Source organism: Leuciscus leuciscus (assembly GCF_965113295.1).
Source record: "Leuciscus leuciscus genome assembly, chromosome: 20".
Classification (NCBI taxonomy): domain Eukaryota; kingdom Metazoa; phylum Chordata; class Actinopteri; order Cypriniformes; family Leuciscidae; genus Leuciscus; species Leuciscus leuciscus.
Window position 1 is genome coordinate 22,915,604 of NC_138744.1, and position 121,896 is coordinate 23,037,499.

General features: G+C 37.4%; 5 protein-coding genes across 7 annotated transcripts in view; 2 read left to right on the plus strand and 3 right to left on the minus strand.

Moving 5' to 3' along the window:
* psmd4b (proteasome 26S subunit ubiquitin receptor, non-ATPase 4b) overlaps positions 1–5,454 on the plus strand; it is a 5,493-nt gene extending 39 nt beyond the window's left edge. Inside the window, exons 1-10 of the mRNA XM_082150432.1 lie at positions 1–92; positions 630–770; positions 876–990; positions 1,701–1,787; positions 1,923–1,991; positions 2,089–2,304; positions 2,377–2,485; positions 3,733–3,846; positions 3,946–4,010; positions 4,814–5,454. The exon at positions 1–92 is cut by the window's left edge and continues 39 nt beyond it. Coding sequence (XP_082006558.1) covers positions 1–92; positions 630–770; positions 876–990; positions 1,701–1,787; positions 1,923–1,991; positions 2,089–2,304; positions 2,377–2,485; positions 3,733–3,846; positions 3,946–4,010; positions 4,814–4,987 — 1,182 coding nt within the window. The 3' untranslated portion in view covers positions 4,988–5,454. The remainder of the gene's footprint in view (positions 93–629; positions 771–875; positions 991–1,700; positions 1,788–1,922; positions 1,992–2,088; positions 2,305–2,376; positions 2,486–3,732; positions 3,847–3,945; positions 4,011–4,813) is intronic.
* Positions 5,455–5,576: 122 nt separating this feature from the next.
* vamp1b (vesicle associated membrane protein 1b) lies at positions 5,577–16,652 on the plus strand. 2 transcript variants are annotated; one of them, XM_082150505.1, is made up of 5 exons: positions 5,577–6,725; positions 9,095–9,227; positions 9,407–9,565; positions 13,414–13,465; positions 14,293–16,652. In XM_082150505.1, coding segments are annotated over exons 1-5 (363 nt in total). In that variant the 5' UTR covers positions 5,577–6,723; the 3' UTR covers positions 14,310–16,652. The 2 variants fall into 2 exon arrangements, with proteins under 2 accessions (XP_082006631.1, XP_082006630.1); XM_082150504.1 differs by lacking the exon at positions 5,577–6,725 and having other exon boundaries at positions 8,721–9,227.
* Positions 16,653–17,860: 1,208 nt separating this feature from the next.
* Positions 17,861–25,351, minus strand: tapbpl (TAP binding protein like). The gene is made up of 9 exons (XM_082150415.1): positions 25,139–25,351; positions 23,849–24,061; positions 23,479–23,757; positions 20,810–21,010; positions 20,563–20,730; positions 19,401–19,504; positions 19,072–19,300; positions 18,768–18,842; positions 17,861–18,123 (listed from the first exon to the last, which is right to left on the minus strand). Exons 1-9 carry the CDS (start codon positions 25,173–25,175, stop codon positions 18,116–18,118), a joined length of 1,314 nt encoding a protein of 437 aa, XP_082006541.1. The 5' UTR covers positions 25,176–25,351; the 3' UTR covers positions 17,861–18,115.
* Positions 25,352–26,388: 1,037 nt separating this feature from the next.
* Positions 26,389–43,706, minus strand: grhl2a (grainyhead-like transcription factor 2a). The gene is made up of 16 exons (XM_082150324.1): positions 43,436–43,706; positions 41,978–42,164; positions 41,799–41,857; positions 41,117–41,462; positions 40,918–40,976; positions 39,768–39,924; positions 39,559–39,670; positions 35,928–36,022; positions 33,984–34,142; positions 32,507–32,591; positions 31,696–31,832; positions 31,455–31,492; positions 30,776–30,858; positions 30,573–30,658; positions 27,896–27,960; positions 26,389–27,786 (listed from the first exon to the last, which is right to left on the minus strand). Exons 1-16 carry the CDS (start codon positions 43,450–43,452, stop codon positions 27,672–27,674), a joined length of 1,800 nt encoding a protein of 599 aa, XP_082006450.1. The 5' UTR covers positions 43,453–43,706; the 3' UTR covers positions 26,389–27,671.
* Positions 43,707–48,930: 5,224 nt separating this feature from the next.
* ncalda (neurocalcin delta a) lies at positions 48,931–115,730 on the minus strand. 2 transcript variants are annotated; one of them, XM_082150495.1, is made up of 5 exons: positions 115,574–115,730; positions 111,575–111,652; positions 59,965–60,364; positions 55,086–55,191; positions 48,931–53,091 (listed from the first exon to the last, which is right to left on the minus strand). In XM_082150495.1, the coding sequence occupies exons 3-5, from the start codon at positions 60,340–60,342 to the stop codon at positions 52,994–52,996; spliced, it is 582 nt and encodes a 193-aa protein (XP_082006621.1). In that variant the 5' UTR covers positions 60,343–60,364; positions 111,575–111,652; positions 115,574–115,730; the 3' UTR covers positions 48,931–52,993. The 2 variants fall into 2 exon arrangements, with proteins under 2 accessions (XP_082006621.1, XP_082006622.1); XM_082150496.1 differs by lacking the exons at positions 111,575–111,652; positions 115,574–115,730 and adding an exon at positions 78,176–79,217.
* Positions 115,731–121,896: the final 6,166 nt, after the last annotated feature.

Genomic DNA, 121,896 nt, shown 5'->3' on the forward strand with positions numbered 1-121,896 from the left:
GCTACTTTAACCAATAAGGGTCCACTTACGCGCTTACGTCACGTAGAGCGACATAACATTTTCAAGATGGTGCTTGAAAGTACTATGGTCTGGTAAGAAAAATTACTTTATATTCTTCAAACATCAGATTTAGTTTGATAAACGTGATGTGTTTGAAATGTTAGGCTATTGTGTAGTGAAGTGTTGTGAATTGGAGTTGAGAGAGCGGCTGTTTTGAACAGAATGACAGATGTGCGGTTTTCCTTAGTCATGATGGAACCTCAGCTTGTTAAACAGCTTCTTTGTGTTGACATGTTATGAGGGGAAAACGTTAGAAAGCTCATAGCTGCGAGTTGTCCTATTATGAAATGAATTAGTTTTGAATGTAAATGGGTTTGTTAGTTTTATTTTCTTGTAACAATTTAGGTTTTTGTATAAATAACTCTCCAGATAGGTTTTAAAATCCTTCTTTTTACTTTCAATTTCCTAGCATAATAAACTCTTTAGTCTGGATGGCGTCCTCAGCCTTGTATTAACAAGATTTTATATTTAAATATTAAATAGAACCATTCCTATGTTGAGTGGACAATGGACATTATTTATATATATATGTATATGTATATGTGTTTGTGTGTGTTTATTATTTCTAGTGTGGACAACAGTGAATATATGCGCAATGGAGACTTCTTACCTACCAGACTTCAGGCCCAGCAAGACGCTGTCAACATCATCTGTCATTCAAAAACTCGGAGTAACCCAGAAAACAACGTGGGGCTCATCACTATGGCCAAGTAGGATGGTGTTTTTTATACTTTATTTATGTTACTAACAGGTATAATTTGGGATTATTGTGTATGAGAGAATCTATAGAAGAATCTCCACTGTGTGTGTTTCAGTAACTGTGAGGTCCTTACCACACTGACCCCTGACACGGGCCGGATCCTGTCGAAGCTTCATGCCGTTCAGCCCATAGGAGTCATCTGCTTCTGTACTGGCATCAGAGTAGCACATGTGAGTGGGCCGGATCACAGCACAATTCCATTATATCTATTGTAATATCTATTTTGTATAAGTGTTTGCTTTTATTTTGCCACTAAGATCCACAATTGTAACCATGATTTCTTGCACCAAAAACGGTCATAATTTACTTTAGATGACCATTTTTACACCTTATGTCTGAGCCTTAGAATGAAATTGTTTGATTTTTGCTACCTTAACTTTCAAATTTGTATGATCATCCTTTTAGGAACATAATTTCTTATGAATTATTTGCATGTGAAATGAGTAACAACATCAAACCTCAGAAGTTAGTTATTGTTTTGGCAGCTTGGTTGCTATAAACGGCCTTTTTATAGTTAAGTTTTAAGTTCAGAATGTTACAGGATATTTACATAAAACATTTTACTATTTTATTTCAAAAGATCAAGATATATATGTATATGTGTGTGTGTAATATCTGTTGAAATTAAATAGTAAATAATAGCAAAATGTGTGTATATGTACACAGACACACACATTTTCCTATTATATACTTCAAATATTCAAAAGATTATATGTATGTATGTACGTGTGTCTGTATATACATATATACTTATTGATCTTTTGAAATAAGATGTTAAATGTATAGATATTTCTTTCTTTTTATTTTATTATATAACTTTTTCTTAATGTCCTCTATACACTTATATTTCTGATTCTCTCCGCTCTTCACTGTTTCACAGCTGGCATTGAAACACAGACAGGGAAAGAACCATAAGATGAGGATCATTGCTTTTGTGGGAAGCCCTGTGGAGGACCTGGAGAAAGATGTGAGAAAGATGTGTTTTTTCTTCTTCATGCATCTTGGGTGTAAACATTGCGCCGTATGAGTTTGAATTAAAAAAAGGCTAATATAATCTGTTAGTGACCTTCTCATTTGTGCCTCCGACCTGTCTCTCTCTCAGTTGGTGAAAATGGCAAAACGTTTGAAGAAGGAAAAAGTCAGCGTTGACATTGTTAACTTTGGAGAAGAGGTGAACATTTATTCTGAGGGAATGAACTCTACCACTCTCCTCCAGAAATTACTTATTTTTCCATGTAATTTACTCCCATTTTCTTTTTGTCTTTTAGGAGTTCAACACGGATAAGCTGACCGTGTTTGTGAACACCCTAAATGGAAAGGAGGGTGTAGGCTCTCACCTGGTAACGGTGCCTCCGGGCCCGAGCCTAGCAGATGCTCTTCTGTCCTCTCCTATCATGGCTGGAGAGGGTGGCACCATCATCGGCCTGGGTCCCAGTGACTTCGAGTTTGGAGTGGACCCCAGCGCAGACCCTGAGCTCGCTCTGGTTAGTAGCACACAGGACAAACTCCTCTGCTAGAAATGCTCCAGATTATAACTGTCTGTGTCTCTGTTCCAGGCTCTGCGTGTGTCGATGGAGGAGCAGAGACAGAGGCAGGAGGAGGAAGCTCGCAGGGTAACAGTGGCTTCAGCTGCAGAGGTTGGAGTCGCATCACCCACTGCAGATGGTGAGAGAAGGAGGGGCATGGTTAAATGAGGATTGAACCAGATGGGGTTTGTGGACACATCGGGGTCACTGACAAGTGTAGCTGTGGGTTTTTGGTTTAAGTGGAGCCCCTAAAAGGACATGGTGATAGAAAAATTCTAGAGATGGGAATAAAAATTTTCAATGCTTTTGCATTCACTCGCAAAACTTTCGAATTCTTTGCTAGCGAACGCATAGTTTCTCAGAAGAACACACAAAAGTTTAGTACTTTATATATATATATAAAAAAATAAATAATACTTTTATTCAGCAAGGATTAAATTGATCAGAAATGACAGTGAAAATGTTGGCATTGTTACGAATCATTTTTATTTTAAATGAATAGAATGTTCAAAAGAACAGCATTTATCAAAGAATCCTGAAAAAATTGTAGTGCCGTTTCCACAAAATATTAAGCACCACAATAGTTTTCAATATTGATAAGAAATATTTCTTGATCATCAAATCAGCATATTAGAATGATTTCTGAAGGATCACGTGACTAGTGTTGGTGAGATGAAGCCTCATGAAGCGTTGAAGCTTTTCAGCCAAGTGGGGTTAATTTCTCCAGGCTTCATTTGCTCACAATACCACCTGGTGATCAAAGAGTGTAAAACAAGCAGATCCATTACATATGACCTGATGTGATCTGTGATACACTGTATTTTGCGCCAGTTAAGGCTTAGAAATAACGGTGAAGAAAAAATCGATTTCCACATAGACTAATCTATGTATATGAATATAATGTGTACTTTCTGGTGGTATATAATGATTGTATAACATAACTGTGTTGTAAACGTATTGGCTTGAAATGAATGGGGCTATCAAATGTGTGTAAATCAATTATTTGGTCATAATAGGCAGGAGGGGCAATATAATTATTCTAAAACTGGAAAGTGGCTGGGTTTAAACCATGGGTTTATATATCTATCAAAATGTCGCGGCAAGATTCAAACCGCTTCCTGAACCAGTCCGGCCGAAGCGAGGCTTCGGACGTCATCAGTGGAGTCATTGGTCTAAAGCGATACAAGCCTCGATACGCGCTTTACTGAAAGCTTCAGAGATTTCTCGACACGCTCCGAAAAACATAACATATTTGTTGAGTTGTGTATAAGGAAAGTTTCTCTATGCTCCAAATTGAAGAGTGAACCATATGTATTTTAACCGTATAAGATTGTTTTATTAGAAGTCTGTTTAATGTGACCTGATGTCTTCTGTATTTGTGTTTAGAGTCTGAAAATGCCCTGTTGAAGATGTCGACGGCTCCTGCTCTGCCCGATTTCAGCCGCATGACGGAGGATGAACAGATCGCATATGCCCTACAGATGTCCATGCAAGGAGGAGGTCAGGCTTATTACTCTTCATAATTTCTTGTTTTTGTTTTTCTTAGTCATTTTTATATGTTTTTTTTTTATACAACCACATGTTTGTCTTTGTGCACAGAGTTTGGCTGTTCAGAGGCCATGGATGTGGAAACAAGTGCAGCAGCCGACAGTGAAGCTCCTAAGGTGCGTTTCACAGCTCTTTTCCTCCAACCAGATGTGCTTTCTTATAGAGAGGAGATGAGAATTTTAGATCGAAACACAGTCATGTTGTGGGAATAATCAAAAGCAGCTGCAAATTCTTCATTCCCATCATTCAAAAGCCATTGCTACATATGCGAGTCAAAACCACACAAAACAGAATAACGGAAACATTACATGTTATTAGTTTTGTGAGTAGAACGCAGAATGCAACGCCATATATTAGGGCTGCAGCTATCGATTCATTTAGTAATGTAGTATTCTACCGATTATTCCATCGATTAATTGAGTAATGGGATAAAAATGTGTGGTAATAAAAATAGATCCAAGTGAACAACAGCCTTTAAAATGACTCAAAATATAATAACAAGTGATAATAATTGGTTCAAATAAAGCATCAAAGTAATCATATGGGTATTATTAAACACTGTTAAAATACAGCCTGTAAAATAAATGATTTAAACTAATATAAACATAACTTATGTACGGCCTGGTAATAGTTACGGCATGATCAAATCCTTGTGTATTGACCAAACATTTAATTCAAATTTCTTCTTAATCTTTAATATTTGGTCACTTATGTACGATAGAAATGCAACAGCCGCTGTAATTTCTTGAACAAGAACATATGCACATCAAAACATGCAAACTCAGCCTAATTACATATTAATTAGGTACTGCTTATTTGTCTATTTGCCAATTTGTCACATGGTAAATGCATAATCGCATATAACCTGGCACAATGTCATGAAAGTGCCCAACTGAAACTCTTTGTGTGTGTTCTGTAGGAGGATGAGGAGGATTACGATGTGATGCAGGATCCAGACTTTCTGCAGAGTGTGCTGGAGAACCTTCCCGGAGTCGACCCCAACAATGAAGCCATCCGTAATGCCATGGGCTCTCTAGCGTCCCAGAACAGAACAAAACCACCTGAGGGCAAGAAAGAGGATGAGAAGAAATAGAGAAACAGTCCAAACAGAGGACAAGGGCATTAAGGGTTTCCAACTGGATGATGGATAGAGATGAACACAATGCATATATAACTGATTAAAAAAGCAAGAATAATGATTCAATAAGAGTTTTCTTAACAATTGTTAGAGGGAGGAACAACAGAACAGACTAACAACAAAGTTTATTGACAGAAAAGAATATCCATAAAACACTTCTTACATGTAATGGTGAATGATCATCTTCATTTGTTCCTATTTAGTAACATCTGATCTTGAACCTATTTAGTGGAGCAGAAAAATGGTCACGCACTACTTCAAATAGTAGCGCTCACTTCAGTTTGCTAGATAGGTTACTTTATGCCACCCAACTATAATTTCTCTTGTGGTTTTTGGATGACTTATTGTTATGGTTTCTTTGTCAATTTTGTATCACTATTTTCAGTTCCTTTTTTAATAAAGGGCTTTGTTATGAATCTAAAGATAGTAGTTGTGATGTTTTTTGAAGGTGCTCTGTTTTTCTGTGCAAAAAGGCAAAAAATATCACAATCCTTTGATTTTAGGTTCAGTTGCCAGTAGTGATTCAATGACTAAAACATGGCCAAATTGAGACTGACAAATTCCTTTTGAACATTTTGAGTCTGCATTTCATCCACCAAAGTGATCATAATGCTCTATAATATGTTATGCAGCATTTTTATTAAATAATTAGTTAACCGCCTCATAAAACCCAGTTTGGATTAAGTGCATGGATGCAGGGATGAGTCAGAATATTACCCTGATGTTTATTAGACTATCCCCCGGTTTCACAGATGAGGTTTAAGTTTGTCCCAGACTAAAATGCATGTTTGAGCTGTTTTAACTGAAAGCAACTTGCACCGAGATATCTTAAAATATGTCAGTAGTACCATTGTATGTCTCAAGATGCACATCAGGAAAGGTTTTTTTTCTTTTTTCTAATGCATGTTTATAAAAGCTACTTAAATGTCCTAATTGAATTAAGGCCTAATCCTGGCTCAATCTTAGCCCTGTCTGTGAAACCAGGCCCATGAGACCCATACTCGCCTATATGCAGGACTTGAGAAGTATAGCATGAGGGGGATGTGGAGAAACGAATTATCAGTGAGAGAGAAAAAAATCCCCTTAGAAAGAACAAGCCGACTAAGCACTCTGAACTCATTGAAGTACCGCAGTATAGGCAGAGAGAGAGAGAGAGAGAGAGAGAGAGAGAGGATGGGGGTAGTAAAAACACGCAGCGCATCATCATCATCATCATCATCCTCATGAGTTCAGATACAGTAGCGACGCAGTGCAGGAGCGCAGCGCGCGCACATTTACTGCACTAACCTACAAACCAGTGAGAGCACTCAAAATTAGCCCGCACTGCATTCTGTATGTTATAATTAACCATTGTGTTTCTCTAATTCACGTTGAAATTTTTAACTTTTTGGAGAGAAAACTGAAAAGAGAGAAATCCGTTACTGGAGTTCCCTCAAGGCGCAACTGAACGTTTATGTATGCGCTCGTGCGTCCGAGCACGCGACCGCTTTAACTGTCCAGCGCGTGCCTCGATAATGCGCCAAGCTCACTGATGACTCGCGCGGGGATCCTGCATCAGCAGCAAGCCGCTTCAATACCGCATATCAGTCTCTCCTTCCTAATTTAACCATTTCTACCGCTTCTTCGCTGTTTTAATTTGAATTTTATCCCCTTTTGACTTTATTCCCTTCGGCGAGGTACTCTGAAAGAGAATGTAAGTATTTTTGCAAACTCTGTACTCTACCATTTTTTTTTTTTTTGCTACAAGTAGCCTATTGACCTAACGTTACGTATGCAACTTTGTAAACAGTTTTCAGGCTTAATTTCCCATGAGTGTGAGTGACTTACATTTTTTTAATTGATTTGTTGGAGATGCTGGAGTCATGGATCTCGGTTGCCTATAAACTGTCACGATTAAATGTTTATATTTTTACCCCCGGTTTCACAGATGAGGCTTAATCCTAGTCCCAGACTAAAATGCACGTTTAAACTGTTTTAACTGAACTCAACTTCCATTGATCTATCTTAAAATGTATCAGTGCCATTGTTTTGTCTGAAGATGCACACCAGTAATGTTTTTTCGTTTATAAAAGCTACTTAAATGTCCTAGGCTAATTAGCCTTTCGCCGAGCCCCGCCCCCTAGTTACTGTTGCTACGTCCGACAAACAAATAATGGTCAAACACAACCACTTGAACCAGCGCGACAGATTGCCGTGACCTTTTCTGGAGCAATACCTCCGCGATATCCTCCAGATCGAGGCAAAAGGGGTTACAGTATGCAGTGGAGGGATATATTCAAAATATAAAAATACGCAATGAACGAGACACGACTACTATCGAGGCACAACACCTGTCTCAAGCGAAATCTGAGAAACCCCATGACAATCGCAAAAAAATCTCTAATACCCACGCAATCGACATAAACACACTTGAGACGGCATCTTGGAAGTTTGTGATCAACCAGCATCCGCATCGTAGACCTCTTCTTCTGTCTTGATTTTCTCCGATTTGTTGCAGACAATCGCAGTTATCTGAGCTGTTAGCTATATTTTGCTCATTTTTATTAGCAAATTTGATTTTTATTTTTTTGTTCCAGTTCAGCCCTGCTAACGTTATGTGCTTTGTTCTTGGGGAAGGGAAAAAACTAACGTTATGTCCCGTATTTTGGGCATAATTTATTTGTCATAATTAATGCATAATTTATATCTCCCTTGTCCTGTTTTTTTTGTACTGCAAAGCTGATCTAACCACTGACTGATACAGCAGCAGTGCTGTTATCATCCTATCAATAATAATAATATATCATATATTATGATATAATATATCATTATTTAGGGACAAATCATTGTTTGATTTACCGCTCCGAGCGGGACTTTCAATGTCAGCATTTTGATTTCTGCAAATCAGTTTAGGCGAATGCAAACAACGTGATTATTGATTCCAACATCCACCCACGCAAGAAAACATGCAACCTACCTGAGGCAATAATACGCTGATTTACTGCTCAATAAATATTTCTGATTGTTATCAATGTAGAAAACTTTTTTCATTTTTTTTCCAGGATTTTTTGATGAATAGAAAGTTTCAGAGTTTTCTGAAATAGAAAGCTTTTCTAACGTTATAAATGTCTATACTGTCACTTTTGATCAATTGAATGCATCCTTGCCTATTACTTGTCTTAATTTCTTTAAAAATCTTACTGACCAAATTACTTTTACCGGTTCTTTGTGGCAAGCTTTATGCGTGCGGTCGTGCACTTGAGTGCGGCTATATTACGTAAACGCTCATTATCCTGTATTTAAGTAATTCAATTAATATAAAGGGGCGATTTGTCCACTAATGGCTTAAGTGAGTAACTATAGTAGACTATAAAATGTTTTTTTTTGTCGGAGGCAGCCCTTATTCCACATATTTACAAACGCCGTGGACGCACCGCTTCACCATCTTGCTTGGAGAATGTTTGTCGGACCCACTCACATAGTAACGGTTGCTATGATGTGTGATTGTGACAATGGCCGTTTTGGGGGAGGGGCCGGCGAGAGGTCAATTGAACTAAGACCTAATCCTGGCTTAATCTAAGCCCTGTCTGTGAAACCAGGCCTTACATTTTTTGGTAGGCCAGTATATAAACTAGACCTTCCTGTTATACAGACTGATAACCAGGATTCAGTGGATAATAAAGATTGAACCTTTATTGTTATCTTATAGCCTACACGTGTACAGTAGCCTACATAATCAGCCTTGGTATAGACACTGAAAAACCCATATCGGTCGACCAAAAATTTAGACCTTAAAATAAAAGAAGAAATGAACGGACTAATTAACATTATTAGTGTTTGACATAACTGGAACATCAAATCAGAAATATTATGAAAATGAACCATGGTCTTACAACAAATAAAACCCCAAAACCATGGTTATTGTAGTTAAACCATGGTAACCATAAATGAACTATTGTTTTGCTTAACTAGTTTAACCATGGTATTTGCATTAAAACTGTTATACAAATGGTTAATTTTTGCAAGGGTTAAGCAAATTCAGTCAGCAGTTTTTATGTGTCATGATTGTCTTCGGATGTTCAGGTCTTCTGCAGATGATGCCAACCCAGCAGGTGCTCCTGGAGCCCCAGGTGGCCCTGGAGGAGCCGGTCCTCCTCCTCCTCCAAACACCACCAGCAACCGCAGACTACAGCAGACACAAGCACAAGTGGAGGAGGTGAGTGAGTGTTTATGGAAAAGAGATATAAGGATTAGCTATGGATGGGCAAGATGTGCAGATTTGCAGACTTTCTGTATACTTTTCTTTTTTTCCTTATGAACCAATGCTTTTGGAACACAAGTGTTCAGTGGCGATGTTTCTTGCCTCATGTCTTCTGTGTGTTTGTGGTCTTGCAGGTGGTGGATATCATGCGTGTGAATGTGGATAAGGTTCTGGAGAGAGACCAGAAGCTGTCTGAGCTAGACGACAGGGCAGATGCTCTGCAGGCCGGGGCTTCACAGTTCGAAAGCTGTGCTGCCAAACTCAAGAACAAATACTGGTGGAAGAACTGCAAGGTGGGACATTCTGATTATATTAATAAAGCTGAAATTAAATATAAATATTAGATGAAAAACTTATAGTTGAAGTACTAATGTTGAAGTACTAAAACTAAATAAAAATAAAAATATATATTTTTTAATAAAGCTGTATAGGAAATAATCATAACAACAAAATAATAAAAGTAAACAAAACTACAACTTGAAAATGAAAACATTTGTAAAAAATTTGAAACTATTTCAAAATATGAATAATAGTAGCCTACATAGATAATTCTACTGTACTCAGAGCTCTATGAAATAACATGCGGAAGTAAATAGGTCAGTGCTCATGCTGTGCTCAGCGATTTTGCTCAGAACAGCTGCTAGTGTTAATTAGTTAATATGTGTAAACTGGAGCTTCTGGGTTTTGCTAATTACCGATTGATGCAGAGAAACTTTGGAAATCGTCCATCTCTTTGTGTACTGTCTACTACTTATGAGTAGGATTTTTGTTACTCTAGATTATTAATATGTAAAGTAAACTGCCTTGCTGAGGATGTTTTTAAATTTCTGTTTAAGGATTTATTAAGAATGTATTTTTGAAATCTGCTGTGAGATGGAAAAAATTAGATGACTGAACATGTATATGTTTTTGTAATTGATGCATTACTATTTTTGCTCATATACTCCCACTTAGGGATTTGAACTAATTAAAACTTATTCAAAATGGTCTGCAGATCCTGCACCCCTTACATGCAGGGCCGTCGCTAGCGGGGCAAATGCTGGTGATGATTCTAGGGGGTCTCGCGATTTCAACCGAGTGGGAACTATTTTATTGAGGTGACGTTAATCTCAGAGACGTCACAACTAAATTGTCAACCATTTAAAAAAATAAAAATAAAATAAAGTAACGTTTTAATAATTTCAACAACGAAGATCTTCAACATATTTTGTTGATTTGGCTGTTTCTCCGCATGAAGGCAAGTTGTGTCTCCTGAAATCCCTATGATTTGAATAACAATTTATTCGATACCATTACACCTGCCAGAATGCACAACTCAAAAGAAAGGATTGCTTTGGTATGTGAGATTCTCACTCATCTCTGGACAAGCAGGCCCGGTTCTACTGAAAGCAAGAGTTGAAGAGTTTTTTAAGTTGAAACTGTAATAATATATCATATTGGCGAAACAGATTTGGCAAACGCTCCAGTGTGAATTTGTGCTCAGGAAAGCGTCAATGGTTTCTATTTACAACATGTTTTTGTAGCGTTGAGCAATGTAGCCAATCACAGACATGTCAGTTTATCTTTTGAACGCAGTGGCCAATCAGAGGTGTAAAAGTTAATCAGAATCAACTCATCGCTCAAATCGCCAGATTTTTTGTTCAGTGGCGAGTTCTGCACGTTTTCGCGTATCCACTCATTATAAAAAAGTGCTGACACGATGTAAATAAGAGATTCATTGTGCAGTTTAGATAGCTTCATTGATTATAATATGATTACTTCAATCATATTTACTTTATATGATTACTTATGAGATTGCGATGAACTGAGATGAATGACTGCTCTTTAGTGATTACAAAGGGCGTGCATTTTGCGCACATTCTAGGCTATAGCAAGTTTGTGCAATTACTTGTAAAAGTAATAACTTGTAAACCTTGTAAATATCTCACTGTACATTGTTACTGTTGTTATGGTTGCTTACACATTACTGCACTTTACTAGAGCACCCTCACTAATTTCAGAAGCACCACCAGTGATTTGATAATAAAAGACAAGACAAGTGCGTTCTTCTTTCGACACTCCGGTTATACTGCAGAGGCGCAGCCTGTGCTCCAGTCTGTGGATTCATGCTGATCTTTTAAACTGCATAGTAGTGCAGGGACAAAAATGCGTATTTATCTGAATAAATTAACATCAGACATAAAACAAACAATTGCAAATTATATTTCGTATTACATATGTGCTTTTAAGTGACCCAATCGAGGTAAGATAAACTTTTATTATGAGCCGATGGGGATGTTGACTAAATTACGCACCTCCATAAACCAAATCCTTAAATTGTTTGTGCATTGCATAAATATGCGAGCTGAGACACTGGGCAACTTTGGGGTGGCATCTGGTGTGGCAAAACTCATTTTTGTGGCCACGCCCCTGCGGCGTACTACCACACAGAAAGAACCACATCCAACAGGAGTAACTGTCGATGCAAGAGGAAGCTGTCTGAAAGGGATGTCCATGTACTAACCCAGATTGTATCCAAAAAACATAAAACCACAGCTGCCCAACTCTGCAGAATTAAATGTGCGATTAAATGACTCTCCTGTTTCCACCAAAACTGTTAGTCAGGAGCTCCACTGAATCAAAATGCATGGTCGGGCTGCTATAGCCAAACTTTTGGTCACTCATGTCAATATCAGTTTCATTGGTGCCAACAATGCAAATCTTGGGCTGTAGACAATGTAAAACATGTATTGTCCTCTGAGTCCACCTTCATTTTCTTTCTGTGACAATGTGTCTTTCTCATCCGTGAGAGTTATGATGTGGAGAAGCCCAAAAGAAGCTTAACATCTGGACTGTTGTGTGCCCATAATGAAGCACGGGGTGGATCAGAGATGGTTTGGGCTGCAATATCATTGCATTCCCAACTGTGCTTGATGGGCGTCAGTGCCAAGGACTACAGAACCATTCTGGAGGACCATGTGCATCTGGTTCAAACATTGTACCCTGAAGGGGATGCCGTGTATCAGCATGATAATGCCCTCAGCAAGACTTGTGACAGAATGGTTTGATGAACCTGAAAGTGAAGTTGAATCTCCCATGGTCTGCACAGTCACCAGATCTAAATATTTTAGCCATTTTGGGTTATTTAGGAAGAGCAAGTCAGAAAAGGTTATCCTCCTCCAGCTTCACATAGTGACCTGGCCACTGTTATGGAAGAAGAATGGCTCGAAATCCCTCAAAATCCCTCTGACTTCTATCTGTCCGACAAGACAAATTGATGCTGTATTGGCTGCAAAGTGAGGCCCTACACCAGGGATGTCGATTTCCTGCTCCTGGAGGGCCACTGTCCTGCAAAGTTCAGCACCAACCCAATTAAACTACCTGAACCAGCCAATCAAGGTCTCACTAGGCATACTAGAAACTTCCAGACAGGAGTGTTTAGGCGAGTAGGCTAAACTCTGCAGGACAGTGGCCCTCCAGGAGCAGGTTTGGACACCCTTGTCCCACACCATAAATTATTGTGTTCTAAAACACCTCTGATTGGCCATTGTCTTCACGCGTTCTATATGTGTCTCTGATTGGCCATTGTGTTCACACTCTCAACATATATGTCTGTGATTGGCTACAATGATCAACACTTCAAAAACATGTTGTCTTCACCGAGCGCTTACACAGATACACACGGGAGTGTTTGAAAGCAGGCTTATATCAGCGGATCTCTAATATATCCACTGATAGACGGATCTGCTGATAGACGCCTGCTTTCAAACACTCTCGTGTGTATCTGTGTAAGCGCTCGCCACTCGGTGAAGACAACATGTTTTTGAAGCGTTGATCATTGTAGCCAATCACATACATATATGTTGAGTGCTTGAACACAATGGCCAATCAGAGGTGTTTAATTTTGACAACACTAGGCAGATGATAAAATTAACAAATCCCATAATCCTTGAGTTGCTCGAGCAGGCACCTAAAAATATATTTAACATACTCTTAAACTTAAGGATTTGTAAGCGTTTGTTGTCAGATTCTTGATCTGATGAGTCTTGATAACCAGGATATTTGTGATTGTGTTTGCGTTGCTGTCTTCCTTATTGTAATGTAGAGTCAGTGATGAATTGTGTAATTGTAACCATTTTTAGCCTGTTTTTTTCTCCCTCAGATGATGATTATTATGGGTGTCATTGGAGTCCTCTTCGTTGGAATCATTTTCTGTGAGTTTCGAATCATTTAATGGGTTAATTGAAGCATCTGCTTTTACACATTATGATCAGACAACTTTGCCATTTTCTCCTATTATCTTATTACAGAACGTCTGTTAGTTTTAATTGTTACAAAGGCAATTATACATTATATTGTATTACAATAGCACAATTACCTGTTATTACCATTTATTATTGGATTTCTGTTATATTTCTGTATTTATATGAAAGCTTTGAGCTCTGAAGATTTATTGTTTTTACATTTTTATTTCATTGCTTTTATCGTATTCAAGAATTTATTTACTATTTATTCATGATCTAATACCTTTATTTACACATCATTTTCTCTTTAGCAAAGGAAGGTAGTTTTGAATGTGCAAACACTTACATGCTTACCTGTCGTGGGCACGCAGAGCATTCTGGGATGCTCAGGCTTCTTTAAGTGATGCTTAGCTTTAGAGGCATACTGGTTCTCAGACCAACCGCCTGCGCGAGTTTACTGTATTTGTACTCTTTACTGTGTTTAGAGCTCAGACTGGACCAACTCAGCATAAGCTCAATAATTCACCATTACGGTGAATTATTCATTGAGAGCAGTTGTGCATCATGGTACACTCCAAAAAAGTTTAACCCAATTTTGGGACAAACCCAAACGTTGGGTTACAAATGTAATAAAAAAAATTAACCCAACGGCTGGGTTTGTCCATATTTGACCCAACAACCCAGCATTTTTTAGAGTGTACCGTATGTATGGCTACTGAACCCGACAAGAGACACATTTTGCAATGGAATATCGAGCACCTTTTTTTCACACTCCCTTTTTATCTTTCCTTATCTAGTGTATTTCTTCTCTTGAGCCGATCCACCTGCAACAAACAAGAAAATGAACGAAGAAAACACAATCATGAGCTCCACCTATTTCCCAAATACTTCTTTCTTCAATCCTAAGGTCTCTCCATTTAGACATTTGCACTGGTGTGACTGTAGTATGTAGATGTCTCTCCTTTCTCCTGTATCAGAACACGTCACATGCTCTCTATATCCTTCAGTTTCTGTCTACCTCTCTCCTTTTCCCTCCCTCTTGGAATCTCCTGCATTATTCAAACCTTCTGCAGACATTCATACATGAATGCACAGAAAGAGCAAAGAGAGAGAAAGCAGAAGAAAAACAGATTAAGAATAAGTGGGAGAAGCCAGGAAGGAAAAAAATGTGGTGACACTTGTGAAGACAAGGTAGGAGGATGAAAAAGGAGATGCAGTGCTCATGGGAGGAGCACACTACCGTTCAAAAGTTTGGGGTCTGTGAGATTTTTGAAAGAAATGAATTCTTTTATTTAGCAAGGAAGCATAAAATTGATCAAAAGTGACAGCAAAGACAAATAAATGCTGTTCTTTTGAACTTTTCTATTCGCCCAAAAATCGTGAAAAAATCAACATCCTGATTTCTGAAGGAAATGTAGACGGTAATGATGCTGAAAATTCGGCTTTGCATCACAGGAATGCATTACATTTTATGATATATTAAAATAATCTTTCAAATACATTTTCAACAGACCTTTGCACAGTAGAGTATGAGAGAGAGAGATAGAGCGAGAGACAAAGTGTATGCATGTGTGTGTGTGTGTTGGTGGGGGAATAGATGATAGTAAAGTCAGGTAAACATTCTTTCTGTCCCTGTAATGCCAAAGCTTTCTCATCTGACCTTTCGGAGAAATTTTATAAATTGATACTGACATAATCTGTCCCTGCAGATACGCCCCCATCCTATTATCACTACTGCTGTTGCCATTACCCTGTTACTTTTAGAGACGATTCATGAGCTGTCATCCTTTGACTTTTATTCTAAATGTCTATGTGTACTTAAAGGTGCAGTAAGCAATTCTGAGAAAAACACTGTTGATATTTGAAATCAACCCAAATAAACACACACTTCTCTTCATTGCTCTTCAAATTAAAGCTAAAATGATGAACGAAAGACAAGGAAGAACAAAAAATTAACAGACAGTACACAAGAGTATATACAAGCAAGAGTTTGTTGTTGTAGCTAACATTACAACAACAGCATATCTTGGTTCTGTGAAACATAGCAAAACCAATGTTACGTATTGAGCAGAAACAACTCAACCTCTGCGTCTGTTTCAGATCTTCCAACTTCGGTCTCGGCTCGAAAGCTTTTCTAATATTAACGCGGGTCCTAAAGCTCCTCCCTGATCATAACCCTTCTTTTTCCAGTGATAATCATCTGACCTTTTCTCTTTTGTAATGTCTCTCAGCCATCTCGCTTTCTACAGTCTTTCTTCAAATCTCCCTCTCGCTCACTCTCTCTCTCTCCTCCCCCATCATGAGTGGACACGCCTCCTAATGCTGATTGGCTACAAGTGTGTTGTGGTGCTCGGTCCGATCCACTTTCAACAGTGTTTCTCAGAAATTGCTTACTGCACCTTTTAGATAGAGATTTAAAATTAAAATAAAAAACACACAACTAGACAGATAATTTATGAGAATGGAATGAGATAGCTGTTTTTTTACACAGAAAAAAAAGCTACAAAAGCGGTCACTGGCGGGAAAATAGTACATATAAGTAGTGATGTTACGTATGACACTGATTTTTTTTTTTTTTTTTATGAAACTGAATCTTTGAGGAACATATCACATAGCACAATTTCCTGAGCACAATCTCCAGTGAAGCCCCGTATCGGGGCGTGACTTGGCAAAAACTTTATATACTTTATCTAGTCACGTAAATGACGACAAACGAAGCCTCACTTTCTGTCCAATCACATGCACAATTCGCTTTGCGTGTCAGAAAGCTCGAACACCAGATCTTACTTTACAAGTTTTCATTTAGATCAAACCTATTAATTACTTTTTTAAATACCCAGTCATAAAAGTAATATGAGGAATAAAAATTATTTCAGGAAAATAAAATACTTGCTATATGTAACTGTTAGTCATACACTTGTACATTATTCTTCTATTACATCATTTCAATATTCATACTGGCATTTATTGCCACATTCTAATGGTAAATGAATTTATCTGAGAGAAATTGTGTTAAAAAGTGTTAGGCTTTTATTTGTTTATACATAACATTAAAGGAGACCTATTATGCCCCTTATTACAAGATGTAATACAAGTCATATGTTGTTGTCATAAGTCATATATTGTTGTTAATATGAATCAAACATCAAAAGAAAAACAGAAAATCACTCACTGCTTTAGCAGCTTTAATAAGAATAGATTTCTTGAATGCGGCTGTTAAATGCTCTGGCGAGGAGATAAACATGGCGGAGAGTGTACAGCTCATACAGGGCGGGGTTTATGCTAATAGGGCGGAGTCCATCAGCAGTCATGGGCGGGGCCTAAGCATTTGTGACATCACAAAAGCTAGAATCTGCAAACGGCTTGTTCTGAGACACTGCTTATGATTTATGGGGATTGAAAAAGAGGAGTGGGCGGATTTTTACCATTATAGGCATACTGCCGACACATTTATGTTCAAACACCATGTAAAAGTGAATTTTACATAATAGGTCCCCTTTAAAACTATGTGTGTGGTGGCTGCTTCATCCGATTTATCGCTTTTTTCACGGGCTTTTGGCTGCTTTAATTTGTAACTAACCACCAGATTGTGCCGTTTTTGACACTCTTGAAGCTTTGAATCTTTTCCCGGCCACAGTCAGGGGAAAGCCTCAGTGCTTTATTCCCCATCCCTACATAGTATCTTTTGAAAGGCTACCGCCCCAGTGACAGCTTTGGTACTTTTTTTCTCTGTGTGTTTACCTGGAGGTGCACAAGTTAATGAAAACAAACAGTAAAAAAATTCTATAACTGTGTTAAATGGGAAAAATGAGAACATGTGCACATAGAAAACGTAAGGTGTTAGAAGTTCATTTGTTGTCTATTGACTTGCATGGCAGAATAATCCCACTGTTAGACTCTTTTACTAGTAATATGTTTATATGTTTAATATGTTATTACTATTAACTGCCTGTACAAAATAAGCCTCATTTTCCTGTACTGTGGAAAAGCCTCACTGGGGAACAAGTTGTGAATGCTACAACCCTGCCAAAATGTACTGAAATGTACAGAAAATAACAGATAATCAATGCAAAAAGAGCATAAATTATAATCTATACTGCCATGCAAAATACAGCTGTTGGTTCACATTCCTTCGTCAGCACAGACTTTTATATTTTGTTCTGTTGGAGACTGTAGACATGTCTTATATTTCTCTTGTAAGATCAATTGAGACAAATTATTATATGTATAAATATGAATGAATGAAAACATATACCATAACAGAGGGGTAATGCCATCAGCCCTGATGCCAGGATTAGACTTGTAATGGCATAACCAGCATGCTTGTATGTCCCTGATGCCAGTAAAACCATCAACAAAACCTGATCTGTTTCTGTTTTTATTTATCAAACACAAGGGAAATGTACAACAAATAATCAACATCCAGTAGATCAGAAGATAAACAATGGAATTAATTTTACATTTATTGAATAAGTTACGCAGGAAACCTTTTTTGACACTTAACTTCTATTAAACAAATGTACCATGACTGAAAATAAATCCACTGGAAGACATATGGGGAAAGATGGATCAAGTAAAAAACTAAAATGGCTCCTTCCAAGATTTCAAGACGACGGGTCCTCAGTTCTCTTAAAAGACATAATAATACATTTAACATTTAAGTCCCCTCACTATTTTGTGGTATACAGTACCGTTCAAAAGATTTGTTTTCGTGTTTCTCAAAGTATCTTATGTTATGCACACCAAGGATGAATTGTTTTGATCAAAAATACAGTAATTTTGACATATTATTACAATTTAATATAAATGTATTTTATTTAATTTTTTTTTTATTCCTCTGAATTTTTTGTATCATAACTCCAGTCTTCAGAGTCACATGATCCTTCAGAAATCATTATAATATGATGATTTGCTGCTCAAGAAACATTTATTATTATTGTCAATGTTGAAAACAGTTGTGCTGATGTATATTTTGGTGGAAACATTTTTATAATTTTTTTTCTTTGATGAAAAAATTAAAGTTAAAAAGAACAACATTTATTTAAAGTAGATTTTTTTTTTTTGTAACAATAATGTAAAAGAGTATTTTACATTTCACCATTTACTGTCATGGTTTAATGCATCCTTGATGAATAAAAATGTTAATTTCTTTTTTTTTTTCTTTTTTTTTTTCTTTATCTTATTGACCCCAAATTTTTGAACGGTAGTATATATAGTTAATATTATACATGTAGTTACATGTTGATGTGTAAAAAAAAAAAACGAAACTCACCTGCACCTCTGAATGCTTGAAACAAAAACACCACTGAAATCGCCAACATTAAGACAACTGTCCAGAAGGTTTTTCCTGTTAAATTCAAAAAGTTCCACAGCTTTTATGCAACAGATTTCATGAATATTTAAATTAAGACATGACTACATTTGCAGTAATCACTATGTTGCATATTAAAGTGCCCCTATTATGCTATTTAAAAGGTTCCTAATTTTATTTTGGACTCTCCTACAATAGGTTTACATTTTTAAAATGCATATTTGTAAAAAAGAAAGAAAGAAAAAAAAGAGTAAAAATCTCTTACTTGGCTCAGTTCTGTCCGCAGTCAGACTGACATCACTCGGTGTTTCTAGGGCCGAGTGAGAGACCCTACAGGTGACCACCGTCCCCGGTGGGTGCTCGTCGGGCCGTAGGGTGAGGTAAGAGGAGAGGGAATATGTCCCATCACTGTGCTGCCGATGGCTGGAGAGAGAGGATTCTTTTGTGAAAGAGACTGGCTCTTCTGCAGAGGGTGCTTGAGATAACCACTCCACCTACAGGAGCACAGGGCCGTCAGGACACTGAACTAAACGAGGCAACTGCACAAGATCAGAATGTGGTTTTGTACTGTGGCTGTTGTGAAAGTGAGCTGACCTGCACATCCAGAGGGTAGTAACGCTGACAATGACAGCTCAGTTTCTGAGGTGTCGAATCCTGAAATATCAGTTTCTCCTCAGACAGTGTGACATGAGGAGGTTCTGGGCAAAGATGGAATGTGATTTAGGATTTATGGATGTGAACAATTTTACGGGTTTCTTCAACTTTGAGCACTTACTGTAAATCCAATGTTTGGATTTTTATATAAACAAACAGATTTCAGTTTTTCTTTTTGTTATATGAAGGCAGCTCACATTAAAAGTTTTATCATGCCTATCATGCATTTATCTGTTGATACTTTTCATTTCCATTTCATGTATAGATTGCATTTTTTACTCTTTTTTATTTATTTTTTACAGTTTTAGACTTTCAATATTAAACAATGAAATTACATTATAAAAATAGCAAGTATTATGCTTAAAAAATATGATAATCTAAACAAAGAATGAAAGAAAGCATATTTTAACATATGAATTGTGTATTTAGGATGTTAATAATTTTCCTTTATGGGTGAACTATCCCTTTAAGAGTTTATTTCCATGGCTATGGAAGCTTGTTTCTGCCATGGAATAAAAAATATAAAATTTAAATTAAATAAACAATTTTATCTCATAATTCAGATTTTTTTCTTCTCACAATTCTGTGTATCTCCCGCAATTCTGACATTATAACTCGGAATTGTGACTTTATATCTCACAATTCTAAGAGAGATATAAACTTGCAATTGCAAGAAAAAAACAAAACAGAATTGCATGTCTCGCAGATCTGACTTTTTTTTTCTCCGATTTGTGAAATATAAATTCATAATTGCGAGTAACAGTATAAAGTCTGAACTGCGAGATATAGGCCTAGTTGCAATTCTGGGAAATAAAGTCAGATCAATTTGCAATTCTGACTTTTTTCTCTCAACTGAACTGTAAGATATGAAGTCACAATGGTGAGATGACTTTTTTCTAAGAATTCTGATAATAAATAAACTCGCAATTCTGACTTTACAATTCGCAGTTGCAAGTTTATACCGAGCAATTCTTCTCGGTATAAGAAGATTTCTTCAATTATTTTCTTTATTCCATGGCAGAAACAAGCTTCTATGCACAGCAGAAGAAATACCTTTATAGAATGTCAGGAAACATCTGGGATATTTTGGGATTAGACTCACGTGTAATGTGCAGCTGCACGATCTGTTGAGTCTGAAACTCCCCAGAGCCGACAGTGCAGATATATGTGCCCTCATCTTTGACCTTTAACCCCTGCATAGTCAGAGACGCATTCCCGTCCCTCACCAGAAGATCTGCGTCAGCGCTTGTGCCTTCCCGGTCCACAAATACTGTAGTGTACAATAGTATGGTGATATTTAGCATACAAACATGTCATTTCCTTTAATTATCTGAATACTTCTCACTTACGTTCTGGTGCCGTGTCCGTCTCCTCCTCCCTCGCTTTCATATCAAGAATTTTACGGCCATTTCCTCTATGTTGTAAGCGCCACTCAAGTGCCACTTCCTGCCCTGGGACGGAGTCCTTCTGTCTAAAGCCACAGTCTAACATCACATCACCCCCTATTGGAGCCACTATGGACGGGACACGCGAGAACACCACAAACACAACTGGGGAGAGAGAGAGGATCTTTTATTATGAGTGTAGTGTTTGTTTTGTGTGTTATAGGCCAGGTTTGGCAATCTAGGCCAATTAGAAACAACTATCATTCTCATTTGTATTACACATGCATAAGTCAAGTCAAGTCAAGTTTATTTGTATAGCGCTTTTCACAATACAGATTGCATCAAAGCAGCTTCACAGTATTAAATTAAAATAATACAACAAAGTTTGTTTCAAGAGGAATTTATTGATTGATAAAATTAAATTAAATATACCCAAAATATCCCCAACTGAGCAAGTCAAAGGCAAACAGTGGCAAGGAACCGAAAAACTCCATCAAGTGACCTAATGGTGTCCTAAAACTCCATCAGGTGACCTAATGGAGAAAAAAAAACCTTGGGAGAACCCAGGCTCAGTCAGGGGCCAGTTCTCCTCTGGCATTTATGAGCTAGAGGCCGGATTGTAGTTTGAACTGTAGGATTATATGAATGCCTGGCTGAAGAGATGCGACTTTAATCTAGTTTTAAACTGGGAGAGCGAGTCTGAGCAACGAACAGTATCAGGAAGACTATTCCAGAGTTTTGGAGCCAAATGTGAAAATGCTCTCCCTCCTTTGGTGGTTCTGGATATCCTAGGTATGACCAAAAGCCTTGAATTTAGTGATCTTAAAGAGCGCGATGGATTATAGGGCGATAGAAGATCCGTTAAATAGACTGGAGCTAAGCCGTTTAGGGCTTTATAAGTCAGTAGCAATACCTTGTAATTAATACGGAGCTTTATAGGTAACCAATGCAGTGATGATAAAATTGGTGTTATATGATCATATTTTCTTGATCTCGTAAGAACTCTAGCGGCGGCATTTTGGACTAACTGTAGCTTGTTTATTGAGGATGCAGGACAACCAGCTAATAAAGCATTACAGTAATCCAGTCTCGAGGTCATGAATGCATGAACTAACTTTTCTGCATCAGAAACTGATAGCATATTACGTAGCTTAGCAATGTTTCTAAGGTGGAAAAAGGCTGTTTTTGTAACATATGAAATATGATTTTCAAAAGACAGGTTGCAATCGAGTATAACACCCAGGTCTTTTACTGTAGAGGATAAAGTAACAGGACATCCTATGATGTTAAAGTTGTATTGTGCGAGGTTTTGTGGGCGGTTTTTTGAACCGATAAGTATTACCTCTGTCTTGTCTGGATTTAATAAAAGAAAATTACGCGTCATCCAATCTTTTATATCTTTAACACACTCTGTCAATTTGGAAAATGTAGCGTTTTCATCCGGCCGTGATGAAATATATATTTCAGTGTCATCAGCATATGGAAACTAATTCCATGTTTCCTTATAATATTTCCAAGTGGCATCATATATATTGAAAATAACAGAGGGCCTAATACAGATCCCTGCGGCACTCCATAGTTTACTGGAGTTATGATCGATTTTTCTCCATTTAAATAGACAAAATGGTAGCGGTCAGATAGGTATGATTTGAACCAGCTTAGTGCTTGTCCTTGAACACCAGTATAATTTTGTAGTCGATCTAAGAGTATTGTGTGATCTATAGTATCGAACGCAGCACTAAGATCAAGTAAAACTAGTATTGAGATACAGCCTTGGTCAGAAGCTAAAAGTAAATCATTTGTGATTTTAACGAGCGCAGTTTCAGTGCTATGATGCGGTCTGAATCCAGACTGAAACTTTTCATAGATATCATTTTGTTGCAAGAAAGAGCCCAGTTGAGCGGACACCACTTTTTCTAATATTTTAGACATAAATGGAAGATTTGAAATGGGTCTATAATTTGCTAGATTATTATGATCTAATTGTGATTTAATAAGTATTAAAATTCATTCATTAAAACTAAACGTATAAAAATCAGAAAACGTTTATGTTCCCCCAAGAAAATGTGTGTTCGCTCATAAAACTTTTTGAGAGAACTCAAAGTTTTGTGAGCGAACGTAAAAGCGCTGGAATATAATTTTTCCACCCATCTCATATTCAACATATTTGACTATATAGCATATAGCTATACGCGGCAAGACTGTGGCTGCATCCGAAATCACATACTCCCTTGAATACTTATTTTGAATAAGTAATTACTTCACGGCCACTAAAAATGTATGTTCTATATAGCATGAGTGTGTGTAGTTAGTATGAATGTAATACGGACGTACTACATCTGCCATGCTGTCATTATCATGTGACCTACCAGCGTCAGTTACGTCACTTCACTGCCAGTAAAAAATTCTCCCATGGCCTCATGGGATAGTAAAGTGTCCATCGAATCTCACCGGAAGAAGTAGGTCATCTGGGTACTTTTTGCTTACTCTTTTATGAGTACTGTGAATTCAGACATACTTCTTTTGTCACATACTGTTTTTCACCAACTATATAGTAGGGAAGTATGCGATTTCGGATGCAGCCTTTGTATATATGAACATAGACCAATAATAATAACATATTTCAACATTACCCTCTGTTAGCAACGTTCCTGCTTGGCTGAGAGTCAGGTTCAGTGTACTCTGCACAAGTGGCTGCGTGTGGGATTGTGTGGTCTCACTGTGAAGGGTCTGCAGGACCAGCGTGAGGCTGATCCCGCCTCCATCCAGCTGAACTGAGCCAATGAAATGAGCAGGCAGGGAATCCAATTCAGCATCACGAGGAACATAACGGCTGATCTCACAAACCACTTCCTGTTCATTACAATCAGCGTGAAGAAGCAAGTCTGCATTAGGAATCTGAATGGATGGTACTGTGGGGGGTGAGAAACAATACAGAAAGATATTCTATATGTTTTTCATTTAGACATATTCACTTGCTGACTTTAGGTTCACTGCACTTACACATCAACTCAAAGATCAGATCGTCGGCATTAGGGGTCTCGGGGGGGTTATATGGGGTCACAAGCTCTGGTGACAGATCAGCATTCCCAACCAGATCCCTGAACACCAGCGTGGAGGGAGTGCGCTTGAACATCGACCCGCCCATCATGCCTCCCATCCCTCCCCCCTCTTCGATCAGCGAGCAGGACAGAACCACATCAGCTCCCTCCAGCCCTGTGACGACAGAACAGTAGTTAGCACAGTAGCGGTATTAAAGGGTTAGTTCACCCAAAAATGAAAATTAGCCCATGATTTACTCACCCTCAAGTCATCCTACATTCTTCTTTCACACGAATACAATCAGAGTTTCATTAAAAAATGTCCTGGCTCTCCCAAGCTTTATAATGTCAGTGAATGTTAAATTCTGTTTTGAAGTCCATAAAAGTGCATCTATCCATCATAAAAGTGCATCTATCCATCATATAAGTGCATCTATCCATCATAAAAGTGCCCCACACGGCTGCTTAATAAAGGCCTTCTGAAGCGAAGGCGATGAGTTTTCATATTTAAACATTTATAAAGTAAAATAACTAGCTTACGGCCAAATGAACATACGGATTCAACTTAAGTATAAAGCACAACTTATGCGAGTAATGCGACGTACTGCTGATATGTACGCTACGCCATGCACACTACGCTACTTCTGACGTCATAAGTTGTGCATTAGGCGTAAGTACTGCAAATGGCCGTTTGGCCGGAAGCTAGAATTGTACTTTGTAACGTGTTAAATATGAATATTTTTTCTTACACAAGCTTTAGAAGGCCTTTATTAACCCCCCGGAGCCGTGTGGAGCACTTTTATGATGGATAGATGCACTTTTATGATGGATAGATGCACTTTTATGGACTTCAAAACAGAAACAGCAATTCACTGCCATTATAAAGCTAGGAAGAGCCAGGACATTTTTTTATATTGCTCTGATTGTGTTCGTTTGAAAGAAGAATTTCATATACCCCTAGGATGACTTGAGGGCTAACTTAAATCATGGGCTATTTTTCATTTTTGGGTGAACTATCCCTTTAACATTAGTTAGGGCAGTACATTCACTTCAAACAGCAGGGGGAGCCAAATCTTCCAAAATCAGACTATTGAAAATAAAACCGAAAGAGAAATCCATTAATAGATTATTCAACGTCGTAAAACATTACGTTTATATTTCATTATTTAATATACAATCTATAGATGCAAATCTATGGAAGCAGCTCGGCTGATTATAGGAATAGGCCTACGAATAAATGTCGAAAACTCACCATAAACCAACGAAAGGAAGACGAGGAGTGTTAACATCACAGAGCAGCTCCAGCCAATAGCCTATAACTAATAATTTTGCTAGATGTCGCTAATTATATGCATATATTTACATTAAGTGAGCAAAAACGCATTTCATTCAAAGACATGAACTCTGCTAGGCTAACCTCGAAACCCGAACCCCGATGCTTTCAATAGGTGATATACTACTTTCACTTTTGGCTCTTCCTCATCATGGGCAGGTTCAAAATAAGAGTGAACTTTTCAGTTTAGTTTAGTCACAATGTAAATTATAAGATATTACAGATAGGCTATTATATATAGGCCCATATAATATATATGGCATAGGCTTGCACAAATGCAAGAAGATACAAGTACAGAAGTACAAGCTACAAAGGTGTAGGCTAGTATGTGATAGCTAGCTAACTAGATAGATTGATAAATTACAAAATATGAACATATTGGCTAAAATAAACGATAAAATAATATATACAATTTAAAACACATTTTAAAAGCACAGAAATGAGTCTAGGTTGTTTTTGCACCTCAGTACTTCTCAAGCTCTGGGTTAGGCCTATATGACCTGCATCATGTTTCTCAGAAAACACCAGAAACCAGTTTGGGAACTTGTCAGATGCTTAAAGTTTTAATATTCATATTGTTTGCGATTAGAAAACACCGCAACAGCAAGCAAATCCCCCATAGGGTTAATGACCGAACCTCCTTAATACATAGACTGGGATGGAGACACCTGTTCCTGCATAATTACACACTTAAAGCCTGGGAAACAAATAAGAGACAAAGGGTGTGTTAGCATATTCAAATGTCATATGATTAGTGGTTTTAAATTCAGTTCTCTTCTTTTTTTCCTGAACAAGCACAGACAGACTATACCAAAACACGTACATATTTTATGCAAATTTCATACAAGTAATAAAAAAACAAATATTGCAACATTATAACAAAAAAAACATGATTCATCTTTAATAATACTTTTAATTTTAAAGGGTTAGTTCACCCAAAAATGAAAATTCTGTCATTATTTACTGTCATTCCAAAACCGTAAGACTTTCGTTCATCCTCAGAACACAAATGAAGATTTGTTTTTGTTGTTGATGAAATCTGAGAGCTTTCTGTCCCTCCGTTGACAGCTTAGTATATAATAGAACAACCACTTTCAAGGCCCACAAGGCCCTAAATTTCAATTGGTCAGTCAACAGTTTACCAAATGAATACATGTGAATGTAAAAAGTGAAGATACTCTGGACTTGTTTATTCAACAGATAAAATACAACCATAAAAAATATGTACAAGGTATGTTTTAAAAACAACAACAACATATAACACGAGGAATATGGGTAAACTACACTACCGGTCAAAAGTTTTAGATCGGTAAGATTTTTTATGTTTTTAAAAGAAGTATCTTCTGCTCACCAAGGCTGCATTTATTTGATTATACAAACAAAAACAGTCATATTGTGAAATATTATTACAATTTAAAACAGCTGTTTTCTATGTGAATATATAGTTGTGTAATTTATTCCTGTGATCAAAGCTGAATTTCAGCATCATTACTCCAGTCTTCAGTGTCACATGATCCTTCAGAAATCATTCTAATATGATGATTTGATGCTCAAGAAAAAATTATGATTATTATCAATGTTGAAAACAGTTTTTAAAATTTTTATTTCATGATGTTATGATGAATAGAACGTTCAAAATAACAGCATTTATCTGAAATGGAAAGCTTTTGTAACATTAAACACTACCGTTCAAAAGTTTGGGGTCAGTAAGAATTTTAATTTTATTTTTGGGGGAAAGAAATAAAATAAATCAGGACTTTTATTCATCAAGGATGAGTTAAACTGATCAAAAGTTACAGTTAAGACATTTAAAATGTTAGAAAATATTCTATTTTAAATAAATGCTGTTCTTTTGAACTTGGTGAGCAGAAGAGACTTCTTTTAAAAACATAAAAAAATCTTACAGATCAAAAACTTTTGACCAGCAGTGTATATGCATTCAATGCAACTGCAACACATAAGGTAGTGTATTCATGGCATTGTTGTGGATATAATGTACAACACATATGTCTTCCTTGAAGGATAAAGATCTCTTTTATGATCTTTTTTTTATCTCTTTCTCATCGAAGTATTGATAAAGGAAGTCAACGCATGCTAAAGTCTGGTACTTTTTTTACGGCTGCACATTGTTGGCCTGGCCACAAGGGGGCGACAGCACAAAGAGAAAAAAAGGCATTAAACTTGACTGGCATATTATAGTGCTTTGGAAGAGCATTTTTATGTGCTGTTCATACTGTTCATCATAATGTTTATTTAAACAATTTAATATGTACCAAGCAGGTCCACTGAAGTGCATTCCCAAGTCAATGACTTCCGAAGGCGTTTTCATCTTCTAATACAGATGTCATAAGAACCAAATAGGAGTGCTGATGCACAGAATGAATTGTGTGCTGCTGCTTCAGGGTCCCAATCAAGTTCTCCCAGTAGAACCATGTTATTGCGGCACTAACACTTAAATTTCAGTGAGAGTGACCCGGAAACAGTCGGCCTGATTGTCAATGGCCAGGATAAACGTGTCCTCGTTGCAGTAGTGCTGAATGATGTTGTCGTCCATGTTGACCAGGATACTAGTGGTTGAATGAGAGTGAACATTAAAACAATTCAAAACATACAAAAACATGTATTTTTGCATTTTAGCACTGATAATGGATTTTGTACAGGTAAATGTTTACTCACCCTTTCTTGCTTTTCTTATAGATTTTAGTCATCTTCTCCACAGGAAGAGAATATTTGCCTGATATCTTGGGGGGGAAAAAGACCATAAAATCAGCAGCTTAAACAAAAAAACCTCTGTGAATGGCAGCTTATTTCCAACTCTGTTGTATTCAGTGGAAAAGTAACCTGACCCGTTACCAAATGCAGTGTAACACCCAATTACTTCTTCCTCTTAAAGGGCCAAAAATGAAATTCTGTCATTAATCACCTTCATGTCGTTCCAGACCCATAAGAGTTTCGTTCATCTTCGGAGCACAAATGAAGATCTTTTTGATGAAATCTGAGAGCTTTCTCTTCCTCCACTGACAGTCTACGCAACTAACACTTTGAAGCTTCAAAAAGTTAATAAAGAGATCGTAAAAATAATCCCATATGAATTGAGCAGTTTAGTCCAAAATTTTCTGAAGAGACAAGGTCACTTTATGTGATAAACATTCAATTTAGGCTTTTATTCACATATAATCATTTATCAACACACACATCAGTTGTGGTAAAGCTTCTGTAAGAGCTTCTGTAAGAACCAATGAGGTTCATTCTAGTGTTACGCAGCACGTTTGAGCTTCTGCAAGAACCAATGAGGTTCATTCTCGTGTTACACAGCACGTTTGAACTTCTGTAAGAACCAATGAGGTTCATTCTAGTGTTACGCAGCACGTTTGAGCTTCTGCAAGAACCAATGAGGTTCATTCTCGTGTTACACAGCACGTTTGAACTTCTGTAAGAACCAATGAGGTTCATTCTCGTGTTACACAGCACGTTTGAACTTCTGTAAGAACCAATGAGGTTCATTCTAGTGTTACGCAGCACGTTTGAGCTTCTGCAAGAACCAATGAGGTTCATTCTCGTGTTACACAGCACGTTTGAACTTCTGTAAGAACCAATGAGGTTCATTCTCGTGTTACACAGCACGTTTGAACTTCTGTAAGAACCAATGAGGTTCATTCTCGTGTTACACAGCACGTTTGAGCTTCTGTAAGAACCAATGAGGTTCATTCTAGTGTTACGCAGCACGTTTGAGCTTCTGCAAGAACCAATGAGGTTCATTCTCGTGTTACACAGCACGTTTGAACTTCTGTAAGAACCAATGAGGTTCATTCTCGTGTTACACAGCACGTTTGAACTTCTGTAAGAACCAATGAGGTTCATTCTAGTGTTACGCAGCACGTTTGAGCTTCTGCAAGAACCAATGAGGTTCATTCTCGTGTTACACAGCACGTTTGAGCTTCTGCAAGAACCAATGAGGTTCATTCTCGTGTTACACAGCACGTTTGAGCTTCTGTAAGAACCAATGAGGTTCATTCTCGTGTTACACAGCACGTTTGAACTTCTGTAAGAACCAATGAGGTTCATTCTAGTGTTACGCAGCACGTTTGAGCTTCTGCAAGAACCAATGAGGTTCATTCTCGTGTTACACAGCACGTTTGAACTTCTGTAAGAACCAATGAGGTTCATTCTCGTGTTACACAGCACGTTTGAACTTCTGTAAGAACCAATGAGGTTCATTCTAGTGTTACGCAGCACGTTTGAGCTTCTGCAAGAACCAATGAGGTTCATTCTCGTGTTACACAGCACGTTTGAACTTCTGTAAGAACCAATGAGGTTCATTCTCGTGTTACACAGCACGTGTGAACTTCTGTAAGAACCAATGAGGTTCATTCTAGTGTTACGCAGCACGTTTGAGCTTCTGCAAGAACCAATGAGGTTCATTCTCGTGTTACACAGCACGTTTGAACTTCTGTAAGAACCAATGAGGTTCATTCTCGTGTTACACAGCACGTTTGAACTTCTGTAAGAACCAATGAGGTTCATTCTCGTGTTACACAGCACGTTTGAGCTTCTGTAAGAACAATGAGGTTCATTCTCGTGTTACACAGCACGTTTGAGCTTCTGTAAGAACCAATGAGGTTCATTCTCGTGTTACACAGCACGTTTGAGCTTCTGCAAGAACCAATGAGGTTCATTCTCGTGTTACACAGCACGTTTGAGCTTCTGTAAGAACCAATGAGGTTCATTCTCGTGTTACACAGCACGTTTGAGCTTCTGCAAGAACAATGAGGTTCATTCTCGTGTTACGCAGCACGTTTGAGCTTCTGTAAGAACCAATGAGGTTCATTCTCGTGTTACACAGCACGTTTGAGCTTCTGCAAGAACAATGAGGTTCATTCTCGTGTTACGCAGCACGTTTGAGCTTCTGTAAGAACCAATGAGGTTCATTCTCGTGTTACACAGCACGTTTGAACTTCTGTAAGAACCAATGAGGTTCATTCTCGTGTTACACAGCACGTTTGAGCTTCTGCAAGAACCAATGAGGTTCATTCTCGTGTTACACAGCACGTTTGAACTTCTGTAAGAACCAATGAGGTTCATTCTCGTGTTACACAGCACGTTTGAACTTCTGTAAGAACCAATGAGGTTCATTCTCGTGTTACGCAGCACGTTTGAGCTTTTGCAAGAACCAATGAGCTTCATTTTCGTGTGTTACACAGTGTGTTCATTTGTGTTCCGAAGATGAACAAAAGTCCTGCAGGTTTGGAACAACATGAGGCTGAGTAAATGATGACAGAATTAAAAAAAATTGGTGAATATCCCTTTAAAAAACAAAGTGTAAAGCCCATGTACTGCGTGACACTGTACTTACTGCCTCAAGTAAACTTTTCAGTGTTGGAGACCTCAGCATCAGTGCATCAAAAACCTCATCAGATTCTCTCCTTACGTACAGCAGGACTGCAGAAACATAATGTGCAGGTATGTATATAAATTAATATCAAAAAGCATTAATATAGAAGAATGGGACATATTCTGTTGCCTTGACATGTAAATCTCACATGCAGTAATTCATACCTCTCTTGTCCTCTCTGCTGTATTTGGCAGGCGGGGAAACATCTTCCTGTGATCGATGAGCGAACGATCTTTTCATGGCCAGCCTGCATGAGAAACAGATGAATCTATAATTCTTATACTTCTGTGATGAATCCTTTCAATGTCACAATTATTACTGCAAAAAATACATTTGAAACACACTTGATTGATTCTACCGGTCTGATGTTTGCTGAGCTCAAAGTGATGCATCATAAAATTAGATTAAAAGGTGATAAATATTTTCATGTTAACGTCAAAAATTTAAAACTGGCTAATAATTCTCAAATATTTTGCCTAAAACCCCCCCCAAAAAAAACAGTTCAACTAAAATCAGTGATTAAGCAAACTTAGGCATCACAGCATTATAATGTACAGAATGAAAAACAGACACTCATTCAGAGAGTTGCTAAAGATACAATTTTACATTGCTATTAGTGTTTTTAAAAATAACTTTAAGTGAGAGTTAGATGACAGTAAAGGTAAATCTAAAAACAGGAAAATTAATCATGCACAGTTAAAAATGGGAAAATAAATATCCTCCACAACCGTATACATTTTTAAAAAAAATCTACAGATAACCAATATGGTAAAGCCATATCTTGCATACCTAAATACCAATACAATTAGATTAAACGAGGACATTCACAGTAATCACACTGACCCATCACTCTCCATTTCTTCAACACCAAAACTGAACACCTATAAACAAAGAGAAAACATTATAGAGACTTAAAACTGCACATAATCCCTTAACACTCTACATAATAATGACAGTGCTTTCAAAATATCCTATAAGTCTCACTTTGATCACCTTAATAATTACTTCTGAGTATTCCACATCAATTCAGTACTGAAACAACTTAAGTGTTACTTTAAGAACTGCATTGATCATTCCTCCTCACCTGACCGGCTCTCTGCAGGTTGTTCAAATGGACATCGGGGATGAAGAGGACAGGCTGGGACTCCAGGTCCGTCAAAGTTTTGAAAAGTGTAATATCTGGCCTCTTTTGAGATAAAGTGGCGAAACTTCCTCTCTTACCTAACAGGGTGAAAGAAAACCAGTGACTCATGTCAAAATCAGCAAGTTGAAACATATATATTCATGAGACACCATGGACATAAAAGGTCATAGACATTTTGTGATGAATAAGAATATGACAAAGTTTGCACTACAGGTTTTCACCTAATATGTGACGACTATATGAATAATTCAGCCATGGATTAGTTGAATATGAAGGAACAGTTCTTGCCTATTGAATGGTTGTTTCAATGTAACTTCCATAGCCAATCGGTTTCACATATCCATGACTAAGGAACTTTATAACCATGACGCATTCCAAACGTTAATACACTAACTCTGTGCGCTATATGCAAATTATTATTCTAGCCCTCCACCTCCCAGCACCACCTGCCTAAATCTGTTACGCGGGTCTCCCTCTCTCTAACAACAGTAGCATTTTTCCGGTCATTTTATGTTCTAGAGCAGCTCAGCAACCATAGCGTCATCGTAGCAGATCTAGTCTGCCAAGACCAAACCTACGTACATTCCATTTACATTAATAAAATGCTTTATGAAATATCCCGAGAGTTGATATGACTGAAGTGCATTTTATCCATTATCCGAGCAAAATGTATGATTCATGGATACAGCATCTAAGGATAATGGCACCACATTGTATAAATGAATGTTTGGTTGATTGACGGAACTCTCACCATCATGGCCCTGGCCGGCAGTCTGACCTTTGACCTTCTTCCGGAGCTGCTTTTTCTCCTCATCCCGAATTTTTCGCTCAGCTCCCTGTACAGAAGAGAAGAGTTTGTGTGATCATACTGTTGTTGAGGGCCATCAGAGCAACAGGGGCGAGCTGGCTTTTTACCTGGTACTTTTCAAACTACCAGGGCAGCGCCCATCATTGCGTTAAAGGGTTAAACACACTTTGCCACTCAATGGAGCTTAATAATAGTGTGTTGAATCAGTATATCCACATTTTCATTATGTAAGTGAACTATGCTCATATTCTGATTTTAAATTGTAATTTTGGCCACCCCTGAAATGGGTCATACCATTGACCATGACCTGTGCAGTTGAAGTAAATATGCTAGAAACCCCACTCATTCAAGGACATGCCTTTATTGCATGGACCAAGCAATAGATGAAGTGTCTAAAATGAATGTTCACAGATCAGTGAACATATGATAAAGTTTGCCCTCTTTAACTTGTGTTGCTTTTAAACTGAATGTGCGAAGCAAACTGTTTGCGGAAATAACCACAACATTAACAACATGAGCGTGTGGTTTATCTGTCAGTCAGATGCGTGTGAACGTAGCGTTTGTTACAGCATAACAGTAAACTCTCTGCACGTTTCCTTTCAGAATCATCTTTTACTGGTAGAAAGGAAAAATAAAATAAACAAGGGCCCTTACGTTATGCAGAGTAACATTTTATAACACAACTCTGCATAACATAAGGGTCTTAGTTTAAATTTGTATATATATTTGTTTTTTATACACAAATATAGTTATAAGAATAATACCCGGAAATTTCACAAGTGAAGACAACATTAGAAGTTAGTTTAGGATTGGTTGGGATTGGGAATATATCAAGACTGTATACAATAGCATTACATAATAGTTAACGTGAATTTAAAGCATTTTTAAATCTTGGGTTATGTAAAATTCTACTCATACTAATTATTTTAATATTAAAATTAAGTGATGTAATATCACCAAAAAACTACCATGATATTAAAAATGTACAAAAGCATATTTATAAATAAAATAAAATTAACCAAGATGAACAAATCCATGAAAAGTATATTAATTCATGAAACCTAGTACATGTTAACAGTGTAAATAATGTTTACAATATTGTTATAAAGCGTTTGGAATCACAAAGTCATAATTCCTCATTATACACTCAAAAGCCCAACACTTTTGGAGTAGCGACTCCCACCACTTTAGGAAAAGACAGTAGAAAGAGATGAAATGAAATCTACTTAATAATACTCCACTACACTCTACATGTTAGTCAAGTAATTACAGCCACTACGGGAAATGGCAATGGCAAACACAGGAAATAACCACTGTAACTGTAGGTACTTTTGTATAACTTGTGCAAATAAAATGACTGCGGTCTGTGACTCAAATGCAGGTATATGACCGACAACAGTCACACTGACGCATCACCAACCTTGTCACAGAAGACCTTTATCTGCGAGCAGGCTCTGTGGATGGGTCTGTTGCTCCTGTTATTATAACTGTAGGTGTCAATCTGGATCATAAGCGGAAGACCTTTGACTCCCTTCTGTGAGGAGAAATCCGTGCTCAGGCAGTTCACCGTAATGAAAACCTGAAAAAAAAAGAAGAAGATGAGATACATGCAAAAATCAGCTTGACAAAACATGCATCTCTGAGCTTGGAAAATGTCAAGTATGGTCAGGCAATCATGTCGTATTATCTTATGAGAGGAGAGCCAGGGGGAAGTTTTTCCACACCAAGCTGCTCAACTGTAAGGGGAATGTTTGCATTCTTCCGTGTAAAAACTAGAAAACAGTGGAATAAGGGGCCGTTCATATGGAACCTGTTTTTGCGTTTCAAAACTAGAAAACAACATAGTGAGGGGACGATCCATTGTGCTTCTTTTCCAATATTTTTCTATGTAAGTATGCTAGATGGACATCTGTGAGTGTTATGTTCCCATCTTGTGTTTAAAAATGCAGCAGAAACGTGTCTTGAGACATTGAATTTTTCCCCAATTTTGTGTTCCACTGCATGTTTTTAAAATGTATTTTGAAGTGCAAGTCAATATGCCCACCTTGCACATATAAAAAAAAAAAAAAAACATTTCAAAACAGTGCAATGGAATGCAATTACTTTTTAACTTACAGCGTCTTTCGTACTTATAAAAGCTGTAAAGACGAGCTGCAACGGTCCAGGACTAGCGCCATTGGTTCAACCAATGGCATAATTTTAGGGGGCGGCACAATCGGTTTGGCCAATGGTAGACATAGGTTCTGGGAAACATGTCAGAGGTGGTGAAATGACACACCTCAGCTTCACACTTTACAGACTGTCTGATTAATAGACTCGTCCTGAATAAAAAGCTATTTCGGGATTGCTTCCCAGACTATAGAAAAATGTAAATCTTTTTAGCACTAGTCTATCTTTAATCTAAAAAAATCGAGCTTCTTTGTAGAGAAAACCTTCTATCAGTTGTGACCTTTATTAATAATCAATCTTCTCCGCTGAATCTTAAATCTTCAAATAAAATCTCTAAATTGCGACTTAACCGCATAACCACTCATTCACTGTGTGCCCGTCAGTGGTTTATTCAAATAGTAAGCAAAACAAAATTGATTTGAAATATTCCCAACTGTAACCTGTTTTATGCCAATACATCAAGAGACACTGGAAAAACGACTGTTGAAAGATGAAAGCTAGCGAATCTTTCAGCCCGAGGTGAAAATAGTTTCCCACTGACGGTCTCCCGTTCTTTCATGTCTGTGCCTGTAGCTGTTGTTTTAATAGAGGAGCTTGTTGTTCAATGTTATGAGAACCACTTGCTTTCTCAGGGCCACGTGATCAATTCTGACAAGAATCCGTTAGCAAACGCTTACACGGATAAATCTCTCCAGAGCCCACAGTCTTTCTGTGTGAATGTGCGTGTGGGAGCATGTGAGCAAATATCACTGAAATCTTAACACCCTTCTACACTATCAAATCACCATCAGTTGGATCTTATAATTTAAAGCATGTAAATGTTTATATTTTTGCAAACTTTTGAAAATGCCATCTTCACACATTATCTGAAACCATTTCCCCAAAGATTAGGGCTTCTTCTATTTAGTCTTCCACTGGCTATTACAATTACATAATAAGGCTACTTCAAAAGCACAATTTTAAAAGGCAAATATTGACCATGAGCACTGGGTGGATCTCCACCTTTAAGAGTGCACTTAAAGTAAGCTTGTTAAGCACTGGAACTAAGAAGGAAAAAGCCTCCTGACAGTGAATAGGATGCTGCAGGGAAGAGGAGGACAAGACTGAGCGGCTGTTAGCAAACACCTTCAGCTTGACCCACACACAGCAAACTTAACATCCAGGAAAAAACTGAGAATCAAAACTGAAGACTCACCTTTGCCTCTTCATTGACATCCCAGGTGAAGGACACAGCATTGTATGCGATTTCCTCAATGTTGCCAATGGTGTTAAAGCTCTCTTTATAGTCAGCTGAGGGGTGAAAGATGAGTAGTGAAAAGATCATATTAGTTATATTTTTTATCATTTGGATTTGTAATCTTTCTTCAATATAATTTATTTAAGACCTTGACAGTGTACAGTGGGGTTCAACACTATATATGGGGGACACTTAATATTCAACAATATTATTGATCTGCCTGCACTGACAGACACCATTATATGAGAACTGAACTGAGCTGGACGATGACATCACGATAAATGAACTAAATTAATAACTAATGTTTTTTACAACCAACACTGAACTTACTTAAGCTGGACAATGACACCATTTTTTTTCTAGATCTGCTGTTCAGCCGAAACAAACTTTGTTGCATTATCTTCCTGTTATCACTGTAAAGCTGCTTTGAAACAATCTGTATGGTATAAAGCGCTTTATAAATAAAGGTGACTTGACTTCAAATGTATAAGAAAAATAATTCTTATTTAGATCAAATAAATTTAACAGAATACTTTAAAATAAAAACAATCGAATTAAATTTATATATTAAATATATTTTTTTCAAAGAAAGGTGAGATTCAAGATCTTATTTCAATGAACAAAACAAACTGAACCTAATAAATGCATCTAATTAAATTTAGATAAATAATATAAAAACTTTTATTTTGAAATGTCTGAGGCTACATGGTAAATCTGGGATTCAAGATCTTATTTGTACAAATACATTAAAATGACTAAAATAAGTAGAGTATAAAATAGATTTATCTAATTATATTTAGATAATTAAAAGTAAATTAAATTAATTATTATTTTATTTTTTTAAAACAAGAAATTACATGATGTAAATGAATAAGAAATAATTCATATTATTAACAAGTTTATTCAACAACATTAAGTCTCTAACCAAGGTTTGAACTTCTTGTTCTTGTACCATTTTAACTTCTTGTTGACTTGTGCAAAAGTCCAGTTCATTGAAGCACAAGCTCAAATCATGCTGGAGAACACGATCATCAGGTTTTACCAGCTTGAGTGCTGTTCGTATTAAAACAAAAGGTGGACAATACCAAATCTTTTGCTCCCTACTGTATTTTCAAACAACATGAAGAAGACCAGATAAATGTGGGAAAGCATTTTCATGTTTTGCCCTGAGTAAAATATGAATATGCAAAGCTGCAAACAAATTTGAGCACTTCAGGTTAAATTCAGAGTCATTTAAAGATTCAAAAGAAAGAAAAGAAAAAAAACACAGCGAGATGAATTTTGACCTCAGATGCAGGCGTTATATTACACGCTTCACGGCTATGATATGGTACCTGCCTGCTGTGTAAATATAACTCTGCTTAAATGTATGGCAGATGTTACTCAAGCCTTCAGTTTACAAAAGAGCAGGACCCTTTCCCAAGCTCCCGTTTGTCTGAGGATTCGACTCCCCCCTCCGAAACGGTTAACGCTCCTATTCAAATCCTGATCTTCAGCCTCAGGCACTATGAAAAATCCCTGGATACTGTTATTCAAATCAGGACAACATCAGGATCAGCAGATCAGGTTTCTTTCTTCCAAAATCATGCCCAAACCACGTCAGGTTGCCAGCTGCCACGGAGAAGACCATCACAGTGACCCCCAGGTGTCAAAAAAAGAAAAAAAGAAAAAACTTCCTTTAACCTGACCCCCCTCATTGTCCTTATGCTTCCCAACTGGGAGTTATGATGGAATACTTTGCCCTAAGCATTGTGCTAAAGTTGCAGACCCTTTTTTAGGATACACCTTAAATAAAGTGAATGAAGAACTGGGAAGAAAAAAAGATGAACAAAAGGAGGGGACTCCAGTTATCTGGTATCCCAGTGATACAGACACGGAGAATAAAAGAGAAAAAAGAAAGGCCTATAATGATGCACACGTAGAGTTACACATACAAAGACACACCCCGAAACACTGGGTAGGTGTCATTCTTAAGGTACGGTCACATTTACCATTGTTCTACCAATTACTGCATGTGAAATCCAGTCATTTTAATAGGAATCCACACTATTGGGAATTTTGCACACTGCAAAATAATATTTTCATCCTCAGTACTTCTGTCTTGTTTCAGTACAAATATCTGAACATCCTTAAATCAAGTTGAGAAGCAAAATTACTTAAAGGACAGTTCACCCAAAAAATGTAATTCTGTCATAATTTACTCACCCTCATGTTGTTCAAAACCTGTATGAGTTTCTTTCTACATGTTGAACACAAATTAAGTCTCGTTTTCCGAATTGTTCAAAATTTAGTGACTTTATGTTTAAAACCATGAATAATATCTGCTAATGGGGTAAGAAAAATAAACTCAATTTAAAGGGAAAATAACTTTATTTTTCTTACCCCCTTGGCAGATATTTTTTCTTGTTTAAAGCATAAAGTCACTTCATTTTTATATATTTTTCAGACAACAAGACTATTATCTTCAGTCATTTTTTTCTCAAGTAATTGTATCTTTATTTAAGAATGTTTTATATATTTTTACTGGACAAAAATACTGAGGCAGACAATCATTTTTTGCAGTGCGTGAGGGAAAAAGGTTTCACATTGGGTTCAAGTTGGTCTCGCAGATTCATCGTGATTCTTGATTTGAAAGCGACTTCTGTGTGAGCTGTGCTTCACACATTGCACTATTGACAATGGACATTTTTGCCCGTGAAATTAGCCAAAAACGTGCATGTTCAAAGTGCCCCTATTATGCTTTTTCCATTCATGTAGTGTGTTATATATATGTGTTTATGAATGTAAAAGGTCTGCAAAGTTTCAATGATCGAAGTCCACGACAAATGAAGTTATTGTCTCCCAAAAGAAACTGAACTGCCTGAATTGAACTGAATTGCCCGAAACGAATCATCAGTAATTCCAGTCTTACTTCTTGCATGAACCTACATAGGATTGTACTGTAGCTAATTTGCATAATGCCAGCCTGGTCTTCATTGGCTGCCCGCGATCAGCATCTACTTTGAGCCTCAAACACTATAGTTGTAGCTGAGACTGGAAGAGTTTGGTTAGTGCTGTTGACATGCCAAAATGAGGCAAGCAAATCCACTTTGCATGCACTTCCAAAGGACGAGGACTCGGGCTGGAATTGATACGGTAAAACCAATCACAAGACTGGGCCATCTGACCAATCAGAGCAGAGTAGGCTCTCAGAAAGGAGGAGTTTAGAGAGACTGAATCCTTTAACAAACCGTTTTAGACACTGTGAGCAAAGAGCTGATGCTGCAATGTATATTATGAGAAAATTTGTTTTGTTTTTTGATCTTGGATGCATGTAAACCAGGGGTGTCCAAACTCAGTCCTGAGGGCCGCTGTCCAGCAGAGTTTAGCTCCAACTTACTCTCAACACTCCTATCTGGAAGTTTCTAGTATGCCTAGTGAAACCCTCATTAGCTTGTTCAGGTGTGTTTAATTGGGGTTAGAGCTGAACTTTGCAGGACAGTGGCTCACCAGGAGCAAGATTCAACACCCCTAATGTAAACAGTGTCCTCTAAAACAAAATTAGGAACCTTTAAAATAAGTAAAAGATCTACATAAAGCAGAATCTCACCTATGTCAAGGACTCTCTGTTTGGCCGTGTGCTGACGGCTGTGCCAGTAGTTCCAGTGTTTGAGCTGCTCATCTCGACACTTCTCCTGTCCAAACACCACCATCACTACACTCTGAGAGAGACAAGAGTTGCATTACAATGTTTCTGGTCCTTCATTTCAAATATGCTGCAGGGTTAAGAGTGCTTGTCTTGGTAACAGCTGAACTCACCCGCACTTTACTGATGGGGTGACGAAGGCCCTTGTTGGCCCCGGTCTCACTGAGAGTGATGCCGTAGAACTGGCCTTTGTTCAGGTAGATCATGGGTCCCTCGCCTGCCTTCTCACGGGCCGAACGACTCGCTTCTATATTGTACTGGAACATGTCTCTATAGGAGAGGATGGGAACCATTTTGTGTGAATAGATTTTTGTGTGAATAGGGGGGGGGTAATAATATGTTTGTCTATATTGTAAGCAAATCTGCATTCAACAAAGATTTTGGCACAAGTTCATATGCTATAAGGTTCACATTCTCCATTAAGAAAAGTAACTTTTTTTAAATGATCGTTTATAGGTATGGGTCTGATTAGTATAAAAGTCAATATATTTATGGCAATATACAGTATATATATATATATATGAAGAGTTCAGATGCAAAAGCCTCTAAGTGCCATCTGAAAATTTCTTCTAGAATGATCATTTTTATAAAGCTTGTATATTTAAGATAAGTAATTTCATTTAAATGACAATTAATAGGTCATTTGCATTGCCATTTAAGTGAAATTATTGAACTTAAATATACGAGCTTGATAAAAATGATCATTCTAGAAGCAAATTTCAGATGGCACTTAGAGGCTTTTGCATCTGAACTCTTCATATATATATAAACATAATACATATACACACATATATTATGTAAACAAACTTTTATGTTAGATGCTATTAATCAAGATTAATTGATTTGACAGCAATAAAAGTGATAAAATTTGCATTAAATTGATCTTTTTGACTTTTACATTGTTACAATTTTATGTTGTTGCAACATTTTATTGCAAATAAATGTTCTTTTGAACTTTCTAATCATCAAAAAATCCTGAAAAAAGTGTCACAATACTATTAAGCAGCACAACTATTTTCAACATTGAAAATAATAAGAAATGTTTCAGCTTTGCATCACAGGAATACATTATATTTTAGTATATTAAAATAGAAACAGTTATTTTTAAATTGCATTCATATTTCACAATATTACTGTTTTTACTGTACTTTAATTCAATAAATGCATCCTTGGTGAACATAAGAAAACATTTTATTTTTTTATCTTACAGTCCCCCAATTTTTGAATGGTAGTGTAAATAAAGATTAAGGTTGCTGTACTTACACCCCTGGATGTGCCTGGCTGAAATGTTCAGCCCCTACTGTGGTGGGCGCTCTGTACTTCTGAAAAACAGTATATGACAGACATGTGAACGTACCGAAGAAACAAATTGTTCTAAATTGCATTACATATTATCGCTGAGATGTGCAATGGCCTGTAGCTACCATTACCAGTGATAGTCATAAACTTGCAGAAAGCTCACCATAGTCTCTTCAGGGTAGGAGTCCTCATAGGTGCTACTATCTGGTGTACTACACTGTTCATCCTTCGCGTATCCGTCGTGGCTGGCACTCGCTGAGTCCTGTAAAGAATGGTAGTGCATGCGCTGATACTGAAGCCCCTGCTGCTGGTGATGGTTGGAGAATGACTGAGCATAAACCTCAGCCTTCACAGTGGCCACAACACCCTCCTCAACCGGCATATTATCGTACAGGTCTTGTTTACTTTCTGCACTGTGCATGTCCGTATTCAAGGACAGGTTGACTGGAAGTGACTTCAGGACATGAATACGATTCTCTGTGGACTCAAAACCATCTTGACCGATCCGACTGAAAGAAAGAGGTCAGAAATCAAAGGGGTTAGTTCAAATTATTCCAGTCAAATAAAGAATTAAAGGCCTAAAATGAAGAAATATTTAAGATTCTAAAAACAAAATGCAAGTAAATTATTTCCTTGCTACTATCAAAGCCCAACTCATGCTGGATAACAAGGATTAATCTTTCACTCAAATTGTTATGTTAATAATAATTCAATTCACATTTATTTTAATAAATGTGAGTTCATCAGGGTTCTATTCGTGGGCCTCTTCCTTTTTCCTTTTAGGTAATGTGATAAAAGAACCACTTGATCAAAGCAAGCTTTAACAAATTGTGTGATTGACTGACCTCTTTTCATGATCTTCTGGAAGTCTGGGTACTGGTAAGAGCCTCTTCTCTTTAGGAACCTAAAGGGAAAAGAGATGAGTATAATAACTTCCTGACACAATGTCTTCAAATATTTACACCCCTAATTTTCATTAGTTCATTTCCTTCTTAACTGTAGTGTGTTACAGATGACCTCTGACCTTATAGTAATCATAAAGGATTCCCAGGGCGGCCACACTATCCTCATCTCCATTAATGCTCATCATGGCCTTGGTGGCAGCGGTCAGTGGATTCTCCAAGTAAGATTTCCATGCCTCATCTTCACTCGTGAAGGCACGGCGTGATGGAATGGTCATCTCATTAGGGACCACAACCACCAGACGCTTACTGTAAAATACAGGCACGCTATTTTAAAAAGAGGGCACATAAAAGGGTCTAGGTACGAGTATGATATATATATATATACAGACCCTTTCCAAAATATTAGAATATCATGGAAAAGTTTATTTATTTCCATAATTCCATTCAAAACGTTAAACTTCCATAGATTCAGGGCCCACAACTTAAATGATTTCAAGTATTTAGTTGTTTATTTGTACATAATTTGGGCTTTCAGCTCATAAAACCCACGAAAAGAGGATTTCAAAAAATTTGAATATTACATGAAATCACATAGTAATTACACAGTAATACCATGGTCATTGAACCAGGTTTTGGTTATGTTGGCAGTGTGGGCAGGTGCAAATCCTGCTGGGATTTGTATAAGGGTCTGTATATACACACAAGATTGAAGATATACATTTACATATACATCAAACAATCTGAAGCATAGACAACAGGATTGATCCCAATAATACCACCTCTCTCTATACCTTAGGGTTCATTAATTTTACAAAGGGTTGGAGCATACAACTGAAATTCCCAGAACTATCCTTTTACATTTTCCACACAACTGCTTTTTTTTCTGTGGGACAATGGACTATATCCTGCTGGATATTGATACTACAGTGAGGAAGAGTTGCATGGGAGGGGCTGTACAAGGATGTGAGCTAATATAAGCCACCTGCCCGGGCCCACCGTTATAGTTGTTCTACAGCAAACAAACATAAACAGAAGAGGAAAAGGAAAAGAAAAACCATCAATCTGTCACACTTGTTCTTTCTTATTGCAGTGTATATAGTTTGGGACCCCTTACACTGGTAATCATCTAAATACGTATATAAAAACAAATATTTATATAATTAATTAAACACATTAATAATAATAATTCAGTTCACATTTATTTGTATAGCACATTTCACAATACATATTGTTTCAAAGCAGCTTTACAGAAATTTTAGAGTGATCTATTATCAGATATAATAATAATAATCATCATCATCATCATAAAATATAGTGGGAGTTCCTCAGGGTTCTATTCGTGGGCCTCTTCCTTTTAGGTTACCTTTAGATAATGTTATAAAAGAACCACTTGATCAAAGCAAGCTTTGACAAATTTACTTAGCATTTTAACAAAACAACCTGCCACGATAACGTGACGTCACATATGAAAATACAACACATCATGAAATTCCCTTGTCTAAAAACTTGTTGCTATATAATTTAATTAAGTTAGCAATTTCTTATAGATAGCATTACTGTTTACATCGGTGACTTACTTCTCCTCCTGAGCCATGTGCAGTGCAGGGCTTCCACAGTGAAACTGGACTTTCAGGTCGGTGAAGATGCGGCAGGTGAGTCGCAGGGAACGGCTGAAAGAAAACTCGGACTACAGGTCAAACAACTTCTCGTATCCGAATCTCATTACAGCATCCTCCGTCTGTTCCGCACAAAGGTGAACAGCCAAACATTCAGGATCAAGCGGTAAATTGTGTTAATTCTGGCAAGTCTCAAGGTGACTGTTATTGTGAGCAAGCAAAGGTGCGCTCTCGTTACCTGGAGGAGGAGACGAGCCAGCTAATCACCACGCAGCTGCTTTGATTCGGAAACGGTGATTGGCTGGAAAGTAGAAAGAAGGCGTGCCCTACCTGCACGTTAGACTGTAAAACATGCATCTGAAATAGATAATCATTCTGTTCGTGGGAATTTTGCATTAATTGCGCAATGACAAATCACTCGATAGACGTTTTTATGGAAAATGTATAAATGTTGGCTAAACCTCTAGTAACCTATTATAATACGCTTTGTTTTTAGAGTTAAAAATGATTGGAGAAGCTCAGCAAGGAGCGAGATTTTTAGGTCTGTACTTGACATAATATTGACAGATGGTAGAGTTTTCTATATTTAACCAACTGAGTTTAATGAAATATGACTTCTGTTTCCTTTGAGCTGTTCTTGTTGGGAAAGGGGAATGTTTGTTCACGTTTAGGCCTCTGTCTGAGCTTATCCAAATACAGCTATTGTTGACCAGCAGACTGATATTTGTTTGTTAGGGCTGCAAATAAAAGTGTCTGTTAGACTAACAGGTGTGGCTCTGTTTTAAAATCGTCAAATGTGCCTTTTCTTTGCTTGGATGGGATGGGGGGGATGGGGATGGGGGGGAATAAATTCTTCTTTTATTTAAAGAAACTCAGTCGCCATAATTTAAGTGCTATTGAGTACGTGACAGATCAGATGAGCAGGCTTCAACAAGACTAGAAGTGAGGTGAAATCTACTAATGACCTACTGTTGTCAGTCATGGGAACCGAAACTGACTCCTCAGTGCAGAACAATATTTCATCATTTTCACCAACATGAACACATTTAGAGAGGCATGAACAAATACATTTATTATCAGTCTGTTTTTCATTGTTTTAAATTGCTTTTCTTTTTGTGCTGAAAAGCTTATTTTTAAAAAAGAAATCCTTATCACACTTCATGGGACATTTCACAAGAGGTGTGGCATGCCTGAAAAGAAAAATAACCTGTTTTGACCTGGAGAAACGCTTCAGCTTCTTCCTGTCTGACAGGTAACGATTCTGCTTTGTTAGCAAAATGTGACAGTAGTTTATACATCACAAACACACACACTGAATCGACACATTTTACCAGTCGCACCAGTCCAATAGAGACTTCTGGAGAGTTGTCTTCTGAAAACTTTATATGCAGTATCCTCATATTGTGTGTCTGTTAATTGTTAGATAATTCAAATGAAGAACATCTTTCTCACGTACCACCTTTTTAAGGTGTACATGCTTTATGTCACTTGCATACAACATATTAAATTCAATTTGATGGGAAAATATCAGCGAGCAATTCAGGACTAACCCTGCTGACTCACATGATTCACATGATGTCATCTCTAGCCTGAGCATGGGAACAAGGCCCGCCCCAATCTACAGAAACCAGATAGTTTACAACAGCACACTCGTGCCTCCTGAACATACAAAACCATTTAATATGGTACTGTTCTCTATCAATCTCTCACTCCATGTGGAAAAAAGTAAATGCCAAAGGCACGTTTTTTATATTTTTCACTGTATACTGTGCAAAAATCTTAGGCATGTTAGTATTTTGACCCAAAAAATGCCAGTTATTTATATCTTTTGCTGTAGTGTTTCAGTGGGAAATATCAGTTTACATTTCCAAACATTCCTTTTGGGTTTTTGTATGTAGGCTACGTAACAACAGCCGGTATGATCCACACGGAGATCTGATCTCACCATCATCGCGTCCATCTGGGATTACATGAAGAAACAGAAAAAACTGAGACAGACTAAATCCAGAAGAACTGCGGCAACGTCTCCAAGACGCTTGAAGAAACCCACCTTCAAAGCTGTGCAAGAAGTAAAAGCATTTTTACACAACTGCCTAAAACTCTTCACAGTACTGTAGCTTTGCAGGAAGATTTCATCAAGCGTCTTGGAGATGATGCCACAGTTCTTCTGGATTTGCCTTGTTTAAGTATTCATACCCCGCATAAAGAACAATTCCCTTTCACCTTAATATATGGTGGTGGGTAGAAGCGGAAATTTCAGATTTGATTCATCACCTATCTAATCTTCCAGCTCTGCAAAGACAGTGATATAGAGTAGCAGCGAGAGTCTCAGACATGTGTAATGTCTCCGCACTGAAGACCCTGGGCTGGGCAGGACGTCTCAACAGCTCTCACAACATTGGGAAGAATAAAAGACTTTCAAAAGTGATGGAATTTGAAATGCGTGTCAAACAAAAGTGTTAAGTCAATGCTATTTTTGGAGAGGACAATTTTGTAGAAACAAACAGAATACCAATATCTAGTCACTTCCATCAGTATGTCTCCTGTCCGACCAGACGGGGCAAGACTTTAGATCTGTGTTATGGATCGGTGAGAGGTGCATACAAATCTATCCCCCTGGCCCCCTTGGGCTCGTCAGATCACAATTGTGTCCATTTGCTGCCTACATATAAGACTGTTTTAAAAATGGAGAAAACAGTGACTAAGGACATCAGAGTGTGGTCAGAAGATGCTGTGTCCTGTCTACAAGACTGTTACAGCTGTACAGACTGGGACATTTTTAAACAGGCCTGTGGTGATGATTTGGACTCAATGGTGGATGTTACATGCTCATATATGGCTTTTCGCAGGGACATGATAATTCCATGTAAAAAGGTCTAAATCTATTCTAACAATAAGCCCTGGGTTACTAAATCAGTAAAGTCCTGTTTACAAAGGAAAAAATTTGCATTTAAACACGGAACAACTATGGACTTACATGTGGCTACTAAGGATTTGAAGACTGAAATCCTTAAAGCTAAACAAAGCTATAAGGAAAAATTAGAAAATAAGATGGCATCCAAAAATCCTGGCTCAGCATGGGCAAATATGAAACCATAGTAGGCCTTCATAACTCAAACTGCAGTAATCAGGTTACTTTAAATGGTTTTAATTCTGATTTTGAACTGGCAAATGCACTAAACTACTTTTACTGTCGTTTTGACAATTTGGATTTCAGTAAAGAAATCCAGGAGTTGAATTTTAAATGAATGGATGATCAGCATTTTAACATCGACCTTCAGGATGTTGAAAAAGCTTTCAGACTTGTAAAGGCAAATAAAAGCCCAGGTCCTGATAGCATCTGTGGCAGACTATTAAAGTCATGTGCAAAAGAACTGAGCCCTGTATTTCATGAGATTTATAATAAGTCTCTGAAGACACAACATGTACCGATCCTCTGGAAGGATGCGGTGGTCATCCCTGTCCCTAAATGCAGTGGTCCTAAGATGATTAATGATTTTAGGCCGGTTGCTTTGACTTCCGTTAATGAAAATCTTTGAGATCCTGAGGTGGACCGAACATAAATTGGACCCTATGCAGTTTGCATATAGACCTCACAGAAGAGTACAGGACGCTACAGTCACAATGCTAAATTTGCTATTAAGACACTTGGATGGTCAGAGGACACATGCTAGACTTTTATTTGTTGATTTTTCTTCAGCCTTTAATACAATTCAACCACACATTTTAATCAAGAGGCTCTTAGATCAGTTTGCGTTAAGCAATAATTTGATGGGTTGGATTTTGGATTTCTTAACTAACAGAACACAGAGAGTAAGAGTTAATGGTGTCTTATCTGAACAGAGGAGTTCCTCTACAGGGTCTCCTCAAGGATGTGTGCTGTCTCCACTTTTATTTATTTTATATACAAATATGTGTCAAAGCATGTATGATAACAGAATTATCATAAAGTATGCGGATGACTCAGTTATTTTGAGTTTACTTAAGGAGAATGAGACCTCACATGGCCCAATTATTGAGGATTTTGTCAACTGGTGTGAGGAATCTTATTTACAGTTTAATAAATCAAAGACCAAGGATATGCTCATTGATTTTAGGAAAAGTACTCATCCAAGTGAACCTACCTCAATTAAAGGCCAAACAATAGAGTATGTACAATCATACAAATACCTTCGGACTATTATTGATGAGAAACTGAATTTTGAAGAGAATTGTGAGGCTCTGTGCAAAAAGGGGCACCAGCGTTTGTATTGCCTAAGGAAATGATCTGTGTTTAATCTTGACCGAACAATAATGTTTTATCATGCTTTTATTGAATCTGTGTTGTCCTTTTCCACTGTACTATGGTAATATATCTTTAAAGGCAAAAGATCAGTTAGACCAGATAGTAAAATGGTCTGGCCGTTTGATAGGTGAGTCTAAACCAGGAGTGGCATCCCTGTATACCAAACAGTTACAAAGGATGGCCTTCTCAATCTTAGATGATGACTCTCACCCCCTGCACAGTGAGTTTCAGTTATTGCCGTCTGCGAGGAGGTATAAAGTTCCAAGGTGTAGAACGAAAAGATATAAGAGCAGCTTCGTACCAAATGCGATTAATATGATTAACAAATTGTAGTGGTGGTTGTCAGAAATGTTGTACTAGGGGTTTTATGATTTTTATCTGTTTTTTTTTATTTTTAAGTTGTTGTTTTTAGGTTCTTCTTTAGGTTCTTTTACAAAGACCATATGTAATGTTTTGAGAGCACTTTACTCAGTATGAGTATTTACTTATTTGTCCCTATGTGTTGAGGAGTGTTCTGTGTTTTTGTACTGGATGCCATAGAATGTCATTGCACTGTAAAACAAATGTACCTACGGGTACAATAAAAATAAAATAAAAAAGTAAGAGAGTAACTTAAAAGAAGGAATATTTTAGAATGCATAACTATACAAAATCAAGTGTTTATTTGCTTTTCATCCATTTATGTTTAGATTTTATTAACTAAACCCAAGAATGCAACCACAGGATTAGGGTGAATCAAATGTAATAATTTAAGAATCAACCAGTAAAATGAATAAATTAATTCATAAAAAATGAAACCAATGTTTCTTCATAGAACCTTTATATATAAGGAGAAACGTCTTAAAGTATTGCATAATGCTTTCACGTTTAACAGGTTATTTAAAACAAAACATTCTAGTGATAAAGTATGTGTATGAGCAATTTAATTAATAATACTTAATCAAAACAAACTAATTAAAACTTAATCCATAAAGCCCTTAAAAGTTCTATAAATGAAGCACCTGACAGACCCCTTTAAGTTTTTATATGGAGCCTTTTCTTTGATATTTTATGACATCTTGTGGCCAAAGTGGATACTACTACATTTCAACCACTTTTGGGGAATTTTCTATCAGTAGCTGCCATTGAAGAAATTTCTTTTTTCTAAAAGCAAATAAATGCAACAACACACTCCGTTCTCTCCAGATTTAATTTCTGCTCAATATGATAACCAAAACAAATTTCTGTCTCAAATCTACAGTCACAAAATACAGATTACCATACAAAATCTACAAAATGCAACAATTACAAACAATTTGTTTGAGAAATAACAATTGTACAGTATAAATTTCTACAATACTGCATTCATATTTTTGGCACCTGACCACGATATAATTGTGATACAGAAATGTTACGTCAGATGTTTAAAAAAAAAAAAAAAAAAAAAAAAAAAAAAAAGAACGAAAACTACATAAAATATGCATCGAACATGAAATAGAGCAGTTTTGACCTGCCACTTTAACTTTTTTCAATATTTTTACAAAACAGCAGTTGTTCAATGAGTAAAATAAAACGATAAAAACATTCAATTATGTTCATTAACAGTATAGCAGAACCAAATGCACTGCGGTGAGGCATTTGACGTTCACAGGGACATCAAGAACACTGAACATCAGCAGGAGGAGGAGTGTGGATCTCTGTGGCATGACAGAGGGTGATATGGGAACTATTAGGAGTTCTGAATAAATGCTTTCTACCTACTGTTGAATTCAAGTGAAATGGACACGAGTATAGGTACCACATGAGTGCAAGGGGCATTTGAAAAAGCAATGGGTCCTATTTCCATTTACACACTTCATGTAATTTTGAAACGAGTGTCTCTCAGAATGATTCGGCAACATAATTACATCTGTTCAAGGGGTGAATGGGAAGAGCTCAGAGTTAAACTCTCCAACATGTGAAGGATTATCATTTCAGACGCAAGCAAATTTACTGCAACTTAAGCTTGATAAAAACAAAAAACATCATATAAAAACCACTCACCCACAGAAACACTTGAGTGCGTTTAAGGCAATTCAGTAACTTGATGCTCATGTGTACAATCCAGAGACAGATAAAAGTGATTCTAAAAATCAAAGAAGCTTTGAATCAATAAAGCTTTAGTTCTTGTTTAATAACAAAAACGTTCTGCGATAATGCAAACGATGCATCACGACACCTATAACCAGGGTGAGCGAACAGGGCTGTGACTGATATTGACCACAACACATGCGTACAAATCACACAAATACTCTCCTGTCCACGAATGCAGATAAACTTGATGTTACATGCTTTTGCTAAAAACGTCAATAAAACCCATCGCTGCATCCAAAGATGGAACTCTTGAGTACAGTTTTGCATGCGTGTCTGATACTTCAGATTTATATACAGGCTAACAGTTACTAGAGTACAAACATTAGAAAACTGGAAAAAGAGAACGCAGTTCAATTCATGTCATTTGAACAGTAGACTGTACGACCAAAACCAAACTAATCCACACTAAATTGAATGTGTGCTTCCAGCACTAATAAGGCTCTTAAGATCGGAAGAATAATGTGGGGAAACTTCCGTGTACAATTACAAAATCTACAAGCCTGATTTATTGGTCCCATGGGATAATAATACTGTGATGATTATCAATGAGTTGAGAGAAACTTAACTGTATAATCTAATCTAAATGAAGTTAATAACTCCCCCAATATTTAGATCACTAAGGCTGAGGTGTTTAAACAACAACTAGTGATGCCACTGCTGTCACCTGTTTGAACAAGGATTCAGGCATCAGATTATTATTCATTATTCATAAAAAAAGAAAGAATTAGGAACAAAACGTACTCTTCTACTGGGTGCATGAATTATTTCTCATCTTAAATCCCTGTCTTGAAATGTTGCATCTAATACCCAGAGAAAATAAGAATTAAGGGACTGTTCGTTTTTTATTTAAGGGGCCACCGGAGGAGTTTTGAGATCTGTTGTCAAAAAAGACATGACCCTCCCTTCGCCAGCAATACATTTTTCTATGACCCTCCAAAATGTGTGAAAAAAGGCATGACCCTCCCCGATAATTTATTGATTAGCCTACTTCTGTACTGGTTTGCGCTTGGCAAAGATGTTCAGATAGCCATTGTTTTTTGTTTTGTTTGTTTTTTAAACCATAAACTCTTGCTTTCTCATCTTACTAGGGCTGTAACGATAGACCAAACCTACGATTCGGTTCGTATCACGATTTTTGATTTGAAAAAAATCATGTTTTCGGTGCTGATGTTTGTGACTCGTTCAACATGTGGGTGGGGCTGCCAATAAAGCATCTAAAAGCTGTCACAAAGAACCAGCAAAAGTAATGATTATTAATATGTCAAATATAGCAAGGAAATATTTTAATTGTTTATTAATAAACAAGTGTTTTCTGTGTCGACTGCAAAGATGAAGTTGACGATGCGTCACGATCTTCTCAGAACGCGCCAGAGAGAAATGCACATTTCATAAGCAGAAAGCAGTCTGTTTTCCTTCGTTTTGAATTGTTCTGTTTAAAAGTAGACATTTCAAGCTTTCTATATATTTCTCAGGTCTGTGAGGCAAGTAGCCTTACGCTGAGTTTCGGTTCATTTATGAGACAAGAGTCCAGTTCACTCGCCCGCGCCTCCGTGATTATCTATTTTCTACTATATTTTTCTTCTTATTTATTAAATCCAGATGAAACATTGATTAAAATTAAGATACAATTAATAAAAAAACGAAATTCACTTTAAAGAAAGGCTTTGTGCTTTCTGTTTGAGGTCTCTGTGAAATTGTTAAAGTCGCTTTCAGAGCAGTCATGTCCGTAATGGAGAACTGTCACGCCCGTAAGCCGTAACATTGTTTTTTTTTTTTTTTTTTTACATAAATGCGAACACGAAAAATAAAATAAAAATAATATTTTAGGTTCTGTGGAGGCCGATCTTTATTCATCCGGTGGGTATATATCTTTTGGTTTGCACAGTGTAATTTATAGAAGAATCACTAAAACATATTTTGCCACCTAAAAGTTAAAGATTTTTTTGTGTCACGTCACGTCACATGTGTATTTCCCTCATATTAAATATAAAATTTAATGTTTAGACTGATATTTTTCTAATGTCTTGACTCCTTTATTTTTCTAATGTCTTGACTCCAAAATATTGGTATTAAATGCATTTTCTGAGAATTTATAATTCAAGTTTTGACTGCAAATGTTACATCTATAACACTGGAATCGCCCAATTTTAACGAATTTATCCTCAACTAGTTTTTGTGGTGTAGGTCTACGTATTTTATTATGTTAACTTAAATAATACTAATAGTAATTTAAAGATGTGGTAGCCCTACATCTTACACATCGTGGAAACAAAATAAGAATGGAACTAAAATATGGTAGCCTAGTATCGCGCTACAGCGCACATTCTATCAGCAGCAGTTCTGGCGCCTCAGTCGCAATACTGTAAAACTCGACGTTCACATCACATGTTAATGCAGTGGTAGAGTTACACTCACAGGACACTGTGCACTTATTCGCAATCACAAAAGTTCATTATTTGCTCGTGCTTTAAAGGTTTGCCGGGTAAACATTTCATTGGCATTCTGTTCTGACATGATGCATTTTTTCTAAGCGCGAACTGATGTGCGCGCACTGTCAAACAGCGCCAAACTGGATTTTTGTTGGGTCAGACCCATCTGATATCGAAGGGGGGCTGAAAACGCGAGATCAACATGGAGCTAAATGGAAAAAAAAAAATCACCAAACAAGCCACTTTGAAATGTTGCTGTTTTCATGTATATAAAAGTTGGGTGACCCTCCCCCTAGACTAAAAAAAGTTGAATGACCCTCCCCTCAACAAAGAATAAAAAGACATGACCCTCCCCTATTTTCCTCCGGTGGCCCCTTCCATAAATACCAAACGGTCCCTAAACTATGTATTTAACATGACACTGAAAGCTCTTTTCTAATCAGGAAGTGATTGGAGCTCAGATGAACGCTCTAGTTCCCCTGATTCACTCCATCACAGGCCTCTTGCAGAGATAGCACAGCCAATAACTCTCTGTATGTGTGTGTGTTACTAGATCTGGCCAAGCTCAGTCTGATGAGACCCAGATGAGCTACTCTGGAAAAAACACCTGACCCGCCATCATTTTCCTGCGACTATATCAAAAACTAAATTAAAACCCATAAATAAATAAAAGGATGAAGCATGAGGCTGCTCTCAGAACTGTCCTGCACTGCTGGGGTCACACTGTAGCAGACGCACGATGGATGGGTCACTCTTCGCCCCTTTGATGAACTCCTCCAGAGACAGTTTTCCTGGAATAAAACAGGAGAGGACACAGGCTCTTAGAAAATCATATTATTTACAATGGGAAAATGATGGCTAGCTTTCCGATATCCGGCTCGTTGTGTTAGAATCTGAATCAACCTGTAAAAATATGGTTAGAGAAAAATGTGTTATGGAAACAATGGAAGAGATTTTAGCTTTTCTATTAAATCTAATAAGCCTTCAGGTCTTTGGGTTTAAAAAAGGGCAGGATATAGTCACCATTTTGACAGTCAAGAAACAAACAAAGAAACACTTGCTTAATTGAAAAATAAAATAATAATAATTAATGTAATCTTTAATCTTAATCTCAAAATCCATTTCAAACAGTTTATTATAATTTGACTTGTAGGATTTCAAATATATATTAAATATTTTAGTTTTCATTTTATTTCAAGAAAAATAGTAAAATTGTAATATTGGATATAATATGATGGGTTATTTGCTATCTGACAGATTTTAAATATAGGGGCATCCCAAAAAACATGTAGTGACTGAAGTTCCCCAAAAGTGTCATGTGCAGCATCGGTCAGCAGGGGGCACTGCCGACTCTCAGCATTCAAAGTGAGCGGTGGCGAAGGAATGCTAAGAATAAAAGGATGCATACAGACACTGTTACCCCAGTGAGGAGTGATGAAATAGTAAAGAACAGGTCCTCTCAAACATGTACGTGATGATAGCATTAGCATTCTTCGCTCATGTCGTTGTAGCTCATGCATGGACTGCACGGTTTATTTTGATAAAAACACCACTACAAATGAACATGGTCCTATGTTCTTCAATTTCCTCCCTGTGATCAATAAAGTATCTGTACCGAGTGATACCACGCTTCCGTAGACAACTGCCCACAGATACACAAATATACACACATTCTCCGTCCCATGTGACTCTGGTCACGAGAGAGCAGGAAACGCAAAAGATCATCTGACCATAGAATCAGACCACTCTTTCCACTCTCTTCTGTATACTGCCATCTGTTTGGTTGTTGATCATCAGTTTCATGAACACAGACATGCACTTAGACAGTCCTAAGCCTTGTTTAACAGCTAATGAGGCTCTTTAGGGCAGCTAATTGCACCAAAATGTATTTTTACCGAAACTGAAAAACAGAAATCATATTTAAATCAACACTCAACACTGAGTTGTATATAAACATTTCAATAGCATATGAGGCTGTTTTTATATCAACTTTTTAATGATATATTTATGTTGCTAATTTGTTTTTGAATTCTAAACATTTAAATGTTGGGTGTAATAAAACTGATCTTAAAAGATTTATTCAAACATACATTCAATAATTTTTTTTATTATTTTATACAGGTTAAGTAAAAATATAATGAATATCTAATATAGTGCAAATAATTAGCTAAATGCTCCTCTTTAGAGCTCTTTTTCTAGCTAATTAATGAGCTATGGACTAGGGATGCTCATAATGAACTGGTTACATTAAGAATTTTGACCAATTAATACTATCGGTTAAACAGTAATTTTTCAAGTTATTTAAAAAAATGTTTGTTGCATGGTTAAAAAATATGCTACACATCTAAGATTGAGCTTTTCAGAGAAACGTCGTGTATAAGTCGCATTTTATTATTACATTAGTGTAAAATACTGTTAGGCCTAATATAAAAGCGAAATGTTTACAAACATTATAAACACTGTAAACGTAGCTAAAGGTTGTTTCATTCCCCTAAATCGACAATAAATTCTTTAAATTTAACAGTATTCATAACAGAACAAGAATGAAAAATAAAAGTAGCTGTATAAACGTCAAGTCAAAACTAATTAATTTCAAGCGAAACAAACAGAAAGCGACGTGTCAGTATGTTGACAGTCAAAACACGTCACCGGAGAAGTACTAACTAAAAATCATTTTTGGTTAATGATTTCATCCTTCAAAAGACCACCCGTGTATAATGTCATTTTTCATATAGGCTACCACAGCCAAACAAGTTTAAATAAAAAAGGGGAAAAAAGGGTTTACCATCTCGGTTGGTGTCCATTTGTCTGAAGATCTTCTCTGTTCTCTTCTCAGGTGTGGACTCATCCTCTGGCATCTTCATCACTGATGACACCATCTTGTAAATCGCCTGTGGGAGACACAATACACAAGAGATTCCCTCAATCAAAAAATATTATCACATCACAAAATACAGTAATCTCATATATTAACGCTACAATCATCAGCATTATCATACCCCAAGTGTATAAATGTGAAATTTCAATGATGCAAGTCAGACACCACAATGAATCTAGCAGAATCACTATAACGAGGTGGAAAGCCTTAAAGGGATAGTTCACCCAAAAATGAAAAATTATCCCATAATTTCTCACCCTCAAGCCATCTTAGGTGTATATGACTTTCATCTTTCAGCCAAACACAATCAGAGTTATATTAAAGAATATCCTGGCTCTTCCAAGCTTTATAATGCCAGTGAATGGTACCTTAGATTTTGAAGCCCAAAAAGTGCATCTATTCATCATAAAAGTAATCCATACGACTCCAGGGGGTTAATGAAGCGAAGCGAAGCGTTTTTGCAGGAAAAATATCCATATTTATAACTGCATAAACTATATTCACTAGCTTCCGGAAGACTGACCTCTGACCCGACGCATGACGTAGATGTAGCGTAAGCTTAGGTGAGATTAGACGCCTCTCACGGTTTAAACAAACAGGGCTAGGAAACAAACTCAAGCTCCTCCGACATTCTCTTTAAAAATTCTCGTTTTAAACTTCTAATTCGTGACTGGTGTTTTGTTTTGCTCTATCCTTGTCGATACACAGAGGTCACTCTTCCTTCATTAACCCCCTGGAGACGTATGGATTACTTTTATGATGGATTGGTACATTTTTTGGGGCTTCAAAATCTAAGGTACCATTCATTTTTGGGTGAACTAACCCTTTAACAGACGTTACTCCCCTTATAATAGCTCCTGTTCAAATGAACACAAAACAGACTTTACTATCAAAGGAATAAGAGTATGAAAGTTAGAACAAGACTAACAGTACTAGTGTACTAACAGTACTGACTACACACTCAGCCAATAACCAGCACATGACTGACTGCAGCAAACACAGAATCTACAGACAACTAATGTGGCATGCATGAAGATCATTTAGAAACACGTCCAGTATGATGATCTTCAGGAAGGCAACAGGTACTCAACTGAAATTTTTCAAGTATAATATAATTGTATAGAACTTTTCAAATAAATCCTGCTCCAAAGATTTATAGGAAATAGAACTTTACAAATTAGCCACAAAGAAATCTTACATTCATTGATTTAGTACATCCATTTTTATGCATTGCAAATTTAAACGTTACATTTTCATTGAAAAGTTTAGCATTTGTTGCAATTAAAAAATAAATAAAAATAATAATAATAATATTTTTCAGCATCATTACTCCAGTCTTCAGTGTTACATGCATGATCCCTCTAAAATTCTAATATGATGCTCAAAAAACATTCATTAGTATTAGGGCTGGGTATGGACACAAATTTCACAATTCGATTCGATTTCGATTCACAAGCTTGCAATTCGATTCGAAATATTGATTATTTTAAATATCTGGTACAATACATGGCAAATTTTCTCAAGGAAAACAAATCTCAAGGAAAACAAATCTCTTAACTAATGCTGTAAACTATGGGAGTCAGTTGTAGCCTATAGGCTTCATTAGCCTACTACAATTTTGAAGGTAAAAATGAACTGATTTGTATACAAACACTTAAATTACACTTATTTATTTTTATAATAATAAAGTTATATGAAATATAAACATTTAAATGGTGGCTGTCATAAAAACCTGCCAGATTTATTCAAACATGCATTAAAAATTGAACATTAAAAATTATATTGAATATGTAATATGGTGCATATATTTAGCAAAATGCTCCTCTCTAGAGTTAAACTTGTCAGCTAGAAAAATTATGTTTAACTTGTCAACAAGTTTAACTTGTTCATAAACACGTTTATGGTCACTGGATATGGTTTTTCTGAGGTAAATGTGACATTACATGACATTGTTTACAAGCTGATTTACTGACGTCTTTCCACGGTTGAAACACTGATTGAGCGATTCCATGTCACATGATACGGATTTCGATAAGTTGTACTCTACCTTTTAACATACTTTCAGATGCTCATTCGTAACTGTTTATTTCGCACTGTAACTGGTATTAAGGCAGAAGAGAAGATCATGTGCCTCTCTGCTGCCATGTTTTTGAATTTCGTAAGAAAATGGACGTAATTCGAAATATGAGACTTTGTTTCATATCAATAGTAACAAAGCACAAAGATTATTGCGATTTATTGGATGGGATGCGCGCTGAATGTTACATTCATTCATCAGCTGAAAACAGGATGACTAATCGATTCTTGGGATTTAAGCATCGATATCGATTCGTAAAAATGAGAATCGATTAAAATCGAGAAATCAATATTTTTTACCCAGCCCTAATTATTATCAATCTTGAAAAAACAGTTGTGTGCCTTTTTTTTTTAATCAGGCTTCTTTGATGAATAAAAAGTTCCATTTCATTTATTTGAAATAATCATTTTTAACATTATAAATGTCTACTGTAACTTTTGATCAATTTAATGCATCCTTGCTGAATAAAAGTATTGATTTCTTTTATCCCCACCCCCAAAAAACATTCTTACTGACCCCAACCTTCTGAACAGTAGTGTATAATGTTAAAAAAGCTTTCTATTTCAGATAAATGCTGTTCTTTTGAACTTTCTATTTATCAAAGTTCAACTGTTTTCAACAGATAATAGTTCATGTTTTTTGTTGTTGCATTAAATCAGCATATTAGAATGATTTCTGAAGGATCATGGTCACCTCTCTACTGCAATCTTGGCTCATTCCTCCCAGATCATTAATAGTCTTTGGTTTTCACATTACCACTGCTTTCTTCAAAAGCCACCAAATATTTTTAATGAGATTTAAATCTGCAGACTGTCAGGCCTCTCAAGGACATTCTACGACTGATCCCTGAACCAAGTTTAACTAGATTTGGATGTATACTTTGGGATGTTCTGCAGGAAAGTCCATTGATCATCAAGCTTCAGTCTCTGCACCGAAGGAATCACCATTGCTGCCAAAATTGCTTGATACTTAAAAGAATTCATGACGTCCTTCATACAGTCAAGATTTCCCCTTCCCCATAACAAGACTGGACCACCTCAATGTTTGACCATAGAGATGATGTTCTTCTGCTCATAAGCTTTGCCTTGTTTTCACCAGATATACGGCTGACCCATGGATCATATCACTCCATAAAACATTCTTCCAGAACTCCACAGGTCTATCCAAATGAGTTTTAGCATATTCAAGTCTGCCTTTTATGTTCTTCTTGGTCAATTGTGGCATTCGGCAAGATGTCCCAACATGAAGGCTGTGCTCGCCTAGTGCTTCTTATACTCTGCATTGAAATGTTTTTATCTCTCCTATTTTCATCAGGTCATCTTGCTATTTTCTTCAAAACCCTCAATGGTTTTTTGATACAACAATTTTTAAACTCATGATGAATAAGGCTGTCAAACTGTCTCTCAAAGAACTTTTAGCGTTTTGGAAATTTTCTTGTAGACTTGTATAAATAATCCTTTATGAAAAATATAATTATGATTAAGCCAATGAAAATACCAAATCAAGCAAGCAACCAACGAGGGCCAGCAGGAAAAATCCTGCACAAAAATGGGGCATGTCAAAACAAAACCCAGAAAACACCTCAGACCCCATAGGGTTAATGTTGATTGTGGTTTTTGAATGCAAGGACTAGTTTATTTATTTTTTTAAATATCCCTAGTACGAATGGTCACTATCATCTCTACGTATCATCTTGTGTTTTTTCCTCATCTTGTGTTTTCTCTACAATCCTACCTCAACTACGACGACTGCTGAGCAGAACGAGAGATTAATGAATTATTAAATGACTTTTCCATCTGCAATATATACTTTTATTAATAACCTTAACATCGGAGGGGGAAAAAAAGTGTGTGCTGTAAAGCGCAGCTCTCTTGTGAAGTTATTGAGTCTTCACTCTACAGATGGGCTCCATTACAGAGCTGTGTGCTCCTTTTTAACACACTACCTGGCCATTCATCATTAAAAGAGGACAAGACATTCAGCATATCATTAGATTTACAGCAGCCTTCCAGGCGAGGAAGTGAACCATGCATCAAAATAAAAATGAATTTCAGATATGACAGATATGACAGATATGTCTCAGATATGACAGATGTTCTCATATCGCATCCTTTATAACCACCAAAACAGAAGTAAATAATATTTTTACACGTTATAAGTTATATGAAATCTGTCAACTAAACCTTTAATAATCTATTTTAATATCATTTGTGTGTAACATTTTTCCTTTTTTTCCTAGTTATAGTAAAATGTCATGGTACAATGTAACGTACGAGTTAAAAATCCTCAAACTTGGTTTGGTTTCAACAGGGCCTCAGGATCTGAGCAATAACTTGCAGAAAGCAAAGAGAAATCAGGCCAATTGCATTAACAGCAAACATAACCATGTGAAGGAGTGCACTTTGATGAAAGCTTGTTTATCAGAGACAGAAATAAGACTCAGGCTTTCTTTACAGTATGGAGCTTCCTGACAGTCTAACACCACGGCTATCCTTGCTGCTAACGCACTACATTCTGCAAGTGAGAAACAACAACATATGCGATGTGAGAATTGGGTATAGCAGGACTCTGTTGGGTTCTCTTTTGTGTCTCCTTAAGCGATATCTGAATCTATTTCAGACTTAAGCAGTCATGGCGATGATGAAAAAAGCTTTTAAAGAGTGCCATTATTAAGGTAAAATCTTAAAAGCTTTAGGTAGCCTCACATACCTGCACAATCTCAAGCATCTCCGACTTGCTGATGTATCCGTTTCCATCCAAATCATACATGCTAAACGCCCACTTGAGCTTTTGTTCCAGCTTCCCTCGTGACGTGACACTCAATGCAATTATGAACTCCCGGAAGTCTATTGTGCCGTCGCCATTCGCGTCAAAAGTACGGAACACGTGCTCCGCAAACTTTGAGGCGTCTCCATAAGGGAAGAAGTTTCCGTAGATTTTCTTAAATTCCTCCATGGAGAGGTTGCCACTGGGACAGTCCCGAAGAAAGCCTTTGTACCATTCCTGGATCTCATGCTCCGTAAAGTCCGTGCTCTCCAGCAGGTCCTGCATCACCTCAGGGCGGAGCTTGCTGTTCTGCTTCCCCATGTTTTAGTTTCACAAGACAGCGCTGGCGAAAGAAAGGGAAGAGAGAAAATGAGCATAGATGGAAAGCTCAAGTCTACATAGTGTTATTATTTTGGAACCCTATTCTGCCATGATCCTTTATGCCAATAAATGCCAATTATCCCAAATTATTTGTGGCACAGTCAAGAATGCAATACCAGCCCTATTTTGAAGAAGTGCCATCATACACATTTCAATATTGTTCATACAGTGCCCTACACCAGGGCTCTGAACCGGTTCAAGGAACAAAATCAGAAAAAAACCCGGAACAGACAAAACAAAAACGAATTAAATCGTAATAAACAGAAAAGCTTATTTGAAATTACCATTGACCAATTAATCATTTTATTGTACCGTTTAATATTTCAATCTGGCAGTCAACCAATCATAAAATTCAAATTCCTATGCAAATGTGACGCATCCAGCGTGAGCGAATCTCCCGAGCTCAGTTGTCATGTCATCATAGGTAAATCGCAATAGCAATGCGCTGACATTAGGTTTTGGATCTCAGGAGTTTTTCCGAGGATATGTCACCAGCCGCTCAAGCATTACATTCAAGTGAAAACGAATGGCAGGTCCATTATCCACCACGTGTTTTGAAACCAGCAAAAACATCAGGTACTATTCAGAAAAAAAAAAAAAAAGAAAAAAAAAGTTAGTATTGTGGCTTAATGTGTGGTCAGACAACTCATATTGAACAGCAAAAATTCAGCCACTCGGTGACCTGCAGCAGTAAAGCTGCCCCCCGTTTCACACACAAAGCTTAAACTAGGCCCAGACTAAAACGCATGTTTGAGCTGTTTTAACTGAAAGCAACTTGCATTGATCCCATCTTAAAATATGTCAGTGCCATTGTTTTGTCTCAAGATACACACCTGTAATGTTTTTCTCTAAGGCATGTTTATAAAAGCTACTTAAATATCCTAATTGAACTAAGGCCTAATCCTGGCTTAATCTAAGCCCTGTTTGTGAAACCAGACCTGTATGTGTGAATGGGGTCTAATTTTTCCACAATACCCAATCAAACCAGTCACTGAAATAGTTATGGTATCAGGCAATGAAAGCCACCGGCTTTAAATGTTATAATTCAGAGAAATGTGTTCGGCCTCTGACTTCCTCATCAGGGGATGTGCCCGAACCAGAATGTTCGGAAAAGAAATGATGCATTCTATGAAGCCCCTTAAAGGGTTTGAGTTTGTGTTCATTGTTTAATTCAACTGTATAATTTTCGGGCATCAGGGAGCCACTATCAATATGCAGGGTATTGAAATCACTTTTGAATGCACGCACGCTTGCTTTTTACTTTCACTTTCCAATTCGCGATCATTTATACTCTGTGTATAGGGAGCGGCAGTACTGACCATACATTTTGCAATATAAGATATTCATCAATGATGCTCAGGATCTGTTACGCACAAAATCCTCTGAAATCGTCCTGTCAGTCATCTCTCCTTACTATCTTCACGTGAAAAGTGAAATCTGATGTACTGTAATGCAACAGACTACCACGGCAAGCTTAACAACGTGGCTTTAGGGGCTCCGTAGAATGGTTTATTCATTTTCTGTGCCTCTCCAAATTCAGATTTAGGCTTTGGGCACATCCCTATTCCTCATGATCTAAAGCAGTGTTTCTCAACCCTGGTCCTGGAGGACCCCAACATTGCACATTTTTGAAAGTCTCCTCTTTCTGACACACCCATTTCAGGTCCTGGAGTTTCTTCTAATGAGCTGACGAGTTGAATCAGGGGTGTTTGATTAGGCAGACACAAGAAAATGTGCAGTGTTGAGGTTCCTTCAGGAGCAGGGTTGAAAAACACAGATCTAAAGTACATATGACTAGGGATGGGTACCGAAACCCGGTATTAAACGGGCCCCGGTGCTGAATTTTGAAAGACCGCTGGATCGTTAAGCTCGGACGTTATCGGTTCTGCTGTCGGTACTGGAGAAATTATGAAAGTACACGTGCTATTTATTATTGCTATTAAGAAATTATTATCTTGCGAATTTAATCTCGCCAGCCACTTCTATATATAATAATATTGAACCATTTGTCTGTGATGCATTTTTGCTAAAGAGAGAGTGTGTGTGTGTGTGTGTGTGTGTGTGTGTGTGTGTGTGTGTGTGTGTGTGTGAGAGAGAGAGCGATCTTTCACGCAAAGCCACGGCGCGCGCAACACAACAGTCCTAGCTGCTTAATGAGTGACGATGAGGACAGAACATTCAAAAGGTTAATATCTGATCTTTGATATTAAACTAATTTTATTTTAGATTTAGATTTTGGCTTCCAATGATTATTAAAAAGAAGATATTTGAGGTGTAACCATTAAAAACTAAAGCCACATTCTCTCCAGCGCAACTTCCTTCCCTTCACAGAGCGATGCGCTGTCATTTCTCCCTAAAACCCAAAAGTAACGTCAGAATCTGCACGATCGGTGATTGTTGTAAAATGTAGTCTATACTTTTGCTAAACTGCGGGACGCGTTTGATAATAAAAGGCTATTAAAAGTACCAAAATTGACGCAAAAGACGCGGTTCCAAAATGCGGCTCGCGCTCTGAAACACACCGCAACGAGACAAGCAACGTATATTTTGGGCTTCGTGTGCGCATCTAAACGATCAAATACACAAATATGTCAAAATGGCCGTCTTGGAGATTCACTTAAACAGTTTATTCACTTAAATACAGTTTATGTCTTAAATCGGCGTAAATAGTTGGGAGAAAATATGAGGCTTAATAATGATTAGATCTGCATTTGGTCTTAAAGAGGCAGCAGTCGAATAATCCTGCTGACGATTGCTCCATTAATGTGAATCAAACAACAAAAGGCAAAGAGAAAATCAGTCACAGCTCTTGAATTATATAAGCTTTAATCTATCTATGATAAACTGTGCAGTGTTATTTTACATCTGACTTTATTAGATGTCTTTTTAACCCATATTACTCCTGAACAGTAATGTCAGTGGACATTACTGAAATTAAAGCACTGGGTATATAATTTGTATATTTGTTTTATTGTATACTTTTTTGTTTGACCATGTGTTTGTACATTGTTTTTGGCGTCCTGTCTGTCTATATAAAACACAAAAGCCTGCACCCTTCTGCATAACATACATGTTTTATTTGTTTTGTTAAAGCATTGCTTTTTCTTTTGCTATAGATATTTATTTTACATTTCAAAATATAAAGCAATATTAATTATGTCCTAAATAATTTTTGCCCCTTTTTTTAATATAACAAAAAGAACCGATAAGAATACCGTTAAAGTACCGGATCGATAAGGAGTATCGGTAAGAGTAGTAATACCGTTAAAACCTTAACGATACCCATCCCTACATATGACAAAGTCTTAGCTGCAATCAGAGCATGTGAGCGGAGTGGAGCGGTGAGAATCTCCGCTCATCGCTCACGGAACTGTTCACCCCTCCGCTCCCCCGCTCTAAGCTACATCAGGCCGCTCCGCTCATTATCGCTCAGCGCTCAACGAGGTTTGCTTCGCGCTCCACTCAAATCGCCCCCCGCTCGCTCCGAAAAAGGAAAAAAAAATCTACATGTATATCACTTTTAGCTTAGACCACAGCCTAACCTCCTAAACAACAACATTTTTCAAATTGAAATGTTTTATTTCAAATTACAGGCCTATGTAAGAAGGAATATAGCCTAAACAAAAAGTCCTGTAAAATTAAACGAATAAATGGGCCTAATAATATAAATAAAAATTATATAAACAAAAATATACATATACATTTTTTAAAAGTAAATTAACTATAAGGCCAGAATTTTGATAAGTGAACTTTTGCGCAACGCACACGATTAAAATTTAAATTGGCTTCCATACACACAAATTGCTGTAAAATTAAACGAATAAATGGGCCTAATAATATAAATATTATTACGGACGACACAAATTCGGCTAAATAAAACGAACCATTAGGTCTACTTGAATGAAAAAACGAATTTGTTTGAATATTACGCTATATTTAATTTACACTTTGTTACAAGTTACCGTATTCAATTTGCTAACCTTTTGTTGCGTTCGCGTAGGTCACGCTCATGTTTTCGAGAGATGTGTCTTTTGAGATTCCAAAATGAATCTTTGCTGACTGAAACGATTTCTCCACATTCGTTTTCTTGTACCACATTATCATTGTTAGTTAGTTTTATATTAATAGTAGCCTACACCTGCATGACTTCTCATTTTCCTTTATGAAGTAGCCTACTTTTTGAACTCCATTATTGAGGCGAGTTTTGACTGAAAATAGTCTACTGTTGACACAAGACAGATGGATCCTGGTTTAGATTTGACTGAGCATGCTTCAGACTCGTGGTGTGAACTGAGCGAAATTGGAGCGGGAAATAAGGCGACGCTCCGCCCTTTTAAAAATGCCGCTCTGCGCTCTGTCCAAGATCCGCCCGCTCCCCGCTGGCTCCCGCTCCACTCCACTCACATGCTCTGGCTGCAATTCAACACTGCAGTAACTTTTGACAATGAAAAATTAAAGCATACAGACCAATTACATTCAACATCAGAAGACACACACAAACAAAAACTATAAAGCCATACACCAATTTCTCTGCTCAGTAATCCATTTTGCAAAGCAGCTGCATCATCATCATCATCATCATCATCATCATCATCTAAAGATTGTGTTGTGGGGCTCCATAACGATACCAGAAAACTGCAGAATGATTATATCCACAAAAATGATGTTAATGAAAACCAATCATCAACACTAGGACACTTTGCTCTGTATTCAAACTGCTTCTAAAGGCTCGATGTTGAGATATGGCCATTTGGGAGACATTATAATAACATAAGACTTCCACCTCCATATCTCGAAGTACTTGAGTTTTTTCTTCTTTATAAAGGTGCAATAGCTAACTACACATTTCAGGATTTAGTATCAGACAAATGAGCCAGAACATAAATAAAAACATGCCAAAACAAAACCAACAAAGACATTCTGATAAATCTAAAAAAGACAAAACATATCAAGACATAAATGTCTAGCACTCAATAAAAACGGCAAAACAAAAATGAAAAATGTGTCCACGAGACAGGTCATTCACAGTCCCCATCTCCACTAAGGCCGGAAGGTCTGGAGAGCATCAGCTGTTACGGGACTTCTCCATATGCAGGAAGTGACTCCAGTTTCTCAGTTGGGTCATGGATCTTTGGACTAATCAGACAACGGTTTTACTCAAGTTCTAGGCAGACGCTAGCACATACGCAAAACAATATACAATACAGTGTAAAATGTAAATACTTTTAAATGAGCCGAATGAATCGTGTACTAGAACTGAGGGGTAAAGGTTAGGGCAGAAGAAGAGAGGGTAATCACTGTTTGATTAGAAGTGGAGTCTAGCTCTTCAAACTTAAGAACACTTGTAGACCTGAAACTGCTTTTCTTAATGACTCACACAAGTACACTACATCCTGTCTTTGCTGATTGGTATAATGTAGGGTAAGACCTTATTGCTGTAGCGCTTTCATAAAACTTGAAACCGAAACTAAAAATAAAATAAAATAAAATAAAAACTCACAAAAACAGACCAAAGAATGTCATAGCAATTTCATCATGGAACAGGTGCCGTGTAAAAAAGGTCCACATTCACACTGGGCTTTGATTCTGGAAAAATTGCCATCAAATTACCAGACAGCCTCCTGTATGAATGCAAGACTTATTAGCATTTTGGAAGTTTTCTGAAGTTTATAATCATAATTTTTCTCGAATCCAGTGCCTGGTGTCTAATTAGGCTTTATAAATCCCCTCGTTTAGAGGCATCAGGCTACTGGTATATAAGCTAGTAGTGCTGAAACAACTGTGTTGTCAACCACTGGAACTATTTTGGATCATCAATTTAACAGTTGCATTAGATTCTCTATGCCAATTTCAGATGAATACATTTTTTGATAAACTATTCTGAACATAAATCATATCTATTCCAAGTATGGGGATATAATGCTAATATATTTGGATCACACAGAGGGTTCACACTTGGCAGGTTTGATTTAATTTAAATAAACTCTGGTGGGAATGCTCTGTTAATGCAGTTCATTTGAATCAGAATCAGAATCAGAATCAGAACACGTGTGAAAGCTGTCATCCGAACCTCAGTATGCACCATTAATGTTAATGTTTGACTTTTTAACAAAATAGTTAGTGAAAAAAACAAAAAACAAGAGCACTTTCCAGTACATATCACAAGCTTTCACGTGTCTGCTATGCAGTGGCTCTGCCAAATGCCATTCTACTTAAATGAGACTTTGTGTTACCAAAGTAATAGGCTGGCGTGCGACAATGACATGTAAAAACAAACATTGGTTTATTATTTTGCATGCCAGTAGTATGGCTCCTTCACATCAAAGTTGGCAGTGTTTGGCGTGGTCAAAAGTCAGGCTTGTAAAACTAATCGACTAAACTGGAAAATGTATCTGCTGATGACAATGCTTTAAAAATACCAAAAATCAGCCAGAGATCTTTAAAATTTTGTCAAGGTTTCAAACACTTGGGACTGAAGCATTATGCCTTTAAACCTTTCAAATACATAAACTAATACATAATACATAAGTCAAATTAATTAATTTACTCAGCAAGGATACATTAAATGGACAGTACAGACATTTACACAAAATTAAGAATAAAATTTCTAATGTTCTTTTGAACTTTTTATATTAAAAAAATGCATCGACATTTCCCAAAAAAACAGCACAACCATTTTCAACTGTTATAAGAAATGTACTTGAGAACCAAATCAGCATATTACAATGTTTCATAAATTCACAATATTACTGTTTTTACTGTATTTCTATCAAATAGTCTACAACAAACCTGTGAGAGCAAAAGAGACCTCTTTCAAAAACATTTAAAGCTTGCCATCCCCAAACTGTAGAGATGACAAATGGCAGTATTATTGTTTTTATATTTTTAATATTATTATGAAATAAATAAATATATATAATTTATATGAACTTCACTCACTCAATTCAGTTACTCAAACTAGAAATGAAGGTTTGGTACTGAAGTTTGTCTCACGGAACAAAGGAAGCTAAAATACATGAATCCCTTAAGGCAACCAGACACACCTTTTCTTGTTTGACTAACAATATTTGTACTTCATGCCATTTCAACATTGAACAAAGAACAAGATTAAAAGCAAATGGAAAGACTAGAATCAGAACAAACAATTTGTTCTTTAACTACATATAAAAGCAGACAGGAACCAGATTCCCTATCGAATCACTGCGTGTCTGCCCAGGAACCTGGCCATTCAGTCTAATGATAGAGTCCATTAGCAGTAAACGCAGAACAACATGAGAGAGCCCAAACAACAAGCCCTTGAGTTGAAGACTGAAACGGCTGATTGTATGTCTCCAAATTCATATTTATAGAGCTATACATGTTTAAACTATCTTTACCTGCCAACTGATAAGGAAAGCAGATGCTGAGGTCACACTGCATTAGCTATGAGCTACATACATCAATGTTCTTTTTATATTTAATATGTCATGTGCCAAGAAATAGTTTTCAGCTAAGAGGTGTCATGGCTGACAGGCATTTATTATTAAGTATCCAGCATTAATGCTCCTGATTAAACTGAACATCAAATTTAAACAAAGAGGACAGACTGGGGCTTAATTACAAAGCAGTTAGCAATGCTGTCATCATGTACAATAACGAATCTCTGTGACCTCTTGCCATGTTGCTATGGAAACAGACACTCCATTCAGCATTGGTTAGCAGAGAGAAAACAATAAATCAATGAGACTACAGATGTTTGCATCTCTAGACGGAACACTGCTGCTCCAAGAGGATTTCCTTATAAAATTGGGATTTCGGCCATTTGGAGAGAGGAGACTAAGGGCGTTTTTCCACTGGGTTCGTTTGCTGCGGTCCGAACCTGAGTGCGCTAGTTCCCGGCGCCCCCCGCAGCGTTGGTCTGGTTTCACACTCAATTAGTTGTATCGAACCCAGGTGCGTTTGCGGTGATCTTACGTCATCGCAAACGCACACGGAAAATGCATGGATAAAACAACTCGACTGAGCATAGCTGTAATTTGTCTGTTTTTTTGGTGCTATTATGCACAACATAGTGAGAGACATCACCTCTTCAGTGTCCCACAACGTTCCCCTGCCACTCATGGTTGTTGTGTGTGAGGAAACAATGATATCGACAGTGATACGCACGCGCGGGATACTATACTTCCTGAACAAGCGCGCACCCGAGTCCGTGTTGCTTGCACATTAACGCGAACCGCGCCACGGTTCGGGAGCAACCGAGCTCAGACCACCTCCTCCAGGTAGTCTCGGGTTCGGTACTCTAGTGCGCACCCGGGTCCGATGACAGCGTTCACATTAGCGATTTTTCATGCGAACCGTGCCCTGGTCCGCACTAAACTGCCAGTGTGAAAGCGCCCTAATGGTACAGGTAGAGTGCTAGTGTTGCACAAGAAAACTATACAATTTGACCATTTCTACCCATATTTTCGTTTGTTTGTGATCCTGTGCAAGCAAAGGTAATCTTCAAATCATTAGCCAAGAATATGTATTGGAAAAAACATTTCAGGCAGCTTGTTGCTTTACCTTAGTCACACTTCAACCTACAACTTCCACAGCAGAGCAGAACAACATCTTAGCTGGATCTTAGCGGACAATAGTGTGTTAGGATTTGGTAAGGTTAATTAGCCAAGAAAAGGCTAAAAATATCTAGCAGGACACCAGTGTTTCATTGTTAACTAAAATTTCAAAACTATTGAAAGCGGTGTTTGGTAATTGAAATAAAGCTGAAATGAAATAAAACAATGGATGAAAAACTTAAATCCCCCGGTTTCATCGACTTTTTAAGCTAGTCACAGACTAAAATGCATGTTTGACCTGTTTTAACTGAAAGCAACTGTTTTTTTTGTTGTTTTTTTTAGATGTCCCAGTTGAACTTGTACTTAAATGTCCCAATTGAACTAAGGCCTAATCCTGGCATCTTTGCCCTGTATGTGAAACCAAGCCTTGAAGTACTGTAGTAAGTTGAACTACTAAAATTACTAACACTGAAAAAAATTATTAAAGGCTAAAAAGAAATATTTCAAAAACAAGAAAATATTAAAATGACAAAAGCACAAGGACAACTTAAAGTAAATTGAAGCAGCAAGGCACTGGTAGAAACAACATCCTGTTTTCCCTTCTTGAAACAGTGTATATGGCCAAGATCATTCATATCATCAGGTTGAAAGCAGATCTTCAAAAAAAATAAGGCCCTCAATATGAGTGGTAATTCGCTAATGGCAGAGAAATTATTCTAATTGAGCTCTTGCTGAACAATGTCTAAGAGGCTGATCTTTGATGTCCACACTGTTGCTGCTTTCAGCCTATTGCCATGTTGTAATGACCCTGCACCCTTTGTCCAGTGAATCCATGACTTTTCCAGTTGTTCTTGATTACTGGATAAGGATTTTATAGAGATTACAATTAAATACTTCAGAACTAAGCATAACTAGAAAACACATGAATAAGGGTGGGCGATATGACCAAATTTTTATTTCACGATATGAGAAATTGTATTTAATGATAACAATATGTAGTTAGAATTAGTGCAGTGATGGTGATTTAATAAAATCAAAAATAATCAAAAATAAGATATTGCATAGTCTCCACTGTATGAATTAAATATAAATGTATTCCTATTGTACTAAACCTTTCCTTTAACCTTGTTTTACCTTTAACTCTTTATTAAAGGTAAAAAGTTATTCAGGTCAAGAGCAGAAGGTATATTAGGCTGCTGTCCCTTAAAGACCAAATGCACGGCTCCATTATACTGATACACATCCAGTTTACATCCAACTGTTTACTTTTACTCGAGACATAAACAGCTGTTTACATGAATACTCAACACGATGTGCATTTTGACATAATTGCGTGCATTCAACCATTTAAGCGCAATAAGATGTGAAAGACAACTGAATTTGTGATCACATGCTGAGAGCCGAGGCTTTCTGTGCACCGGTTAGCTGTGTGTCAGTCAGCATGTGCACCAGAGAGAGAGGGAGAGGGAGAGGGAGAGGGAGAGGGAGAGGGAGAGGGAGAGGGAGAGGGAGAGGGGGAGAGAGAGACTCCTGTTGCATGCTCTTGATTGTTCACTCAGCATATATGCATCATTTGAATTAAAACAAACTAGTATGTGCAAGTAAAAACATGAACTGTTGCGTGATTTATGTATAACGAGTGGTTCCCTACAGGAAGGTGGTACAGTAATCACATGACGTTTTCAAGAGGTTTTCTGTGCTCCCAGAATGCTGCCTCTCAGACAGCGTGTAAATAGCCTATAAATTCGAGTTCTCTTTCATGTCTTGTGCTTTAAATGGACAAATTCACACAGAATTATATAAAAATGCTTGTATAGGCAAGTATCCTTGTGAAAAAGTCGGTATCTTGTGAAAAGTATCTAAACAAGTGAACTGTAAACAGTTGAAAAGAAAACGCGTGTGTACCAGTATGTTGGACATGTGCAGCTCTTAAAGTGACAGCAGCATAATAAACCTATTGCTGTCTTAGATCACACCTAACGCGTTTTTCAGGTTCGAAAACGCTAGGTGCACAGCACTGACCAATCACACAGAACGAGCAGTGCGCTGCGTTTTTTATGTTGCTAGGCAACCACTGAAACAGCTGTCCTGTCAGTCAAGTAAATGTCAAATCAGCCTTTTATTAATTTGATTTACTTTGTTAACATTGTGGTAGTTACGGTTCGTGAACTCGTTAAGCTCCTGGTAACCCGCGAGAGCACCACAAGTTTATCCTCCATCATCGCAGGAAGACCCGCCGCTCCATTCATTCGATTGGACAGTGGAAAAAAACGCGATGACGTCGGGCGCTTTTCCCGCTTGGAGTTGCTTTTTTTTCAACTTCAAAAACGCGAGGCGCAGCAGGCAGTAAAACGCGAGGCGCAGAAGGCGCATAAACAGCGCGCAGAACACTCGCTGCCATAGGAGACCAATTGAAAATAGGCGCCTCTCACTGCAAAAAACGCATCAGGTGTGATCGGCCCCTAAGTCCTCAATGTTAATCTAACAACAAAAGACAGAAAAAAATAAATAAAAAAAACTCACTGCTCTTGACTGGTTGAGGCTTGCTGGAGCAGCTCTAAATATTCACTGTGCGATTAAAGAAAATATGATAGAGCAATAATATAAACAGTTAAAGTAACCGTAGCTCCTATAAAACATTTTAACAAGCATATTTAGTAGGCATGAACATAACTGGAAATATCTATTAGCTCAGCCAACTAATTTGATTCATATTCTTTTGGTTTCTCTGCACAATATTTGTAAAAATTAAAAATGAAATGAAAATACAGTTCTTGAAAAAGTGGTATCGGTGCATCCCTAATTATTATCGAGGTTTAAAATGAACAACTCAAATTAATATAATGTGTTTTTTTATAACAACGTTATAATATTCTGAATGATAGGAGTAAAAATATAATATGTAATATAGTGCATATTTAGCAAAACACTCCTCTCTGTAGTTCATTTTTCTAGCTAACTAACATGCTATGGTTATTAAACGGCTTTCCTGAGGTAAATGTAACGTTACGAGACATTGTTTACAAGCTGTATTATTGACCTCTTTTCGCGGTTGAAACCAGGGATGGAAATTAACTTTTTTGTCCACCGGCCACTGTGGCTGGTGGATTTCAAAATCTACCAGCCACTCAATGTTTTTACCAGCCACTTTCTTGTTTTTAACCGACAATGTGTAACTGCATGTGAAAATTAATACTACAAGATCTACAATACTTAAGCAGTTTATTTAATCTCAAGTCTCAATGAAATACTGACATGTTCTCTTTCTCTCTTATATATATTTCTCTTTTTTACCTGGATGTGGCATTTGAATGATTCGTGGTCTTTTATGGCTTCCAGTTTTAGGTTTTTAGTCCCAACAATGAAACTAGGGCTGGGCGATATGGACCAAAAGTCATATCCCGATTATTTAGGCTGAATATCGATATACGATATATATCCCGATATTTTTTCCGCAAAGTGAGAGCAAATGTTCAGTCAAAGTCAAAGCCAAATATGACATGTCACAAGTAGTTTTATTGAAACCGGCTATTTCCACACACACAAGTACTGTCCCCCTTTACTTAACATAAATTGTAAGAATATGACTAATAGTAAAGACTAGTACTAATAAATAAACATTAGGCCTATGCTAAAGCTATTAAATAGCAGTCCCAAACTAGTTTTTGTTAATACAATGTTGGTATGAGCCACTAGAGTCATTTAAAAATATTAAAAATAACACAAAGAAAAATAAAGTGGCATTTTTGGGGTTAATATGGAAACGACAGTTGCCATGGTGAATACACAATATTAACAATAACTGTTAATGAACCATGGAAACTGCTCCTGGTGAACAGAATGAAAATCATACCTGCATTACTTTTATTTTGTGTAATTTACAACGTAACGGCGTTGCATGCTCGTAGTTTCTTGTGCACTTTATATACAGTGAGGCGATACACAGCGCGCGCCGCCACATTTGCGCGTGCAATTGAAGAGTGTGCGCTCCGAGCACAGGATAACGGCTGACGTGACAGGACAAGAAAGTCCGTTTTTCTGAGGTGAAAGACTTTATTTCAGCGTACACTTATGTCCTCTAAAAGTGTCCGCCGTCTGTGTGAAACAGTATATTTTTATTTACCCGCCACGGTGGCCGGTAGGTGAAGTGAGTTTACCCGCCACAACACAAAATCACCCGCATTTGGCTGGTGGCGGGTGCTAATTTCCATCCCTGGTTGAAACACTCGATTACATGAGACATTTCAGGAAGTTGTACTGCATCTTTTCAACATACCTTCTGGTGTTCATTCATGTTTATTTACTTTTAACTAGTAGTAAAGAGGAAAAGATGATCAGGTCACGTGCCGCGATCTGAGGCACTACAACGATCTGTCACATCACATTTAAGAGGGCCAAAGCGGTATTGTTTGAATTTTAACAATAAATTAATTCAACAACAAATAAAACTGACAGAACTTGAAAGCTAAGCTTTGTTTCATCTCAAAATAACCTGCTCTGTCTTGTCTGTCGGTGTCAGTGTCCTCTTTGCTTCGCGATTTTTCACTGCACAAGAAAATGGATGTGTGGCATGAGAACAGTGTCAATTGCGTGAGGCTCACACTGAATGCGTGAGAGTTAACAGCCCTGCAATGATCGTGGGAACCTCAAACTACAGAGAACTGACAAATAACTACCTCTTTGTAGCAGATATTAGTAATTTTTCCAAAGATCTTATCTGCTGATATGAACAGAACTTTAAACCTAAAAACAGTGACGTCTGATTTGTGTGATCACAAGGAAACAAAAATGCTCTAGAGGTAAAAGAGGAAACCGCCCTCTCCTAAAAAGAAACAATTTCTTGTTCCACAGAATATTTTGTTTTCCTCCTGAATTGTCTGGATGACAAAATCCAGGGCAACAGTGATGATCTGTTGTGATGGCAACCTTAATGGTGTAGTCACCAACTCTTCTAGCTTTTCAAATCATTCACTGTGTTCACATTGATCCACCATCACAGCACAGAGAAATAGACTGTAAAGGAACATGGTTCAATGGTTTCAATATCTTGTGCATGGTTTATTTCACTTTTGTCCAATGTCTCGTAAGAGTTTACGCATATTCAGATAACATTTATAGATTGAACAGCATAAAAAGAATGAAAATCGATACATGAAATGACTTGATGGAATCCTACATACAATATGAATGACACTGCAATTTAGGTTTTGCAGTCCTAATTATTAGGCTAAATTATCTCTCTCGTTATTAGCAGTGTCTGCAAAATCATAACAGGGCAACCAGTAAGACAACATACAGGTATAATCTCAATATCTTCTGCAGAAGAACCATCTAATTCTGTGGATGAAAACTGTAACAAGGACTCTCCCATTCAGTCACAGTTCTGTCCAGTAGTGCATGCCTTGCCCTCATTATCCATGGCACTCGACACACACCAGTCTAAACAAGGAGCCTGGCTGCATTTCCTTCCACGAGTATTTATATAATTGCTCAAGGTCAGTTTTTATTTTTTTTTATTAAAGATTGCGAGACCACATTTGAGAAAAGGGAACTGAAACCAAGAAGCCGGCCTAAAGAATGACTAATATAATAACAGGCATTTCATGTTGGCAATAAAACAATAGCACAGGAGAATAAAGTTTCCCACAGAGATTGAGAACCAAGGAAACAAACAGAATGACTATTAACACTTCCAAGTAACACATTATAAATAGTGCAAATAAAAGAGGAACGCAACAGTATCCATTTCCAAGTTTTCTGAGAACCATATTTTTAGCAAATGGAAATGCATTTGATGTGAGAAGTACCAGAAATATGGCGCTAATAAAAGGTACAATTTAATAATTTTTAGTTTTCTCTACTTTAGGGCACTAACTTTGAAGACAAAAAAAGCATATCTAGCAACAGACTTAACGCTATAAAATTACATTCATATAAACTACAGCATCTTTCCAGAAATGTACAAAATGTATGGGGAGAAAAAAGCAGTGTGCAACACTCATGAGTGTAACAAAACAAGAACAGCTGTGTCCAGCTCTCAGCATGGTGGAGGATATTTTCTGACATGCGGAGCCCTGCAGAGAATGATCTGGACACAAACACGGCAAAAAAAATTATTCCTATTTATTTCAAACTGAGAGCAAAATCCAAGCCTCTTTCATAATGCATTTTTTTGTCCTGAGACACTTTCAGCTACAGAAAGGGAATTGAAATGGAAACAGCAGACATACTGAGAAAGTTCATCATATCTACTCAAAGACAAGCAGACAGAAATCTACACAACCTGAATTCTAATCCCAAGTGCTAAAACTCATTCCAGAACCTTTTGTTAAGGGGCGGTATTATTTGGGAAAAGACTTAGTAAAGACCACTATAATACTCCTTTACCACTGACACTGTTCCGGTGCAGGTTCCTGACCTTTGTCCGTTCTCAAACCGTTCCTTGCATTTCCATTGCAGAAAAGGGGGTTCTGGGCTGGAAAGATTGGTTCAACTCCGGCACTGAACGGAGCCGGGAAGAAGGGGGGTGGGGAGAAATACTGGCGAACCATTGAGAAATGTAATAACACTGCACTATATTGCTCGTTAATCTAAATATATAAAACTATGCGCGCAAGAGAGACCAGGGCCCTATCATACACACGGCACAATGTGACGCAACGCAAGTTTTTTTGGCTAGTTTCAGCCAGACGCAGTTATCATTTTCACTTTTCATTGTTGGTGCGTTTTTATTTTGAGGCAACTGAAAAAGACAATTCTTGAAACTAGAAGTCAATGGCGCGCAGACCATTTTTCCCATCGTTAAACTAGCAAAAGTGGTTTTGTACACGCCCTAACCGCACTTGTGCCGTGCACTTTAGACCATGCACTTAGATTGTTAAAATAGGGCCCCCAGTGTGCGAAAGAGCAAGTGACTTGTGGAAAGGTGTCTGGTTCGCGACACACTCCAGTTCGCCTGGCCGAGAACAGGCTCAGGCTCTAGAACGCAAACCATTTTGGTGGAAAAGGGGTATTTGTATACTATGCAAGTACAATGTCCATTCTATTCAATACACTTCATAACACTAATATGATCTTTCACTTTAGAGAAAGTCAAAGGTGTGATTAAAATAAATAAATAAGTGATTAAGTGAATTAAGCCCAGGAGCCGCCATCATTGGGGAACATAAACAGCGCGATGAATCAATGCATTTCACACAAATCGACTAATTTGCGTCGTTCCATCCCAACTTTGGATGAAAAGCAAGTTAAAAAGGCCTGTTCACACCAAGGCAAACGTTCAGTGCAAACATTTGGTGCGATAATTTAATTTAAACAAACGGCTGTTAAAGCGCCTGTTCAGAATGACAAATATTCACATTCTGTTACAGGTTTTTTTTTTTTTTTTACTGAGAAGTGTTCCATTGCACTGCAAATAAAACTGGCCAACCAATAACATAAAAACTTCTACAAAGTGACATTAGCCCCTTTCACACAAAGTCTTTACTGGCAAATTACCTGTAAATTTCAGTTGAAAGATCATGTGTGAATAGGACCTTTTTAAAAAAAATAAAATACCATTAAAGTAATAAATAAAAAAAGTTTGACAGATAGTGAAACTAAAGCGCTTCTCATCCAGGTGGAAAAATACGGAACGTAGCTGCTTGTGTGAACAGCAAATTTGTGTATTTACTTCAAACATTCGTCTTAGCGTGAAAAGACCTTAACTATATTTTTTTAGCACTTGCAACAGAAACATTTCAGTTATTTCAGAGGCTCCTGAAATTGGAAAATGTATTTTACATCTTGAAAATTAAAGAGTGCTTCAGTAAACACTAGTAGCGTAGGTTTGAGATACATACATTATGGCATTAAGTGCTCATTAGACTGATACTGACGGTGAGAATGCTATTAAATCTGCACTTAGAGGCTTGATAATAATAATAAAAAAAAAAAAAATCATGTTCACTTGGCACTCTGTGTATTTAAGCCATTTAATAGATACACAAAACACACAAGCAGCACCTACACACTGCTCATACACACAGACAGACAAACGCACGCTGTAATAACAGACAGGGCTGATAACACACAATAGCAGTGGTTGCAGCGAGGATAATCTCCTCCCACACACGTGGGCCGTGCTGAACAAGCTGCCAGCAGCGTCTCTCATCCCTACTGCCAGCAGGCCTCCAACGCAGAAGTGTGTTTGTCTTTGGTGCCATGTGTTTCTGAACTACCAGTAGGCCGTGTGTGCACGAGTGCGTGTGTGTGTGTACAGGAAATACTGTCACATCACTACAGGGACCGATAACATCTAATAACCAATATGTTTTGGCAGCAGAAGTCGAGCCGAGCATTGAGCCGCTTTGAGTCTGTCCCTCAGGTGGGTCGTTAGGTTAAATTAGCTCTTGGTAAATTAGCTAGTGATGTATATGAGGATTCTTCCATTAGGAATAGAAGGAATCTTTTACTTTAATGAAAGTGCGAAAAGCACTGTCTGCTAGAAAGCTCTTTTCTTGGGGTTTAAAGTGATAAACTATTTTTGAATAAAGCCAACCGTTGAGACCACAAAAAAACTCCAGCAATTAGCAATAACCGTTTTCTTCCTGCCATAGATCACCCTCCACCCACGTTCAATGCGACAGGGGGGATGGGGCTATTCTGGTATTCAGTGCAAGTGCGTCTCCTCAGAGAGCGCATTCTTTACACACACGCTCACCCACATGCATGAGTTAAGCGAGCAGTGAAAGTGTGGGGGAAGGTGAAAATGAAAAGTTGGGGAAGAGAAAAGGAAGAATTTGGAAACATTATGCAAGCTTCCTCATCTCTCCTCCTTTCCCATGAGGCTCTCTAATGTAGCTTTTTCTGCTATGACAATATTCAGAGCTGGTGGTGTAGCGCTAAGTGGACCATCTCCCTCCAATTCATTTAACCAGTCCACAAACAAACCTACAATATGAAGAGATGGATAGGATATAAAATGGCAGGGAAACATTGGAGGAGATGATCTGTGTGTGGTGGGAGTTTATGTGAATGACTACATCTTAAATACATCTTTCTCCTATTCATAGATCCCCAATGCACCGTTAGCGTGTGAAGGAGTGAGCCAGCATGCAACAGCTGTGCACGAATAATCACACTGACATCTTGCATAACTCAACCAATAAAATCTCACTAGTTCTGTGACATCACATACTCAAATAATCCTTAAAACCATTGGACATTGCTACAAAAGAAAAATAAGGAGTATGACTTACCTCTTTTTCTATTTCTATTTTTCCCCTGCAATCCACTGCCTTCAACAGTCCATAACCTGGCTATTTACACCAGCCGACGATGATGATGATAGTGGTAACAGACAGTGAAAAGAGACAACCAAGACTAAGACTAACCGTGTCAATTCAACAAGTCCTCAAGATTCTTCGAAGCCCTATGCAGTCAAGAGTGGACCAAACTCTGGCAGCGTCCCTCCCCCGGTGACGTCAACAGCCAGTCACGTGAGCGCATAAAAAGCAGAAGCGAGCTAGTGTTGCCCTGGCAACAGGCAGACAGTTCTATAGTGATTTCAATAGGTCATCTGTCAGAGCTGCAGTGAAAGAGACCCTCACAAAACCACAGTCTAATCCTGCAGTCATAATAAGCGAGTGTTGTAGAAGAAAAGCTTCAGTGTGGACAGGAAGCTGCATCGAACGGTGAAAGAGAAACCGCATGAAGTATGCAACAATTTGCGAAACGAGAATTCGCAAAAATCAGACTATTGCACTGCTTTTCATACCTCAACGCTTCTCTATGCAGAGTTCCCAGCCGTTTCAGACATGCTGTTCTCAGTCATGACAGGAACAGTGGCTGGTGCTGAGTCAATGGTTCCCATGAGACTTTGAAACCAGATTATAAACATTCTTTGGTAATCAGAACCACAGAGGAAGGCAGAACATAAACAGACCTTTATATGATGTCAACCTTACAATCCCAGTGTGTTCAAACTGCCGGAATGGAATTTATTTTGCTTTTGTGTGATGCAATGAAACTTAGTATTGTCATCAAATTCCTTAAACTGAAAGTGAACCTTTAATGGTTAAAGTTCAGCTCAGAATCAATAGTTGTAACTTGATAAAACTGAGCAATCGAGTGCAGGCCAGGCTGGTCCCAACAATAGGCGGTTTTGAATGACAGAAACAGTATTTAAGGCTCAAATTCAAGGAAGGATTTAGATAACACACAAATGTCACACAAGTGATATAATTCATTTTAATTACATTTTAGAGCTTTCTTTTAAATATTTGCCCAGCAGGATTTTATTTTATTTTTATTTTTTTAGTTGAGACCAGAGCATGTGAGCGGAGTGGAGCGGTGAGAATCTCCGCTCATCGCTCACGGAACTGTTCACCCCTCTGCTCCCCCGCTCTAAGCTACATCAGGCCGCTCCGCTCATTATCGCTCAGCGCTCAACGAGGTTTGCTTCGCGCTCCACTCAAATCGCCCCCCGCTCGCTCCGAAAAAGGAAAAAAATCTACATGTATATCACTTTTAGCTTAGACCACAGCCTAACCTCCTAAAGAACAACATTTTTCAAATTGAAATGTTTTATTTCAAATTACAGGCCTATGTAAGAAGGAATATAGCCTAAACAAAAAGTCCTGTAAAATTAAACGAATAAATGGGCCTAATAATATAAATAAAAATTATATAAACAAAAATATACATATACATTTTTTAAAAGTAAATTAACTATAAGGCCAGAATTTTGATAAGTGAACTTTTGCGCAACGCGCACGATTAAAATTTAAATTGGCTTCCATACACACAAATTGCTGTAAAATTTAACGAATAAATGGGCCTAATAATATAAATATTATTACGGACGACACAAATTCGGCTAAATAAAACGAACCATTAGGTCTACTTGAATGAAAAAAACGAATTTGTTTGAATATTACGCTATATTTAATTTACACTTTGTTACAAGTTACCGTATTCAATTTGCTAACCTTTTGCTGCGTTCGCGTTTTCGAGAGATGTGTCTTTTGAGATTCCAAAATGAATCTTTGCTGACTGAAACGATTTCTCCACACTCGTTTTCTTGTACCACATTATCATTGTTAGTTAGTTTTATATTAATAGTAGCCTACACCTGTATGACTTCTCATTTTCCTTTATGAAGTAGCCTACTTTTTGAACTCCATTATTGAGGCGAGTTTTGACTGAAAATAGTCTACTGTTGACACAAGACAGATGGATCCTGGTTTAGATTTGACTGAGCATGCTTCAGACTCGTGGTGTGAACTGAGCGAAATTGGAGCGAAATTGGAGCGGGAAATAAGGCGACGCTCCGCCCTTTTAAAAATGCCGCTCTGCGCTCTGTCCAAGATCCGCCCGCTCCCACTCGCTCCCGCTCCACTCCGCTCACATGCTCTGGTTGAGACCCAGTGCCAGCATTCATGGCCCCCAGAATATTTGGTTGCATGAATCTCTGAACAAACAATATATTAAAAGAAAGAACAGACCCTTTTAAACAAAAAAAACTGTTTTATTCTAGCATAATGCATTCTTTTTTCCCCACCACTTGAATCTGGTTAAGTTTAAAAAAAAAGCAACATTTTGTGCAAAAAGCGTTTTTTGCACAAAGCAAAAAACTACATCCAGATTGGATTCAGAACGATGATCAAAACACAGATGGAGTAGATCGAGTCCATCAACACCCTCACAGCTTCACAGTCCTATAGCTTGTCCTGGGTCGACATTTCATTTAGTATAACGTTAGGCAGTTTTGATTTATATGCTGTTTAATGTTGATGATCGCGTTATTTTATGTATGCATCTGCTTACATATGCTATCGCTAGTTTCTGCTTCTTTTTCGCCAGTGTTTTTGATCCAGAGATTCTGTACTCTTTCAGAAGATGCATCATGAACTACTATGTCAATGGTGGGGAAGCATGTCTCATAAATGATGGGGGAAAAAGTAAAAAAAAAAACAACACCTTTGCAGAGGTTCTAATATTATGGGCTCATTTGAATGACCTCTCCAAGGGCCAGACACAAACCCAAGGGCCAGACACAAACCCATGGGCCAGGCCTATCTCAGTGTTTAATTTCTTTGCCTTGAGTGGCACCAAACAAAATTGCGCAAAATAATGACCTCTTCCACTGCTTGGACAAACAGATGAGTTTGGATGCTGCTCCAAACTTGTGTCATTGACTGATCCAATGTCAGGCAATGCAAACAATGAGCAATACTTAAAGTGAAACAGAGCCACAATGTTTAAATTAACCTACAAACTGCTTACATAAAGTTCTCTATGCACATGAAATGGGGATAGGAGAAAGTATTTTAACATTGTTAAAGTGTGCTGGAGCTAAGAAGGTCTCCTAAACTTGAATTAGTGGAAGATTTGCAGGATTTAGAAACTGAAATTGCTTTTTAGATGAGAGTAGTGTAAAAATAATGTGCTCTAGTCATAAAACACTTTTTTTTACTCTAATCAACATTCAGGGATGAAACCCGATTAAACTCTAGCATTACGTTGTCAGCATATGTGTGGTTTCCCTTTCAACATAACTTTGAAAAATAGGCAGCACATTTTTCTATTTGTGTCTTCCAGAAACATAAAAGATTCTGCGGGCTGCACTGGCCTAGCAGCCAAGGGAGTGAGTCCTGGTCTCTGCATTCCCTTACAGACAGCGGAAAGAGACGTACAGGGGTCTCTGGGTCACTGTTCCAGGGTGAACCCGCCCACTCTCCAGCCCAAGAGCGTGGAAAAATCGGCTTTCATGCAAGGGGTCTAATTTGAATACCATCTGGTGGATAGTTGAATAGAGGTAACCAAGCCTCTAAAATGAGGCAAGAAGGATGACAACAGAAAAAGGGCAAGGTCAGGAAATAAGAGCACCACAGGGGGAGAGATCTGGCACCGAGAGAAAGGGGGAGCTTCCCCCAAAGAGTTGATGGGTAGAGTAGGGGGAGAGGATGCTTGAGAAACACGGATGTGACCATACAAGGAAAAATAAGATGCCAAATAAATCAGAACATGGATTAAAATGCTTGAGGCGAGCAGAATAAAAGAGACTTGTTTCGGGTGGGGTGGACTGACAGACAGCCAGTCTCAAATTATACTTCAAACTATGAACTTCTGTGACAACATGTCCCATGCATAAATGAGATAAAAGAGATCCTGTCTTTAAGCATTAAGAATTACAAAAAGTGACCATGAAATTACCACATTTAGCCAAATGTAGGTGCTTTTAGGGCAGTGGTGGGTAATTCTGGGCCATTCATCTGCCTGCCACTATGGCCAACAGCTTACAAGACATTTAAAGGGGTGGTTGATTATGATTTCACTTTTCTAACTTTAGTTAGTGTGTAATGTTGCTGTTTGAGCATAAACAACATCTGCAAAGTTACGACGCTCAAAGTTCAAAGCAAAGGGAGATATTTTCTTTTAAAGAAATTGCTTTTTAAGGACTACAACAAATGGCTGGGAAGGACTACACGATATTCCTCCCGGGTTAGTGACATCATGAACCCTAAAATTTACATAAGCCCCACCCATTTTCAGTGCATGTCTATGTGAGGTAAAAGGACACAAGCTCTTGAGGCTCCACCCCCTGTGCCGGGAGCAGCACCTCATTTGCATTTAAAGGAACAGACACAAAACGGAGCGTTTTTGCTCACCCTTAAAAAGTGACGATTTTAACATGCTATATAAAAATATCTGTGGGGTATTTTGAGCTAAAACTTCACACACACTCTCTGGGGACATCAAAGACTTATTTTACATCTTGGGAAAAGGGCATTATACCACCCCTTTAAAATTGGTATTTGACAAGAAATGCCAATTACTTAAATGCAAAGACTTCTGCATGAAGAAACATTTGATTTGATTGTGACGTACAGATGAAACAAAAGCTATTAGTTAGCAAGTCTGATAAACTGTTTGTTTGGATGTTCAGTCGGTGCTCTCTGCTGCTTGTGCAGCGTGAGAGCTTTTCGCAGAACATGCGTATGTGAGGAGTTCTTGCTTCATGTCAGAATGAATTTTGTCCAAGATTCTTTCTTTGACATTGTCTAACTTCAAATATTGTGAATAATATTTGTTTTTAACAACCTAAACTGGTATGTTGTAGCAGGGTTTTTCCTGACTCAAAATGAGGCGGAGGTGGTAAAATCCTAATAATGTATTTTAATAATAAGGTAATTAAATTAATTTTTTTCGTAGATCATCATATAGCCTAATGTGTTTCCCAGATTATTTTTGTGGGTGGAGCCTGGTACCCCTAGGGGGGTCCGGGGGCATGCCCTCCCAGAAGATTTTTTTTTTCATTTTAAAGATAAATTCATTAATCTGGTGCACTTTGAGTCACCCGAATCCACCGTTAAAAATAAATAATCCACCCGCAAACCGCCCATATTCTTTGATTTAGATATCTGCATCTGATCATCACATTACAATAATTCAAATTCTCAGTGTTAAGCATGATAATATGGTAACATATCACACTGAAGTTGGCTAATTAAAAATGAACATTTGATTTATCTAAAATAAAAGTTGTTCTTTTGGCTAAATTACATTTCCTTAATAGCCTTAACAGAGGCTTTACTCCCTTCAAACTTAAATTGTCAATGTTTCATTACATCACTGTTTGAAAACACTCAGAATAATTTTTTGTACCTTTATAAAGGGCATTTTCTCCCTAATTTTATTAAATGTTTGCTCCATCTTTCATTTCAAATTCTTAAATTTGATCAATATATTCAATTAAAATAATAAGACACTAGGCTGTTACCAATCAAATTAAATCATTTACATTGAAAAATTATAACTGTATTAAATTAGATTATTTTAAATATTTTTGAATATACAAATAAGGAATGTTGAAAAGAATGATACTTTGAAACTAAACCGCCAGTAGGAGGCGGCAGGCGACCGTCTTAATGAGCGAGTCATTGAGTCATTCATTCAAACGATTCGTTCAAACGGCTGATTTATTCAAAATGAGGCAGTTTATGACTGGGTAATTGAATTTTCGCTGCTGAAACAGAACAAAAACAGTCATTGCGTCTAAAATGTAAGTGACTTAATTTTAACTATGTTTATTGAACTTATGAAATCCGTCTCGGTTACAATCTTGATGACATTCAGGAAAACAGACTTACATTAAATGAAATAAAACAGAATCATCCTCACATTTTCAGTGATTCCCTAGTTATTTTTAATTTTTATATTAAAAATTGTTTTTAATCAGGGCATTTGTCCAGATGGGCTACAATTCTCTCTCACTTTTCCCTTAAAAAAAAAAACAACAACAAAAAAACACACGTGTCCCGGACACAGTCTATGGTCCCGAGTCCCGACAAGCATTATTGTCGAGTCCTTATATGTTATCCTAGATTGGTTTTCCCTGAAGAGAATTACGTTGTTGAAAACGAAAGTAGAGTGACGCACGTTCATTGCGTTTTACCGTGATGAGAGTTCCGTGTCTTTATTAAACTCAACACATTATAATGATTTATCTGTCATCCACCCTCGATTAATTGGAATGGAATGTTTTTATTACTTGGCCCGCCCGACCCGCGGATTATCCGCGCAGCACTATACGGTTTGAGAATGGACACAAGCGGTAACCGCAACAGAACCGTCACGGTGGAAAAAGTGTATCTGACCATGACTGGCGGCCGCCTCATAATTCTCTATGCAGGAAAAACCCTGTTGTAGTCTCTTGCCTCTGTGTATTCCAGTAAAGTTTTACCCAACAAATAAAAACAAAAAAGATATGATATATGATATTGAGGACAGAATTCAGAAACAATTTCCTAATTAATGCAGTCATGAACTAGGTGTTGAAAATCAACATTCAAAACAAATATACTTGGACACAATGATTTTTTTCTTAGTCTAACCCTCCGGAATCACACTGAACAAAGTAAAAATTAAGGATGGAAATGACATTTAATGTCATAGGCCTACATGACCAACTAAACGGCCAAGTAAAATAGACAAAAATGTAACGATTAAAATGAAAGTGAATACCTTCAGGCCTAAGAGTTTGTAACAGGACCATAAATGTAATAAATACATTTTTGACAAATGAATTTCAACGTATACCACACTGTATCTTATTCCTATGTAAGAACTAATTTTTTTTTACTGTCTTACTCTTCTTGCTTTGCATAAACCATGAATAAATTTCAGTGTGGTGAACACAGGTTTTCTAACATTTGCCTGTCAAGATAACCCAAGAACGCACGTCTAAAGTGTCATGGCAGTGCATTAGATAAGGCGCTTACTGCTGCACATCATACACTCCTGCACAAAATAATGCTTTGGATTATGAAATGCTAGCATTGAGATTTTAGAGCAATGGAATGCTGAAAACTTGCAGTCAGATAGGAACGGCTGACTCAAGAGTAAGAGCAGCTGGCATTTCAAGCCTTGATGATGTAACTTCAATTAATTTACCTTTTTCCAAATGTGACATGAAAAAGCATGAAAACAATATTACATCCCAACAAGGGATGCACAATATATCGGTCACCATATCTCGGCAGAAATGTGTTCATTTTAAATGTAATGGTCATCTGCAAAAATTAGGTAAGATAAGAAAATTAGGCCGATGTATTAAAGCCGATAAATAATGGACTTTTCTCCAGGTGAGACACTTCAGATGCGCACTGATCGCCATGATTGTTTTGAATTGCTTGACATATGATTGGAATCACTTAGAAAAGGAAAATACGGTTAAAGTGCAACATGTGCAACACAAGTCTGTCATATAAGCTACATAAAACCATAATGAGAACACTACTGTAAAAGGTTGCGAATTCTTTATGTTCCCATGTTTTAGCGTGTTGTTACGGGATAAGCGCATCCGCAACAGTAACACCTTCATGACTAGCACAGTCAAGTTTTGTGCAATTATAAGTTGCAACATTGTTTATTTTGTGTATTTGGTTAAGTTAAATAACGCGATAGTTAAGCACTTCAGTTTACTGGTGATCATCCTTTAGCTTCAGTGCACAGCTCAAACACCAATGCACAACATTAATAACTATGATTGAGACTGTCATATATGTTGCATAAATATCTGATTCATCTCATATAGGACGTGTGTCATTGAGTTAATTAACCCACTAACAAAGCGCTTCAGTTTACCGGTGTACATTCAGCTTTAGCGCAATCAGCTCAAACAGAAATGCTGGTATTATAAACGGTAACAAATTTAAGAGGTTTCTTTTTCAAAAAACATTGATGCATTATTAATAATAACAACTAGCAGTTTTATTTATTTTTCTCATTTTCATCAACAATATGGTATAATTAAAACTATTTCATGCACAGGCTATTCCATTTTATCGACTGCACATACTTTTGAGGATGAGGGGTTGGTCCTTTATTGAAGGAAATGGGCTCTGACATTATTAAAGGGAAATGTCGGTAACCAAACAGTTGATGGACCCCAATGACTTCCATAGTAGGAAAAAAAAAATACTATGGAAGTCAATGGGGTCCATCAACTGTTTGGTTACAGACATTTTTCAAAATATCTTCTTTTGTGTTCGGCAGAAAAAAGAAATTCATACAGGTTTGAAACAACTTGAGGGTGAGTAAATGATGACAGAATTTTCATTTTTAGGTGAACTATCCCTTTAAGGAACACTTGTTTGAGCCCTTCACTGACAAAGAGTTGGTGGCACAGTGATAGTTGCTAATTAGGGATCCTCCGATCAGGATTTTTGCAGTCGATAGCGACTACAGATTTCTTGTCATCATGATAGGCCGATATTGATCACGATCATTCAAGCTTTTGTTACGTTCCACGTGTCTGTGTATGTTTCTGTTGCTCTGTCTCTTCATTCATTGCTTTCAGGTGGAGATTGCTCATTCGCTGCATGTAGTCATTACGGGCACGCGTCATCAGCTGTTCCACCAATCCACTACTGCGCTGCTGGGTTTAAAAACCCCATTCACAAGAAGAGAGGAAGATCTCCGCCAGATCTCACTTAACTTGCCCTCACAGAGATGCCTTGTTCAAACGTAACCACTGTTTGGAATGTCTTCGAGTTTAATACCATTAGAGACCTGAGTAACACTCCCTTGAGTTTTGTTGTTAGTTTGATAGCATATGCCTAGCATGCGATTTGAGAAAGCGCACGCCCAGTAACAACGGGAGGTAGGCTTTGTTATTGTTAACTAGGCGTGGAGTGTTCGCCAGTATTGTACTTTCGTTTTTTAGTTAGTGTAGTTTATTTAAGGCGGCGCACCCGCTGAAGATTTCGGTTTTGTTTCTACATTTTTCTTTGACAGTTAGAGGTACGATTAAAATTAGATATTATAGTTATGTTTTGATTATTTCATTGATTTGGCGACACTCCTGTTTTTCCTTTATTTTGTATTTATTTTTGGATCTTGTTGTGCACCTAATCTTTCATTCCGTATGAATATACGTTTTAAACGTTTGTAGCGTTTCTTGCTGGTTTTTCCTGTCTTCACACACAGCAACTGTGCCTCACATAAATGTTATGTCATCATCCCCTTTTCCAACTTTAAATACGTAACATTTGGTGGTGGCAGCGGTGGGATGTTCCTTTAAAGGGATATCTTATTTCTTTGGGATAAGTTTTGGGAGTACTGCTGTTTGTGTGTGCGGGTGGAGCGACCATGAAAGAGCTATTGCTTGAATGAATAGAGTGCAGGTTTCGGACCGTAAGGATCATATGAGGTTACTCGGGAGGTTAGTGTTTGTGGTGGTAAGTTTAATCAGAATGTCTGATTTTGATCTGGTTAATTTTACGAGTACACCAACTGTCGAACAACTAGATAAGTGTAGGAAGGACGATTTATTGTGCATTGCTGAACACTTCCACATTAGAGTTTCTTAACAGCAGCTTAAGAGTGAAATTAAAAACGTTCTAGTTCAGGAGTTGAGGAATTTAGGTGTGTTGAAAATGGCTGATAGATCGGTGCAGGGTCCTCACCGGAGCTCTGAAGTTTGTCATTCAGGTGAGGAGGATGCGAGTGAGGTGGAGGGAACCGAAGCCAAAGCAGTCTCTCTGCCCTTCGAACCTTTTTCTCCGACTGGGTCGGGAGATCAGTCGCGTCTCAGAGTACGTTTGGCGAAAGTCCAACGGGAGGAGCGCGAGAGGGCAGAGGACCGTAGAGCTCAGTTAGATTTGCAACTTCAAATCCGCCGTATGGAGATAGAGGCGGAGACACAAATTAAGTTGCGTGAGCTGGAGCTTAAAGCAGCCAGAGAAACACCGGTTCCCAAGTTCCCTGGGCCAGGTGCTCAAACCGGGCAGTCAAATACTGTTCCAACAGGTGCGAGCGCAAGTACGTTTGATGTGAGTAAACATATTTCTCTTGTTCCACAATTCAGAGAGACTGAGGTTGACTCATACTTTAATGTATTTGAACGAGTTGCTTCTATGCTTAACTGGTCAAGAGATGTATGGCCGTTGCTGCTCCAATGTAAGTTGACGGGAAAAGCTCAGGAGGTATGTGCTGCACTGTCTTTGGAAGATAGTTTAGATTATGATGTTATTAAAATGGCAATTTTGAGGGCTTATTTAAGGGGGTTTTAAACGTTTGTAGCGTTTCTTGCTGGTTTTTCCTGTCTTCACACACAGCAACTGTGCCTCACATAAATGTTATGTCATCATCCCCTTTTCCAACTTTAAACACGTAACACTTTATATAAGTGATATCAGGGCTCGGAAAATCGCCTGCCCGACGTCCCGGGGCTATATTGTTTTCCATTCGGGCTACCAAAATTTATAACCGGCCTGCCCGACGGGCTATCTGAAATACGGTTCGCTTAAGTCTTGTTATAATCAGATTCAGCGCGTTCTTCATCTTCAATCCGCAGTGGCTCTGAGCAGAGCGCACGTCAGAAACAGAGGAGTGTGTGTGTGTGTGTGTTCATCTGAGTCTCATTGGTCTGTCAATGTCAGAATATTTGAGATGACCAATCAAATCAAAGTAGGCGGGCTTTATATACACAGAAGCTTCTGAGCGCGAATTTGAGCAGAGCGACTGACGCTTCAGTTTACGGTCAAGTGCAAGATAAGATGTAGCTAAACTAAACATTTCATATTTGACAGTTTTTTAGGTCATAAATGTGAAACGAATGACAAAAATGATCAGACAAACGAATATACTTTTGTCGAATTTCGCCATTTTGAACTGAAAATAGGCCTATGTAACGTGACTAATAATTAGTTTGCTGTCATTGTGAGGGGACATTAACAGAGCATTAACAAAGCCGTTTTCATGTTGGGCACAAGAATAATAATGAATGTGTACATGTTGAGAATTAATATACCATTTGTAGCTTCAGTAAATTAAAAAAGTTCAGCTTTATGAGGGGAAGAGACAGGGCAAGATGAGGAGACTGAGAGAAAAAGAAAGAGTGATGGATTTAAAGTGAGAGCAGGTATTGACAAATAATCTACTGCCCACTGACGTTGTTTTAAGCTATTTCTTATCCTTTTTTGGCCTTAAAATGTCTTGAAATGGACATATCAGAGAAATAAAAAAGTTGAACCCCCTAATAACCTTAAATGCTGGACCTCTTTGATTATAAAGCCCTGTCTACGGCCCTGTATTAGGAATAAGATCAATAATGAATGTGTACATACTGTGAATGAATTTAATAAACTTAGGCTACCTAGCTTTCCTAGTAGCTTTCAGTAAATTAACGCGTCTGAGAAAATGATTCATAAATCAACCTATCAGATGACCCTATGTTTACTTCACTGACAGACAAAAATGAAAAGCCTATATCAGTCAAATCTCAGCTTTAGGAGGGGAAGACAAAGAGAATAGGAGTGTGATGTATCGCCTAACGATTACAGCCCCATTGACTCCCTGTGCCGATGCATTGACGAAGTCAACAGTTGGATGTGTCAAAACTTTCTTCAATTAAACAAAGACAAAACTGAAGTTATTGCGTTTGGAAACAAAGATGAAGTTCTCAAAGTGAACGCATACCTTCACTCTAGGGGTAAAACAACTAAACATCAAGTCAGGAATCTTGGTGTGACACTAGAGTCAGACCTTAGTTTCAGTAGTCATGTCAAAGCAATAACTAAATCAGCATACTATCATCTGAAAAATATTGCAAGAATTAGATGCTTTGTTTCCAGACAAGACTTAGAGAAACTTGTGCATGCTTTCATCACCAGCAGGGTGGATTATTGTAATGGACTCCTCACTGGCCTTCCCAAAAAGACCATAAGACAGTTGCAGCTCATACAGAACGCTGCCGCCAGGATTCTGAGCAGAACCAGAAAATATGAACATATCACACCAGTCCTCAGGTCTTTACACTGGCTCCCAGTTAGATTTAGGATTGATTTTAAAGTATTATTACTGGTATATAAATCATTCAATGGCCTAGGACCTCAATACATTGCAGATATGCTCACTGAATATAAACCCAACAGATCACTCAGATCATTAGGATCATATCAGCTAGAAATACCAAGGGTTCATTCTAAACATGGCGAGTCTGCTTTTAGCTATTATGCCAGCCACAGCTGGAACCAGCTTCCAGAAGAGATCAGATGTGCTCCTACAGTGGTCACATTCAAATCCAGACTCAAAACACTTCTGTTTAGCTGTGCATTTACTGAATGAGCACTGTGCCGCTGTTCGTCCGACTGTTTGTACTGTACTGTATTTTACTCTATTTTTCTAAACTGTTTTAATTATTCTTATTTCTTTTAATTATTTTAATTTCTCCTATGTCAGCAGGGCATTTAGCCCGAAACTGTAAATGCCCACTCAGAAGGTGATAATGTGAAAGTGATTAATGTGGGTCTGAAAGTAGAACAGTATTTAAATGACGATATTAAAGTTTTCGTCTGAGAAAGAATGTGAACGCAGTGCTAAAGTGCTAAAGAAAGTGAAAACAACGTGTGAGTAAATGAGGGAGAAAAGAAAGTTAAAGGAAAGTTGATAGATGGAAGTCGTAAGGAGATTGAAGGTTAAAAGAAGGTTGAAAGATTTAAGTCTTAAGGGAATCCTTTGAAAGAAAGATCTATAATAAATATTCTTTTTTATTTTTTAAAAGTACTGTATTTTATTTTATTTTTCTAAACTGTTTTAATTATTCTTATTTCTTTTCATTATTTTAATTTCTTCTATGTAAAGCACTTTGAATTGCCATTGTGTATGAAATGTGCTATATAAATAAACTTGCCTTGCCTTGCCTTGCCTTGATGCTGATGAGGAGAGAAAAATAATCAGCTGCCCACTTACATGGTTTTAAAGCCATTGTTATCCATTTTTTTTGGCCTTCAAAACATCTTAAAATGCACATATGTAGATCAGAGAAATCAAAATTTTCTCGAACCCCCCTGACTGAGTATGAGTGAGTATTAGACCCCAAACTTTTTTCATTTTTTTTTTTTCATACCCTCATTGGGGGCTTAGCCACAGACATGACTGATTCATGTTCCATACTTGTCACACACATTTCAGTTCAGTTAGAACCAGATGCATATTTGTTGATATTTTGTGTTTTGAAAAAGTTTTTGATTCATTGTTTTGACTCCTAACCAATTTTCTACATTGAAAATGGTCTTTTTATCTGGGCTAGTAGAATTCATTTCGGGCTACCAAAATCTGAAGAGTGCCTGCCTGAAGGGCTACCAGCGATTTTGAAATTTTGCGAGCCCTGGATATGTAAGATCTCTGTTGACTGCCATTGTTAACTTATTTTTTCCAGATAGAGTAATATCACATTGATGTTGCCTTGGTTATATTATTTACAGTAATGCTGTAATTGTTGTTTTAATTAAGATTCAAAGCACAACAAATATTCATTTTAAAATGAACATTTTAATAGGCCTTTAAAAACGGTTTGTGCAAAACACTATCCATGTTAGGATACTTTGGCTTAAAGAACCTACAAGACTTTAAAACTAAACAATTGCATGCTGTCAGTCAGTGCAGTGCAGTTAGGCTACATTGTTACGACAGAAGGGGGCGCAAGGGACTGTCTCTATGAGTGAGCCATCATTAAACCATTCATTCAACTAAAAAGCTTAAAAATGGTGATTCATTCATGAATGTAAAGTTGTTGAAATTTATTTAACTGAGTGCCAAAGTTACAAGGCTCAATCGATGAGCAATGCATCACCTGGGTAACGGTGAATAGCTGAATAGAGATCAATGCATTGAACAGCGCTGACACCAGTCATGGGAAATCCCCTTAAAAGGATACCATGACAAAGATATCGATATTCATCTTCTGTCAACTGATGGCAAACTAACATTTGTCGTTGAACTACAGCCAGAACTGCCTTAAATAGCCCGAGCGTATTAAACCTTTAACACAATCACTCCGGGATATTCAGATCTGCATTGGCGCAGCCGCTGAGCCATGCGGCAGCTGTCATGTATAAAACAGCTTCACACACAGTCTTTTCAACCACACAGTATTATCATTTCTGTTACAAATATTCTTATCACAGAAGTACTGGGATAATTTTATAGTTCAGATATAAACACTGTCTACGGTAGCGGTCAAAATAGATTAAATCACCAATTGAAAGTAAGATGGCGATTCAATTAATGGATGTATCGATTACATCTTTTACGCCAACAGGTGTCGACAAACTGACTGTTAAAAAATGTATTTGTAACATTTTTTGAGATTTGAAAAAAAAACTGACTCAAAAACACCGATTCATTTAGTAATGAAAGTATTTATGAGTCATTGAATCATTAATTCAAACCAAGTTATTAAAATAATTCAGATTAATTAAACATTTTAAATAGACTGTAGCAATTCACATGTGGTCAGAACCTCTAATAAATTACATTATTTTGTTTAGTTGTTTGTTCAGAATCATGGGAGAATTGTGTTCTCAGTAAAAAAAAAACAACAAAAAAAAACATGATTCTCAATTTATCCAGAATCGCGCACCTCTACTGTGCATAGCACTTTAACATGAGATTTTGGGCAAAATGGCTGTTGACGGACAAAACAAGCATGTCTGAAATTCGATCCATTTACACACCCCTGAAAAGGCCACATGCTCCAACCACAAACTTTGACATGTGCCACAAAAAAGAAGAGAGCAGAAGGTTCCTCAGGTGACACTGACACCCACAAAGCGTTTGACTTTACCGGTCCTCACACCTCACGATTCTCATTGTCAATTTACCATCCATAATCTAGTTTTCCACTGCAGCAGTTACCCAAGTTTTTCCTTGTATTTACACTCAACTAAAGAGCTAACCTTGAAAATACATCACTGCAATGGAAAAACAAGTTTTAAGGCTAATTTGTTGAAGTTTGCGAACAGCTTTTGAATCTCTTCTGTTTCCTCAGACTACATGGTCATGTTATGACCAAGATTAAAATACAGAATAATAATTTTGTGTGACCCATAACAATTTCTATTAATAGCAAGCATGTCCATAAAACTTTGGCCTCTAGTGTGATGAATACAAATGAAAACAGGCCATTTTTTAAGTCCCTCTTAAGTTACCAAACAGATAGTCTCACGTAGCCAGAACTTCAGACTGACGGCAGAAGGTCTGGACTCCATAGCAGCTTTCATTGCCCAAGGACTGCCCAGAGGCCATATGACAAGCTGTTTCGAACTCCCAAAGCAAACTCCAAACGAACTTCGTTTCAGCCTGATTTTGTTCGAAATGATGTTACATCAGTACGTTCTTCGATTTCGCTTGAAGTATATCGGGACCTTTATGAATAAACAGCTCGTTTTAAAATCTTCCCGGTCTACAGAAATTTGTTATGACTTCTGCTTCAAACATTACAATGCTCATGATAACTTTCGTTAACTTTACAATAAGTAAATCATGATTCATTGTTTAAAATGGAGTCATTTTGATAACTTGATAGTTGAGTTTTAGAGAGAGGTATTAGACTTAGACTATTTATCTTTAACTAAGAATAAGACCACAAAGAGACACAAGGAATATTTAAGAAACTGCAGAGTAGTGAGTGTCTGGCTTGCACTGCTGGTAGTTTAGCCACCATTCTCCATTCAAACAATGAGTGAAACAGAAGGTGAAGGACCAACCAAAATACCACACTTTATTACATTAAATAGTTACATAAAATCTAAATAGTCTAAATTAATTATATGCAAAATATTTGAGCTGCATCCATTTCCATTATTATTATAGAGTCAAATACATAATTTTGCCATTGATATTTGGCATCATGGACAGCAATCATTCCCACAATGGGCATCTAGCGTTTTAGAATGACCCACTGTGTGCCTATCTGCTTGGACACCTGCTATGGAGATGTGTTAGACTGTTGAGGTGTGCAGGTTGTACAGTCGTGGACGCACATAGGTTTATATGAAAGTGCGTGGGCAGCTGCACTCCTACGAGTGTTTCAGTTCTCTTCCTCACGGCAGAGACGACTGTCACGACTTTGCCCACTCACACAGAAGAACCTCCTATTTCATATAGGCAGGCAGGGAGGGAAGCAGAGATGCAATGGATGTATTTGTAACAGTGTTGCTGTTCATCATGTGGCGACTAACCAACCCCCCACCACCACACCTCACCCAGAGTGCAGATGGTCACGAAACAATGAAAGAATGAGTGATTCATCCCTCTGCAGTGGTTCTATTCTGTCAACAGAGCCGCGTGGGTGATGCCTTTTACGATTCAATTTAGATTAACGCACATGGACAGGCATATTAAACACTGCTAATGATTTCTGAATTTGAACATCTTGGGTGCCTATGCTCTAGTGTTGTCACGATACTGGAATTTCTAACTTCTATACAATAACTTGAAAAATATCGATATTCTATACATAGGGAAAACAGACTTTATATAGAATAAAGTTTTTGATAATTGTATTAATTTTGTTGCAATAGCTTTACAGTACAGGGATGCTTTTTTTAAACTAAATTTACATAAAAAAAAACAAGTAAACAGTCAGTATTAAAATAAGAACAAAAACTAATTGCAAAAGATAGCACAAATAAATACAATAGAATAAAGAGGCAAATGAAATAAACATTTTTCAGGTGGGTCTACCAGTAGTATTCAGGTAAGAAATACTACAGAAATTAAATACAGTAATCAAATGTACTGGATAGTCTTCATTGCAAAAATGAAATACAGATTAATGCTTACAAGTACAAGGTAAGTTACAAAAGTTATTCAGTCAAAGAGCAAAGTGTGATTTTTTCTGTCTTTTGTTCTCTGATTAACATGACAGACAGCATCAGGTGTATTAGGCTGCTGTCACTAAGATTTTATGCACGGATCCTATTTACTGTTACACAACATTAGATTTCTCTCTCTATTTATATTCTAAAAATGACAGTTTTCTGAATACTTGCCATTTTGACATAATTTTGTGTGTTTTTGCAGTGCAATAAGCCACGAAAGGTACTAAATTTGGTATTCACGAGCGGTTTGAGAATGCGGCTTTACATGCACGGCACTTGTATAGATCAGTGGTGCGCATAGTTTTGGTGTGAGCGTGAAACCTGCATGAATGAGTAAAATGATGCACAATACCTGCAACCTCGCTCTGAAATTCAGGACCTGTAACACCAACACTATTCAACCGAAGTGAATGAGGAGGCGGGTGTGTGTCAAACTGTCAATTTACATTTTGAGAAAAGAGAGAGCGAGAACGTGCAGCTAGTATCAATGCATCGATACTGCAGAAAAGGATTACTTGAAACGTTTCGGATATATCAGTACCTATACCTATTGAAATATTGATAGTTTTGACAACACTACTATGCCCACATGTGGCAAACCATTGAGAGAATATCCTCAATGGTATTTGTCTCTGTAAGTACAGTACTGCAGTTCTGAGATAGTAGGCGTCTGATATAAAGATTCCTATCAAGTCCAGGAGTGCAGATATCATTATATATAAGATTAACCTGACAGGCAGTAAAAACCAAATGAAAGTCTCTGCCAACCAGCCTCCTCTGCAGTAGATTACATGGATATGTGTATGTCTGAGCAGACTTTGACCGCTGGTGCAATAAAAAAATAAGTTCTATACAGGGTTTTTCCTGGCTCAAAACGAGGCGGAGGTGGTAAATCCTTATAATGTATTTTAATAATAAGATAATTAAATTTGTATTTTTCGTAGACCATCATATAGCCTACTGTGTTTTTCCCACAGTATTTTTGTGGGTGGAGCTTGGTACCTCTAGGGGGGTCTGGGGGCATACCGCCCCCGTAAGAAAATTTGTACAATTTAAAGAAAAATGCATTAATCTGGTGCACTTTGAGTCACCCGAATCCGCAGTAAAAAATAAATAATCCACCCACCAACCACCCAAACCTATGATATTCTTTGATTTAGATATCTGCATCTGATCATCACATCATCACATTACAATAATTCAAATTCTCAGTGTTAAGCATGACAATATGGTAACATATCACACAGAAGTAGGCTGATTTAAAATAAAAGTTCTTCTTTTGGCAAAATTACATTTCCTTAATAGCCTAAACAGAGGCTTCACTCCCTTCAAACTTAAATTGTCAATGGAAACACTCTTATGAGAATCTTTTTTTTATTTTTTTATTTTTTATAAAAGGGCATTTTCCCCCCCTAATTTTATTACAAGTATATTAAATATTTATTAAATGTAATCTTTCATTTCAAATTCTTAAATTTGATCAATACATTCAATTAGAATAATACGACACTATAGGGCTGTTACCAATCAAATTAAATAATTTACATTGAAAAATTACAAATGTATTAAGGCGAGACACTACAGGTGAATAGGGTAAAAATGTGAAATAATAGATATCACCATGAAACTTCCTCAGTTGATTACACAAGTATATAAAAAAAAATGTATTACAAGTTTTAGAAATTTTAGAAATGTTTAATTATGCAAATTAGGCATTATCTCATTAAATATGCACGATTTTGCATATATTTTCGGTAGATACATCTGAACCTATGATAAAGCCAGGTGCAAAAAAAAAATTCTCATTTTGTTTACACACAAGATGAAGAAAAAAATTTCAGAGGGATTTCAGGATATATGCTTTCATTACCTAGGAAATCAAAATATACTGGAAAAAAATAAAATAATAATTGTTGCCATATTTTTTTTATTCAAATGTCACATAAATCAGGCCAGGAATGATTTATTAACAAATCCCTCTGAAAATATCTGCAGAATACTGCCAAGCATATAACTGGAAAGTTTGGTGTACATAGGTGCTACATAGGCTGAGATGTTTGTACTGGAGAATGACAAAAAACTCATTTTGAGAAAACGGCAGTTAAAGATTTAAATAGCTCTAAATGATATTTCGTCATTAGCTTTAAATCCCCCCTTTGGACATTCACGATTGGTTACTGATAGAAAGGAAATGCCCATATTTGGGTTACATAGTTGTGCAGGAGACTCAGAGCTTTACAACGATACCGGTCATGACAGACTTCAGTAAACAGACGGAACTCGGCATGTCGCGTTGGAATGCTAACTTCTTGGTAAATTCGGGAGAAACTTACTGCCGCAAGTAAACAAAATGTAATAAAATAAACATCTTAATGTATATTTTCAACGTTTTCTTTATAGTAGATTGAAAGAACACATATTGAAGGAGTAAACTAGTCCAAAATCTCAAAACTGACCACTGCATGAAAAATCTATGTTTTTGCCTGCCGTGTCTCGCCTTAAATGAGATTATGAGAGCGTTTTAAATATTTTTTGAATATACAAATAAGGAATGTTGAAAAGAATGATACTTTAAAACTAAACCGCCAGTAGGAGGCGGCAGGCGACCGTCTTAAAGCTGCCGTCGGCAACATTTTTTTGATCATATTCAGTGTAATCGACACTATAATCCGACAGAACAACATAAATAAGGTGGTTTTAGAAAAAAAACCGAGCTTCTAACTCTACCTGGAGCGTGTTATTTGTTTTGCAAAAATCCAGCGCTCCCGCTTCATCAGGTCCAATCAGCGCAGGGGGGTGTGAGATCTGACTGTCAATCACAGGTCGTGCACACGCCACAGATCCCCCCTCACTCGCGCACGTTAATATCACATGCACACGCCACGCCTGAAGTTCGCCTGGAGATTGCATGAAGCGTGATGGCGGAGAGAAAATCTACTAACAAGCTTCCAATTCCTCGGTTATTGCTATCTATGGATAGATTAGCCAGGGCAGCCTACCTCCGAGTCCATGGTGTTGATAGATGCTGAAGAGACGGACGCGTTCACAGAAAATCAGGTACACACGCACAGTGACGCACTGACGAGCACGACCTCGATGGGAGGGTGCTCGCTGGTTGTGGGGAGGGGCATGAGAGTTGTAAACATTCAAAATTTTGGTTAATCGACCCAATCTGCCAGACTTGCCGACGGCAGCTTTAATAAGCGAGTCATTGAGTCATTCATTCAAACGATTCGTTCAAAAGGCTGATTTATTCAGAATGAGGCAGTTTATGAATAGGTAATTGAATATTTGACTCAACCGATTCGTTCAAAACGCTGAATCATTCAGTAATGAAACATGGCTGAGTGTTCCAGTGAGATGCGCTATGGTTCTGCTGTGATCTTTGTTTGGAACTATTTTCGCTGCTGAAAAAGAACAAAAACAGTAATGCGCTGATTTCTCGCAGCCGTTATTTTGAAATCGAAAGCGAGGCTCCGGTGGGAAGAAAACCGGAAGTGTCGCCTTTAATCACAGGAGAGTCGTGAATGCGATGGCGTATTGTTGTGTTTAATGATGTTGTGTCAATTCTAAAACTGTACATACATTTCTTTCAGACTTTAGACTATATACAGTGAAATTCATTTATAAAGAAAATAATTTTTTATATATAATTCAGAAAGTACAAAAAGAAGCAAGAATGAACTATATACATATCCTATATTGGATATTAACATCCAATAGTGTAAATCGCGGCAGCAGCTTCAGGTTGGTAGTCCAAGGCATTGTTTATCTTTACTTTCGGGGTTCTTCCCACCGGAGCCTCACTTTCGATTTCAAAATGGCAGCTGCGTGAAATCAGCGTATTGCGTCTAAAATGTAAGGGACTTAATTTGAACTATTTGTTTATTGAACTTAAGAAATCAGTGTCTCGTTTTCAATCGTGATGGTATTCAGGAAAACAGCACTCTGGTCGTGTGATGTTTCTTAACTGTATAATGTTATAAATAACTGTGCGAGCCTCAACAGCGCAACTCTGTTACCGTCAGAAGCCTACATTAGGTATATATTATTATCAGCTATAGGCTATCAATCGCAACTCGCATTAAATGAAATAAAATCAGAATCATCCTGGCGTTTTCGGTGATTTCCTAGTTATTTTTTTAATTTACATTTTATTTTTTTTAATCAGGGAATTTGTCCAGTTGGGCAAGTACAATTCTCTTTCACTTGTCCCTTCAAAAAAAAAAAAAAAAAAAAAAAAAAAAAAACACGTGTCCCGGACAAGTGTTAATGTCGAGTCCTGATATGTTTTCCTTTATTGGTTTTCCCTGAAGAGAATTACATTGTTGAAAACTAAAGTAAAAGAGTGACGCATGTTCATGGCGTTTTACCGTGATGAGAGTTCCGTGTCTTTATTAAACTCAACACATTATAATGATTTATCTGTCATCCACCCTCGATTACTTGGAATGTTATGTTTTTATTATTTGACCCGCAGATTATGATCAGTGCAGCACTATCGGCAAACTAAACGGTTTCAAAATAGACACAGGCCGGGAACCCGCAACAGAACCGTCACGGTATCTGAGCATGTGACTGATTGGTCGATCAGAAGTATTTCAGAAGGGTTAGTTCACCCAAAATTTTTATTTATGTCATTTACTCAGACTAAAATGGTCTCTATCTATCTATCTATCTATCTATCTATCTATCTATCTATCTATCTATCTATCTATCTATCTATCTATCTATCTATCTATCTATCTATCTATCTATCTATCTATCTATCTATCTATCTATCTATAAGAGATAGATAGAGATAGAGAGAGATAGAGATAGATATAGATAGAGAGAGATAGAGATAGATATAGATAGAGAGAGATGAGAGAGATGAGAGATAGATAGATATAGATAGATATAGATAGATATAGATAGATATAGATAGATATAGATAGATATAGATAGATATAGATAGATATAGATAGATATAGATAGATATAGATAGATATAGATAGATATAGATAGATATAGATAGATATAGATAGATATAGATAGATATAGATAGATATAGATAGATATAGATAGATATAGATAGAGATAGATATAGATAGATAGATATAGATAGATATAGATAGAGATAGATAGATATAGATAGATATAGATAGATATAGATAGATATAGATAGATATAGATAGATAGATAGATAGATAGATATAGATATGGATAGATATAGATATGGATAGATATAGATAGATATAGATAGAGATAGATAGAGATAGATAGAGATAGATATAGATAGATATAGATAGATATAGATAGATATGATAAATAGATATAGATAGATAGATATAGATAGATAGATAGATAGATATAGATAGATAGATATAGATAGATAGATAGATAGATAGATATAGATAGATAGATATAGATAGATATAGATAGATAGATATAGATAGATAGATATAGATCCATCCAGCAGCCATGTCACCCTGTAGCCCAAGACTGGTTGCCCACTGAAGCTAAGCAGGGCTGGGCCTGGTTAGTACCTGGATGGGAGACCTCCTGAGAAAACCAGGTTGCTGCTGGAAGAGGTGTTAGTGAGGCCAGCAGGGGGTGCTCACCCTGTGGTCTGTGTGGGTCCTAATGCCCCAGTATAGTGACGGGGACACTATACTGTCGAAGAGCACCGTCCTTCGGATGAGACTTTAAACCGAGGCCCTGACTCTCTGTGGTCATTAAAAATCCCAGGATGTCTTTCGAAAGAGTAGGGGTGTAACCCCGGCATCCTGGCCAAATTTGCCCAGTGGCCTCTGTCCATCATGGCCTCCTAATCATCCCCATACTGATTGGCTTCATCACTGTCTCCTCTCCACCAGTAAGCTGGTGTGTGGTGGGCGTTCTGGCGCAATATGGCTGCCGTCGCATCATCCAGGTGGATGCTGCACATTGGTGGTGGTTGAGGAGATTCCCCCTTCTATGTAAAGCGCTTTGAGTGCTGAGAAAAGCGCTATATAAATGTAATGAATTATTATTATTATTATAGATAGATATAGATAGATATAGATATAGGGGCTGTTTACACCTGGCCACTTCATGTGTTTTCTCAGATCGGATAGCTATCTGATTTATCAAAACGATTCCATTTACACCTGGTCACATAAATGTGTTTTTGCGAAACGGATTTAAATCCGATCTTCAATTCCCGCGCTATATGCAGATTTAATGGAGTGTACGTCACCGAAAGCAAAAGATATGAGCTGCATTTTATTGATCATCAGCTAAAATTTCAAAGACCGCAATAAAAGAGAGCGGCAACAGCCCTGGTAAGATCATTTCGTTTCTTAAGAATTTACTTTTAATGATGATTATTGTGTGTTAAGCGTCTACGACTTACTTTCACTTTGATTTGCGATAGTTTGCACGTTGGCTTAATGAATAGATGCTCAGCTTCTCATCTGAGGTGATGCGTGTTCCAGTAGCGTCGTCATATCTGGCTATAACATTAAATATAGCCTATAACACGCTCTCGCACGTTTATTTTTTTAGCATTTTTGGGAGGAGTACAATTTACATGTGGTTTCAACAACCAGATGCATTTACACTTGTCCAGTTTCGTCAGGAATGCGGCCCAGACCACCTCCTGAAGTGGTTTGAGCGATCGGATTCAAATCCGTCTCGAATGCGTTTCGGAGGGCATTTACACCTGGTCTTTTCACGATCGGATAGCTATCCGATCTGAGAAAACGCATGAAGTGGCCAGGTGTAAACAGCCCCATAGATAGATAGATAGATATATAGATAGATATAGATAGATAATCTATATCTATATCTATCTATATCTATAAATAAAAATACAAGAGCTGTTATGCAGTTATATTTTTCTGACATTGACAGAACAGACAGAACAACCCTAACCCTTTTCCAAAGAGTTGCTAGAGAGTGAGATTTTTCAACCTTGGGGAAAAAAATAATTGGTTGAATGGACCAACTAAACTCGTGATGAATTAATGATGAAGCATGAGTGTAATGGGGGTGCAAATATATGAGCCAATATATTTGGCATTAATGGAGGAAAAGCATCCAGTGTGTGGGAGGAAAGAGAAGCTGTGGTGATTTTAACATAATAGACAAGGTTGGCGGTTTTACACCGTCATTGCTGGTCTCTTTAGCAGGTCAGTGTTTCTTTGTCAGGTTTTATTGAACAGCTCTGCAGTTTTAAATGGAACTTTCCTAAACAATTCTTAAAACAAGCCCTATTTTAGATATTTGATAGTATACCAAACTGGTTTAACAGGTTGATTTCACACAGTAAGATGACGTTTTGTTTTATCCATTCAGGAAACAGTGGTCTGCTGCCACCCAATAAAAGAATCTAAAATTGACCCCACAATTTTAAAAGTCAAATCAGTGTAGCAAATATAGGTTTAACAAGTATTTAAAAATAAATAAATAATACAAAATAAAAAAGCACACTCCCCTCTGAGTGTAAAGACCTTTGCCAAACATTTGCTTCTGTTATGCATCAGGACTGTTTCGCCAGCTTAGGAGGGTAAGACCAGAATCTGTCTTATGTGGTGTGTGAAGTCAGGGCTGTCAGCATCACTTAGTTACCCCTCTCAACAGTGTCTCTCGCTAGCGGGAACCACACTGCTGGTTTCACCCATCCCAGAGTAACAGTGAAAAGGCCAACTTTAAACACCACAGCTGAAATCAATTTGAACTTACACTCTTAAACTTTTCATGAACATATTAGGTAACTCAAAACTTTGTTAAAACGATCCAAAAAATGTAAAACATTTCAGGGAAAGTTGCCAAAACCATTAACATTTCTCACCACAGACTGTTTCAAAACAGCCCAGTTTCACAAACCAAAAGCAAGTAAATGCTGCATAATGAATTAAAAAAATAATGAAACTGGAAAGTGTTCTAACGCAAAGTACCATGTCTACACAAACTCTATTGTTTGTCCCTCAGACGAAGTCTTTACTAGGACTGCACCATCAAATCGCAATTATGCTGTTGTGATTAATGCAAAAACTACTTGAACATAGACTGTAAAGCTGACTTATACTGCAGCCAGCCACCAGGGGGTGATCAAAATGTGCTGGTTTCACTTTTCAGGATGTGCGCTGCACACTTGCTTGAAAATAATAAAACTTATGAATTCCAATAGGGTCCTCACATTTTAATACACTAACTGGCACTTTACATCTACTTCCAATCCATCATTGGTCGTTCAGAAGTAATTCAGAAGGGTTAGTTCACCCAAAAATTTAAATTATGTAATTTACTCACACTACATTTCTCAATGGATGGGCAAAAATTATGAAAGAATGTTAAAAAAAAATTATCTGTATTATTTTTATTTCTATATTTGTATTTTAAAGGTGAACGGAAATCTCATGGATTTGGAAAGACATGAGAGGTTATTAATTCAATTACAGAATTTTTTATTTTTAGGTGAACTAACCCTTTAAATGAGTCCATAAGCCATTCAATAACCAATACAAATAGGAGAAGTTTAAACTTTAAGTCTGTTTTTCAGATGCATGTTTCACTTCTGTTTGTGGTGGAAGAAACAATACACGACAATCACAAAGAAGCATTATCTTGTGTGTCTACTGGTATGGAAGAAGAGCAGCACGTCTTCATGATGGTACAATAAGCTCTTATCTCAAAAGATTCCTCATAATATAACCCCTTTCCAGTGATGTAGTTAGCCATTGCCTTTTCATAAACAAGCAAACATTGTTGACACTAAAGTGTTTGACTAATGCCATCATTACATTTTCCATAGTTTATTTACAGGGTATCTGCTGGTTAAAAAAAAAAAAAAATAGTTCGCCCAAAAAGGATATTTCTGTCATTAATTACTCACCCTCATGTCTTTCCAAACCCGTAAGAGAAGGTCTTTTTGATTAAATCAGAGAGCTTTGCTTTCTGTCCCTCCATTGATAGCTACGCAACTACCACTTTCAAGCCCCAGAATGGTAGTAAATACATCATTAAAGTAATCCATATGACTCCTGTGGTTTGACCTCAATTTTATGAAGTGCAAGTGCTTTGTTAGCATACTTTTTTTTTTTTTTACAAAAATTTCAGCAAATTTAAGACCTCTTTAAATGATCATTTCGAATTTTCTTATACCATTTAAGATATGTAAAACTTTTTATGGCCTTGTATTTAATCACAGAGGTCAAACATTCTCAATGTTGAATGAAAAAAAGTGTCAGTGCTGAAAGCGTTCCACCACACATTATCCAAAGACATCAAACCCAGGTTTTGCCAATAGTCAACACCATGTGCTGCAGTGAATGGTTTCAGTGTGTAGGCAGTGCTCTGGTGGCATGCGTATGCTGACAGTTTGTGCTTAGGCTGAGTGATCTGTTATTGACTTCCTTTCAGCAGACCACCTGGAGAATAATGACATTTACAGACATCATTATTCAAGCAATGACGGCATCAGCTCAGCCTTTGATAAAACATTATCGACGAATGGCTGTCTGTATGCCTCCCACAGAGCTATTCTGCAGTTTCACTCTTGATTCATTGTTTTCTGTTTTAGATGAGCAGAAGAGTGCTTTCTTATACACAGTTGGTGCAAGATGACATTTGAATGTGAGAATGGGGATGTGGCTGCGAGCTTAATTCATGTCAACATCCTTCTGTCAAGACAGAACGTCTGCATCGATGACCACAGATTTTCTCAAACATAGCCTATATACCCTGATTATTGTGTAATAGCGGAGATGACTGGACCAATGGAAACTGTATGCCTATTAAGGACTAATAACCATCTCCTAACCAGGCACGACACAGCCAGATTCCAGCGATTAGTAATGTTTCTGTCCACCAAAAAAAAACACAACTACAAATTGAAAATGAGCCATGACGCAAAACATAGCTGAGCAGAACGGTTCTCTCACACTAAAACGCACTGCAGCTGTAAAGCACACATTTTCCTGACTTCACCATTCTCTTTCTAGTAGCCACCAATAGTTTAGAAGTATTAAAGCCAAGGTATGAGGTTAAGTCAGGAGCTGTTAGCAAAATGATCACTTTTGGTTTGACAGCTCAACATCGAGTAAGAATCAGTCACACAAACGCAGGTTACCATCACTGAGGCCTGAGTTCATGACACATCAATCCAGAGTCTCATTTAAGCCCAGTAAACATTTGTGGTCACAGACATAGACGAAGTAAAACAACATGCAAAAATTAATCTGCAAATTTTTCCACAAACAAAACATCAGGTTACCACAGGTTATTGTCATGCCTATTAAACCTGACCCACATACAAAAGAACAGGTGTTCGTCAATGTTTCTACAAATTTGAGGTGAACAAAAATAGACTATTTCAGTTTGATTCATTCTTTATGATGTTACTTTGCATGGTTGCATTTAGCCCATATTTATATAAAAGTCTCAATAATAATGCAATTTTTTGTAATGCTAATGTCAAGACTTATAATAAACAACTAAAACAAGTATTACATTATTTTTGAATGTCATATTAAATATTAACTAGAAATGTATTAATTATTACATATTAGTTATAGAGTACTTCATACAAGTTCTTCATGAAGTTCTTCCAACCATATAAAGCAAAGAGAGTGCATCTAGCACTAGTCTGGGCATCAGTGCAATTCTGGGATTCAGCCAACAGCAGACAATGAAGAACTCATGACAATAAAGTACCCGCTGCAATAAAAGGTGTTGCTTTTTCAGTTTGAAATAACCCAAGGCTTTTCCACTGAGCCAAGTCTTTTAAACATGGACAGAAAAACAATGTTTCACTGCCTCATTGAAACCACCTTTTGAACCAACCCACTAGGCAGATAGTGTTGTGTGGGCTAAATCAGCAACGCGATAACACGACCACTGGGTTAAATGAGATCAGCTATGGAGTTAAGCCAGGTTTTGAATGCCTCTGCTCTGAAATAAAGTGAAAAAAGATTGGGTTTAAGATTATTTATAGAACGCTGCAAGCTGTTTCTCATCTTAGATTACAAAATTTTACTTAAACTAAATACCTCTAATAGACAACAATTTTCACTGTGGTTTTACCACAAGCAACATGTCAGTAACACAAAAAAGACATTTATCAAGTCAAAAATGATTTTTGAATTACGAAACACTAGCCTATTTTGTGGAGATATTATTTTCCACTGCATTTGTTGATGATATTCAACATTGCAAAAACAAACATAAATGTTACAATATACAGTATCTTATACGCTGATTTCACGCAGCCGCCATTTTGAAATCGAAAGTGAGGCTCCGGTGGGAAGAACCCGGGAAGTAAAGATAAACAACAATGCCTTGGACTACCAACCTGAAGCTGCTGCCGCGATTTACACTATTGGATGTTAATATCCAATATAGGATATGTATATAGTTCATTCCTGCTTCTTTTTTTACTTTCTGAATTATATATAAAAAAATATTTTATTTATAAATGAATTTCACTGTATAGTCTAAAGTATGAAAGAAATGCATGTACAGTTTTAGAATAACTCATTTTATACATTAAACACAACAATACGCCAATCACATTCACGACTCTCCTGTGATTAAAGGCGACACTTCCGGTTTTCTTCCCACCGGAGCCTCGCTTTCGATTTCAAAATAACGGCTGCGTGAAATCAGCGTTTATAATGATGGGAGTTTTACACACATGGATTTTGTGTGGATTTTCAGACTTTGCTCACTATGCCTTCCACCATGTTTCTCCAATTCTGCATGCATTTCCATAACATCTCATTTGAGAATGAATTTACCCATGAAGTTACTTTACCTACTGAATACACAGTAGTGTAATGCAATTTTTGAGCTTTATTTTTTCAAAGATAACTGACTGTTATCACAGATATGGTTAACCCTGGTATAATTTTACACTTGTCATGTTGCAATTTACATCTTTTTACCCTGCCAAACTGTTTTTGAGAGCCTCTTTACATAACACTTTTAGGGAAAAGAAGAAAGTTCACACAGTTTTACCAACAGGCTAAATAAGAGACTCAGTGAGATCATGTTGAACTGAGATGAGTGACAGCTTGTTAGGTATTTTAAAGCACGCTCTTTGCAGACTTTCTAGGCAATATATAATCCATTTAGAATTTGCATAAAACATGTTTTGTTGCATTAGTTAAGGCAATGGTTATTTATTATTCAAATAGGCTGCCCTGCCAAATCACGCATACAATATGCTTGCTTTTCTGTTCAAATTATAGTGGTTTGTTAACATAGCCGCTTCATTAACAAATCATTTATCGGGAGCATTTATCCGGGGATGTGTAGGTTGTTGCTAGGCGACATGTAACTTGAAACTATTTTGTGACTTTCTATTTAAATGTGTTTTTAAAGAGGAAATGCATCTCCTTAGACTTACCCTGGAGTTGGTTCACCCTCCACCTATGTGTATAGGTATGAAACAGCTTCACAAACAGTCTTTTCAACCACACTTGTTATTGCTGTCTTACAATAATTCAAGTTATCACAGAAGTACTGGGATAAAAGTTTATAGTTCGGATAAACACTGATGCCTACGGTAACAATCAAAATAGAGCACACTCCCTTTTGAAAGCAACTTGGAGCTTCAAACAATGATTGTATTGAATACATTGTTACACCAGTAGGTGGCAACAAATGACTTTAAAAATTGTAGCCTATTTGTCATTGAATCATTCATTCATGAGGTTCATAAAAAAAAATGGTGATTCATAAAGTAGCCTCATGAAACACGTGAAGTCTTTATGAGTGAGTCATTCAAACCATTTAAAAAAAAAAATCATTCATTCTAATTAAACCCTTTTAAATAGACTGCAGCAATTCATATTTTGTCAGAACCTCTAGTAAATTGCGTTATTTTATTTAGTTGTCTGTTCGTGAGAGAATTGTGATCTCCATTTGAAAAAAAAACTTTGTGATTCTCAATTGACCGTTCGCAAAGACCCGCCCCCTTTAGTTACTGTTGCTCTGTCCGACAGGTCACGCCGCTCTCACGCAGTGAAAAATCACTGACCACTCGCTGACAGACAGGATAGACTAGGTTACTTTTGATATGAAAGTCTCAACTTTAGTCATTTTTTAAAGAAATGTAAACAATAAATACCGTTTTGTGGCTCTTTAATGTGTCTGCCAGATCGCTGTAGAGCAGGGGTGGGCAAACTACGGCCCGCGGGCCACATACGGCCCGTCGAGTATTTACAAAATTGTCTTAAGATCGCATTCATTTAGCCTTTTTCTTGCAATACTTTGCGTTATATATATATATAGCGTTGCATATATTTGACAATCGGAATATCAGATATTTCATGCCATAGCTAACAAATGTAAAAAAGGAAAAATGACAAAAGCAGATCATCATTCATTCAGCGCTATTGTGGCTGCGGTGTGTGTCACGTAACAAGCAATGACGCGTCACCATGGAAACCAAACAGACAGCGACTTAAGCGCATAGACTTGTTGCACGTTCATGTTTTTTCCTTTTTTGGAAACTCACAGAGAAAACAAAATGTTTGGTAACCGCTTGCACACCCGTTTAGTTTTTCCTTTGATTTGTCTGCTATTTAGTGTCTTTGCTCCTCTGGATTAGTGGATGTATCCTGACTGATTCCGTTTACCGCCCGGCTTTCGACCGCGCTCCCCTGTCTGCCATGTACAGAACCCGGTTTTGTTCATGAAATGTTCTGATCTGCCTTTGCTTTTTATGTTTTATTTTAGTATACTTACAAATACATTTGTATATTCGTTTATTTCGTTTTTTCCACAAATGTATGACTTTTGGAAGTGCAAATTGATTGCCATATGCAGTTTTAATAAAGTTGAATTAATTTCTGTCATTTTTACTCTTCTAAGTGTACACTTGCAGGTGTTTTGTTTCTAATTTACTGTTAGGCCCATTAAATAATAATAAGGATAAACAATATTTTAAAAGTATAGGCTATAATTATCTAATATCTAACTAATTAAAAATTAACCTCAAAACATAACATGCTAAATGGGGGATATCTAGCATAAAAAATGTATTGTCAATGTCGTCTCTCAGTTGTTGAATTTCGCGCAGACGTTGCCACAACGTAAATGTGTTTGCTCAGCCCGATCTTTTCGAAAAGTAGCCTACTTTTCGCGTGCATATGATACGCACTTTATGGCGTGTAATAGGCACGCACTCCGCACCCCTAATCCTAACCAAGGGGTTTTACAGTGCGTAGCATATGCACGCAAAAAACATTCTTGGCGTATAAATGGCACGAGAAATAAAATTTGTGGTATAGATAGGCACTTTCATGAGATTGTGTTTCATAATCTGCTACTGGGCCAGTGTTGTGCCGAATTTCGACCCCTTGCCAAATTATTACCCCCCTCGTTGAAGTCAGTACCTGATTGCCTAATCCTAACCCCACCCCTAATCCTAACCCCTCCCCCACAGCTAATCCTAAACCTACCAATACTAGGGGGGTAATAATTTGGCGGGGGTCGAAATTCGGCACAACACCGGCCCTCTGTCAAATTTTAAAACCCAGTGTGGCCATTGAGCCAAAAAGTTTGCCCACCCCTGCTGTAGAGTCTCAGTTAAAGCTGCTCGTGAACTGGGGCCGGTTTCACAAAGCTATTTTAGACCTGTCTATAGTGTTAGACAAGTATACAATTTGCTCATAGACTAGTCTAATGCAAGTTAGACTGTTTCACAAAAATAAAGACTGACTTAATTTAGACCCAAAAAATTAGACACCTTACCCCCAGGCTAACTTAGGTCTAACGGGGGTCGCACACCAGACGAGAAGTGCCGCGACAACTAGGACTTGTAACTAGGAGTTGCTAGGACAACTCGAGGGTTTTGGGAAAAAGAAGAATGTAAACCAGAGTACAGCCTTGCAGCCAGTGAAAATACAGCAGACGTAGGGCTGGGCAATAAAACGATAACGATAATTATCGCAATATAATTTCTCGATAAAACGATATCAAGAGTTCGATAATGTTTATGCGCCAAAAGCGGAACGAAACTCATTTGAACCGCGCGCCACACGGACCATTTATCCGCTCGGCTCAAAGTCCAAACGGCAGCGCAGCGCGAGCTCACTAGAGCAGATGCGTTTACTCTGACCGGTCTCGTCACGAGATCCAGTGAGTAGCGCTTGAATTCAGCGAAGACACAATGTCTCAGTGATTTAAACCAGTTTAAACTGCGCATAAGGCTTTTCCGTCTACAAATTCCCATCATTTACCATGAATTTACTGTAACGTTAGCCTAGTAATATTAACTGCACCATGAAATGTGGGATATAACGTTACATATTGAATTGTATTATATTATTAATGTAGACGATGTATTAAAGGACTGATGGAATATAATTACAGTATTTAATAATGTATTTAGGCTACTGTTTTTCATACAAATACCATAGAAACCATAAAGTTACATTTTGCCATGATAGTGAGGTTATCATGATCTAAATGCATGATACTGGATGACCAATGGTTAAGTTTAATACAACTCAAACAGTCAGAATATTACATTTTACCAAATAAAAATTAGCACATGCAGAAACTAAGAAATTAATTGTCCAATAAAGATATTTATTTTGTTAAGGAAAAATGATTTTTTTTGTGTGTGTTCTACCTCAGATTTGTGAAATGATCACCAGTTTGGCAAGTGTTTGTCCTGATATGTTCTGACAATAAAGAGTAGTTTAAAACCACAATTAACGCTCTGGTTTCTACAACTTTCACTTAGGAGCAAAAATCTGCCTTTAAACTTGAAAGAAATAAAGATTTGACTTTTATCGTGATAATTATCGATATCGACTGATATAAAAAAAATTATCGTGATATTTTTTTTTTGGCCATATCGCCCAGCCCTAAGCAGACATGAGACTTCAAGCTCTGCAGGCAATTCATGATCACGGATATGAGAGCCAGTAGGTGTAATCATTCAGGCATAGCACCATGATTTGGGCACGACACTACAGTGGTTTTCAGAAGAAAATTCCAATGAAAGTCAGCTGATCTTCACCAGTTTTGAGAACACACAATAAGACTCAGTCAGGAATGGTCAGTTATATCCCTCACCATGACAACGAATGTCTGTCAGCCTAAATTTGTTTGGATGGTACTGAGTTCTTGGTGTTGACAAGAAAAACTCTCATTATATTAAATGAATACTGCTACACATCATGACGTAAAACTGTAATTTCAGTGCTCTCAATAGACAGTCACCATGCTAGAAATGTACTGATTTGAGTGACACAGGTGGGCTTTTATTTCCGTTCTGTAACTAGGCAACAGCAGCTCGAAGAAAGTTCTAAGTTATGTTCTTGAAAGAGTCATTAGTCATTACTACCTAAAAAAAAAATGCAACTGATTAAGTAATTCAACAATATAAATCTCAAGGTCACTTCCTTCCTTTTCTGGTTAAAACAGTACCCACCAAATGTTCTGTAACATATTTACAGATAGATTAATCGTGAAAGTTATTCTTAAAGCAACAGAGATCCTCACCAAGTGCCAGAAGAAATCCACAGGCTTGACCAACTGACCAGGCTGCTTTCTTTAGCTGCCGACCAGGGAACTCTTCACCTGAAAGACAACAGAAAAATTCCCATTAGAGAAGTCATTTGTATTAATACAAGATATCTCAATCAGGGGTTGAATTACGAAATGAGGGCAAAAAAACTATTATCGGAAGAATGGGTTGAAAAAGAAGAGGTTATTGTCTTCTGGGTGGGTGCTCTTGTTTCTAAGCAACAGAAACCTTGACTCATCCCCTCATTGTTCTGATGTTGTTCAACAGCTACAAAAAAATAAAACAACAGAACCTACTGCTCTGACTGTACATCTGCCATCAATTCTTCATCAGCCCTTTGATGTTTACTGAACACGTCAAACACACAAGCTATGAAATACAATATATTAGGGCTGATTTGATATTAAAATAGGCAGCGTTCGACAGTGCAATCGCTTCACTCGAATTTGAGACTAAAATAGATGTCCGTGAACTGTAAAATGTGTTTAGCAGCATATGTGGAAAAGTCCCTACAGGCCCTTAAACATTTTTGCTTTATGAAATTTAAGGTCTTAAAGTTAAATGTTTTAAAACGCATCTTAATTGTCATTTTATGATGATTTAAATTTGGGAATGGAAAACCAGGAATTGTGCAGCTTAATGTCTTACAGGGTTACTGCACACTTTTTAAAGTCAAATTTAAGGCTTTTTAAGACCAGAAGGAATACTGTACATTAGGGGTGTGCAATATTGACAAAAAATATATATTATTAAGTTCTGCATAATTAAGGGCGTGGCCACTTGAGTGACAGGTGGATTGACGCTGCTGTCACTACTAGCCGTTTGTCCGCTGTCTGTTAGCCGTGACGTCACCTCAGCTAACCCCGCCTCTTTGCCAGTTTTCGGTTATACGGAAGTGACCCGCGGCCAAGATTACCAAGGCCGGCTCCGCCAACTTTTGGGCTTCAAAAATTATCTTCACAGACCTGACGTCACAAACACTACGTCCATATTTTTTTACAGTCTATGGTTTGGACCCAGGCAACGGTGATGCGTGACATTAGACTTAACAAGCGGTTAGAAAAGCATAGACATTTTAAATGGGGTGTAAGTAGGTATAGATATTCGCATGAATATCACAATAATTTGTTTGCCGATACTGTATCGATTCTAAAAAATAAAAATAAAAGTTTATATATTTGTTTAGATCAAAGATTCGTAGCAGTGGCTTCATGTTCGGTTTAAACCCCGACTGATAGATGGCAGTGTTATCTCTGAAGCGCTTTTTCGCCCAAAACCATTCAGCGGAAACTCCACCCTGCAGCCGATTCTTAAGATTTTATTGGTCATGTAAATCACAGTACTGATTGCCTACACAAACACTGATCCCTAAACCTACACATCACTACAACCTTAACCAATGAAATTAGCTGCAGGGCGGGGGATCTGGTGAAGTGATTAAAAAAATAAAATAAAAGATAAGACAAAAGATTTAAACCATCTCCCGCCACAGTGGAAGTCATTTTGGCTCCCACTGTAAATAATTTTCATGCTCTCCTAAATCAAAACTTAGGAGAGCATGTGCACCTTGGGAAAAAACTAAGCATCAAGCCCTGTCAATTCATAAGACCACACCACATATTTACATGTCCTTGACCACAATCTGCACTGTCACGCATGCCAACCTGCTTGTGTCGGGTGGCAACCCATAGTGCTGCTGAGGTGCATGCCTGCGAGGTTGACACCTCCACAACATGTTATGCATGTTCTAAGTGCCTCTTCTTCATGCAAAGTGACAGCAGAATGATCAGCCGCCTTTGGCAAATTATATGCTTAAGTGAAATTGGCCAACAGATAGCACAGACGTGCGCGTGTTTGATTGGGGGGGTTGGATTTGGCATGGGAACACACGGTTGTGAGTGTTATCACTTGGCTTGTATCAGTGGCTCTAATTTCCATCTGGTCTGCATTAGTGGGAGAATGCGGGAGGAGGCAGATCTGGGCTCCTCAACCGCAGTCATGAAAGTACACAGACCAAAGGACTTCATCTTTTTGGGGAAAAGTAATGGGCATGGATGGATGGACTCTTCAAACATGGCTAAAAAATAAGCATGTGCATTAAAAGAAATAAGTTCAAAAACAAGCAGCCATTCCAAAACAAGATATATAGCTATTTCAAGAGGATTTCTTCAGTATCACAATGAATCTAACAAATATTTTGCATAAAAAGGTTTGTTCACCCAAAAATGAAAATTCTGTCAGTAATTACTCACCCTCATTTTGTTCCAACCCCATAAGACTTTCGTTCATCTTCGGAACACAAATTAAGATATTTTTGATGAAATCTGAGAGCTGGCTCACTCCTCAATAGGCTGCAAGCAAGGTAATTGATATCTGTCAGCCCAGAAAAGTTGGTAAAGACATTGTTAAAATAGTCCAAGTGACTACAGTGGCTCAACCTTAAGTTTATCAAGTGACGAGAATACCTTTTGTGCGCAAAAACAAACCAAAATAATGACTTTATTCAACTATTCACTTTCTTCTGTGTGGGTCTCCGAGAGGGAGTTCACGTAGTGTAACAGCGCAGCGCTTCTGAGTTGTACGTCAGAAGAACGTAGGCTCACTATTGGCCAGCATCACACGCATGACCAGCGTTGGCAAAAAGTGAGCGTACGTTCTGACGTACAACCCAGAAGTGCTGCGCTGTTACACTACATTGAATAAAGTCATTATTTTTGTTTGTTTTTGCGCACAAAAAGTATTCTCGTCACTTGATAAACTTAAGGTTGAGCCACTGTAGTTACTTGGACTATTTTAACGATGTCTTTACTAACTTTCCTGGGCTGGCAGATATCAATCACCTAGCAGCCTATGAAGGAGTGAGCCAGCTCTCAGATTTAATCAAAAATATCTTAATTTGTGCTCCGAAGATGAACGGAAGTCTTACGGGGTTGGAACAACATGAGGATGAGTAATTACTGACAGAATTTTCATTTTTGAGTGAACTATCCCTTAATATGATCACATTAAGTGCCTCACAGCAAGAAGGTCCCTGGTTCGAGTCCCTGCTGAGCCAGGAGGGCTTTCTGTGTGGAGTTTGCATGTTCTCCCTGTGTCGGCAGGGGTTTCCACCACTATCGAAAGACATGTAGTATAGGTGAATTGTAATGTAATGGAGAGGATTGGGGGAAGACCTGGCAACCTACCCGGAAAAAAATCATTGCTAAGAAAATTCATGGACAGTCTCTCGCGTATGGCAAGAGATGGGAGTCACCAAGAGTCCGATACGACTGAAATAGTAATATACAGATAGAGTTTTCATAATCAAAACTGCTTTAGGTCAGCATCCTTGGCAATCTCACACCAAGACAAAAACATTGAGTCTACAATGTCAATCCTCACTCGTTCTGGATGATGGCAGTGTAACTTACAGCATGACATCTGGAAGTCCTCAATGATAAAGAAATCCAACACGCAATCATAAGAACCTTAACTCATAACGTTTCAACAGATACAACAAGCATATTGAAATAAGGAAACACCAGAGTTCGTGTACTGTAAAGATAACATGCGTCATCAAAACACTGAGGGACCATCTGTTTATGTTAATGTCTAACGGTGATACATTACGACAAAAAATTCTTTAGAAGCCAGACAAAATATTTAGTCACGAGCTGGAAGAGTAGTTTGACGTAGTGTAACGAGTCTTCCCCTTTTGTTTAGTGTCAAGGAACCTTAATTTAACAAAATTTGTTTTGAGGAGACTTCCTACTATCAAGCTAACTGGCTAAAAGCACACGTTGTATCAGCGCACGAATTGTGTTAAAAAATACACACGACGTTATCGGTTATTAATATGAAGAAACTCTTGAGCTGCTTTTATGTTGTTTATCATAGGCGACGAACAGAGAGTTTGAACAACAAAAACACAGAGCTCAAAGAAATGACGGCAAACTTGGAGAAAAGTTTAGGAAAAGAAGAAAAAATAAACTCACGGTAACAAACTTTCTGCAGACGGCTGGAGGAAGCCTAGAACCTAAAACAGCTGTAGGGTCCAATGCAACAACAGAGAACTGAAGAGAAAATAAACCGAAAACGGTTTTGCACTCGCGCCGTTTGGGGAATGTGGCACGATAAATGTTTGATGACGTCATCCGCACGGCACGCCTTCCTCATGGCTGCATCAACTAGCTTGAGGATTTTATTCTTATACATTATTGATATCGTTTTTGTGTATAAATTAGGGAATCTGAGTGCATCTTCACCGACCTTTTGTTTTTTAAATAGGCTACGATTTTAGATTTCCCATAACAGTCTTATTAAGTCATTAAATCCACGTGTTGGATTTTTACTTTTTATTTATATTGATTTATTCTATTTGGTAATATTATATACGATAACCAGAATTAAATATGCAGTTTGTAATACGAAACCGTCTGATTTGACCTCATACATGTTTCGTATAATTATATATTTTACCCAAATGACAAGAATCAAACGTCATGGGGAAAATATTCTTAAATCTATGAATTGACTGACATCTAGTGGTGAGTGTTACAGTAACATTTATAAAACACTGACCGCCGTGTAGTTTACTACATTTTCATAATTTTTTTAAGAGAAACTTCTGCATGTAATAATTATATCATAACGAGTAAAAATGTTATTGAACGCAAAATCTGAATTTTATAATATATTTTATTATATACAATTTCAAAATATACGATTGAGTCCTGCCTGCTAAGGATCAAGTCAAGTCACACTACCAAATAACAAATATAGTTTATATTTTCCATAACCTACTTATTTTTTTATTTTTTTTTCATTATACATTTACAATAATAATAATTACAATTATTATAGTTCTGATATGCTAATACAATTTTAAGAAACAGGTGAGGTGCAAAAAGTGTTATGCATATTTTTTTATATATTTTTTTATAGTGAACTTCATATGTTTCAATGATTCATCACACAGAGCAGTGAAAGAAATTAACCTTCCCATTAAGGGCATTAAGTGAGGGCCAAAGCACAAGGTCTGGGGCCTACACCATGAAGCCGGTTTAGGTGGCTAGCCAGGTATGTTTCATTTTAGTTTGCACATGAGTTTTAGGCACCATGAAAGTGGTTTGGCTTTTAGCAGTGTTCACTGCCATAGTAACTACTACGCTCCATGGCTAACCTGGTCCGGTATGTTCCAGGTAAGAGGTTGCAAACCAAACTTAGACCAATCAGCTGTGAGCAAAGTGACACATGTCTGATGCAATATAGTCACTCCACCTGTTTCTACTCCAAATTAAAGGTCACTACATAGCAAATGATTTTAAAGTCTAGCTTTTACTAATGCTTATTTAGAATAAAACTTTTGTATGATTTAGATATCATGTCATTAATATACACTTAATCGATCACACATGTACAATTTTAGCTTATCAATTATTATTACGCACAGTTTAAATAAATATATATAAATACACTTTAGAATCAATATAGATAAAGCTATAAAATGACTACATGTGAGCTTAAATGTTCAATTCTCTCTATACCTTTATAATCCTGAAAAAATTAACTTCACAATTTTTACTTGCACTGATACAGCAAGACTTTTTCTTTTAGTTGTCCCATTCCATAGACAGCTATTTTCTTCTTGCTGTGTAAATTTGTTTAAATTCTTAATATTCTGCAAAAGAGAGAAGTGAATCAAGCTGCTTTTCTTGCGAGAAATGAATCGCAGTTTAACTCTTTCTCAGCATGTGATTGGCTGTTCGCTACTGATGTCACATCTAAACTCCTAAACTCAGGATCAAAGCCTGAGTTGACAGAGAAAGTTGATGATCAGCATCATGGTACCAACAAAGCCTGGTTGGATTGTTTTGGTTTTGTCAAATTGAAACTAATCCTGTAAACCTGAATTTGTCCAACTACCATCATGATAAGGGCCCCGGAGGGCTGTTCCATAAAACAAGATTAGAATACAAGCCAGGTTTATTTTGGTTAGTCAGACTTATTGTCGGTTGATTCTGTTTCATTAAGCAAACTTAAAATAGTTCAAACTCAGTTACCCTGGCAACTTATGCTGGGAAACTAGCCTGGTCCAGGGCAGGCTAACTGTCAGGCTAAGCCTCAGCTGTTACACAGATCCTCTAACACTGACCAACAAGAACACAAAATATAGACATATATATATATATGTATGTACTGTTTTTATAGATATACTGTAGATATAGATATATAGATAGATAAATACAATATATATACTACAGGTTTTCTTTTTTTAAAGCAGCTGTAGTACATGTTTATGATTATTAGAAGAACATTAGAACACAATCTAAAAAAAAGTTAAAATCACAAAATTAAAAATAAAGAATTACAAAAGCACAGTATAAATTTTAACTGGTAAGATGAATCTGAGCTTAGTAATTGACAGTAACCTACATTTGATTTACCCCATTACAATAGTCCCTTTACAGTTATTGCTATCATAAAAATACACTTGTAGGTTTAAAATTCTAAATAAGGAAAATCTAATGTCCAACTAACAAATATTATATATATATATATATTATGTACTTTATATGTCTTTCAATTCAAACACATTTAACACAATTATACAAATGGACAGTTCCTTTAAAGACATCATATTTCCCCCAATAAATATTCCTTATTTTTCCTTCTACTTTTTTTATTTTGTGATAATACCCACCAACACATACATATGATTTAAGGGGGAAAAGACAAAAAACAATAAATAAATATTAATAAAAATGTAACATTCACATATTTATATCAAACTCTTATAATGACACATAATTCCTAATAGTTATTCAAGTAATATTATTTAAATATCAAATATTAAATATTAAATAAGTAAATAAATAAAATAACAAATAACTAGAAATAAAAGGGAGGGAGGGTTATATAAAAATGTAGTTAATGTAGGCTAATATATATTCCTTTATTTTAATGGAATATTCTTTGATTTTAGAGTTGCACATATCTTTTCAAAATGTATACATTTGCTCTTAATTTCATGTTATCCTCTCCATAGTGCACTTTAGAAACTAAATCTAACCACTCATTTAAAACTGGGGATTCTTGCTTTCTCCAAAAAATTCCAAAAAAAACCCCACAGCCGCGTCCAAATGATCTGAGGGCGTGGGCGGGTATAGATATATACACTAGATGTCGCCTTGGCTACTGCAGTTCATTGGAACGAAACCGTAGCCAAGGCGACATCTAGTGTCTATACCCGCCCGCGCCCTCAGATCATTTGGACGCGGCTGTGTTCAAGAGGTAACAACGATATAAATACTGTTCGTTTTCTCACACAAACCGCTCGTTTCGTGTCTTAGGCCATCAATGTGTACTTACGATGTGGAATTGTTTTAATTTGGACTCTGTGCATGCTCTTTGAGGCGGTGACCATCGACCTGCAATATTTGACTGACAGACAAGAACGGTTTGACCTAAAAAAAAACTACTGCGGAAAAAAAGACACCTACATCTTGGATGCCCTTGAGGTAAGCTAAAACATACCAACATTTTATTTCAAAGTGAACTATCCCTTTAAGTAGCATAGGTCCTATACCCAAAACTATATTTTGTATCTTTATATATTTAGTTTCTTAAAAAAAAAAAAACTTCCCTGAATTAGGCTACTTCTGTTCAAATTTTTTTTATTAGAAGTATAAAATATATGAGTGTAATGAGCTAGAAGTTCACTGCAACTTATCCAACATCCTAAAGATAAATTATTATAATTAGAAGATATTTCTGCTGTTATAAAATATCGCCTATTAATTTGCCAAGCAAAATGTATATTTTAGTCAGAATTATTGCGCGCCAAGCGCTCGTTCAATATGAAGATTAGCAGTAAAATGGATACATTTGCACGACTTTCTAACATTTACAGATGGAGAATATAACTGTAAAATGTAAGTTTTGCACTGAGGAAAAAAAAAATACATGTCACAAACGCATAAAACAGCACAAAATATACGCTGTTTGATGGTGGATCGATTTGATCCACGATCGACCTCTAGGGCTGCTTCAGAAACGCGTGCACACGCAATTATCTAGACTAGATAAACCTGGATCAAATTAGTGAGATTGCGTGAACTTCAATTACCTTTTATGGAACCACTTTAGCCCCAATATTTGTTAGGCTCATTCAAGTCCGGTTTTGGAGTTTAATCCCCGCTTTTCTAAGCGTCTTTTATGGAACAACCCTCGGGTCTACAATTTTGGGGTGGAAGCAAAGCCACAAGTTTTCGATGCTGAGATATAGATGAATGTAGAAATATTAAACGGTGTAATAAAATCAATTAAACTTTAGATTATAAAATTAAACCACCAGTAGGTGGCGGCAGCAAGTCACTGTAAATGTGGGGTAAGCTATATTTTAAAAATGCTGTTTGGAAGTTAGTCGGACCGACACACAAACAAACAAACAAACAAACAACAACAAAAAAACGTGTGTAGCCAATCAGCATTAGTATGACGTTGGAGGAGAGAGAACGAGCAAGAGGGAGATTTGAAGAAAGACTGCAGAAATAGACATGAAACACACAATACAAAAGTGAAAAGCTCAGAAGAAATCAGTGGAAAATAAAGGGTTATGTCTGGGCAAGAGCTTTAGGACTCGCGTTAATATTATAAAAGCTGAGAACTAAGCGGGAAGGCCTGAAAACAGATGCTGAGGTTTCTTTGATTTGCTCCACACGTGAGTAACACTGGGTTTGAGTGTCATTGTTTGTCTGGAGCTGCTGTGCTGTTGGCAACAAACAACCCAGCTTACACAGTTACGTTGTGAAGACGTAACTGGACCGGACCATATTCGTAGTAGCGACGTACCACATAACGTTCCAGCGACGTAACTTTGTGATTCCCATAATTGTCGTGGCGACGTTATAGTGGTATGTCGCAAGAACGTAACGTCTCAGTGACCAACCTGGCATTTTGCGAGGACATAACATCAAAGGACCATATTAGTCGGTGCAACGTGCCAAATAATGTTCCAGCAGCATAACTTTGTGATTCCTGTATTCGTTGTGGCGACGTTATAACTGTACATTGCTGGAGCATGGCAGATTGGCAGGTACGTCCTAACAACCAAAATTCCACATCCGCATTTATTTTTAATACACTTCTCACTTTTAGTCCTGTGAATGAAGATGTGCTTGATCCATAACCTTGAAATCCGCATAGATCTGATAAACTCAAACATTTCATTCTCTGCTGTAAAACCTTATAAATTCTAATAGGGAACTGTGTATTGTTTTCAGTTAATACATTTAGGTATCAATACATATATGTAATGGAAGTACCGCAGAGTACTACTAGCAACCACCCAGAACACCCTGGCAACTGCCTAGCAACTGCCTAGAAACCACCCAGAATACCTTAGTAACCGCGTAGCAACACCATAGCAACCACCCAGAACACCCAAGCAACCAACTAGCAACGCCCTAGCAACCACCCATAACACCTTAGCAATTGCCTAGCAACGCCCTAGCAACCACCCAGAATACCTTAGCAACCACCCAGAACACCCTAGCAACCACCTACCAACACCATACCAACCACCCAGAATACCCTAGCAACCGTTTAGAGCCACTTAGCAACCATATTGCAACATATAGAATCCATATTTCAGCCCCACACTATCGTACAGACATGTTTGTTGGCTCGTATGCAATCGTGGAGAACACCCTAGCAACCGAGTGGCGAGTTTTGCCACTCCAAGCGCCACTTACATTTTCTTCAGGAAATGTACATTCTAGTTCTTCTTTTTCTTATTATTCCACACAAAAGTTTACTCCTCCCGCACCGTTTGTCACAGACCCATGAGTGAGGCGTCAAATCGACTGCCTCATTGAGGAGAGGTGTACCATGACTTTTCTAAGCGATCGGGCGTACGATGTTTGCACAGCGGATGAAAAAGCGGCCAAAAAAGTCCCATTGACTTAACATTGCGGAATGTTCGGAAATTCAAATCCAACTGTCACTTTCACACACACAGACACCAAAGGGCCTGACAGCCCTGCATCTCTCCCTGTCTCTCTTTCACTCAGACGATTTATATTATCAAGCAGCCAATAAGTAATGGCCTAAAATCTTCATAGCCACAGCCTTACAACCACTGAGAGCTCCCTAGCAACCACCCTAAACCAATAAATACATTTTAAATGAGCAATATCACACTCGTAGCCTTGCGATTTCGCTGTATATCAGCACGGCTGGGTTTCGGCCGGTGTTTGGTGTTTTATGCCCCCAATGGCGCCTTCCAGGCAGCGAGGGGATGGGTAGGTTTAAGGTT

Bases quoted from the DNA above. Each gene is read 5' to 3' on its own strand.
- vamp1b (XM_082150504.1), top strand. From the start codon at position 8,946: ATGGTAACCATAAATGAACTATTGTTTTGCTTAACTAGTTTAACCATG. The intron at 9,228-9,406 runs GTGAGTGAGTGT...GTGGTCTTGCAG, and splicing joins CACAAGCACAAGTGGAGGAG to GTGGTGGATATCATGCGTGT. The intron at 9,566-13,413 runs GTGGGACATTCT...TTTCTCCCTCAG, and splicing joins ACTGGTGGAAGAACTGCAAG to ATGATGATTATTATGGGTGT.
- tapbpl (XM_082150415.1), bottom strand. From the start codon at position 25,175: ATGTTAACACTCCTCGTCTTCCTTTCGTTGGTTTATG. The intron at 21,011-23,478 runs GTAATGTTGAAA...CTCTCTCCCCAG, and splicing joins AGGAACGTTGCTAACAGAGG to TTGTGTTTGTGGTGTTCTCG. The intron at 18,843-19,071 runs GTAAGAGATTTT...TGAATTTAACAG, and splicing joins TGCGGACAGAACTGAGCCAA to GAAAAACCTTCTGGACAGTT.
- grhl2a (XM_082150324.1), bottom strand. The intron at 41,463-41,798 runs GTCAGTCAATCA...TCTTTCTTTCAG, and splicing joins CCAGAAGATCATGAAAAGAG to TCGGATCGGTCAAGATGGTT. The intron at 27,961-30,572 runs GTAAGTACAGTG...TTCCCCCCCAAG, and splicing joins TGAAAAGTTTACTTGAGGCA to ATATCAGGCAAATATTCTCT.
- ncalda (XM_082150495.1), bottom strand. From the start codon at position 60,342: ATGGGGAAGCAGAACAGCAAGCTCCGCCCTGAGGTGATGCAGGACCTG. The intron at 55,192-59,964 runs GTATGTGAGGCT...TGTCTCCCACAG, and splicing joins AGATGCTTGAGATTGTGCAG to GCGATTTACAAGATGGTGTC. The intron at 53,092-55,085 runs GTAAACCCTTTT...GTTTTATTCCAG, and splicing joins AATGGACACCAACCGAGATG to GAAAACTGTCTCTGGAGGAG.